At 45.3% G+C, this 144,179-nt stretch overlaps 1 protein-coding gene across 1 annotated transcript; it reads right to left on the bottom strand.

Moving 5' to 3' along the window:
- Positions 1–55,428: 55,428 nt before the first annotated feature.
- TNFRSF21 (TNF receptor superfamily member 21) lies at positions 55,429–115,737 on the bottom strand. The gene is made up of 6 exons (XM_072143704.1): positions 115,517–115,737; positions 95,622–96,234; positions 91,087–91,515; positions 80,017–80,282; positions 56,297–56,519; positions 55,429–55,696 (listed from the first exon to the last, which is right to left on the bottom strand). The coding sequence occupies exons 1-6, from the start codon at positions 115,562–115,564 to the stop codon at positions 55,467–55,469; spliced, it is 1,809 nt and encodes a 602-aa protein (XP_071999805.1). The 5' UTR covers positions 115,565–115,737; the 3' UTR covers positions 55,429–55,466.
- Positions 115,738–144,179: the final 28,442 nt, after the last annotated feature.

The following is a 144,179-nucleotide window of genomic DNA, read 5'->3' as shown; positions in this document are numbered from 1 at the left end:
AAACACACTTCAACTTCATTGCAGGCGCCTTAGGCGGAGCAGCTAACATGGTTTCAGTGATGTCTCCAGTAACACAGGTGCAGGGGCTGATGAGGACAGGGCTGGAGATCAATCTGTCATGATTAAGTAAGAATCACACCACTGGACACTTTAAAAAAAGGCTGGTGCTTGGCATCATTGTTTCTCTTCTGTTAACCATGGTTATCTCTAAAGAAAAACGTGCAGTCATCATTGCACTGCACAAAACTGGCCTAACAGGGAAGAGTATCGCAGCTAGAAAGATTGCCCCTCAGTCTCCAGTCTATCGCATCATCAAGGAATTCATTCTCAAAAATTTTGGCCATGACTGTACTTCATAAAAAAACTTGGATTAAAAAACTTTGCCCTTATCACTATCCATGGCTGCAATGTTAAAAATTTGTAAAGTTTGTAAACTTACATGCAATTCACCTGGGGGTAGTCCAATGATAGTAATGGAGTCCTACATATTCACTGCGTTGCATCCCTAGTCCTGATTGACAGGTCTCGCTGCTACCAGTACTAGGGGAACATCTACCAATATTCAGCTACAGACATATACAGCTCTGTACGAAATACTGTGTCAAATGTTTTACATGGTGACTTACTGGAATGTTGAGAGAGAGGTCTGTTACATCATTTTGCACTTCATGTCATGTGACCAGGATGATGTTATCTCAGATCCTAACATTTTCAAAATTTACCCCATGTATGCATCTGATCACATGAAATCACAGCATGTCTCCATGGAGGTTGCGGAGCAGTAGAAGGCCATGGAGGCTTCATGTGATCAGATACACACATGGCGTAGATTTTGAAAATGTTAGGGGGTATGGAACCTTAGATGACATCAACCTGTTCACCTGACATAAAGTGCTGAATGGTGAGAAGAGTGAATAATGAGGTTCCTTTTAAAGGGGTTGGTGTTTCAAAAAAAAGGATATCAGTATAAAAACCGACCCTAGCCTGGAAAACCCACTTAAAACTTGTCGTTGTTCCATGACTTGTGGCCTTCAACATATGATATTTGTTACGGTGTCCATCTTCTCCAGCAATGACCACTAATGGTGGCTTCTTCCGGATAGAGGTCTGACCAGGAAAGTAGCCAGAAAAACTGGCCGTATATATTAGACTAATGTCACCCAAAGCTAATGATTTCAATGGAACTTGTTGACTCTACTCTACATGGCAGATGGAGGGATTGGTGGATTTCAACATGTGTGATCCTTCTATTCTCAAGGTTGATAAGTTATCACGATGAACGTTTGGTATTGGGTTACTTGTCTCTTCCAATATCCAGTGCTGTCCATGCACATTAGATGTGACTTGTCTGTACAATTCTACTTCCATTTATAATTCCATTCTACAGCCTGTATAGAAGGAGACCATCACTGAGACTGGTATTACTGGTACATACTGATTTCTTCTGTCCAATGGCAGTGGATATTGGCACAGGTGGAACTTGGCAAAAAAAAAAACATTTCATTTCTCTGAAAAACAAAACAAATACATAATCATTTCCTGGATTTCTGTGTATAAACTCCCCCAAAATATCTAAAACCACAATTTCATATTCCTAATAAGAACCACATGTGCCTTGATGCTCTCTGGTGGATGCCCCGCTGTTCTTCTGGTGAGAATCTATGATGGAAATAAATCAATATTAAGGGTTATGGCTCCTTTATTCCCATCAGTTTAAACAAATCTCTAATATTTTATCTATTTTTAGTGAAAAAAGTCTATTTATAAGATGTTATATTTTTATTGCACATACCCCTGATGGATCAGTCTAGTCACTGAGTATAGACTATTAGAGGGTGATTGTGTGATTGCAAACGGTAGGTTTGCACGACTTCACTAATCCCTAGTGACTGACACTGAAGCTGGTTAAGCAGGGGCTGGACTTTATCTACAGCGGCCACTACAGGACAAATGTAGTATTACATAAATGAACAATGAAAATAAGCCTGTACATATAATCAGGTAAAAGGAGGAACCCCTGAGTGGATAATACAAAGGCAATCAAAAAAATTAATAGGTGCTCCAGAAGGTCGCAGGCTGACCTGTGACCTCTCCCTGTTCTTGATTCATGTCTGGCAGACATGCGCGCCTGTTCCCAAATCCTAGGAGAATTAAAAGGCCAGCGCACCACTGATTGGTGCTGGCCCTTTTCAGGAAATGGATAAAAGCCGGAGACTCACAGCATTCCCCGCTGGATCTTCGTGCTATATGCCGTCAAGAAAGCTTTGTCCTGTGCCTAGTGCTTGTGATTGGATTCCCTGTTGTGACCCCGGACCTGTTCCCGTTTATGCTCCTCTGCTGCCTGCCCTGACCTTCTGCTCTGCCTCTGAACCTGCCCTGCCCGTCCTCGACCACGAACTTGCCTACCGACTCTTTTTGCCCTGGCTGCAACCACAGACAAAGTGTGGAACGACCTGGTGGTACCTTGTTGCAGCAAGTCCAACCCGCTTTGCGGCGGGCTCTGGTGAAAACCAGGTGCCACTTAGATTCCAATCCCAGGTGTCGGGTTGTGTCATCGTCCATGGTGGTCCATGGGGTCTACTAATCTGAAGTCTGACACACACGATTTCTTGCTTCTACCTAATCACCCAGGTGTTTTCTGGAATATACCTATTAGTTAAAGTATGTTCTGACTAATCAACTAAAACATAAAATAAAACATTGATTATAAAAAACACTTACATCTAATGGGACCCAATATCTGCGCCCTAACTATGAAGGGACCTTCAAGGATATCAACCATCATGATATACCAGGGGCACTTACTCCTAGATACAGGCACCATGACTGTGGTAATCTTCTTTGATTTGTTATCAATGTCTTCCTTCCTTCTAAAATCAACTTTATGCTAATGAGCCTGAAGGTCTCTGGTGGGTCTTTCTGCTCTGTACTGTAGCTTCGCAGGTTGTTACACTGTCTCCCCCTCTGCCTGATGTTATGTGACACAGAAGACGGAGGAAGTTCTCCTGTAACAGCCTGTGACACAGCATGGAGGGACTTAGTTAGGCTCCCAGAGCCAATATGGCTCATTAGCTTAATTTTAAAAGTTGATTTTAGAAGAAAGGAGTCTATGGATTTCCTTTAAGGTTCACCCCAGACTTCATTCTTACTATTACATGAGTGATAGACTTGAAATTTTGCCACATAAGCAATTAGCTAAATAAATCTATTTTTAGGTATAAAATGCCAAATCTCAGCATTTTTTTGTGTAGTTCCCAGCATTGGAAACCAAAATGAAATATGGAACGTTCTCATTTAGTCACAAAGCAGCTGTAGGACACGGCCTGTTTAACCCCTTCTCCTGTTTATTTTATGATGTAGATGTCATCTACATAAATCTTCCATCCACCATCTCATGATGCAATCTGTAGAGAGGACTCAGACCTCAAAATCAGCTCGGACCCAACATTCGTCTTCTTGTAGTTCATGCGTTTAGGGACCTGCTAAATATCACAAATCAGCAACTCCCTGGTGTGACAATGAGAATGTAATATGACGTGTGTACACTGGAGCTTGTAAGACTGAGCTTGTAGGACGGAGCTTGTAGGACGGAGCCTGTCTAGATCATTGGAGAACACTTTAGGTCAAGACATGACCTAGCCGGGTATATATTTGTTGTAACGAACCAACAGAGCTCTCAAATCCACCACCATAAGGACAATTTGCTCAGTAGTTATGTACCACCCATGCATCGAGAGGTGTTTCACGCCGAATCATCTGGAGGTGCAACCAATAAAGACCTTGGACGATGGAGAGATTTGCACCAAAGTTGGTTTGACCCGGATATCTGCAGCTGACCATCATTATGGAAAAGCCACAACTTGATTCAGTACGACAACTGGTTGGATGGAGGGCAACTGGATGTCCTTGTTGCCTGAGGCTGCCAGTGAAGGCCAATTTCTGGAACAAGTCTACTCTACTTGGTCACCTATCTGGTTGGCATTGAAGCTTGACTAGACCTACGTGGTGACCGTCAACGAGGTTATCAACCTTCTATGATCCCTTGTTTTCAGAATCACAATCAATCAGATGTTATCTATGGTTGATCAAGCGGTAGTTTATTACAACAGCACACCCACAGGTGAAACTTAGTATTACACAGGTGTCTATGTTATGAAGGAAAATGCGGGATCCTCCAATACAATGCTCCTCAATGTTCTACATCTGGAGGAAAGATGATCCTAAATAGAAAATAATTTCTACATATTCTACTGAACCTTTTTGGTGAGCGCCACTGTCGACACCGCTTTTATTTACTCAACTGCCCAATACCCTTGTGGATAATTCAGAGAGAGTGAATTTCTGATGAAGCAGTCATTATTTTCTTGAAGGAACTTTTATAACTTTCTAATCTAGTGGTTTCATGGTAATCACGATCTTACAATGTTGTTCCCACAACTTCTTCCGTGCCTTCAAGTAAGAACATTTATCAGAAAACCTTATTTTCACAAAAACAATGAATCTTTCCAGATAATAAAGTTGTACATGAAGTTTTCAGGCCATAGATTCTTCACCATAGGACACTTTTCAAGATCTTCTCAACCAAGTTGTGAGAACATTTCACTTTTAGAGGGTCATCCATCTTCTGCCCCGAGGATAGAATTTGAAAAATCATGGGAAAACCGAAATATTTTGATAGCGTGCTTTAACCCTTTTATCTTTATATGAATTAGAAAAATGTGAGAGAGACATGTGGGAGCAAGTCTTTGAGCAGAGCTCCAGAGTATTGGAGCAGCGTACACAACATTGGGACATACAGCAGATGGAACAAGACATATGTCTCCCGGGAGCTGTAATGGGGTCGGAGGTTGCAGGACGCTGGGTTGGTTCCAGATAGAAAACACACTCCATGAGTCCTAAAGAAAAAGCAAAACAAATAATTATCCTTTCACACTTTGGATCACGCACATATCACTGGAGGACCAGGAGCCCTAGTAGAAGTGGAGCACAAGTGCTCTCATCCTTCAAGTGTCACCTCAATTACCAGGACCACGAGTTTGGGTTCCATCCTTGCACCATCTATAGCTGCTCATCAAAATACATAGAAGTGTCCAATACTGGAACACTATGGGGGACATTAATCATAGTGGGTCTCAGGTTCGCCTGTTTTTGCGCCTGGTTTGCTCTTCTTTTTGGCTCCTGATCTATGATGGATCTAGTTCTGCCTTAGTAAATGCACTTTGGAATTGTCTCATGTCCGATTCATTTGCGCCTTAATTAGCGCCAAATTTGTCTCAAATTGTTAGATCTCATTTGTGAGCAATAATGAAAGGAGACTGAGAAAATGTGACAGAACGTTCAGGGCTTCGTCTCTGCACAAAAAACCTATCATTGTGATGTAACTGCAGGGACTAAAAGTTACAGAGATGTAAAAAAAAAAAAAAAATTCTTGCTGAAATGAGTCTTTTCCTTTTTTATTATAATGTCCAGTAAATGGAGACTGATAATATTCTCAGATCTGTACAATAAGACAATAATCACTCCCAGAGATGATCCCATAGACAATGATGAAGTCGTTACTGGAGAAATTTTACATTTTAAAACTGCTACAAAGTATTTTCCATGTTGCATAGAGGAAAATTTTCATTTTGGAACCTAAAATTTATGATTTTAGTAATGAAAAGTGATTTTTTTTTGGAAGTGCAGCTGCTCAGAGTAGGTGCATTTCTGCGCCTATTTTGCACCTTTTTAGGCGCAATAAGTCAGATAAGGCGCAGGGACTCAAAACACTGTGCCGTGCGCCAGAAAATGGCGCATAAATGCGGCAAATTAACGAGATGCGCCAGATTTTTGCGCTAAAAACGCTCAAAACAGTCTAACAGACTATGATTAATGTCCCCCTATGGCCCTCAGTGGGCTACCCAGTATAACCCAAAATGTGCAGATGCCTTATCCCATCCCTACCACCTTCTAGGCTTATACAAAGTAAATCACCAACTAGGCATGGACCTCCCCCATATGTGTCCTGCTTCTCTTTGTCTCTTACAGGAAGTTAAACAATCTCAGAGCCCCCCTTATCCCACATTGGCATTGCCATTGTCTTAATACTAAACCCACCCCCTAGTGTGTCCATATAGTACAAACCTCCCTTACTGACCCCTGCACTGCATAGTGGTTGGTCCCAAGCTACTATAAAGCTCCCCTTCCTGCCCCCCCCCCCCTCACACTGTATAAAACCCCTTCACGGACCTTCCTTGTAATACTCCCAAATGTAGTCCACTATTTCTTCTAACTACTTATCCATCATCCTTATATTACTACTGTCACATCTGTCATCAACGTCATCCACTGTCCGGAGTGCAGCCGAGGTGGCTCTGATTGTGCCCCTGGGTGTCTCTTGTACCCTGTTCTGTTCTTAGTGCTCCCATTACAGCCTCCATTGGTTATGCTCCAATCCACCCATAACTCTGCTGCCCGGCTCATCCCTCTGTCTCCTGGCTTCTCCTCGGCAGGGTCCTCCTTCCATGTGTCTCCTGATCTCGGTAGTTTTGTGTTTTGTACATGCATTTGTTCTTGTATTAATGTGATGTATGTGACCCCCTACTGATTGTACAGCCCCATGGAAGTAATGCGGCTCTATAAATAATAATAATAAGTTCCCTTTCTGCCACCACCGCGCTTATATTGTCCCTTTTTCAAGGGGAGTTCCAGGCTACCAACTCTACTGTTGCATTTAACGTGGTCCATGTTCAGAAGATGCGGATAGTGTTAAAGCCTGGAACAACCCATCGCTGCTCTGTACAGGAGGACTTACCCAAAACTTTAAGACTGTAGGGCTAAATACAGGTTGGTTGGGGTCTGGTTGTACATATTAGTGCTTGTATGTATGTAGTGAGTGTGGGTAAAGGTATGTGTGTGGGTATGTGTCCTTGTATGTATGTAGTCAGTGTGGGTATGTGTCCTTGTATGTATGTAGTGAGTGTGGGTATGTGTATCATTGTCAGTCCGAATAAGACAAGTTCCACTTGATGGAAATCCCCAGGGATAACCTGATCCCCAAGGGTGGGCCTACAATGTAGCACTATATGACGGTATGAAGTGGGTGAACACATTCTATATTAATCTGTACTATCTATGTAGATGACATAATACTATAGGCTACATTGGGGGAAGGAACTGATTTGATATTTGATGGATAACATATATTAGTGGTAAATCAATTGTGGATGACGGTGCATTGTATAATCCACACTATACATACAGAATAAGACACATTCACAACAGGATGTGATAACTGAGAGGTGTAACTCTTCCTATAGATTATATACGTCCTCTATCCGGAGTGTCTCCATAGGAAAAAGTGGGATCGATCCCTGTAACTGCTTCCAACTTCCATATATATTAGATAAGTTACAAAATAACAGGAAGAGAGGGCAGCGCCTGCGTCACCGGTGATCTCCCTTATCAGCGCCTGATTTATGCTGAAAATATTGTCACAACCTCGGCCCATAACAGTCAGGAAGGAGAACGTCCCCTCATTCTGATGTGGCCACCGGGACCCGGGAACGGTTCAGCCGCTGTATTCACAATGTGCACAACATGATGACAGACCAATAGCAATACCAGACACAGCCTGTGGACAAGTGTGGTGCTGTTTTAGAGAAATGTACATATTACCTCCAACATCCCTCACTGGCTGGACTGTGTCATGCTGTACTGAGGCCGACACCTCTCATGTTTCCCCTCGCTATTCTATGGTAGATAACTATATATTGTTTATACAGTGATTTTAGGTTCAAAGGCCTTTTCCATCAGCGGCTCAAGTCACTGTGAATGACTCCGCTCTCTAACTATTGCTTCCTTCTCCAGGCTCCAGGATATGTCCGACCTCTGCAATAGAGAAACACAGCAAAATGTCATCACCTGAAGAACTCCACAAGAGTCTGAGAAGTTTACAGAAGGAAAGAAAAGTATAATATTCCTGTACATAGGGGGCAGTATTATAGCAGTTATATTCTTGTACATAGGGGGCAGTATTATAGTAGTTATATCCCTGTACATAGGGGGCTGTATTATAGTAGTTATATTCCTGTACATAGGGGCAGTATTATTGTAGTTATATTCTTGTACATAGGGGGCAGTATTATAGTAGTTATATTCTTGTACATAGGGGGCAGTATTATAGTAGTTATATTCTTGTACATAGGGGGCAGTATTATAGTAGTTATATTCTTGTACATAGGGGGCAGTATTATAGTAGTTATATTCTTGTACATAGGGGGCAGTATTATAGTAGTTATATTCCTGTACATAGGGGGCAGTATTATAGTAGTTATATTCTTGTACATAGGGGGGCAGTATTATAGTAGTTATATTCTTGTACATAGGGGGCAGTATTATAGTAGTTATATTCTTGTACATAGGGGGCAGTATTATAGTAGTTATATTCTTGTAGATAGGAGGCAGTATTATAGTAGTTATATTCTTGTACATAGGGGGCAGTATTATAGTAGTTATATTCTTGTACATAGGGGGCAGTATTATAGTAGTTATATTCTTGTACATAGATGGCAGTATTATAGTAGTTATATTCTTGTACATAGGGGGCAGTATTATAGTAGTTATATTCCTGTACATAGGGGGCAGTATTATAGTAGTTATATTCTTGTAGATAGGAGGCAGTATTATAGTAGTTATATTCTTGTACATAGAGGGCAGTATTATAGTAGTTATATTCTTGTACATAGGGGGCAGTATTATAGTAGTTATATTCTTGTACATAGGGGGCAGTATTATAGTAGTTATATTCTTGTACATAGGGGCAGTATTATAGTAGTTATATTCTTGTACATAGGGGGCAGTATTATAGTAGTTATATTCTTATACATAGGAGGCAGTATTATAGTAGTTATATTCCTGTACATAGGGGGCAGTATTATAGTAGTTATATTCTTATACATAGGAGGCAGTATTATAGTAGTTATATTCCTGTACATAGGGGGCAGTATTATAGTAGTTATATTCTTGTACATAGGGGGGCAGTATTATAGTAGTTATATTCTTGTACATAGAGGGCAGTATTATAGTAGTTATATTCTTGTACATAGGGGGCAGTATTATAGTAGTTATATTCTTGTACATAGGGGGCAGTATTATAGTAGTTATATTCTTGTACATAGGGGCAGTATTATAGTAGTTATATTCTTGTACATAGGGGGCAGTATTATAGTAGTTATATTCTTGTACATAGGAGGCAGTATTATAGTAGTTATATTCCTGTACATAGGGGGCAGTATTATAGTAGTTATATTCTTGTACATAGGGGGCAGTATTATAGTAGTTATATTCCTGTACATAGGGGCAGTATTATAGTAGTTATATTCTTGTACATAGGGGGCAGTATTATAGTAGTTATATTCCTGTACATAGGGGCAGTATTATAGTAGTTATATTCTTGTACATAGGGGGCAGTATTATAGTAGTTATATTCTTGTACATAGGGGGCAGTATTATAGTAGTTATATTCTTGTACATAGGGGGCAGTATTACAGTAGTTATATTCCTGTACATAGGGGGCAGTATTATAGTAGTTATATTATTGTACATAGGGGGCAGTATAATAGTAGTTATATTCTTGTACATAGGGGGCAGTATTATAGTAGTTATGTTCCTGTACATAGGGGGCAGTATTATAGTAGTTATATTCTTGTACATAGGGGGCAATGTTATAGTACTTATATTCTTGTACATAGGGGGCAGTATTATAGTAGTTATATTCTTGTACATAGGGGGCAGTATTATAGTAGTTGTATTCCTGTACATAGAGGGCAGTATTATAGTAGTTATATTCTTGTACATAGGAGCAGTATTATAGTAGTTATATTCCTGTACATAGGGGGCAGTATTATAGTAGTTATATTCTTGTACATAGGGGGCATTATTATAGCAGTTATAATCTTGTACATAGGGGGCAGTATTATAGGAGTTATATTCTTGTACATAGGGGGCAGTATTATAGTAGTTATTTTCCTGTACATAGGGGGCAGTATTATAGTAGTTATATTCTTGTACATAGGAGGCAGTATTATGGTAGTTATATTCCTGTACATAGGGGCAGTATTATAGTAGTTATATTCTTGTACATAGAGGGCAGTATTATAGTAGTTATATTCCTGTACATAGAGGGCAGTATTATAGTAGTTATATTCCTGTACATAGGGGGCAGTATTATAGTAGTTATATTCTTGTACATAGGGGGCAGTATTATAGTAGTTATATTCTTGTACATAGGGGGCAGTATTATAGTAGTTATATTCTTGTACATAGGGGGCAGTATTATAGTAGTTATATTCTTGTACATAGGGGGCAGTATTATAGTAGTTATATTCTTATACATAGGAGGCAGTATTATAGTAGTTATATTCCTGTACATAGGGGGCAGTATTATAGTAGTTATATTCTTATACATAGGAGGCAGTATTATAGTAGTTATATTCCTGTACATAGGGGGCAGTATTATAGTAGTTATATTCTTGTACATAGGGGGGCAGTATTATAGTAGTTATATTCTTGTACATAGAGGGCAGTATTATAGTAGTTATATTCTTGTACATAGGGGGCAGTATTATAGTAGTTATATTCTTGTACATAGGGGGCAGTATTATAGTAGTTATATTCTTGTACATAGGGGCAGTATTATAGTAGTTATATTCTTGTACATAGGGGGCAGTATTATAGTAGTTATATTCTTGTACATAGGAGGCAGTATTATAGTAGTTATATTCCTGTACATAGGGGGCAGTATTATAGTAGTTATATTCTTGTACATAGGGGGCAGTATTATAGTAGTTATATTCCTGTACATAGGGGCAGTATTATAGTAGTTATATTCTTGTACATAGGGGGCAGTATTATAGTAGTTATATTCCTGTACATAGGGGCAGTATTATAGTAGTTATATTCTTGTACATAGGGGGCAGTATTATAGTAGTTATATTCTTGTACATAGGGGGCAGTATTATAGTAGTTATATTCTTGTACATAGGGGGCAGTATTACAGTAGTTATATTCCTGTACATAGGGGGCAGTATTATAGTAGTTATATTATTGTACATAGGGGGCAGTATAATAGTAGTTATATTCTTGTACATAGGGGGCAGTATTATAGTAGTTATGTTCCTGTACATAGGGGGCAGTATTATAGTAGTTATATTCTTGTACATAGGGGGCAATGTTATAGTACTTATATTCTTGTACATAGGGGGCAGTATTATAGTAGTTATATTCTTGTACATAGGGGGCAGTATTATAGTAGTTGTATTCCTGTACATAGAGGGCAGTATTATAGTAGTTATATTCTTGTACATAGGAGCAGTATTATAGTAGTTATATTCCTGTACATAGGGGGCAGTATTATAGTAGTTATATTCTTGTACATAGGGGGCATTATTATAGCAGTTATAATCTTGTACATAGGGGGCAGTATTATAGGAGTTATATTTTTGTACATAGGGGGCAGTATTATAGTAGTTATTTTCCTGTACATAGGGGGCAGTATTATAGTAGTTATATTCTTGTACATAGGAGGCAGTATTATGGTAGTTATATTCCTGTACATAGGGGCAGTATTATAGTAGTTATATTCTTGTACATAGAGGGCAGTATTATAGTAGTTATATTCCTGTACATAGAGGGCAGTATTATAGTAGTTATATTCCTGTACATAGGGGGCAGTATTATAGTAGTTATATTCTTGTACATAGGGGGCAGTATTATAGTAGTTATATTCTTGTACATAGGGGGCAGTATTATAGTAGTTATATTCTTGTACATAGGGGGCAGTATTATAGTAGTTATATTCTTGTACATAGGGGGCAGTATTATAGTAGTTGTATTCCTGTACATAGAGGGCAGTATTATAGTAGTTATATTCTTGTACATAGGAGCAGTATTATAGTAGTTATATTCCTGTACATAGGGGGCAGTATTATAGTAGTTATATTCTTGTACATAGGGGGCATTATTATAGCAGTTATAATCTTGTACATAGGGGGCAGTATTATAGGAGTTATATTCTTGTACATAGGGGGCAGTATTATAGTAGTTATTTTCCTGTACATAGGGGGCAGTATTATAGTAGTTATATTCTTGTACATAGGAGGCAGTATTATGGTAGTTATATTCCTGTACATAGGGGCAGTATTATAGTAGTTATATTCTTGTACATAGAGGGCAGTATTATAGTAGTTATATTCCTGTACATAGGGGGCAGTATTATAGTAGTTATATTCTTGTACATAGGGGGCAGTATTATAGTAGTTATATTCTTGTACATAGGGGGGCAGTATTATAGTAGTTATATTCTTGTACATAGGGGGCAGTATTATAGTAGTTATATTCTTGTATATAGGGGGCAGTATTATAGTAGTTATATTCCTGTACATAGGGGGCAGTGTTATAGTAGTTATATTCTTGTACATAGGGGGCAGTATTATAGTAGTAATATTCTTGTACATAGGGGGTAGTATTATAGTAGTTATATTCTTGTACATAGGAGGCAGTATTATAGTAGTTATATTCTTGTACATAGGGGGCAGTATTATAGTAGTTATATTCTTGTACATAGGGGCAGTATTATAGTATTTATATTCTTGTACATAGGGGGCAGTATTATAGTAGTTATATTCCTGTACATAGGGGGCAGCATTATAGTAGCTATATTCTTGTACATAGGGGACAGTATTATAGTAGTTTTATTCTTGTACATAGGTGACAGTATTATAGTAGTTATATTCCTGTACATAGGGGGCAGCATTATAGTAGCTATGTTCTTGTACATAGGGGGCAGTATTATAGTAGTTATATTCTTGTACATAGGGGGCGGTATTATAGTAGTTATATTCTTGTACATAGGGGCAGTATTATAGTAGTTATATTCTTGTACATAGGGGGCAGTATTATAGTAGTTATATACTTGTACATAGGGGGCAGTATTATAGTAGTTATATTCTTGTACATAGGGGGCAGTATTATAGTAGTTATATACTTGTACATAGGGGGCAGTATTATAGTAGTTATATACTTGTACATAGGGGGCAGTATTATAGTACTTATATTCTTGTACATAGGGGGCAGTATTATAGTACTTATATTCTTGTACATAGGGGGCAGTATTATAGTACTTATATTCTTGTACATAGGGGGCAGTATTATAGTACTTATATTCTTGTACATAGGGGGCAGTATTATAGTACTTATATTCTTGTACATAGGGGGCAGTATTATAGTAGTTGTATTCCTGTACATAGGGGGCATTATTATAGCAGTTATAATCTTGTACATAGGGGGCAGTATTATAGTAGTTATATTCTTGTACATAGGGAGCAGTATTATAGTAGTTATATTCTTGTACATAGGGGGCAGTATTATAGTAGTTATATTCCTGTACATAGGGGCAGTATTATAGTAGTTATATTCTTGTACATAGGGGGCAGTATTATAGTAGTTATATTCTTGTACATAGGGGGCAGTATTATAGTAGTTATATTCTTGTACATAGTGGGCAGTATTATAGTAGTTATATTCTTGTACATAGGAGGCAGTATTATAGTAGTTATATTCCTGTACATAGGGGGCAGTATTATAGAAGTTATATTCCTGTACATAGGGGGCAGTATTATAGTAGTTATATTCCTGTACATAGGGGGCAGTGTTATAGTGGTTATATTCTTGTACATAGGGGGCAGTATTATAGTGGTTATATTCTTGTACATAGGGGGCAGTATTATAGTAGTTATATTCTTGTACATAGGGGGCAGTATTATAGTAGTTACATTCTTGTACATAGGGGGCAGTATTATAGTAGTTATATTCTTGTACATAGGGGGCAGTATTATAGTAGTTATATTCCTGTACATAGGGAGCAGTATTATAGTAGTTATATTCCTGTACATAGGGGGCAGTATTATAGTAGTTATATTCCTGTACATAGGGGGCAGTATTATAGTAGTTATATTCTTGTACATAGGGGGCAGTATTATAGTAGTTATATTCCTGTACATAGGGGGCAGTATTATAGTAGTTATATTCTTGTACATAGGGGGCAGTATTATAGTAGTTATAGTCCTGTACATAGGGGGCAGTATTATAGTAGTTATATTCTTGTACATAGGGGGCAGTATTATAGTAGTTATATTCTTGTACATAGGGGGCAGTATTATAGTAGTTATATTCTTGTACATAGGGGGCAGTATTATAGTAGTTATATTCCTGTACATAGGGGGCAGTATTATAGTAGTTATATTCTTGTACATAGGAGGCAGTATTATAGTAGTTATATTCTTGTACATAGGGGGCAGTATTATAGTAGTTATATTCTTGTACATAGAGGGCAGTATTATAGTAGTTATATTCTTGTACATAGGGGGCAGTATTATAGTAGTTATATTCTTGTACATAGGGGGCAGTATTATAGTAGTTATATCCCTGTACATAGGGGGCAGTATTATAGTAGTTATATTCTTGTACATAGGAGGCAGTATTATAGTAGTTATATTCTTGTACATAGGGGTTAGTATTATAGTAGTTATATTCTTGTACATAGGGAGCAGTATTATAGTAGTTATATTCTTGTACATAGGGGGCAGTATTATAGTAGTGATATTCCTGTACATAGGGGGCAGTATTATAGTAGTTATAGTCTTGTACATAGGGAGCAGTATTATAGTAGTTATATTCTTGTACATAGGGGGCAGTATTATAGTAGTTATATTCCAGTACATAGGGGGCAGTATTATAGTAGTTATATTCCTGTACATAGGGAGCAGTATTATAGGAGTTATATTCTTGTACATAGGGGGCAGTATTATAGTAGTTATATTCCTGTACATAGGGGGCAGTATTATAGTAGTTATATTCCTGTACATAGGGGGCAGTATTATGGTAGTCATATTCCTGTACATAGGGGGAAGTATTATGGTAATTTTATTTGTGAAACACCTAATGACCCATGACATAACAATGCAGTTAAGGATGGAAAGTTCATACATTGTGGTGTTTGCTGTATTATGTGATCGGTGTTGGCTCATTATCTATCTACATCAGTGTCCATGTCTCATGGTGCAGACACTTACCTTCTGTATCTTTATCTCCCCGGTATTCTCCAGTAATCTCATAGATGGTTTTGTCCTCAGGCAGATTGTCTTGTGATCTTTACATGTTACACAGTTATGACAAGGTGAATGTGGGGAATGTATTATGTAAGATAATACGCGCTCTTCATGGGCAGAAAATACAGAATAACGTTTCCGGGATTAAGTTTATTTAAAAAACAATGTCAAAAATCTTCATTCTGTACTAATCTGCAGTATTTATAGTAAGAGATCAGGTGGATATATATCACAGTGAGGACAATCTGTCCCTCCTGTCTCCATAGCTGTACACTGACATGGAAAGTCTCTATGAAGGGGGAAATTATTTGAATAAAGTCTGGAGTGTTACATTGATATAGGACACAAGTGCGGAGGTGAGTCCATAATAACTTTGAGATGGATATCTATAAACACCATACGTTCTGCATAATTTTTTAGCAGCCAGTGGGCGGAGCTTAGCTGCCATATGATCTTTGATGGTTGAGAGTCTGAATGGAGACCCTGCAGAAACAAATCAATACTATATACTATACCAGTGATGGCGAACCTTGTGGAGACCGAGTGCCCAAACTACAACCAATACCCATTTATACGTTGCAAAGTGCTAACATGACAATTTAAGCAGTAACTTATTGATCCCTGCTGTATCACAGGATTCAATCGTATTGGCGTCCTGAGTTCACCTATACAACAGAAAGATGATGGGGACATTTGGAATGTATCTTCACTCCAGGGTCCCCTAAAGAGGAAGAATCAGGGGACCCAGAGAAGGAGCTCCAATGACAATCCATCTCTATCTACCCCTTCTCGATCCTCCTGTAGTCCTGGTAGCCAAGGATGTTGCTTTAAAATGGTGCTGAGCAGGGCATGTGGTCTTGGACCACAGGTGGAAGCTCTGAGTCCTGTCTGGCAAACTCTCTGTTGGTGTGAAGGCCTGGGTGTCCACAGAAAGGGCTCTGAGTGCCACCTCTGGCACCCGTGCCATAGGTTCGCCACCACTGTACTATACTATACTATAGTATTCCAATACTTCCAAAATCCAAACTAGGATACCCCTTAATAAAGTGCTATTACTCCTATTTGGTATGCAGGTGGCCCCTTACTTAAGGACATCCAACTTACAGACAACCCCTAGTTACAGACGGGCCTCTCTGCCCCCTATGACCTCTGGTGAAGTCTCTGGATGTTACTATAGTCCCAGGCTGCAATGATCAGCTGTAAGGTCAAATTCAGCTGTAAGATACAAATTCAACTTAAGTACAATCCTACAGAACCTTTCTTGTACGTAACCCGGGGACTGCCTGTATATAGTAATAAAAATGTCTTTATTTAAGAAAGCAGTAAAAAAGTTGGCACTTTATAATAAATAAGTGGGTTGTGATTGTAGTTTGGGCACTGTGGGGGATATTTATCAGGACCTCTGTGCCATGCCAGTGGTGTAGAGGCCGTGAAATAATTGCAAATGCTAGCTTATAGCTAGCTTTTGCGATTATTTTCCCCGATCCGCCACCTTCACGCCAGTGGGGCGTGAAGGGGGGCGTGGCCGGATGGGAGGGGCCAGCACGGGGCATTACTGCGCACTTGCGCGGAAGCCTCTTGATGTATCGGGCTGTGAATTTGCAGCGGCGGGGCTAGTAAATTCACAGCACGAGCGCCAGCGTATGATAAATATCCCCCTCTGTGTCTAAAAGGTTTATCATCACTAGTATATTTAAAACATTGGGGCTCATTTACTAAGGGTCCTTTGGCCGCAATTCCGTTGGGTTTTCCCGATTATTTCGGATTTGCACCATTTTGTCCTGAATTGCCCCAGGTTTTTGGCACACGCGATCGGATTGTGTCGCATCGGCGCCGGCTTGCATGTCATGGAAATCGGGGGGCGTGGCTGTCGGAAAACCCGACGGATTCGGAAAAACTGCGGTATTTTTATAAAAAATTGTGTCGCTTGACATGCACTTACATGCACCAGGAAGAAAATGTTGAACTCTGGCGGACCTGCTGGATATCAGGTCCGACCTTAGTGAATCCCGGCAGGACAACGCGACGCGGGATCGCGAATGGACTGAGTAAGTAAATGTGCCCCATTGTTGTTGGAGGGGGCCCCGCTTTGGCTGCAGAGCCGGGGGGCCGCAAACATAATGGGGTGTTCCATACCACCGGGTCCCCTAATTCAGTGGAAACTTGGATTACAAGTAACCTGGTCTACAAAAATTATAACTTGGTTTTCAAGCATTATGTGAGCCCTCCCAACCCTCACTCACAAAATTGTATAATACAATATTGAAGGAATAGTAGAAATAAAGGGGCTAGCTGTTGTACTGCACATGACCTAATATTTTTGGGTTGTGAAACAAATCCTCTGGGTCTTAATGATTTCCTAAAATCTTTGACATACAAGGGATTTGGATTACGAGCACAAATTCTACTTGGTATTTGGTCATTGTGGAAACAATTGTCTGAGCTTCATCCTGTGTATATGAGCACAGCACAGTACTACTACTCCTATCCTGTATATATGGGCACAGCACAGTACTACTACTCCTATCCTGTATATATGGGCACAGCACAGTACTACTACTCCTATCCTGTATATATGGGCACAGCACAGAACTACTACTCCTATCCTGTATATATGGGCACAGTACTACTACTCCTATCCTGTATATATGGGCACAGCACAGTACTACTACTCCTATCCTGTATATATGGGCACAGCACAGTACTACTACTCCTATCCTGTATATATGGGCACAGCACAGTACTACTACTACTATCCTGTATATATGGGCACAGTACTACTACTCCTATCCTGTATATATGGGTACAGCACACTACTACTACTCCTATAATGTATATATGGGCACAGCATAGTACTACTACTCCTATCCTGTATATATAAGTACAGCACAGTACTACTACTCCTATCCTGTATATATGGGTACAGCACAGTACTACTACTCTTATACTGTATATATGGGCACATTACTACAACTCCTATCCTGTATATATAAGTACAGCACAGTACTACTACTCCTATCCTGTATATATGGGTACAGCACATTACTACTACTCGGGACAGCACAGTACTACTACTCCTATCCTGTATATATGGGTACACCACATTACTACTACTCCTATCCTGTATATATGGGCACAGCACAGTACTACTACTCGTATACTGTATATATGGGCACAGCACAGTACTACTACTCCTATCCTGTATATATGGGCACAGCACAGTACTACTACTCCTATCCTGTATATATGGGCACAGCACAGTACTACTACTCATATACCATAGCTCCCAACCGTCCCGATTTTGACGGGACTTTCCCGCTTTTCGTACCCCTGCCCCGCGTCACGGGCAGCTATGATATTGTCACGGATTCTCCCCCCCAGGTCCCGCTGTGTCCCGGCGCTGTGTCTGCATAGTAAATACTTTGAAAGTCTGAACTCACAGTACAGAATGGCTTCTACAGACATCGGGAGGGAATCCTTTTCAGAGAAGTGTCGGGCTTAGCACAGAGCAGGGACCACGTCATCAGCTTCAGATCTGTCCATATATGGTCACTGCATCTCCTAGGGTTCCCCAGAGCAGACATCGGGAGGGAATCCTTTTCAGAGAAGTGTCGGCTTAGCGGAGAGAGCAGGGACCACGTCATCAGCTTCAGATCAGCATCTGTCCATATATGGTCTCCAGGGCTTCCCCAGACACAAGCTCTTTATATAATTAAATTACATAAAGTTTTGCCCAGGCTGAGATTCGAACCTGGGACCCTCTGCACCATAGACAGGAGCTTAACTAACTGAGCTATAAGCCCAGTGATACAGAGCTGGGGATTTCTGGTAAGTAAGACATTTACACTCTGACACACTGTGACACAGACTAATGCACTGATATATAGAGAGGGATCTTCTCAGAGGTTATTATTGTAATTATTCAGACTATTATTATTATAAATTTTATTATTATGGAGATGATTATTAATAATGGTAAAAATAATAATAATCATCTCAATAATAATAATAATAATAATAGTCTCAATAATTACAATAATCTGAGAAGATCCCTCCCTATATACCAAGGCAGTATATAGTTCTTAGTTACCAAAATTCTCCACTTGTTAATCACAGAGGCTATAGCTCAGTGGGTTGAGGTGCTGTGTTATTATTGTACATGGACACTGCAGGTTCTGGGTTCAAATCCCAATGAGGATAATTTTTTTTTTTTTTTAAATTATGATTTTTATTATTTTTAATATGGCTAAAATTTGGGGCGTGGCCAGGGAGTGATTGGGGGTGTGGCTTAGGGGGATCGCCGCGGCACGCGTAGCGTGCCGCCATTTTGTCCCTCTTTCCTTTTCCCAAATGTTGGGAGGTATGATATACTGTATATATGGGCACAGCACAGTACTACTACTCATATACTGTAGATATGGCCACTACTACTACTATCTGCTATATATCCTGCAGACATACTGATTTGGCATCACTCCACACCCTCCCACCATCTGCACTGATTGCATTTCTACTGTTTGCATAGAGCTATCCGCTGGAGTTCTGGGTGACGTATGAAGATGAATGGGTAGAGCGCCCCCGGAGTGTGAGAAAGACAGAAATACCGGGAGCAACTTGTTAGAGAGTTAAAAATAAACTCAAACAGGAAGTACTTATCCCCAGCGAGAACACCGCAGCCCCAGCATCAAAATAATGCAGTGCCCCTTGTTAATAATTTCCTTCTGGGCAGTAGAGACCACAGTCGGCCAATGACGGATGTACATCGGTATTTTGCTATTTTTGACATAGGAAAAGGGAAATCACAACTGAAACTATAGAATTTGTAGATAATAATACAGCGCCCCCAACTGGCTGGAGTCTATAGCTCATCTACTGTTGACTAGCAATGACTAACCAATTGTGGTGACCCTGTAGTATCAGGTCTATAAGGCCCAGCTGTACATAAGTACATGGGGGCACCCAACCACCCAAGTGGGGAGCTGTATATATCTTGTATTTGCAGAGTATTTACCTTTGGGAATAGCTATGAAACTGATGGCATTTGGAGCCACAGAGAAGGAACCATATAGTTTTATACATGTGTATGAGGCCTTAAAGGGACTCTATCAGATCCAATATGCCTTCTGACCTAATAATAGTGCCAAGTAGGGGTCATTTATAGGAGCGTAATCATACCTTTGTGACCACAAACAAATGAGACAATGCAGAGATAATCCTCTTTTTATGGATATGCAAATTAACCTGATTATTTGCATATCCATATCCAGAGGATTATCTCTGCATTGCCTCATCAGTTTGTAGTCACAAAGGTATGATTATGCTCCTAATAATGACCCCAACTTGGCACAATTATTAGGTCAGCAGGCATATTGGATCTAATAGAGTCCCATTAAGGGATTGGAGTGCGTACTCCTGGAAGATTTCATCTTTGTTGTAAATGTTGAAAATGGATCAGTGGATTCTGAAAGGTCCCATATAAATTAACATAAATCAAACTTTACTGTGAAGGAGCCCTCTTACATAACTTTTGTCACAGAAGTTGGGAGTGTTACTGGTGGATACTTCTCCGACAGATCTTGTCAAATATTAAGAGGAAGTCCCAATGGAGAACAAACGGATGGACAAACAATGGCAGGAAACAGCTTCCCGCGGTCCAGCAATCAATTACAACAAAGATGAAATCCTCCAGGAGTACACACTCCAATCCGCTGAAACTTAAAGGGGCGAGCAATAGCCGCCTCACGCGAACATATACAGAGAGCCCTGCCTGATGACACCGGAGAGGAATGTGACTCCGGAGGATGCAAAGTCTAGGAAATAGGTAGAATATGTCAGCGAGGAACGGGAAATACCAGCACCAGGAATAGCTAAATAGTGACAACACGCAAATACTTTTATAGGCATTAATATTGAGCCCTTTAAGGGGAACATCTAGATATTGGTCCAGCATCAGATTTAGACGCAGTAATATTTACAAAGTAAGGTGCTGCTATTAGTGCACCATATGGTGGTATTTGTGCACTATATGTTTCTATTATTTGTTAATTACATGGTGCTGTTTTGGGATTGGATGGTACTTATTACTGTAATTACTAAATACTGTAGCTCCTGCTACTTGTGCATTATATGGTGCTAATTGTGGACTTATTGGGCTCTTATTATTGCACTGTATGCTGCTACTATTTGTGCACTGTATGCTGCTACTATTTGTGCTCTGCATGCTGCTACTATTTGTGCACTTTATGCTGCTACTATTTGTGCTCTGCATGCTGCTACTATTTGTGCTCTGCATGCTGCTACTATTTGTGCACTGTATGCTGCAATATATGAAGCTTCTATTTTTGCACGAAATTGAGTTATTTGTGCAGTGTGTGGTGCTTTCTAGGTGAACATGATATGATTCTGTTATTTGTGTAATATGGAGCTGCTGTTTGTGTACTGTATGGTCCTGCCTGTTGGGCAATGTATCTATAAAACTTTTTGTACTTTGTTTTATTCTGTTATTTGGGTATAGTGTGGTTCTCTTATTGAGGTATTTTAATGTGCTGGTATTTTAGTCATAAATGTTGCTATGCATTGTCATTGGCTCTATTTGTGCACCTATGAACAAGCTGCAGCAAACTCAAGGCCCCATTGCCTTCTATTGGGCTTGTTCATGGAGGGATGCTATGCCTCCCTTGGGAACATATATTGTGCCCACATTGCAGAAGATAGGCCTAGTTCTTATGCTATCCGTCTTTGTGGCAGGTGCACTCAGGACCTATGGACATCGGAGGGTTGAGCGGCACCTACCTGCTGATGTCAGATGGGCTGCAACAACATGCAAACTATCGTTTACAGTCCATACAATGCATGATCATGTGCGTGAGACCCAAGACCGTATTATACTATTATCTTAAAGCTATAATGCTCTTGTTTGGATCCACTATGTATAGTACTGTTAGTTGGGTATTGTATAGTGCTCTTAAATACACTGGTGCGGTTATCTGGCTACTGTACAGCAAAATTAATTTTACAGGATCCTGATGTGACTTTGTAGGTTGTAAAAATAAGATAAAGACACTATATAGATCCATCCATATACGTCCTCAGCTGAAAGCTATCCAACACCCCCATGCACATGTATGCTCAACTTGGCCCATCGACAATTGAAAGAGTCTAGCTTCATCCTTGGGTCTAGAGATAACCAATCCTCCAGACAAAAAGCTAAAAATTTTCCCAGAGAAAAGTCTTTCTTCCGCTTCCTCTGTTTCCTGTCCAGGTTCCTGGGTGGTCCACAATCGGGACTGGAATAGGCCGTAATGGTGCGGGGGTCACCAGTTTCAGGACGCCTTTTACTAGCGGGATCCTTATCCTTAGCTTCCATCTATCTTTGCTTACGTCTACAAATGACCATCCATCATCTTTAATGACATCTCAATTCTCTTAAAGTCTTTTAAAAGCAGCCGTGTCCATTGTCATGGAGTAATGTAAGTTTCAGTTCCTTAAAGATCTTCACAGCCCTGCCTATGACTTGTGAAATACCCGATCCTAGCTAAAAAGCAACTTAAGAGATCAATCTTTGATAAAAGGGAAGGGTGGAGAACACGTCTGACAGGACAATATCAGACAGGAGGAACTGCTTGGTACCTTCTAGAGAATACATGTGATTCTTCCTCTTTCATCAGATTCAAATTTTAGAAGGAAAATCAATTTCTAGAATTCATAGGTTGGCACTATTCATTGACAGATTGACTAAAGTTTGAGTTACTAGCCTTAAATGAAGTATAAAGTTGCCTTCAGTGGATCCAGCTGTACCATAGCAGAAATGTCTAGGTGTCTTCACAATAATGTTAGGTTTTCTTTCTTCTCTCGAGTGTTGATGTGACGGAAAGAAACCTGGAAAAATCAAGAGGATGTTGTAAAAATAGAGAAGTCTGGAGCAAACATTTGACTGAAGGGCCACAGATAGGGTCAAAGGTGGACCTACAGGACCAACTACTAGACCATTGATGGGCAAAATGGGCACAGATTACAGCATAAGTGTATCAAAAGACTGGAGCATAAGTAGACCCAAACAGGAGCGGACTGGAATATAAGAGGACCAAAGAACAACCAGCTAGAGCAGAAGTGTACCAGCAGACTGGAGCATAAGTGGGGCAAACATGAGCAGACGGAAGCATCAAGGGAACCAAAGAACCGACTGGAGCATACAGTGGACCAAAGAGGAGCAGTCCAGAGCACTAAAGGATGAACCATATGACCTCTGGCAGTGGCCAGATAGGATAGTCCATAATGCCATGCAGGCAGCTCTCATCCATTCCTGTGGGGTTTCAACTTGTGAGGTCACTGAAGACTTCAAGTTACTATAAAACCAGAAAAATTCAGCCCTATTGTGGGGGAAAGGAAAGTACATGACCTCAGAGCAGGATCAGTCAATGAGCTTAAATTTTGCTGCAGAGTTTGACCTATCTGTCACCCGTGCTTCTCTCTGTGGTGCTGGTGGCACTGGCGCTGCCTCGGGCCCGGACTTACCTCTCCACGCTCCTGCTCTGGATCTTCAGCCATATTCCTGAGAAGTGAAAGCCCTCCCGTGTGTCCTGTGTTCCTGTCATCCGTTCCTGCGTTCCTGTTCTGTGTGCCTGCTCCTGTGTTCCTGCCGTGTGTCCTAGTATACCGGTCAGCGCTGTTCTCCCGCTGAGGTGTTATGGCATGGAGAGATCAGCTGATGGCGCTGCAGAGGTGTTATGGCATGGAGAGATCAGCTGATAGTCCTGCAGAGGTGTTATGGCATGGAGAGATCAGCTGATAGTCTTGCAGAGTCCTGCAGAGGTGTTATGGCATGGAGAGATCAGCTGATGGCGCTGCAGATGTGTTATGGCATGGAGAGATCAGCTGATAGTCCTGCAGAGGTGTTATGGCATGGAGAGATCAGCTGATAGTCCTGCAGAGGTGTTATGGCATGGAGAGATCAGCTGATAGTCCTGCAGAGGTGTTATGGCATGGAGAGATCAGCTGATAGTCCTGCAGAGGTGTTATCGCTTGGATGGATCAGCTGATGGCACTGCAGAGGTGTTATGGCATGTAGAGATCAGCTGATAGTCTTGCAGAGGTGTAATGGCATGGAGAGATCAGCTGATGGCGCTGCAGAGGTGTTATGGCATAAAGAGATCAGCTGATAGTCTTGCAGAGGTGCTATGGCATGGAGAGATCAGCTGATGGCGCTGCAGAGGTGTTATGGCATGGAGGGATCAGCTGATGGCACTGCAGAGGTGTTATGGCATGGAGGGATCAGCTGATAGCGCTGCAGAGGTGTTATGGCATGGAGAGATCAGCTGATGGCGCTGCAGAGGTGTTTTGGCATGGAGGCATCAGCTGATAGCGCTGAAGAGGTGTTATCGCTTGGATGGATCAGCTGATGGCACTGCAGAGGTGTTATGGCATGGAGAGATCAGCTGATGGCGCTGCAGAGGTGTTATGGCATGGAGAGATCAGCTGATGGCGCTGCAGAGGTGTTATGGCATGGAGAGATCAGCTGATGGCGCTGCAGAGGTGTTATGGCATGGAGAGATCAGCTGATGGCGCTGCAGAGGTGTTATGGCATGCAGAGATCAGCTGATACCGCTGCAGAGGTGTTTTGGCATGGAGAGATCAGCTGATAGCGCTGAAGAGGTGTTATCGCTTGGATGGATCAGCTGATGGCACTGCAGAGGTGGTATGGCATGGAGAGATCAGCTGATGGCGCTGCAGAGGTGTTATGGCATGGAGAGATCAGCTGATGGCGCTGCAGAGGTGTTATGGCATGGTGAGATCAGCTGATAGCGCTGAAGAGGTGTTATGGCATGGAGAGATCAGCTGATGGCGCTGCAGAGGTGTTATGGCATGGAGAGATCAACTGATGGCGCTGCAGAGGTGTTATGGCATGGAGGGATCATCTGATATTGCTGCAGAGGTGTTATGGCATGGAGGGATCAGCTAATGGCACTGAAGAGGTATTATGGCATGGAGAGATCAGCTGATAGTCCTGCAGAGGTGTTATGGCATGGAGAGATCAGCTGATAGTCTTGCAGAGGTGTTATGGCATGGAGAGATCAGCTGATGGCGCTGCAGAGTTGTTATGGCATGGAGAGATCAGCTGATGGCGCTGCAGAGGTGTTATGGCATGGAGGGATCAGCTGATGGCACTGCAGAGGTGTTATGGCATGGAGGGATCAGCTGATAGCGCTGCAGAGGTGTTATGGCATGGAGAGATCAGCTGATGGCGCTGCAGAGGTATTTTGGCATGGAGGGATCAGCTGATAGCGCTGAAGAGGTGTTATCGCTTGGATGGATCAGCTGATGGCACTGCAGAGGTGTTATGGCATGGAGAGATCAGCTGATGGCGCTGCAGAGGTGTTATGGCATGGAGAGATCAGCTGATGGCGCTGCAGAGGTGTTATGGCATGGAGAGATCAGCTGATGGCGCTGCAGAGGTGTTATGGCATGGAGAGATCAGCTGATAGTCCTGCAGAGGTGTTATGGCATGGAGAGATCAGCTGATAGTCTTGCAGAGGTGTTATGGCATGGAGGGATCAGCTGATAGCGCTGAAGAGGTGTTATCGCTTGGATGGATCAGCTGATGGCACTGCAGAGGTGTTATGGCATGGAGAGATCAGCTGATGGCGCTGCAGAGGTGTTATGGCATGGTGAGATCAGCTGATAGCGCTGCAGAGGTGTTATGGCATGGAGAGATCAGCTGATGGCGCTGCAGAGGTGTTATGGCATGGAGGGATCATCTGATATTGCTGCAGAGGTGTTATGGCATGGAGGGATCAGCTGATAGCGCTGCAGAGGTGCCATGGCATGGAGAGGTTAGGTCTCCCATTGTTTTTAATGGGGTTGAAGTTTGTTCCGAGGTCTGGGTCCTGCGCCAAAATTGTTCCCGATATTCCGAGGAATCAGTCGAACGCAAATTGTGCTCATTAGTATTTCTAGACCATTTTCCAATATTAGGAGTTTTGCTCATTTCTAATCAGGATATATAATTTCTTCTTCATTAACTAAATCCCCTGAAAGTTTTTGGCACTTTTTGATAATTGCTTTAATCTAAGATTATGATTTAAAATCCTTAAAGTCTATCGCCTCCCCCAGGTAATACAGCACTGTGTGATAGATGCCCTGAGGTATCTCCTAAACATGCTCACCCATACAGGTATAGCAAGGTCACGTAGACGCTTCTTGAAGGTCACATTGGTGCATAGGGACATGAGACTTATGGAGAATTACCATCAATGACTTCAAATTACCAGGACATTTTCTAAGTACCGTACTGTGACCAGGATCTAAGCCCCGTGCGTAGGATGAAGAAGGATCCTGTTACTGAGGGCTAGTAGATGGACAGTGTGGTGCTGCCCCCTGCTGCCTATTCACCACAATACTCCATAAGCAGAAGCAGAATTTTTTTACAAAATATTTTGAAATAACGACCACTGGTGTAAAAAACCAAAAAAAGTGAAATGTCCCAGAGGACTGAATATACTTCACACAAGGTACTGGTGGTGACAATCTAGACCTGCTATTCTCTGCATTCGGGTGTCTTTCTGAGACTCTTCATTTTTGAGGGCACTATGGAGAGACATATTTTGGGGACACTATGGAGAGACATATTTTGGGGGCAGTATAGAGAGACATATTTTCAGGGCACTATGGAGAAGACATATATTTTAAGGGCAATATGGGAAAACATATTTTGAGGGCACTATGGAGAGACATATTTTGGGGACACGATGATGAGATATATTTTGAGGGTACTCTGGAGAGACATATTTTGGGGACACGATGATGAGACATATATTTTGAGGGCACTATGGAGAGACATATATTTTGGGGGCAGTATAGAGAGACATATTTTCAGGGCACTATGGAGAAGACATATATTTGGGGGCACTATGGAGAGATATATTTTGAGGGCACTATGGAGAGACATATATTTTGAGGGCACTATGGAGAGACATATATTTTGAGGGTACTATGGAGAGACATATTTTGGGGGCACTATGGAGAGACATATTTTGGGGACACGATGATGAGACATATATTTTGAGGGCACTATGGAGAGACATATATTTTGGGGGCACTATGGAGAGACATATTTTGGGGACACGATGATGAGACATATATTTTGAGGGCACTAGGGAGAGACATATATTTTGGGGGCACTATGGAGAGACAAATTTTGGGGACACGATGATGAGACATATATTTTGAGGGTACTATGGAGAGACATATTTTGGGGGCACTATGGAGAGACATATTTTGAGGTCACTATAGAGAGACATATATTTTGAGGGCACTATAGAGAGACATATATTTTGAGGTCACTATAGAGAGACATATATTTTGAGGGCACTATGGAGAGACATATATTTTGAGGGCACTATGGAGAGACATATATTTTGAGGGCACTATGGAGAGACATATATTTTGAGGGCACTATGGAGAGACATATTTTGATGGCACTATGGAGAGACATATTTTGAGGGCACTATGGAGAGACATATATTTTGAGGGCACTATGGAGAGACATATTTTGAGGGCACTATGGGAGACATATATTTTGAGGGCACTATGGAGAGACATATTTTGAGGGCACTATGGAGAGACATCGGGGAAACTGCCTTAGTGAATGCCAGCCGGACCCGAATCCTCTGCAGAGAACGCGCCGCTGGATCGCGAATGGACCGGGTAAGTAAATCTGCCCCATTGTAGCCATTTTCAAGCAGTGAAAGCACATGATTGAGACCGCAGAGTCAGAGTGAAGAGAGAGACAGTGGGGCACATGTACTTACCCGTCCCGTTGACGACGCCGATCCAGAATGTCCGACGAGGATTCGGAGCTGCCGCGATTCACTAAGATTTTGCATCCAATTTCCTGCATCTGTCGCTTCCCCGCTCAGGTCCGCCGGAGTTCACCATCTTCTTCCGGGTGCATGTGAGTGCTGATCTTGCGACACAATTTGCTTTTTAAATTCTGCTGTTTGTCCGATGCGCCACAATCTGATCGCGTGCGCCAAAAACCTGGGTAATTCAGGGCAAAACGGTAAAAAGTCGGGAAACCGAACGAAAATGCGGTGCTCTGCCCCTTAGTAAATGTGACCCAGTGTGTGCAGCATTTATTGTGGGCATTGCCTGCTGTCTGAAGTTCAATAAAGAATCGTGGGTTGATTTGCACAACGTTGCTTCCATCTGATCCCTGGATACGGCTGTTACCACCACGGGCTCCCCATCCATTACCCAGGGACCTATATTACAGACACTCAGGGGTTGCCCCAGGGAGAACCAGTACATCAGCCTCTCCCTCCATATTTCTAGCACACACCACCTGCTGGAGACCTGCCAGGCTGTAGGACAGCCCTCCGGTCCCCAAACCAAGCACTGTGACATCAGTGTGCCCTAGGCCGCAACCGCCAGCCACTCCAGTATTCTGGACCCCGGCTGCCTCCAGGCCCCAAGAAAAGGCTAGGCCCCGGTGGGGGATGTTTCACATGTACCTCCATTATAATCTAAACAGGTGCCATGATTTTTAATTTAAGGGCCAAATACCTTGGTTACTCTGGTTATAGGGCTGAGCTGGACTAGGCAAGGTAAGTGTTAAAGGACATCTACCATTAGTTTTTACTGATAGAAGACGTGTCCTACTAAGCAGTTCTTGAGGAAAGATTGTCCTAATATAGATGTACCAAAAATTATGCTAATTACCTTGAGAGCGCCTCATTTTCTAATGTATTCACTCCCCCCATACCGATACGAGTCTCCCCATCACTTGCTCTGTGTACTGTGGATGGGCGGGACTGAGCAGGACTTGTATCGGAATGGGGGGAGTGAATAAATTAAAATACAAGGCACTTTGAGGCGTATAGCATTGTAATAAGAGAAGTCCTGAGGAGCATAGAAACTTCTTAGCAGGGCACATCTACCATCAGTTAAAACAATGGTACACGTCCTTTGTAGGTCCCCCTCATGGCCACTAGATGGCGCCCTGTGTTTGTCACATGAGTGTGTCCTGCAAGGACTTGCCCTCAGATGTTCTCACACTGGATCTCCCTGATTCATCCATAAAATGAAGACACAGATGTAGCAGAGCTGAGTTTGCTACAACCATCCCCTGCTTTACAATAGTATTCGACTCAGTGGTAGAAAATCTGCACCAAATCTACTGTCAGGCCATACAGCGTGGATTGTGACTGACATGTTCTGTACTGTTAGCAGATAACACGTGTTCTATAGGACAGGAATTGGACTTTGGTATAAATGGACAAACAACACTCATGTGGAAAAAGAGACCAGACGCCTCCTGTTCATTCTGAGGGAAGGGGAATTAAGGTAAAAACCAGGAATGGCAGAAATATACTGATAGATAATAAACTAAAAACATGTAAAATATTAAAAGTTTTTGAGGATCAAAAATGACTAAACTCTCACGACTCCAAACTATTTTAAACACAGTGGTCAGACTCATCTTTCAATCAAGACGCTGCACGGACTCCAGTTACTGGTTACCAGTCTCCTTCTGAATACCATTTAATGTTTTGTGTCACCTCCTCATCCTCATAGACTGTAAGCTCTTGTGTCACCCCCTCATCCTCATAGACTGTAAGCTCTTGTGTCTGTCCCTCATCCCCATAGACTGTAAGCTCTTGTGTCACCCCCTCATCCTCATAGACTGTAAGCTCTTGTGTCACCCCTCATCCTCATAGACTGTAAGCTCTTGTGTCACCCCCTCATCCTCATAGACTGTAAGCTCTTGTGTCACCCCCCTCATCCTCATAGACTGTAAGCTCTTGTGTCACCCTCATAGACTGTAAGCTCTTGTGTCACCCCCTCATCCTCATAGACTGTAAGCTCTTGTGTCATCCCCTCATCCTCATAGACTGTAAGCTCTTGTGTCTCTCCTCATCCTCATAGACTGTAAGCTCTTGTGTCACCTCTTCATCCTCATAGACTGTAAGCTCTTCTGTCACCCCCTTATCCTCATAGACTGTAAGCTCTTGTGTCACCCCCTCATCCTCAAAGACTGTAAGCTCTTGTGTCACCCCCTCATCCTCATAGACTGTAAGCTCTTGTGTCATCCCCTCATCCTCATAGACTGTAAGCTCTTGTGTCACCCCTCAGCCTCATAGACTGTAAGCTCTTGTGTCACTCCCTCATCCTCATAGACTGTAAACTCTTGTGCCCCCCCTCATCCTCATAGACTGTAAACTCTTGTGCCCCCCCTCATCCTCATAGACTGTAAGCTCTTGTGTCACCCCCTCATCCTCATAGACTGTAAGCTCTTGTGTCACCCCTCATCCTCATAGACTGTAAGCTCTAGTGTCACCCCCTCATCCTCAGACTGTAAGCTCTTGTGCCCCCCCTCATCCTCATAGACTGTAAGCTCTTGTGTCCCCTCCTCATCCTCATAGACTGTAAGCTCTTGTGTCACCCCCTCATCCTCATAGACTGTAAGCTCTTGTGACACCCCCTCATCCTCATAGACCGTAAGCTCTTGTGTCACCCTCTCATCCTCATAGACTGTAAGCTCTTGTGTCACCCCCTCATCCTCATAGACTGTAAGCTCTTGTGTGCCCTCCTCATCCTCATAGTCTGTAAGCTCTTGTGTCACCCCCCTCAGCCTCATAGACTGTAAGCTCTTGTTTCACTCCCTCATCCTCATAGACTGTAAGCTCTTGTGTCACCCCCTCATCCTCATATACTGTAAGCTCTTGTGTTACCCCCTCATCCTCATAGACTGTAAGATCTTGTGTCACCCCCTCATCCTCATGGACTGTAAGCTCTTGTGTCACCCCCTTCATCATCATAGACTGTACGCTTTTGTGTCTTCCCCTCATCCTTATAGACTGTAAGCTCTTGTGTCACCCCTCATCCTCATGGACTGTAAGCTCTTGTGTCACCTCCTCATCCTCATAGACTGTAAGCTCTTGTGTCACCCCCTCATCCTCATAGACTGTAAGCTCTTGTGTCCTCCCCTTATCCTCATAGACTGTAAGCTCTTGTGTCACCCCCTCATCCTCATCGACTGTAAGCTCTTGTGTCCCCCCTCATCCTCATAGACTGTAAGCTCTTGTGTCACCCCCTCATCCTCATAGACTGTAAGCTCTTGTGTCTCCACCTCATCCTTATAGACTGTAGGCTCTTGTGTCACCCCCTCATCCTCATAGACTGTAAGCTCTTGTGTCACCCCCTCATCGTTATAGACTGTAAGCTCTTGTGTCATCCCCTTATCCTCATAGACTGTAAGCTCTTGTGTCACCCCCTCATCCTCATAGACTGTAAGCTCTTGTGTCCCCCCTCATCCTCATAGACTGTAAGCTCTTGTGTCTCCCCCTCATCCTTATAGACTGTAAGCTCTTGTGTCAGCCACTCATCCTCATAGACTGTAAGCTCTTGTGTCTCCCCCTCATCCTCATAGACTGTAAGCTCTTGTGTCAGCCACTCATCCTCATAGACTGTAAGCTCTTGTGTCAACCCCTCATCCTCATAGACTGTAAGCTCTTGTGTCACCCCTCATCCTCATAGACTGTAAGCTCTTGTGTCAACCGCTCATCCTCATAGATTGTAAGCTCTTGTGTCAACCCCTCATCCTCATGGACTGTAAGCTCTTGTGTCACCCCCTTCATCATCATAGACTGTAAGCTCTTGTGTCACCCCCTTCATCATCATAGACTGTAAGCTCTTGTGTCCCCCCTCATCCTTATAGACTGTAAGCTCTTGTGTCCTCCCCTCATCCTCATTGACTGTAAGCTCTTGTGTCACCCCCTTCATCATCATAGACTGTAAGCTCTTGTGTATCCCCCTCATCCTTATAGACTGTAAGCTCTTGTGTCCTCCCCTCATCCTCATAGACTGTAAGCTCTTGTGTCTCCCCCTCATCCTCATAGACTGTAAGCTCTTGTGTCTCCTCCTCATCCTCATAGACTGTAAGCTCTTGTGTCACCCCCTCATCCTCATAGACTGTAAGCTCTTGTGTCATCCCCTTATCCTCATAGACTGTAAGCTCTTGTGTCACCCCCTCATCCTCATAGACTGTAAGCTCTTGTGTCTCCCCCTCATCCTCATAGACTGTAAGCTCTTGTGTCACCCCCTCATCCTCATAGACTGTAAGCTCTTGTGTCACCCCCTCATCCTCATAGACTGTAAGCTCTTGTGTCTCCACCTCATCCTTATAGACTGTAGGCTCTTGTGTCACCCCCTCATCCTCATAGACTGTAAGCTCTTGTGTCACCCCCTCATCGTTATAGACTGTAAGCTCTTGTGTCATCCCCTTATCCTCATAGACTGTAAGCTCTTGTGTCACCCCCTCATCCTCATAGACTGTAAGCTCTTGTGTCCCCCCTCATCCTCATAGACTGTAAGCTCTTGTGTCTCCCCCTCATCCTTATAGACTGTAAGCTCTTGTGTCAGCCACTCATCCTCATAGACTGTAAGCTCTTGTGTCTCCCCCTCATCCTCATAGACTGTAAGCTCTTGTGTCAGCCACTCATCCTCATAGACTGTAAGCTCTTGTGTCAACCCCTCATCCTCATAGACTGTAAGCTCTTGTGTCACCCCTCATCCTCATAGACTGTAAGCTCTTGTGTCAACCGCTCATCCTCATAGATTGTAAGCTCTTGTGTCAACCCCTCATCCTCATGGACTGTAAGCTCTTGTGTCACCCCCTTCATCATCATAGACTGTAAGCTCTTGTGTCACCCCCTTCATCATCATAGACTGTAAGCTCTTGTGTCCCCCCTCATCCTTATAGACTGTAAGCTCTTGTGTCCTCCCCTCATCCTCATTGACTGTAAGCTCTTGTGTCACCCCCTTCATCATCATAGACTGTAAGCTCTTGTGTATCCCCCTCATCCTTATAGACTGTAAGCTCTTGTGTCCTCCCCTCATCCTCATAGACTGTAAGCTCTTGTGTCTCCCCCTCATCCTCATAGACTGTAAGCTCTTGTGTCTCCTCCTCATCCTCATAGACTGTAAGCTCTTGTGTCACCCCCTCATCCTCATAGACTGTAAGCTCTTGTGTCATCCCCTTATCCTCATAGACTGTAAGCTCTTGTGTCACCCCCTCATCCTCATAGACTGTAAGCTCTTGTGTCTCCCCCTCATCCTCATAGACTGTAAGCTCTTGTGTCACCCCCTCATCCTCATAGACTGTAAGCTCTTGTGTCAGCCCCTCATCCTCATCCTCATAGACTGTAAGCTCTTGTGTCAGCCCCTCATCCTCATAGACTGTAAGCTCTTGTGTCATCCACTCATCCTCATAGACTGTAAGCTCTTGTGTCACTCCTTTCATCATAATAGATTGTAAGCTCTTGTGTCTCCCCCTCATCCTTATAGACTGTAAGCTCTTGTGTCACCCCTCATCCTCATGGACTGTAAGCTCTTGTGTCACCTCCTCATCCTCATAGACTGTAAGCTCTTGTGTCACCCCCTCATCCTCATAGACTGTAAGCTCTTGTGTCATCCCCTCATCCTCATAGACTGTAAGCTCTTGTGTCTCCCCCTCATCCTCATAGACTGTAAGCTCTTGTGTCTCCTCCTCATCCTCATAGACTGTAAGCTCTTGTGTCACCCCCTCATCCTCATAGACTGTAAGCTCTTGTGTCATCCCCTTATCCTCATAGACTGTAAGCTCTTGTGTCACCCCCTCATCCTCATAGACTGTAAGCTCTTGTGTCTCCCCCTCATCCTCATAGACTGTAAGCTCTTGTGTCACCCCCTCATCCTCATAGACTGTAAGCTCTTGTGTCAGCCCCTCATCCTCATCCTCATAGACTGTAAGCTCTTGTGTCAGCCCCTTATCCTCATAGACTGTAAGCTCTTGTGTCATCCATTCATCCTCATAGACTGTAAGCTCTTGTGTCACCCCCTTCATCATCATAGACTGTAAGCTCTTGTGTCCCCCCTCATCCTCATAGACTGTAAGCTCTTGTGTCGCCCCCTCATCCTCATAGACTGTAAGCTCTTGTGTCACCCCCTCATCCTCATAGACTGTAAGTTCTTGTGTCGCCCCCTCATCCTCATAGACTGTAAGCTCTTGTGTCACCCCCTCATCCTCATAGACTGTAAGCTCTTGTGTCACCCCCTCATCCTCATAGAATGTAAGCTCTTGTGTCTCCCGCTCATCCTCATAGACTGTAAGCTCTTGTGTCACCCCCTCATCCTCATAGACTGTAAGCTCTTGTGTCACCCCCTCATCCTCATAGACTGTAAGCTCTTGTGTCACCCCCTCATCCTCATAGACTGTAAGCTCTTGTGTCACCCCCTCATCCTCATAGAATGTAAGCTCTTGTGTCCCCCCTCATCCTCATAGACTGTAAGCTCTTGTGTCACCTCCTCATCCTCATAGACTGTAAGCTCTTGTGTCACCCCCTCATCCTCATAGACTGTAAGCTCTTGTGTCACCCCCTCATCCTCATAGACTGTAAGCTCTTGTGTCACCTCCTCATCCTCATAGACTGTAAGCTCTTGTGTCACCCCCTCATCCTCATAGACTATAAGCTCTTGTGTCACCTACTCATCCTCATAGACTGTAAGCTCTTGTATCACCCCCTCATCCTCATAGACTGTAAGCTCTTGTGTCACCCCCTCATCCTCATAGACTGTAAGCTCTTGTGTCTCCCCCTCATCCTTATAGACTGTAAGCTCTTGTGTCACCTCCTCATCCTCATAGACTGTAAGCTCTTGTGTCACCCCCTCATCCTCATAGACTGTAAGCTCTTGTGTCACCTCCTCATCCTCATAGACTGTAAGCTCTTGTGTCAGCCCCTCATCCTCAGAATGTAAGCTCTTGTGTCACCCCCTCATCCTCATAGACTGTAAGCTCTTGTGCCACCCCCTCATCCTCATAGACTGTAAGCTCTTGTGTCATCCCCTCATCCTCATAGACTGTAAGCTCTTGTGTCACCTTCTCATCCTCATAGGCTGTAAGCTCTTGTGTCACCCCCTCATCCTCATAGACTGTAAGCTCTTGTGTCACCTTCTCATCCTCATAGACTGTAAGCTCTTGTGTCACCCCCTCATCCTCATAGACTGTAAGCTCTTGTGTCGCCCCCTCATCCTCATAGACTGTAAGCTCTTGTGTCACCCCCTCATCCTCATAGACTGTAAGCTCTTGTGTCACCCCCTCATCCTCATAGAATGTAAGCTCTTGTGTCTCCCGCTCATCCTCATAGACTGTAAGCTCTTGTGTCACCCCCTCATCCTCATAGACTGTAAGCTCTTGTGTCACCCCCTCATCCTCATAGACTATAAGCTCTTGTGTCACCCCCTCATCCTCATAGACTGTAAGCTCTTGTGTCACCCCCTCATCCTCATAGACTGTAAGCTCTTGTGTCACCTCCTCATCCTCATAGACTGTAAGCTCTTGTGTCACCCCCTCATCCTCATAGACTGTAAGCTCTTGTGTCACCCCCTCATCCTCATAGACTGTAAGCTCTTGTGTCACCTCCTCATCCTCATAGACTGTAAGCTCTTGTGTCACCCCCTCATCCTCATAGACTGTAAGCTCTTGTGTCACCTCCTCATCCTCATAGACTGTAAGCTCTTGTATCACCCCCTCATCCTCATAGACTGTAAGCTCTTGTGTCACCCCCTCATCCTCATAGACTGTAAGCTCTTGTGTCTCCCCCTCATCCTTATAGACTGTAAGCTCTTGTGTCACCTCCTCATCCTCATAGACTGTAAGCTCTTGTGTCACCCCCTCATCCTCATAGACTGTAAGCTCTTGTGTCACCTCCTCATCCTCATAGACTGTAAGCTCTTGTGTCACCCCCTCATCCTCAGAATGTAAGCTCTTGTGTCACCCCCTCATCCTCATAGACTGTAAGCTCTTGTGCCACCCCCTCATCCTCATAGACTGTAAGATCTTGTGTCACCCCCTCATCCTCATAGACTGTAAGCTCTTGTGTCACCTCCTCATCCTCATAGACTGTAAGCTCTTGTGTCACCCCCTCATCCTCATAGACTGTAAGCTCTTGTGTCACCTCCTCATCCTCATAGACTGTAAGCTCTTGTGTCACCCCCTCATCCTCATAGACTGTAAGCTCTTGTGTCTCCCCCTCATCCTTATAGACTGTAAGCTCTTGTGTCACCTCCTCATCCTCATAGACTGTAAGCTCTTGTGTCACCCCCTCATCCTCATAGACTGTAAGCTCTTGTGTCACCCCCTCATCCTCATAGACTGTAAGCTCTTGTGTCACCCCCTCATCCTCATAGACTGTAAGCTCTTGTGTCACCCCCTCATCCTCATAGACTGTAAGCTCTTGTGTCACCCCCTCATCCTCATAGACTGTAAGCTCTTGTGTCACCCCCTCATCCTCATAGTCTGTAAGCTCTTGTGTCATCCCCTCATCCTCATAGACTGTAAGCTCCTGTGTCACCCCCTCATAGACTGTAAGCTCTTGTGTCACCCCCTCATCCTCATAGACTGTAAGCTCTTGTGTCACCCCCTCATAGACTGTAAGCTCTTGTGTCACCCCCTCATCCTCATAGACTGTAAGCTCTTGTGTCACCCCCTCATCCTCATAGACTGTAAGCTCTTGTGTCACCCCCTCATCCTCATAGACTGTAAGCTCTTGTGTCACCCCCTCTTCCTCATAGACTGTAAGCTCTTGTCTCCCCCCTCATCCTCATAGACTGTAAGCTCTTGTCTACCCCCTCATCCTCATAGACTGTAAGCTCTTGTGTCACCCCCTCATCCCCATAGACTGTAAGCTCTTGTGTCACCCCCTCATCCTCATAGACTGCAAGCTCTTGTGTCTCCTTCTCATCCTCATAGACTGCAAGCTCTTGTGTCACCCCCCCTCATCCTCATAGACTGTAAGCTCTTGTGTCACCCCCTCATCCCCATAGACTGTAAGCTCTTGTGTCACCCCCTCATCCTCATAGACTGCAAGCTCTTGTGTCTCCTTCTCATCCTCATAGACTGCAAGCTCTTGTGTCACCCCCCCTCATCCTCATAGACTGTAAGCTCTTGTGTCACCCCCTCATCCCCATAGACTGTAAGCTCTTGTGTCACCCCCTCATCCTCATAGACTGCAAGCTCTTGTGTCTCCTTCTCATCCTCATAGACTGCAAGCTCTTGTGTCACCCCCCCTCATCCTCATAGACTGTAAGCTCTTGTGTCACCCCCTCATCCCCATAGACTGTAAGCTCTTGTGATATATGTATAGGGCTACATTTCAGCTCCTGAAACGTATAACTGAAGGACCTAAGTTTTCTCTCTCATTATATTAGTATAAGTTCCCTATGATCTGTACAGCGCTGCGGAATATGATGGCGATATATAAATTAGGATCTATTATTATTATAGGATGTTATATAATGTTTCATAGTTTCTACGGTTGAAAAAAGACACTTGTCCATCAAGTTCAACCAAGGAAGGGAAGGGATTGGATGAGGAAGGGATTTAGGGGAAACAATTCTATATAACATAACCATCAATGTTATTTAGGTGTAAAAAGGCATCTAGACCCTTCTTGAAGCTCTCTGCTGTCCCTGCTGTGACCAGCGCCTGAGGCAGGCTATTCCACAGATTGACAGTTCTCATAGTAAAAAAGCCCTGTCGCCTCCGGTGATTAAACCTCGTTTTCTCCAAACGGAGACAGTGCCCCCTCGTCTTTTGATTTGATTTAATCTGAAGCAACTTACCACCATATTTTTTGTATGGACCATTCATATATTTATATAAATTAATCATGTCCCCTCGTAGTCGTCTCTTTTCCAGACTAAATAAATCTAGTTGTTTTAATCTTTCCTCATAACTAAGACCCTCCATACCCCTTATCAGTTTTGTGGCTCTACGTTGAACCCTCTCCAGCTCCAGGGCCTCCTTTTTATGGACCGCTGCCCAGAACTGCACAGCATATTCCAGGTGTGGCCGAACCAGTGCCTTGTATAGTGGTAATATTACATCCCTATCACGAGAGTCCATACCACTTTTGATACATGACATGATCCTACTAGCTTTAGAGGCAGCTGATTGACATTGCATGCTTTTATTCAATTTATGATCTACTAGTACCCCCAGGTCCTTCTCAACAAGGGACTCTCCCAGATTTACTCCCCCAAGGACATATTTTGCCTTTGGATTATTGGCCCCCAGGTGCATAACCTTACATTTATCCACATTAAACCTCATTTGCCAAGTAGATGACCAAACATTCAGTTTGTCCAAGTCACCCTGCAGCCTATGAACATCCTCCATAGACTGTATTACACTACACAGCTTGTACTACTCCCATCATCCTCCATAGACTCTATTACACTACACAGTTTGGTGTCATCTGCAAAAATAGACACAGTGCTATTAATTCCTACCTCTATATCATTAATAAATATATTAAATAGTAGTGGGCCAAGCACAGAACCCTGGGGTACACCACTCATAACTGGTGACCATTCCGAGTAGGAATCATTGACCACAACTCTCTGGATACGATCCTTCAGCCAGTTTTCAATCCAATTGCAAATGATTTCTGCCAAACCAATAGCCCTAATTTTACCCATCAGGCGTCTATGAGGGACAGTGTCAAATGCCTTAGCAAAGTCCACGAACACAATATCCACAGCTGCTCCTCCATCCAGGCATCTGCTCACCTCTTCATAGAAGCAGATAAGGTTAGTTTGACAACTTCTATTCTTAGTAAACCCATGCTGGCTGTCACTTATTATACTGTTTGATGTCACATACTCCAGTATATAGTCTTTTACTAACCCTTCCAATACTTTCCCCACAATGGAAGTTAAGCTTACAGGCCTGTAATTGCCAGGCGAAGTTCTAGAGCCCTTTTTATATAGTGGCACCACATTTGCCTTGCGCCAGTCACTTGGCACCACACCAGACATTACAGAATCCCTGAAGATTTTAGCCAGCGGTACAGCAATAACAGAACTGAGTTCTTTAAGAACTCTGGGGTGTAACCCATCTGGTCCAGGAGCTTTGTACACATTGATTTTATTGAGCTTAGATTGGATAATGTCTACATTTAGCCAGCCTAGTATATCACAGGATCCATGACCCGCACTGGCACCACCCAAGTCAGAAGTTCTCTCTTCTATTGTATAAACGGAGCTAAAAAACCTATTAAGTATCTCCGCCTTCTCCTGGTCTCCTGTCACCGATGCCCCATTTTCAGAATAAAGGGGTCCAACCTGTTGTGACCCATTTTTTTTTGCATTGATATACCTAAAAAATTTCTTGGGATTTGTTTTGCTATCTTTAGCCACCTGTCTTTCATTTTGTATTTTGGCCGATTTGATTTCTTTTTTACAGATTTTGGTAAGTATTGAAAGCCTCAGGTGACCCGTCAGATTTATATTTTTTAAATGCCCTCTTTTTCTCATTAATTGCCCTTTTAACTGTAGCTGTAAGCCACGCGGGGTGTAATCTAGTAATATAATGTTATATTGAATGACAGCAGCAGCTGTAGGGGCCGACATAGGGGAACCCTCAGACATACAGAATAACTATTAATAATCAGTCATACATGGCAGAGACCACTAGGTGGCGCTCTGGAGTTCGCGCTGGGATTTGCGCTGATTCATCGCTCGGTGTTTACTGAGGACTAGATGTCATCTGAGGCGGCAGCGAGGGACCGGCTCCTGGACTGTAATAACCTCACACATTAATAGTTCTTTATGTCTTTTCCTTAAAGGGACAATGAATCGATGGCCTTATCATCTCCTGTGCAGACTACAGTGTAAGCTATTGTTCCCTGTTATCTGCTGCCTGCACAAATTTCCAGATTCTCCCCCCCCTACCATTGTGTTTCTGTACTTCACCACTTACGAGCTTGCTGTCAGTGAATGAGGACATTCTTAGCAGGCAGGTAGATAGACAATTGTATATATCCAGCATATACAATAGTCTGTGATATAGAGATCTCTCTGCGGGTTTGCTACAATGTGTTAGTGCAGGCTTCAGTTTCCATTCGGAGTCTGAAATCCTGAGTATGGCCAGTCCTTATCTCAGTCCTTATGGGGGTCATATACTAAGGGCCCGATTCGCGTTTTCCCGACGTGTTACCCGAATATTTCCAATTTGCGCCGATTTCCCCTGTATTGCCCCGGGATTTTGGCGCACGCAATCGTATTGTGGCGCATCGGCGCTGGCATGCACGCGACGGAAATCGGGGGGTGTGGCCGAGCGAAAACCTGACGGATTCGGAAAAACCTCCGCATTTAAAACAATAAAATTGACGCTTGGGACGCGCTTACCTTCGCTCAGCCCGGCTCGGTGAATTTCAGGGCATTCGGATGCTTTTCAGCACAGCATCGCCACCTGGTGGACGGCGGAGGAACTACCTTAATAAATCCCGGGCAGACCCGAATCAACTGCAGAGAACGCGCCGCTGGATCGCGAACGGACCGGGTAAGTAAATCTGCCCCATAGTATCAGGCCGAGGCATTGTCTAAACTGGGTACAACACACCGGTGGTCTGCAAGATGCCCAGCAGACTGATACATTGGGGCACATCTGCTAAAGTTTTGCGCAGCTTTGCAACGTCCTTTTTTTGGACTGTGCTCGTTCTTCAATGGTAAAGTGGATTGCACAGGTATTTACGAAGTGTCTGCGCTGGGATTGTGTCACGCGTGATTGGATTTTGGTGCAGCTGCGCTGAATAATGCAACAGAAATCGGGGGACAGGCCATCGGACGATCCAACTGATTCGAACTGAGCGCAGGATTTAACTTTCAAATTGTGTCGCAAGATCAAGCACTTACATGCACCAGGAAGAAGAAGGTGAACTCCGGGGACCTGAGCGGGGAAGCGACACATGCAGGATATCGGACGCACGATCTTGGTGAATCACCGCACAGCGCATTATACACGGACAATACACTTTAGGTGAACTCCTCCGGAGGGGTAAGTAAATGTGCCCCAATGTGGCAAACAACTTGAGAAGTTTCTGCATCTTTGGCAGATGTGTTTGGCTCACAGAGCGTTTTCTAGCCTGGATATAACGGTCTCCATTTCTCTGCTGAGAGCAGCAGTGGCTCTGTACTGGGTCACTGTCGCTGACTGCGAGGGGGCAGCCACACGTTCAGTTTTTCTGATGCAGTGTTCGGAGCCATAAGCAGGTGCGGATGATAATGGGTTGAGATAAATACTTGTAAGGTGCTGCTCCCCCTCCTCCTACTTTTACTCCATTCCTGTTTTGGGCATCAATATCTGCATCTGAAAGACTGAACGTGTGGTCGCACCCTGAAGGTTCCCTGACAGCAAGCAGAGATGTTGATAACGGTGAGGGGGATTTAGCGCTGCTTGTACCCCTGAATACCTGTGTACTGGCCATGATTTAGTCAATATTTACTGGTAATTGTAACTATCCGCCCTCTGTGCCACTTGTGCAGGGGGCAGTGATGACCCGGGGTGTTGGCCATGCGGGGTGGGTACGCCCCAGGTGTGCACTACCAATAGCCTGTGCCAGGTTCAGGCGCAGGACTACACCAAACAAACCCTGGCATAGTACTTACCTGGGTGCACTGTGCAACCTCAACGCCGGAGCCTCTTGATATATCTAGTAGGATCCAACATCAAGCGCTGGTGCCGCCCCAAAGTTTCCAGGCTTTAGCTATTTATGTCCTATCTTTTGGACAGGTCCTCGATATCAGATCTTAGGGGACCCAATAGCTAACACCCAGCCAATCAGCGGACAGGAGCTGCAGTGGGGCACACCTAGTGGCGGAGCAGGGTCAGTGCAGTGTTATGTATCAGCATGGACATGGAGAATTCTTTACAGTAAGAGCAGAGACATTACAGGTCTCTCTGCCACAGGAGGTTGTGCTGGACGATACAATGTCCAAGTTCAGGAGGCGCCTGAATGTCTTTCTGGGGAACTAGGTTCTTAGGATGAGACACTGAGCCGGAGATTGATTCTGGATTATTTTCCCAGCTTTATGGGTTTTTCTTTCTTTTGGAATAATATAATTATTCATCCTCATCTCCTAAGGATACAGCGCGCAGATTGCTCCAGTGGTGAAGGAGTTAAGAGCGCTATCATCCTCGGAGGGTCAGATTGTCTGATTGTCCTTATTTTGCAATTAAATGAAAGCTGCGCTGATTGAAGATTGAACGGATGAAATATTTCCATTGAAAGCCATTTGTATTCCAATTAGATCATCTGGAAGTCATGAATAAAACATGAGCCCCTGCAGCTCATCCCAGCCTCCTCGCTGTTATCAGGAGATCACACAGAACCCGGGGAGGGGAGGGGCTTAACAGGTGCATAGGGGGTTAATAACGCTTGGAAACATCCACTGCAGACATATAGAAACAATAAGCGGCATGGGAGGAGCTTGTGCAGTGGAGGGAGTGGCATTAATGGGTAGTTACATTAGTAGGTGTGGCCTGTGCATATTGTAGGCGTAACAGGAATTGTCTTTCCCGCCTCCACGGAGCCAGGGATAGAGAGAAACATTTGGAAAGTATTTTCTACAGCAGTTGCTCAGTCAGTGCTATGTGTGTAGCAGGTGGTCAGTCAGTGGTACGTGTGTAGCAGGTGGTCAGTCAGTGGTACGTGTGTAGCAGGTGGTCAGTCAGTGGTACGTGTGTAGCAGGTGGTCAGTCAGTGGTACGTGTGTAGCAGGTGGTCAGTCAGTGGTACGTGTGTAGCAGGTGGTCAGTCAGTGGTATGTGTGTAGCAGGTGGTCAGTCAGTGGTACGTGTGTAGCAGGTGCTCAGTCAGTGGTACGTGTGTAGCAGGTGCTCAGTCAGTGGTACGTGTGTAGCAGGTGCTCAGTCAGTGGTACGTGTGTAGCAGGTGCTCAGTCAGTGGTACGTGTGTAGCAGGTGCTCAGTCAGTGGTACGTGTGTAGCAGGTGCTCAGTCAGTGGTACGTGTGTAGCAGGTGCTCAGTCAGTGGTACGTGTGTAGCAGGTGCTCAGTCAGTGCTATGTATGTAGCAGGTGCTCAGTCAGTGGTATGTGTGTAGCAGGTGCTCAGTCAGTGGTACTTGTGTAGCAGGTGCTCAGTCAGTGGTATGTGTGTAGCAGGTGCTCAGTCAGTGCTATGTGTGTAGCAGGTGCTCAGTCAGTGGTATGTGTGTAGCAGGTGCTCAGCCAGTGGTATGTGTGTAGCAGGTGCTCAGCCAGTGGTATGTGTGTAGCAGGTGCTCAGCCAGTGGTATGTGTGTAGCAGGTGCTCAGTCAGTGGTATGTGTGTAGCAGGTGATCAGTCAGTGGTATGTGTGTAGCAGGTGCTCAGCCAGTGGTATGTGTGTAGCAGGTGCTCAGTCAGTGTTATGTGTGTAGCAGGTGCTCAGTCAGTGGTATGTGTGTAGCAGGTGATCAGTCCGTGCTATGTGTGTAGCAGGTGGTCAGTCAGTGGTATGTGTGTAGCAGGTGATCAGTCAGTGGTATGTGTGTAGCAGGTGATCAGTCAGTGGTATGTGTGTAGCAGGTGATCAGTCAGTGGTATGTGTGTAGCAGGTGATCAGTCAGTGCTATGTGTGTAGCAGGTGGTCAGTCAGTGGTATGTGTGTAGCAGGTGCTCAGTCAGTGGTATGTGTGTAGCAGGTGATCAGTCAGTGCTATGTGTGTAGCAGGTGGTCAGTCAGTGGTATGTGTGTAGCAGGTGCTCAGTCAGTGGTATGTGTGTAGCAGGTGATCAGTCAATTTATTATGGGGGACAATTTAAATGCATAGGGCAACATAAAATATGTTTTTATTCCAGTTTATTTTAATTATGTCAGATGGACTGTATTTAATATAAATTACAATGGGGGGGGGCAGTAATATACTTTTTAGTGAACATGGTATATATTCTTTTTATTTGGTTGTTTACTATTTATTCAAGGGACCTAGTATAAGTAATAAGGCATCACAGTGTGTATTGGGTGTATGCAGGGGACAAAGTTGTGTTTTGAGGAGTATATATTTCTTAGGAGCATAGTCTGGGACAGTGTTGCTATTCAGGTGACACTATACTTTAAGTGACTGTGGTAAAGTATGGGGATTTCCTGGATCTGAAGACATCTGGGGGCAAATACAGCAGCAATGAGACAAGGCAGGGAGAAGTCATCGTGCAGCTATGTAGCTTTTGCCCACGACCACTACGTAAGTAACCGCGCCTCTTCTGCCCAGAGAAATAACCTCTTACTATAATATTGAGAGATCCCCTTGAAGACAAACAAATTGTACACTCAGACGCACAATCAGCTTCAGAAAGATCATTAATGGGTCAATTGTTTTCTACATTTTTTTTTTCCAGGAAGAACATTGTTGTATTGGGAATGAATGGGGCGCACGACACAACAAAGGCTCAGTGTCTGCGATTCTGTGAAGTGACGTTCTGCGAATCCACACATAGACCCCAACGTTCATGCTCCACGTGGTATTTGCGTTGGATAATTTCATGCACACAGGACTGTATCACATGCACTGCCGACGGCCCATATCCACTCCTACGAAGCCAATGACATTGACTCATTTATGCTCAAACATTCCCGCACCAAGAAGAAGTTGTTGGAGTAGAAGGAGACTTTCTCCATGTTGTGTTATATGGAAGTGATGACGTTATTGGAGAAAAAGAAGAAGATAATTGTGGAATACTACACTATAGAGACCAGGCTCTAGGACCCTGTTGACGCCTCCTGTATAGTTTATGTTTATGACACCACTGCAAAAGAAGGTGAAAGTGACAATAGAAGGACACATCAAGGGCAACATAACACCAAATTTTCCATTGCTAAGCAAAAACACTAAGTAAATGGTCTGAGCATCAAACGTAACCACTGCTCACGGCACCTACTAATAGTAACAACAGCGAAGATAGTGGCAATGCATGGAGAGTACCATCCTGCTCTTCTCAGTCCTATTCTACACCCCCTCTCTATCTCCTAGCCTAAATGTCTTCAGATGGACCATAAAGGCAGAACTAGAAGTCAACAATCTCTAACCAGGCAGTACACCGCCCAAAAGTAGCCTTAGAAGCTAATATATGAACAAATCCATAGATTTTAGGCAATGAGAAAAATGGGCCACCAGTTGGGAGAACCTACCCAGGGATGTGGTCCAGTGTTAAAGAAGATGCCAAATAATGAAGTGGGACAACTTGTTGTGTTTGGTGAGGAACAGTGTCAAGCAGAAGCTGAAATGGTGGTCTGGGACATATAAAGAAGAAAAGAGAGAGAGACAGTGTCAATTATTAGCTGTGGGAAACTTAGATCCAGTACTACTCCTTTATGGTAACTTTTTATGGCCACTATGGCTAACGCTGGACATTGTGGCCTGGATAGAGAAAACACAGAGAATTATAAGGGAACATTAGAGAATGCAGATGGCATTACATTGTATGTAGATCTACTGAGCAGCGTGTTAATAGTATGTTGGAGATTGTGCAACACCCCTGCCAACGCAAGGGTTTGCCAAACAGGTGTTGCCAAACTTCAAATCCTCCTCCATGCAAAGGGTTAATCCGGGCCTCCAGTGTGAAATTATGGTAATGCAGCTGTACCTCTCTGTTAGCCAATAGAATGCTCTGTCTCATTGCAATGGGAAAAGCAAGCTGGTTGGATAAGGGAGCTGGTACCTCACAAGGGGAGGTTAAAAAAACCCTTGTGGGTGGAAAGTTCCAGGTCTTAGTTCAAGGTCTTGCCCAGGAAGTAGAGATGTCCTGTCACCTTAGCCTGTCAGGAGACCACGTCCAAAGCAGAGGTCCATCATCAAGGACTCTGCTCCAACCCTGCTGTTTAAGCAGCCAACTCTCCAATCCCCAGCCTGAAGTTATTAATCCAGGCTGTGCACATCTCCCCGAGGACCTAAGATCCAACCAGACAGCAATACACAGCTCAAGTTTGCTGCTGTTGTGGCCGTTGCCTGGTTCCAATAAAGGACCGTAAGCTATTCTTTACCCATCCTCCATCACCAGGGATCCCTATCTACACATTGGGGTTTCCGCAGGGATAAACCTACATGTTCAGCCTCTCCCCCTATTTTCTTCACATCACCAGCGGGAGACCTGCCAGGCTGTGGATGAGGCCTCCATTCCTGATACCAAGCCCCATGATCATTGCCATGCGCTAGGTCGCACCAGCCAGCCAATACGATATTCAGGCTTCTCTCCAGCCCCCGAAAAAGGCAAGGCCCGGGTGGGGGATGTTGGAATTGTAGAAAACATTGGGATCTATTGTGGACATTATGGCAGATAATTTTTCCATGAAGCAGCATGAGAGAGTATGGTGGAGGGTATGGAGCCACCAATAACTACCGGAACTCATCAGCTATAGACTATATGACTGTGGAGGGTGGTTCAGGATGTTAATCTTCTCCATGAATGGAGAGAAAGTATTTTGGAAATGGATCATTATCTAAACATCGAACCTAGAAGTCTCTACAGAATGGATGACACTGGTGGCTGCCGAGGAGCCTGGAGTCGAATCCTCATTACAGCAGCACAATCCCTATAAAAGCTGGCAGCGCTCCACAAGGCAAATTACAGGAGAGAAAGCCACTTGGAGATTGTACTTACTTTATCCAAATGATGGAATCAGAATCTAAAATCTTCCGATCGACTGCCGGGGGAGGTTTATTGCTTACTAATAGGAACGAGGGGAGAGAAAAGCTGATGGAATCCTTTCTTCTCTTTCCTCGGCTTTATATTTTAGGTTTGTTGTATTTGCGGTCATCACTACTGGATGAACATGTCGTGGGCTTGTGCTTTTCCATGGCAGCCAATCTGAAAAGCTGAGCTGCAGAACATGCTGAGAGCCAAGGGTCAGGGGCGTCTGCTGAAGACTATTCCATACATTTGTACTTTGTTGGCCAGTTGACGAAATTCCTTTTGTTGTTGGTCAAATAAAGTCATCTTCTTGAGATTGTAATGCCTTATAATGGCTAACTGAAATATAAGATGTTACTAGCAAGCTTTGGGGACAGCTAAGATCCCTTCATCAGTATCCAAGTTGCGGTTGTGCCACTATTGGGACAGATGCCCACCAGCATTGGTTGGAGCACCACCAAACTTGGGATGGGTGGAGTGGAAGTGATATGCACATATACTGGGATAGGGTCCGAAAAAGAAAAAACATCCAGTGAGCGGCAGTTCTGTGGACGGAAATGCCTTGTTGATGCCAGAGGTCAGAGGAGAATGGGCAGACTGGTTTGAGCTGATAGAAAGGCAACAGTGACTCAAATCGCCACCCGTTACAACCAAGGTAGGCAGAAGAGCATCTCTGAACGCACAGTACGTCGCACTTTGAGGCAGATGGGCTAAAGCAGCAGAAGACCACACCGGGTGCCACTCCTTTCAGAGAAGAACAGGAAACTGAGGCCACAATTTGCACAAGCTCATAGAAATTGGACAGTAGAAGATTGGAAAAACGTTGCCTGGTCTGATGAGTCTCGATTTCTGCTGCGACATTCGGATGGTAGGGTCAGAATTTGGCGTCAACAACATGAAAGCATGGATCCATCCTGCCTTGTATCAGCGGTTCAGGCTGGTGGTGGTGGTGTCATGGTGTCTTTGGGCCCCTTGGTACAACGCCACAGCCTACCTGAGTATTGTTGCTGACCATGTCCATCCCTTTATGAGCCCAATGTACCCTGTAACATCTGATGGCTACTTTCAGCAGGATAATGCGCCATGTCATAAAGCTGGAATCATCTCAGACTGGTTTCTTGAACATGACAATGAGGTCACTGGACTCAAATGGCCTCCACAGTCACCAGATCTCAATCCAATAGAGCATCTTTGGGATGTGGTGGAACAGGAGATTCGCATCATGGATGTGCAGCCGACAAATCTGCGGCAACTGTGTGATGCCATCATGTCAATATGGACCAAAATCTCTGAGGAGCTTCCAGCACCTTGTTGTATCTATGCCACAAAGAATTGAGGCAGTTCTGAAGGCAAAAGGGGGTTCAACCCGTTACTAGCATGGTGCACCTAATATAGTGGCCGGTGAGTGTACATCCTGTATGTACACAATGGATAGGAATTTTACTGGTTTTGCTACTAAATGATTTAATGAGAGATCAAAAGGCATCATGGTAACTGTGGGCAACCTAAATTTGACTCAGCTTCAGGACAGATACAGGAAGAGGTTAGACTCTGCCCATTTCACTGCTGCTGAAAAATATTTATGACATGTAGCTTCAGAACAGAAAATGCTATTATTCTGGAAAGAAAGCACAATATGTGCACTGATCTGGCTTCTTTTAAAGAGGGAATCAGATCTCACTCTTTAACAAGTGGCAATTCCGTGGGAAATTACTTATCTGCTCACACAATGTGGTATTTACACCCTTTTCATACGCAGAGGATCCAACCCCAGAATTTGTGTGCAATTTTTCTATCAGAAATGAAGGCAGCTAATAGAAGTATAATGTTCGATCAGACAGCACAGACATGCCCTAGATATAGCATCAGATACTGCAACTGGTCAAGCACTTCCAGAAGTTGGTGATAAAGCTTGGATGAGTAAGATGGTGAGATAGTATGTATGAGCTCCACATATCAAACTTTTCTCTTTTAAGGTACAATGGGGATGTGAGCTAGCTGTTTTTCAGCTATCCTGGGGCACAAATTATAGAGACAGTTTCCTAAATGTCAGGGATAATTGTGTAGTCCTATGTGAATATATCCTAACATGAATAATATATCAATATTTGAAGCTTATTTCTTAGGCTATATTCACACTGCCGTTGCCCGCCCGTACCGTACCGTAGCGGGCAACGGCAGTGTACGGGGAGAGGAGGAGGAGGTGAGCGCAGCTCACCCCCGCCCCTCTCCATAGCAACCTATGGCGCACGGCCCCGTATTACGGGAAAAGATAGGACAGGTCCTATCTTTTTCCCGGGTACGGAACGGTACGGTGCCGCACGTGTGCTGCACCGTACCGCTCCCGTAGGGTGCCGTGCGCCCATAGGAGTGTATGGGGGGCGTATATCGGCCGTATATACGTCGGCCGTATATACGTCCTCCATACATTCGTGTGAATGTAGCCTTATATTGTATATATTCTAAAGCACAGGCTCAAAATGTAAATTAGATAATTGTAAAAGACACAGATCAAAGTTAGAGAACACTTTCAGATACCTCCAAGTTCTGGGGGGTGTTAATCGGGCACCTGGTGCTAATTTCTTTAATTATCTGACAAACCTGATATAACCTTCCAGTTTTCACTTTCCACAAATGTTGTGCCATTCCAAAGTGACTTAAACCCTCTGGTGGCATGTTGTCCAGATGAATGGCAAAGTGGTGACCCCCATCAGCCATAGGAAGAGAAGTTGGACATTCCAAGTCTTTGATTTCTAGAATATTTGATCTTTACAACATCACAAACTCCTTCAAGTCCCCAAAGAAGGCTGGATGCCCTCAAAAGACAAATGCAAGAGAGGACAGGATAATGTGGATAATCTCCATGGGTAATCATTTCAACACTGCAGCTAGAATTGCTCATCAGTTCAGCACTGAACAGGGTAAGGATCTGTCTCATACAGTGTGACAACATTTAACCCCTTCCCGACATGTGACGTAATAATACGTCACATGTCGGGTCCCGGTACATGGAGAGGGCTCGCGGGCCCAGCCCTCTCCATAGCCGGTAAGTCTTTGCTGCATATTGAAGCAAAGGCTTACCGGTAACACCCGCGATCGGTGCCGGCACCGATCGCAGGTGTTTTACCGCTGATCGCCGCCGGCGGCTTCAAAAAGACGACTTTCCGTGGCTACTTCGAAGCTACTTCGGGTTAACTCATTCATTACAATGTGCTGTCAGCACATTGTAATGAATGAGGAGTAAAATCCCCATATACTGCCATACTGTAGTATGGCAGTATATGATAGGATCGATCAGACAACCTAGGGTTAAAGTACCCTAGGGAGTCTGAAAAATAGTAAAAATAAAAAAAAGTTAAAAAAAAAAAAAAAAATTATAATAAAAAAAACCTAAAAATTCAAATCACCCCCCTTTCCCTAGAATTGATATCAATATAAATAAACAGTAAAAATCATAAACATATTAGGCATTTCCGCGTCCGAAAATGCCCGATCTATCAAAATATGAAAACGGTTTTTCACTGCGTTTAACCCCATAACGGAAATGCGTTTTTTTTACCAATTTCACTGCATTTGGAATTTTTTTCCTGCTTCCCAGTACACGGCATGGAATATTAAATACCGCCATCTTGAAGTGTAATTTGTTACGCAGAAAATAAGTCATAACACAGCTCTGTACATGGAAAAATAAAAAAGTTAGATTTTTGAATGTGGGGAGTGAAAAATGAAAACGCAAAATCGAAAAAGGGCTGTGGCGGGAAGGGGTTAAGAGCATTTAGTCTGAAAGCCTAATCTGTAGTGACCAAACCTCTCATTAACAGAAAGAATCAAAAGCTTTGACCTCAACTTTGTGGAGGAGCATGTTGTGTGATCCACAATTCATTTTAGTGATGAAATCAAGTTTAATTTATTTAGATCCAATAGGAAACATAAATGTTAGTCGACAAACTGGGGAAAGATTGAATCCAAAAAGTGTGAAGAAGTCAGTGAAAGGTGACGGAGGAAGTGTCATGCTTTGGGGAATGTTTTCTGCAGCAGGAGAGGATCGCTAATACAACTTAATGGCAGAGTCAATGTAAACAATGTATCAGAAAAACAACATGTTATTCCTTCATTGTGTTCATCACTTGATCAGCTAATTTTCGTGCAGGGCAATGCCCCCTGTCACACAGCAAAATGGGTTAAGCAATTCCTTGAAATAGAAACCATTGAAATAATGAAATGGCCACAGCCCAGAGTCCTGATCTAAACCCAACAGAAAACCAATCCCAAAAATCCTTGGTGATAAAGTTAGGGCCAAGAAACAACAGTCACAGAACTGTGGAAGAGACTGGAAGAAATTGGAGCAGAATCCCGGCAGAGCAGAGACCAGTGAGGTCCTGTGGCCGGTGCTGAGGTCCTGTGCTCTCCTTACTGATTGGTGACTGGTGCAACCTTCAGATAATGTAATATAATCTTTCTCTGTGCTGCATTCATTGCTGTTCTCTAATCATCATCATCAAGTGTTTTTGAAAAATTTTTTATGTTGATACTTTGGTAATGGTGCAAAACCCTGTTCGAGTGGCCTGATGACCCCTTACATTTACATCAAATGTGGATTAAAGGAAATTACATTATTTCTGAAAAAAATCAAGTGATTGGACATTCTTATCCAATTTTGATTTTTAGTTTACATAACATTTAATATTTTATGCTTTTTTTGTTTGTGTCTTAATTTTGAAAACTGAAGCCCATTGTTAGCGAAAACTGTTAAAGGGGATAGAAGAAACTATAAGGACTAAACTGTATACACCCCTGCATTGAGACTGTTGTATATGCTGTAATCCCCTCTATATACGGTGTATTATGAAAAAATGTACTAAAAACATAGACACAACATAGACCCAGACATAACACAAACACACGACTCGGCATGAGTCACAACGCCACACGCCCGCCACCCTCTCATAAAGCAACACCAACAACTCTTGAAATATAAATAGATTTTTTAATATTTTTTCTTAGAAAACAAGAAAAAAAAAAAACAAAAACGCACTTGCTTAATGCTTAACATATCTGATTGCCTACTAGTAAGGTTAAGATAAGTACGTGGAATTCGCTCGTCTACGCAAGGTGAACATACAGAAGCATCGCCCAGTAACAAACACCTAGTAATAAATTAGATCTATTGAAGGCAAATCTCATTCTTGTTTTTTTAAATTTTTGTTTTTTTTTGGAGAACGTCAGAAAAAAAAAAAAAAAACAAAGCACCAAATGAAAGGCTAAATATTTAAAGGGGAATTCCAAAATGTAGAGGAATGCTGAAGGTTTTAAGAGTCAAGAGATCTTGATGGTGGCGACACAACTTCCTGCAAGAACTAACCTGAAATTGGCAGTTAAAACCTCAGAGTGAAATACAACTGACCGTTTCAAAAAGTTCTGAATAACTTTATTAACCTCGATGACCATGGAGACAACCGTTTCAGAAGATACTTTGTTGCTTATGTAACATATCTATTTTATGGCCAAGTCTGAGGCTTTTGTGGACAATTTCAGACTGAAAACATTTGCCGAGGCTGCAAGACTTTATCGGGAAGATTGTGAATGGGCTAAATGGATTGTCAGTCATGGAATTTCCCTTTAAAAATAATGCTACATAATGTAAATTATATGGAGACCTCGTCCAAATAGGTTGGTAGTGATAATGAAAATATGTAACCTGTAAAAATTGCCGGCAATATGGAGAAACCGGAGACCAGATACCGGTAATTTAGACTTAATTTAGATTTCATTGAGCCACTTAAAGTGAATGTCAACACTTCAACACAATTTCGCTGTAAAATTATCTACTGATTTACTGAATCTAGACAACATTTTTAAAGGATTTTTCCACCTCTCCTGTGCTACCGAGGTCCTGGCCAATCTGTCTGGCAAAATATAAACGTGACATCTGCAGCCAATCACTGGTTACAAAGATGATCTCAGGGATGTTGACAAGTTATTGCTACCACCAGTGACTGGCTACAGTGGTCACATGTTCATGAAGACACCAACCCAGGAAGAGTAAAGCTGGGAGAAGTGAGGTATTAGTGAGCATTTTTGGTGGAATGGACAACCCCTTTAAAATATCTTAAATTGCTACAATGTTAGAGTGCATCTACCCTTTCAACAAATTTTGCAGCAATCAGTAGTTTAAGGTGTGCACATGAGGAGTCACATGTTGGGATGGGGACCCAAAGTTTCCGTTCGGGTTCCCTTTCCCCCGGCAGATATTGCTAGATTGCCTACCAAACAGTTGTTCCCTTGGCCCATTATTGCCATGGCTAGCAGCTATTTTCTGAAGTGGCTGTTCAGCAGCCAATCTCACACTATGTCCTTGGTGCACCAGAACCCGGAAACTCTGGGTCCTCTTATCACTAGTTACATGGATTGCTGATCATTGACCTGCAAATTTCACTCGCAGGCAGCTCTCTCTCTGTCGATGAGTTGGTAGGTGGAGACCGAGCTTCTGTGACACTGCTAGACCCTCCCCACTATGTAGACTCTAACCATATCTGTTGAGGGTGTGCACATGGTTTATAATTATTTATGACCTGAAATCGTCCCTCGCTAGCCGCCCGCCTTCCCTCGCTAGCCGCCCTCGTCCCCTCGCTAGCCGCCCTCGTCCCCTCGCTTGCCGCCCGCCTTCCCTCGCTAGCCGCCCGCCTTCCCTCGCTAGCCGCCCGCCTTCCCTCGCTAGCCGCCCTCTCTGTTGATGAGTTGGTAGGTGGATACCATGCTTCTGTGACTCAATGATTCCCCCCCTCCCCTCTGCATCTTCCTCTATGATATTTTTAACTTCACTGAGCTTTTGCTCAATTCTGAATTCAACTGAGATTTCGGAGGGAAAAGTGGATAAAGAAGAAAGGAAGATTATGAGGAGCCAAAATAATTAGTGGAATTCTGCTCTGATAAAGTAGTTACTTGTTTGACTGATTTATGCACAATTTGAAGATAAGTTAGAGAACTTTTACCCTAGGGACAGACTTTAAACATAAGAGGGCGTCCCACATCCTACGGCCCATGTTCAATTTATAGGATGAAGGAGCATAGTCAAGTGCTTTGCCATCTCCATCAGCCCCATGAAGATAAATTTTGCAGTAGCGCGATGGACAACCACTCGGTGACCTGGTCAAACTGGGGAACGTCCCCACTGTGACCATGACTGACCATCCACCTAGGGATGGATTGAAAAGTTGCGATTGTGAGACACTCCCTTTAAAATATTATTATGGTCAAAGGTCAACATCCACTTTAAGTGCCATCAGCCCTCAACAGTTTATAATACATAGTAGGAGAAGTCTGAAATTATAGACATTTTCTTATAATCACTAACCCTCAAAATTTTCAGAACTCAAATCTTACACGAGTCACGAGTATAGTCTTACAGTTACAGGATGAAGCTCCACCAGTCATTATCAGTTCCACATTTCATAACATCATTGCTACCTGGAAACCATCAACAAGCTGCTGTAGACTGATCTGTCATTCTTATAATCTTCTGGATTTCCCTTCTACTTGGATTTTAATGTCCTTCTGCAGTGAGATGGTGAGTCGGAGGGGACCATTAATGTACCATATTACCTCCATAGGGGTAACTTGGAGACAAACCATGATTACAATGAGATAAAGCCATTGTAAGATCCATCAACAGCAGCATGAGGATGGTTTCCACAAAGGAAAAAGCACCAGAAAAATAGAAGAAAATCTTCATCTACTGATTAGATATGAAATGTTCGTCAAAAGATGGACCTTCACTCTGCAGGAGTTGCCCAAAAAACATGATATGATGGATTGAAGCTACAAATTTCTGAATGATCTCCATGAATTAAAGTTTAAGTGCACCTAAGTCAGCTAAACCGAGACAAGACGGCCATTTTGGGGGCCAAACCCCGCCACATTTAAGACCTGGGAATGAGGGCACCACATGTAGGCGGCGGTTTAGCCCACAAAATAGATGCTGCCACCGTAAGCGGGTGAAGGGTTCTCCTGCCCGAAACCAAAAGAATAAAATTGTTAAATAAATGGCAGGTACTTTCATCCTGAGAAAAACTAGTCCACATGACCAAATATGACAAAAATAGAGGACTTTATGCTTTATTTTTGAAGAAATAACCTAAAGTGTGCAATAAAAAAATTAACCTTTCAAGCCTTTATGAAAGAAAATACCTGGTGAGATCACTAAAATGGGTTGTAACAATGATGTGAGGGTTCCTCGGGGGCGGGGTGAAGATGTGGTGACTGAGACGAGTGCAGCATTTTAGAACCTTTCTTCCTTGAGGAATCTTATACTCTCGTACCGGCTGTGATGTAGGTAAGTACCATGCATTGTAAGTCTCATCAGCAGCCTGGGTGGGCGGACAGGTTAGCATAACTCCTGCCCCATTATTATAATCATGAAGGTCAGCGATATACTGAAAACCCAGAAGATTCGAGTGGTGCCAAGGGTGGTCTGCATTATGCCACGTAATGGTTCCCGACAGACTACTTTGTCTGGTGGAATGCCTTTGAGACTCCAGAGAGCACCTCCGCTACTACACGTCACGTAGAACGGCTATGCACACAAGGTGAAGAGCGTTCCCTCGAAGTGAAAATGGACATGATATGTACAAAGCTGCAAATCCAAAATGTACGTTTGCAGCACGCGCGGCATTCCCAACAATGCCACGGTCACTGAAGTTGGGTGGATGCAATAAGTAGAGATGACGTTTTCGTTACGACTGGCCTGGAGAAGCAAGGTACCCGCTCTTACTGTCATACAAGGCAAGCAAGTTTATTGTGGACATTAACCATGGCTACAGCAGGTCAGGGAGGTGGCTGTAGACCGAATCGAGGAGTTTTTGGCTGGCCTCCTGGCTCTTCACGCCGGCAATCTCAAAGAGGCGGTCTAGTTTGTCTTCGGCTTGGGGTATTTCATCGATGATGTGGATCTCTTCGGGACTGAGGATGGGTAGCATGTCATCGAAGATCGGCTGCAGGTCACAGGGGTCGAGGCGAACCTGGCGGAGTACCGTGTCTTTTTTTTCTATGGGAAGAAGATACATCAATGTGGAAAGAGTGAATAATGCACAGACTTTTCATACATGAAAAAAAAATATCAGGGGTTGACCAATGTGTTAAAAGGGCACCTACCACCCCGATTCTACCTATAAAGGTAGATCGGGTGGTAGGTGGATGAATGGGTATGTAAATTTTTTTAAGCGGCTACTGGGGCGTGGAGTAGCCGGACATGAGGCTACAAGTCGCGGCCACTCCACGTCCCAATAGCCTTGTTCCTCCGCCTACCATTTAATCTTTGGCGCTCCTCGTAGCTGCGCGCCCTCGTCCGAGTACCCGGCGTTCTGTGCATGCGCAGTAGCTCCGGCCTCTGAGCAATGGCATGCGCAGAACGCCGGGTACATGGAAAGGGGCGCGCAGCTACGAGGAGCGCCAAAGATGAAATGGTAGGCGGAGAAAAGAGGCTACTGGGGCGTGGAGTAGCTGTGACGTGTAGCCTCATGTCCGGCTACTCCAAAATTTACATACCCGCTTATTAAAGTTTACTAAAAGATAGCCGGGACGTGAGGATTATTGACTAAGATGCTTAGAAATGTAGCTGGCACCATTGTACCCCCGGTTCTGTTACCTTTGGTTATAAAGGAGCCCGTCCTACTGAGAGCAGAGGAACCACTGGACGTAGAGTCGCATCGCAGGAGAGGTTCTGACTCATCGGCAAAGAAACTCTTGTTCTTATCCATCGGAGATGGTTCTATAGTCAGGGCTGCGGGTTCGGGGGACTTGAGGGAAGGATCCTGAGTTGACATTGGCTGGTTAGGATTCATTTGAAGGGTCGGCTTGTCATCTTCTATCTGTCAAGACAAACAGAAGAAATCTACATGAGTGGCTGGAGACAATGCACTCATTTATTTATTACCCAAGATACAACCGAAGCTTCTCCTACAGTCCCGGGCACATTACACACGGCTCAGAGGCTACACAACGTCTTCTCAGACATAAGGGCAAGGAGATATTAGCATCAGATATTAAATCACTAACAAAACATTAGTGTACATAGGGGACAGTATTATAGTAGTTATATTCTTGTACATAGGGGGCAGTATTATAGTAGTTATATTCTTGTACATAGGGGACAGTATTATAGTAGTTATATTCTTGTACATAGGGGACAGTATTATAGTAGTTATATTCTTGTACATAGGGGGCAGTATTATAGTAGTTATATTCTTGTACATAGGGAGCAGTATTATAGTAGTTATATTCTTGTACATAGGGAGCAGTATTATAGTAGTTATATTCTTGTACATAGGGGGCAGTATTATAGTATTTATATTCATGTACATAGGGGGCAGTATTATAGTATTTATATTCATGTACATAGGGGGCAGTATTATAGTAGTTATATTCATGTACATAGGGGGCAGTATTATAGTAGTTATACTCTTGTACATAGGGGGCAGTATTATAGTAGTTATACTCTTGTACATAGGGGGCAGTATTATAGTAGTTATACTCTTGTACATAGGGGGCAGTATTATAGTAGTTATACTCTTGTACATAGGGGGCAGTATTATAGTAGTTATATTCTTGTACATAGGGGCAGTATTATAGTAGTTATATTCTTGTACATAGGGGCATTATTATAGTAGTTATATTCTTGTACATAGGGGGCAGTATTATAGTAGTTATATTCTTGTACATAGGGGGCAGTATTATAGTAGTTATATTCTTGTACATAGGGGGCAGTATTATAGTAGTTATATTCTTGTACATAGGGGGGCAGTATTATAGTAGTTATATTCTTGTACATAGGGGGCAGTATTATAGTAGTTATATTCTTGTACATAGGGGGCAGTATTATAGTAGTTATATTCTTGTACATAGGAGGCAGTATTATAGTAGTTATATTCATGTACATAGGGGGCAGTATTATAGTAGTTATACTCTTGTACATAGGGGGCAGTATTATAGTAGTTATATTCTTGTACATAGGGGCAGTATTATAGTAGTTATATTCTTGTACATAGGGGGCAGTATTATAGTACTTATATTCTTGTACATAGGGGGCAGTATTATAGTAGTTATATTCTTGTACATAGGGGGCAGTATTATAGTAGTTATATTCTTGTACATAGGGGGGCAGTATTATAGTAGTTATATTCTTGTACATAGGGGGCAGTATTATAGTAGTTATATTCCTGTACATAGGAGGCAGAATTATAGTGGTTATATTCTTGTACATAGGGGGCAGTATTATAGTAGTTATATTCTTGTACATAGGAGGCAGTATTATAGTAGTTATATTCATGTACATAGGGGGCAGTATTATAGTAGTTATACTCTTGTACATAGGGGGCAGTATTATAGTAGTTATATTCTTGTACATAGGGGCAGTATTATAGTAGTTATATTCTTGTACATAGGGGGCAGTATTATAGTAGTTATATTCTTGTACATAGGGGGGCAGTATTATAGTAGTTATATTCTTGTACATAGGGGGGCAATATTATAGTAGTTATATTCTTGTACATAGGGGGGCAGTATTATAGTAGTTATATTCTTGTACATAGGGGCAGTATTATAGTAGTTATATTCTTGTACATAGGGGGCAGTATTATAGTAGTTATATTCCCGTACATAGGGGGCAGTATTATAGTACTTATATTCTTGTACATAGGGGCAGTATTATAGTAGTTATATTCTTGTACATAGGGGGCAGTATTATAGTAGTTATATTCCCGTACATAGGGGGCAGTATTATAGTAGTTATATTCTTGTACATAGGGGGCAGTATTATAGTAGTTATATTCTTGTACATAGGGAGCAGTATTATAGTAGTTATATTCTTGTACATAGGGGCAGTATTATAGTAGTTATATTCTTGTACATAGGGGCAGTATTATAGTAGTTATATTCTTGTACATAGGGGCAGTATTATAGTAGTTATATTCTTGTACATAGGGGCAGTATTATAGTAGTTATATTCTTGTACATAGGGGGCAGTATTATAGTAGTTATATTCTTGTACATAGGGGCAGTATTATAGTAGTTATATTCTTGTACATAGGGGGCAGTATTATAGTAGTTATATTCTTGTACATAGGGGGCAGTATTATAGTAGTTATATTCTTGTACATAGGGGCAGTATTATAGTAGTTATATTCTTGTACATAGGGGGCAGTATTATAGTAGTTATATTACTGTACATAGGGGGCAGTATTATAGTAGTTATATTCCTGTACATAGGGGGCAGTATTATAGTAGTTATATTCCTGTACATAGGGGCAGTATTATAGTAGTTATATTCTTGTACATAGGGGGCAGTATTATAGTAGTTATTTTCTTGTACATAGGGGGCAGTATTATAGTAGTTATATTCTTGTACATAGGGGGCAGTATTATAGTACTTATATTCTTGTACATAGGGGGCAGTATTATAGTACTTATATTCTTGTACATAGGGGGCAGTATTATAGTACTTATATTCTTCTACATAGGGGGCAGTATTATAGTAGTTATATTCTTCTACATAGGGGGCAGTATTATAGTAGTTATATTCTTGTACATAGGGGCAGTATTATAGTAGTTATATTCTTGTACATAGGGGGCAGTATTATAGTAGTTATATTCTTGTACATAGGGGGCAGTATTATAGTAGTTATATTCTTGTACATAGGGGGCAGTATTATAGTAGTTATATTCTTGTACATAGGGGGCAGTATTATAGTAGTTATATTCTTGTACATAGGGGGGCAGTATTATAGTAGTTATATTCTTGTACATAGGGGGCAGTATTATAGTAGTTATATTCTTGTACATAGGGGGCAGTATTATAGTAGTTATATTCCTGTACATAGGGGGCAGTATTATAGTAGTTATATTCCTGTAAATAGGGGGCAGTATTATAGTAGTTATATTCTTGTACATAGGGGCAGTATTATAGTATTTATATTCTTGTACATAGGGGGCAGTATTATAGTAGTTATATTCTTGTACATAGGGTGCAGTATTTTAGTAGTTATATTCTTGTACATAGGGTGCAGTATTTTAGTAGTTATATTCTTTAATATGATACATTGGGAGTTTCTGATACTTCCCTTCCCCCATACAAGGTGCATACTGCAGGGATATCCATTTCCTTATAGTAAAGACAGGAATGCAGCAGAGTCCAGGACGTGTGTGTACTGTATACAGCCTGATATGTACATCACAAAGAACAAAGAGCGCACTACATATTGTTTTCTGTGTAAGTATCGTCCTCCTTGGGGCCATAACACCAGACATGGGGCTGTGTACACGGCTCTGCTCTCTCCTTCAGCCAATCAATATTAGGGTATCGCCCTTTATTGCTCTATGCTATTCCTTGTCCTTGCACTAGGTCATTCTCCTTTCCATATAATGAAGACATCTTAGACATATGGTCCACACCCCCACTAGCACTACAACTCCCAACATTCCCTGCCCCATATCCACTGCATGATCAGTGTAATAGAATAGAGATGTGTAGACATTAGATGAGATGTCAGTGAGTGTGCGCTCAGCAGAGTGCGTCTCATTAGTCACTGACAGCCGCCTGCACGGAGAAGACATTGATATGCAGAACGTGGCCGGGTGCGTCCTACAGAAGATTACTACAAGGAGACAACCCCCACCGCACAGCAACGTATCGTATAAATAAGACGTCATCCTCGCCCAGGATACTCAGGACGCCTCATAGAGGAGCGTTACATGTATGTAGGAGAACAACGCAGTGGGCTGGGGTAGTAAATCCCATGACAATTGTTGCTGGGGGTATCCCGTCACATGACAACCGCTAACCCAGGTAGACGTTCTAGGGGAGACCGCTGCTCTGGTCACATAAAAAGTTGCCCCAACAGTAGTGAAACATAAAAATACCACCCCAGAAGATACAAGTACCACAGTGCACCACAAAATAACTCCCCAACAGCAAATCCTCCGTGCAGCTCAAAATGCACCACCACAAGCAAAAAACAACTAACATTGAACTGCAGTCCAAATATCAGCATTAAAAAACAAATAATGCAAACTTTACACCCAAAGATATGTACTACACCCATAGAAGTTAAATGTGAAACCCAGGCCAGACAATACAGAACCATACAATACAGACCCCAGGCCAGACAATACAGAACCATACAATACAGACCCCGGACCAGACAATACAGAACCATACAATACAGACCCCGGACCAGACAATACACAACCATACAATACAGACCCCGGACCAGACAATACACAACCATACAATACAGACCCCGGACCAGACAATACACAACCATACAATACAGACCCCGGACCAGACAATACACAACCATACAATACAGACCCCGGACCAGACAATACACAACCATACAATACAGACCCCGGACCAGACAATACACAACCATACAATACAGACCCCGGACCAGACAATACACAACAATACAGACCCCGGACCAGACTATACACAACAATACAGACCCCGGACCAGACAATACACAACAATACAGACCCTGGACCAATAAATAAAAATTCTGGCTCACTTTTCAGATAATATACCCACATAATAGTTGTATGTTACACCCAGTCCAGACAATACATAACCATACAGACCCCAGACCAGACAATACAAAACAATACAGACCCCAGACCAGACAATACATAACCATACAGACCCCAGACCAGACAAGACATAACCATACAGACCTCAGACCAGACAATATATAACCATAAGGCCCCAGACCAGACAAGACATAACCATACAGGCCCCAGACCAGACAAATAACAATAAAGGTCAGAAAATAAACAATACAGAACTCAGACAATAAATAGTAATAAAGACCATCGACCAGACAATAAATATTACTGACCCCAGACCAGACAATAAATATTACTGACCCCAGACCAGACAATAAATATTACTGACCCCAGACCAGACAATAAATATTACTGACCCCAGACCAGACAATAAATATTACTGACCCCAGACCAGACAATAAATATTACTGACCCCAGACCCGACAAATAATAATACAGACCCTGGTGGCAGTATAGGGTTTGACCTTAAGACAATACATTCCTTCATGTGCTACTATTCTCTCACACACAACTAGTACTAGTGGTGAGAGGAAGTGGAGGAAGGATCAGACTACCCAGATGGTTTATCTGTAGTCTGTCACCATGGATACACATAGACCTGCATACAAAGCATAAAATGCTAGGATTTGTGAAATCCAACTTTGCTTTATATACGTTTTTTTAAAATATCAGTAAGAACCAGATTATACAGAACATCCCCTTCAAGGTTTTCTGGTCAGTTATAACCCAGGGCTGTGGTGTATCACCAATATCGTGTTACATCAGGTCACAAGATAAAAAACAAAAACGGGGAGGGGGAGCTACAAGTTACAGAAATCTCCACCTATTGGTTATTAGGGTCCATCACCAAATAATAGTCCCGAGACTGGTTTATATCCTTTCTGTTAAGACTCAATTTTTGTCTCCCTTAATACTCGATTATTTCCGGCCCTCGATTCCTCTGGGACACAAATCACCTACATCCCTCCATGTCTCCATGTCTCGGAAGAGCCTACAATCTGATTTCCTTGCTGCCCGGGGCGGGTAGGGGGGGGGGGGGGGGTTATGCTGGTGACCGCGATGGCAAATTACATATTTGTCAAAGTAATTTCTGCTTCTTCGTTATGGAAGAAAAACATTACAAAAAAAGTCTAAATAATAATCAGAATCACTAAAATACACCAAAAAGAGGGGCCACCGATGGATGTGGATCCATGTCCACCAACCGATACATGTTTTTGTTATTTTCCGGAACTTCGCCAGAGGGATTGTTGCCTTGAGAAGCGGCACTGATCCAGTTTACAGGGTCCATAGAAAAAGTCGACTCATGTTTTTCGCACCCCCCTCCCCCACGACAGATAGGGTTGAACGACTTTGGCTCCACGCTCCACCCATTAAGCCTCAGCCGCTACGGTCTGTGGCCAGGAACAGCAGACGCAACATTATAAATCCATTGTAACTCCAAGCCTCAAGGCTGTGAACAACAGAAACACAAAATGAAGAAGAGCTGCTGCGGAGGAACATGGAAAGCCGAGTATTGCCTTTTATTTTACAGAAAACTGGAAATGCATCGGCGTGGGGGTTACTAGAATAATGGTGGAGGTCATGGAAAAGTAAAATGGTCATGGGGGAGTAATCAACAAAAAAAAAGGCAACTCGCAAAGGTGGATTATAAGTGTGGGGGTCACTGGGGGCATTGTACAGTGTGTAGGCCCTCGAGGGGGCATTATACTATGGAGGCACCCTAGGGGGTGAGGTTGGATTGTGGCATAGGGCCTTTGAATTTTATGGAGATGGGAGATGTTAATTTCTTGACGCGTGGGAAGTTTTTTTTTTTAAAGTTCTGCAAATGGAGAATGGAACCTATCAGAGAAGGAGAACCCCTTCTTCATGGGCCATGCAGCAGTAGATAGGACCGTCCCTGCAGTACACATAATCTTGACCTTTAAGGCAGAGGACAGAACAGTCGACGGTCGTTACTCTCTGAAGGTTACCGCTTTGATGGAGGGAAATGTGTAACGAAGGAAGAGAGAGGCAGCACTAGACGTCCCCCGGCAATTACAGGGAGCAGCCTAGACGCTAGCGGTGATGGAGGATCTCAGCGCGTGCCTCGGCAGCAAGACCTGACAGGACTCGGTGTGAATACCAATGCCATCCCACTGGCACAGGCACAACAGGGAGGAAAATATAACGATTACCTAAATAACCGGTGAAACCGCACCCCACGGGGAGGAGAGGACAGGAATTATACCACGGCCACGAGATCTACCGTACAACCAGCCGTGGTGTCATCTACAGCCCTCCACCAGCATCATCTGCCTACAGCTATGGGGGAGATAAAAGCCAGGGTATTATATTAACGGGACTAGAGAGAAATATACTACATGACAAGGTGGAGCCGATGGGGTGCAGACATTAAGAAAATGGCAACCGGTGGAAGTGGATGAGGAGACCATACAGCACTGAGCAACTTATTTTCTTGGTGTCCATTTAAAAATAAGACAAGGACGAACACCTTACCACCCCCTGCTATGACAGGTCGATGGGACATGTGATAGCGGCTGTAGAAGAGGCCTCCGACCGCCGTGGTGAGCAGTGGTCTCGTGTTATGTAAAGACAACATCAGGGCCTGGTATGGAGCATTATAGCCTGAGCACTACAGCACCGGGTAATCATTTTGTGGGGAATTAAGGACTTCTCAACTGGGGTACAGCGTCCATCCTACAAAAGACGATCTAGTGTGTGATTTCCACGTGTTTGGCCCCCCAGCATCAGGAGAACAGGGGCCACGTTTATAGAGTATTGGGTGCATGTAACGTCCCTCAGCCCCATAGAAGAGAATGAACTGGTTGATCATCGGCACCTCCGCCTCAGTCAGGGGACTTTTGGTCCCCATTGCAGTGATCACTTGGGACCCCAGAAGACCTGTGGTAATCTTTGGGGTCCAATCTCTTGGAGACCAGTTAATGTCAGGGACAGCTCCTTCGGCTCTTCTCCTGCACATTAGAAAAGCTGAAAAAACGGACAATAAGATCTGGTTCTTTATATAAAACGTAACTGGAACTTCTCACAGCAAATGTCATTATTGAGTCTATTAGCGAGTGATTCAGCTGGAGCCGGAGTAATCCAGGAGTCTACAAGACCGGACCCTCAGTGCCAGACACATGCAGCCCATTAGAGATGTGTATCTGGACACAGAACACAAGGTGCATGGCTTGTTACGAAACTGTGTGTTACAACAATCTTGCACCTTTGTAACATCACATGACCAGGGATAAAATGCGCCGTGCACCGATGTGACATCACATGACCGGGGATATAACGAGCCGTGCACCTGTGTGACAGCACATGACCGGGGATTTAACGAGCCGTGCACCTGTGTGACATCACATGACCGGGGCTATAACAAGCCGTGCATCACATGACACAGGGCTATAATGAGCCGTGCACCTGTGTAACATCATATGACCGGGACTATAATAAGCCGTGCACCTGTGTAACATCACATGACACAGTGGTATAACGAACCATGCACCTGTGTGACATTGCATGACCAGGGCTATAACGAGCCCTGCACCTGTGTGACATCACATGACCAAGGACCAATTTTTATCCACAGGAAGTAAACAATAAGGCTTCACGTTGAATGGCAGTAAGCAGGGATCTAGAGAATAATCTATACAGAAAGTATATTGGAAATTTCAATAACTAATTGCACAAAACAATATCAATTAGTTTCTGAAAGTGGACGAACCCTTTAAGGTAAAGGTGCTATATGGCTGTACAGTAGTGATAATCACCTTGCACATAGATGGTGCAATAAACATGTAATATGTAACCATATAGGGAGACAGCGGGGGCCATTTATCCTACAGTAGGCGACGTGCGGCCATAAATTCCTCCTTAATAACCCGTCTGCGCCATAAACGGCTGTACTACGGGTAGAGTTATAACCCCCTGCAGGAGGGATCAATAGCAGCGACGTGTGCGCTCACTATCTCACTATCCATCCTCGTCACCCACTGTCATTACAGGAATAATCACAGGGGCACAAAGTACTTAAAGGGAACCTATCATCAGATTTACTGTTCCAAACTTACTTGCTCTACAGGAACCAATCTGATTCTTTAAAAAAAAAAAAAAAAAATCTTAATAAAAATATTCAAATGAGCCGGAGGCGCTCGGGGCTATGTTACCTCTCGGCTCCACCCCCTGGTAATATCTGCCGCCCCCCGCCCTGTCCATGGCAGCCTGGTCCTGCCCACCGATCAGCTGATCGTCACAATCATGTTTTTTGGGGATAAAACAACATGTCATCAGATAATGACAATGATGGCGGCAGCAGGGGAAGGATGTGCTGATTCTGTGGGAGGCAGTGACCAGTCCCATCTCACATATTATATTAGACTCTGACTTGAAAGGGATGAGACAGTGTCAAGATTATGAGGACACATTAGTCATCTAAGGAGAATGAGGACGCAGCAGGAGAGGAGTGTGTTGATCTTGTGGCAGGCAGTGACCTGGCCATTCTTATATCATAATAACAATGTTGTATGTAGGGAAGGTTCTGGAATATGGTACTTGGATAACAGGAGAGAAGGTGCTGGGTGGTCATGAAGCTGGTGGGATAGCAGCAGCAGAAGAGGAGTAGCATGCTCTTGTATGAGACAATGACCAGACCACTCTTGTCTTATGTTAGGGTACAGGCCACAGAGAGGCAAGGCAGTGTCATGAGGATGAGGACACTATACCATCTGTATAATAGTGAGGACAGCTGCAAGAGATGAGTGTGTTGATCTTGCGGGAGGCAGTGACCTGGCCATTCATGTAGGAGAAGAGTCCTGGATATGGTGGGAGTTGACCTTGTAGTAGTCAGGAGATGAGGGAGAAGGTGGGAAGGTAATGAAGCTGGTGGGAATAGAATAACAAGTATTACTTATTAATGGGAATATTGACAACAGCGGGGGAGGAGTGAGCTCCTCCTGCGGGAGGCAGTGACCTATCAACTTCTGTAATTGTAGGAGAGAGAACAGTGCAAAGGCTCATTAAGTGAAGGTGGTAATGGAGGCTAAATACTAAATATTGGATGGTACACGAGTTTCCTGACAGCAGTAGGGCGATGAGCATGGCCAAAGCACCACAGAACGATCCACAACATATCTGACGCCAATGGTTTAGGGTATAAAATTATAGATTCCATATCCCTGTCAAGTTCAGGAACACTAAAATGAGGCATCCGACTGCTAAAATTATTAGACCTCTGGATGCAAGGTCATCGCGGGGCACAGAATAAGACGTCTCTGGTGACCTTCATCCAGGATCCAGGATTATCTCAAGGACATTTGTTCTCCATCTGAATAAACATAGCGGATTTCTTCTCTACATAAGACGGGAACCTCTCCTGTCATAATAAAAGGTATAAAATATGAAGATTTTAACATTCAGTTCAAGTAGATCTGCAGGAGCCTTATAAGGAACGCTGGAGACTGCGGAAAAATCTGCAACAAGACCAGGGATCTTCTAACTCGTGAACGGTAAAGGTTGCAGGACGGTTCTCATCATGTGACAAGGGAAAGGTTTGTGCAAATATTGGAGAAGACATAAGCACACATCACCATGTATGATTACCCGAGGCATGACTTGTGCGAGACACAGAGAAGCCTTGCTAACAATGCGAGACCTATGCAAAAGGACCATCAAGTAGTGCGCCTCTCCAAGGACACGGGACTGCCAAGCCGGTGCCCTCCCCAAAAGACCCTTTATAAAACACCACGCTACTCGCCTCTCAAGAAAACAAACATATCTCCATCTAACCTACATTACAGTCACCGGTTTTGGGTAAAATAAGCGCTCCTCCATTCAAAGGGGCGATAATTTGTATAGATTTACCCATAAAGCCCCACCAGTAAGACTGATTACATCATCTGGATCTCCACAGTCAGAACCAGAACTACCCACAACCTCAAAACTACTCTGCACCTCCGTCACATAAAACGACCCTCCTTGAGACCTTGTGGTTGTGATGAGCACCTTGAGATCCCGCTCCCGGGTCCGGAGCAGATAAGTCGTCTTTCCTCTGCATTGCAGGGGTTTCTGGCAGGCGATTCATCGGGACGCGCTTTATGAAATGTGTTCCTCCAGTAATTTCATTACAGACAGAAACTGTTTGCTGAACTTAAACCACTTACAACGCGGCGATGAGCCACAACAGATCAGGGCACGTTATAAGACGCCATGTCCTAAAAGGTGATGGGCAACAACTGGTAGGAACAAGCCACCACTGGGAGTGATCTACAGGAAGCAGAGATCTAAACCATTATTATTCAAAGTGACCCTTTCACCAGGGATGTCATTATTAGGTGGTGTTAGGTTATGATAGTCCATTCTATGAGGATTTTGAAAATGCCTTTGTCCGCATTCTGAATACTGCCACTACTTTATAAATGATTATTTCCCAATACCTGGCTCCTTGCCAGTAGCGGGTGGAGAGTCCCGAGGGGAGGTACAACTGCAGCCTGTATCTCAGTCTCCATCACCCTCCCTCCCCTGACTGCTCAATGCAAATGACAGGGAGTGGGGAGGGGTGAGGGAGATGCATGAGGGAGAGAAGACTGACACATGCATACACAGGCCGCCGCAGCTGCCCAGTTTCCCCTGGAACTCGCCACACGCTGCTGGAAGGGAGCCAGGTAATGTGAAAAAGTTTGGTGCCAGTGTTCAGAGTGCTGATTTTTGACATCAGCATAGCATAGGTTATTGGAACCTGTCACCAGGTGACAGGTTTGCATTTAAAAAGAAAATCTGAATTTATTTCAGGGTAAAACTATGGTGTCTGGCTTCTACCCTAGCATGTATTCTATACAGTGGTAAGAGCATATCCTAGCACCTGGTCCAACCCCCTTTCCTCCTCTTAGTCTTACTGCACCTGTTCAGATACCGTATTCAGAACCGTATAACCCTCCTAGTCCCATAGTCCCTTTAGGATAATCACTTATTTTGGATACCAGTATTGCCAAACTACAGTCTACTAGCAGAACTCTACCATACAATCATCTAAGCTTCCATCTCATCCAGGCCTCAGGTCTAGGTGGTGTTTCCACAATGTCCTCCTGTCAGTCTTCTTGATTTCTCATTTGGCTGTGATACATTTATAGTACAGTCCAATTTCAAGTGCAAGTACGCTAAGTCAACCAAAACTTTCCATACCCAACCCCTAGGGAGTGAAAGGTTTGGCCCATATCCAAGCTCATCTGTGTCCTCCTGACAGTCTTCTTGATTACTCATTTGGTTATGATACAGTATCAGTCTAGGTGCAAGTTCAATTACAATAGATTAAAGGGAACTTGTCACAAGGGTCCTCATTTTCACTATAGACAGGTTACAGAAGGCCATTACAGCTGCAGTGCAAATATGTCTTTCTGCTTTCTCTAAGCATTTTCATTACAATATAATTGTGTTTTATAATCTACCTTGCAACCTGACAGAATCCTCTGTGTAGTCCCAGGGGTTGGGCTTTGGTTTGGATGCATTTCAAAAAACAACATGTGACCCTCAGTTCTCAGCCACCACCTATGTCCTCCTCTACAGCTCCTCCATCCTGGTCTGACATCAGTGGGGGGGGGGGGGAGCTGTACAGGAGCACAAAGTTGGGGGCACAAAGGGTGTCTGCAGCAGAGACAATTCACATGTTGTTTTCTGAAATCCATCCAAACCAAAGCCCAACCCCTGGGACTACACGGAGGATTCTGTCAAGATGCAAGGTTAGTTATAACACACAATTATATTGTAATGCAAATGCTTAGATGCTTACCAAGTACGGAATATAAACTATGAGCAAATTAAGTGGTGAAAGTCATCATTAATCCTACTCCAAAGCCTAAGTGTCCTCTCCACTGATCTCGTCCTCCTTGTGTCCTCCTGCCAGTCTTATCCATTGTGATAAAGTTACAATCTAAGTGCAGGTAAAATGTTAGATGCACGGACACAGAACCTTCCATTTCTACAACAACAAGAAGATCGGAGCCTCCACTTCTGTAGGAATCCATCGCTACCTTTGGCTTTTGACAGAACCTTCATTGATGCTCTGAAGCCACCTGAGATGGAGCAGTAATTCCTTCTATGAAATCAATGCGCCCCTCAGCAGCTGCGTCTGTCTGGACACAGAACTCAATTGAACTTGTCCTGGTCTGGAAAGTTACAGAGAGGACGGAACAGTCGACTCACTAAATCTGTCAACTAGACCTCAAGTGCTTCATATGAGGTCAGCGGAGGAACGTGACCAGCGACTGGTCCTCCAGGACCGTACCAGGTGTCCAGGGTAAGAGGCCAGATCTTTTTCATTTGTGCAGATGCTCAGTCTGTCTTGGGAATTGTATATCTTGGCTTCATCGGGGTTTGGGATGTGTCCAAAAAAAATCCCTCATCTCTGCTTCCAGGAACCTTGGTCCAGGGAAAATTACCGGTCTAGGGGTTCCTCAAAAAACGATGACTGGGCGATTCCTCCTCCAAGTTGAGGTTCAAGAAGTTTCAAAACGGCTTACACTTTCTGGAAACTTTTTAATGTGTACAGGTAACAATGAGAAGGATGGGATGGGTGCTATGTAATGGGGTGTGGTAGCAGAGACGGGGTGAGGCGTAGCACCAAAACCCATCAGAGGGGCAATGCATATCTTATAGTAACCAGAACGGTTACACATAGCGGTTATAAGCACTGCACACGTTTTTGGTAGGACCTACATCCCCCTAGATAGAGAAGAAGTCATTACAACCGTATACACTCCAGACAATGCTCTGTGAGCTAAACCCTTCATCAGCAGCACAAATGTTTATGTAAGTTAATCCTGTGTGCAGCAAGACCTACTCTCTGCTGAGGAGTGGAGACCGTTCTATCCATCAGAGACAATGCTCTGTGAGCTAAACGCACATCATCAACTGCACAAATCTCTCTAGTTGTGTGTTACAATTTATCAGTCTTCATTTTGGTTTACCATGAGGGCAGTAACCTTGTACACAGTCGGGTTCCTAAGTAAAAAGTGAAAACAACTGTATCCAGTCTAGATAATGCTCTGTGAGCAAAACTATAAGCAGCAGTAGAAATCTTTTTAGTGGTGTGTTATAGTGCATCAGGCTGGATTCTAGTAGTCATGTGCATAACTAGCCCTGAGCTCAGCTGAGTAGTACCCAACTCAGACAATGCTCTGCAAGCAAAAAACATAATCAGCAACATAAATATATCTCAAATATCTCTCTAGCTGATTACTACATTGTATTTGCTGTCATGCTCAAATAGCATGGCCTAGATGTGCTGTATCCAGTGTAAACAATGCTCTGTGAGCTAGACTTGACACAATACATTGTTCAAAGATATCATAAATAAGTTGTCTAGCCTGTATATAATAATACCACACTGCTAGATAGCACACAACAAGAGAGATTCATGCTGATGCAGATGTGTCTAGCTCACAGAGCATTGCCTAGATTGGTTACATTAGAAACACATTACAAGAGAGATTTATGCTGCTGCAGGAGTTTAACTCACAGAGCATTCTCTAGACCAGATAGAATAGTAGTTCGCTACTAGAAAGATTTATGCTGTTGCAGGTTTTTAGCTCATAGAGATTGTCTAGCCTAGTTACACTAGTAGCATGATACTAGAGAGATTTATGCTGATGCAAGTGTGTTTGGCTCACAGGGCATTGTCTAGACGGGGTATGATAGTAGCATGATACGAGAATGATGTATGCTGCTGCTCAGGTGTTTAGCTCACAGAGCATTGTCTAGACTGGATACACTAGTAGCGTGATACTAGAGAAAAATTTAGGCTTCTGCAGATATGTTTAGCTCACAGGGCATTGCCCAGATTGGTTACATTAGCAACACACTACTAGAGAGATCTATGCTTCTGCAGATGTGTTTAGCTCACAGAGCATTCTCTGGTTACATTAGTAAGACACTACTAGAGAGATTTATGCTGCTGCTCACACAGCATTGCCTAGATTTATGCTGCTGCTCACAGAGCATTGTTTAGCCTGGATACAATTTTTCCACTTCTCAGCTGAAAGCAGGACTTTCCATGTACAGGATTACTGTCTTTAAATGGAAATGGATTCATCAAGAGGCCAGACATTGTCTCGGCCTCTGACTGGCACTTGGTGGCATCATTTTTTCTACTTATAGGGGCAATTCCATTAATTCTAGATCAATATAAACAGGAAAAGCTGAGAAATTCTGTAATTAGCAGTTTCATAGTCATTACTTTGGCTCATGAAACCCCCCCTCCCCCAATGGTGTATAGACAGTATAAATGGCCCGGTGCCCAGCGCTGGGATGGCTCCCCCTGGTATCTGATGTTCTTGCATAATGTGTACATTTTATACATTGTCTTTATTCCATCTGTACAGAAGAGCTGGGAATAGGATGTAGTGACATAGAGGAAGGGCTTCTCTTGTGATACTGTCAGCGGGTGACAAGGTGAGACTGGCATCAAGGTGATTCTGGGTCATGAGCTCAGCGGAGCGGAGTCAGTGTGTAAATAGCACAAGAGACTGGAATAACAAGTCATGCCAACCCGCTGCGCCCGCTGCCTACAGAAACACACAATGCCGGGTATAGCTGCAGGGCACCGCTAAACCTGGGCGCCTGCTGTGCTGAAAACAATTCACAAACAGGAATATTCCGGTTACTGGCACAGAAGACAAGCCTGGCACACCGCAGTGCCCACCAACCACAATACCACACAGCATGGAGGGCACAAAGTACTGGAAAACAAAGCTCAACCTGTGGTGTCCCACAAGTACAAGACCACACAACATGGAGGTATAGATGGCAAGTAATAAACGCTGGCACAAAATCAAAACCTGGCACCGTCCTGCCCATCCACTACAGTAATCTACAACGTGGTGATAGAGCCGGACGTCACCAAGTGCCGGAACAAACACTAAACCTGGACGACTGCTATAATACACAGCGAGGAGGATAACTGCCGGGCGCTGGCACTAAAGAAAAATCTGGCACAACGCTGTGCCGCCAAACAAGATCCTGGGAAACATTGACATTTACCAAGTGCTGGAGCAAAAGCTGAATTCAGAAAACCTAAATATGGGGAGTGTGGATGGAGACTGCCAGCTGCTGGCACAAAAGCCAAACCTGGCACTATGGTGCCTATCAACTAACCGAATGCAGCTTCACCATTCTCAACGATGTTTATTGGTTTTGTTCCATCTTCCTTTGAACGCACACCTGTCACACCGATCCTGTAGAAGCCATCTCTGGACCCATCCACTCTGCTGAACTATCACCCCATCTCACTACTTCCATTTGCTTCTAAACTCCTGGAACATGATGTCCATCTGGAACTATCCTCCTACCTTTCTTCCAACTCGCTCAATGACTACAATCTGGTTTCCGACCCACTCACTCCTCTGAGACTGCCCTGACCAAAGTCTCCAATTAACTAGTGTCAGCCAAGACAAAGCAACATTACTCTGTTCTCCTCCTCCTCCTTGCCCTGTCCTCTGCCTCTGACACTGGTGGCCATTCTCTCCTGCTGCAGACGCTATGTTCTCTTGGCATCACTGACCGGACCCTCTCCTGGATCTCCTCATACTTCTCCAACCGGATGTTCAGTGTCTATCACTCTCACATCACCCATATGGTAGATGACACACAGATCAATATTTCTGGCCCAGATATCTCTTCTCTTCTACCCAGAATTCCAGAATTTCTATCCTCCTCCTATTCCAGTTTTCTAAAACTTAACATGGACAAAACGGAACTCATAATCTTTCCTCCACCTAACACATCCCTCCCACCAGACCTACGGCCGCATTCACACGACCGAATGGGTACGTATATACACCCCCCCCAGAGTGATACAGTGCCACCATAGCGCTCCATACACTGGGAAAAGATAGGACACTCTCCCTGGTCCCTAAAGTCTGTTGCCTTGGAGTCATCTTGGACTCTGCTTTATCCTTTATGCCTCACATACAGGCCCTTACTACAACCGGCCACCTCCATTATAGAACAAATCTCACATCCGACAATCCAGAGTTGCAAAATTGCTAGTACATGTCCTCATCATCTCCCACTTGGACTACTGCAACATTCTTCTCTGTGGTCTCCCAGCTAACTATTTAACGCCGCTTTAATCCATCAATAACTCTGCTGCCCGCCTCATCCCTCTGTCTCCTCGCTTCTCCTCTCTGTCAGTCTCTCCACTAGTTACACATTGTACAGTAAATTCAACTCAAAATACTAATCAAGACCTACAAAGCCGTCCACACCCTGTCCCCTCCATATATCTCTGACCTCATCAGCCAATACCATCCCACACGAAATCTCCGCTCCTCACAGGACCTTCAGCTTCTCTCTATTACCATCCTCTCTCCTCACAACCGCATCCAGGACTTCTCCCGTGCTTCCCCCATCCTCTGGAAGTCTCTACCCAAATGTGTCAGACTGTCCCTCACTTTCCAAACCTTTAAACGGAATCTGAAAACCCTCCTGTTACACAATAACTGCTCTGCTCCCTCACCTTGTGTCTCCCCCCCCCCCCCCCCCCCCAATATAGATTGTGAGCCCTCAGGGTTCAGGATCCTCCTCCCACTTGTCTCCTGATCTCGGTAGTTTTGTATTTTGTACTTGCATTTGTTCTCGTCTCAATGTGATGTATGTGACCCCCTACTGATTGTACAGCCCCATGGAAGTAATACAGCTCTATAAATAATAATAATAATACTGGACGCAAAATCTGAACATTGATTACCACCATATCCACCACCTACAAGACTCCACACTATGGAGTATAGTGGACTAAGCTATACGGTACCAAGCGCTGGCACTGATCCCAAAACTGGAAGGTTCCAAGAGCTGGTGCCAAACCCATAACCGAAAGGTACCGAGTGCTGGTACTGATTCCATTACTAGAAAGTACCGAGATGCCTTAAAGACCAAAACGACTGCTAAGTATATAACACATAATAGTATAACATACATTATAATCACACACACTGATGAGGTCATACCATCCACCATGTAGGATCCACGCGTAGATTTTTATATTTATGGAGGACAAAACTCAATGTGTTCCTATATAGTTACAGGACGCCCACATACAACTAGAGAGAGCAGCGTCTAAATTTAGCAGATCAGATAGATATATAGATTTTCAGCGCGCCTCAGGTTCCCTGATAAATCTCTGTGTATAAGGTTACCCCTACGAGGCAATGCAGACATCAGCGAGTATCACACCTCCCTACAACCACACACTACACCTCCCCCGCCCCGCGTGGACTACAGGCTCGTAATAACATTATTACACAGATCTGTGTTTATATGAGTGATGTCAGCCGAGATCTGAGAACACATAACATCCACACCTCATCCGGGCCGGACAGAACCAGTTACAGAGCACCACAAGGCACATCTATGTCCGACTCTCACAGAACATACATTATCCATAGGCACCAGGTATCCCATAATTGTAACAACTAGCAACAATATTATAATAGTAATGATTATATGTTTATAGAGGAGGAGGGAGATGGAGCTGCAGTATTTCCTCTGAGTGTGTACAGGTGAGTGCGCTGTGAGAGGGGGGAGGGAGCAGCTCGTAGCGAACTGAAGCTGAGAAGACACAACCACTCAGCAGTTACATATGAACAGAAGGTTTACTTGAACGAAGGAAAATGACCCAAAATATTGGGGTTACAGACACCCCTGTCAGATAATCTTGTTAGGGCACATGGGCCCCTGTGTATATGTCAGAGCTTTAGTTATCGTTTTCCGATGTCTCGGTTGTTCTTTAAATGTTCAGCTGTGTCAGCAGTGAGGCCTCAAGGTTTCCACAAACAGTTGTAAATAGGAGGCGCGTGCCTCATGGCGAGGCCTCCTCCAGTCACTTTCACACCCGGACACTTCTTATTTACGAGCCTGTATGACGTCTCCATCCCCAGAGGCGCCTCCAGTGGGTTTTCTATGATGTGGAGTGGACGCGGGGTATTAATAGATCCGTAAACATCACACCCTAGGACCTCAGTTCCCGGAAGATGATGCAAGGTGCAAGAGTCATCTTCAGCAAGGGAAGTGAGCGGAGGTCATCCCTACATCTCCCTCATAATGGAGGAAACGGAGTTTATCCTGACAGGACTGCTAAAAAAGATAATAAGAGTCCCGATTACCCCGCCCACACAGAACTCTCAGTATCAATCACTGTGTGTGGGTGGAGTAATCAGGACTATCCTAGTCAATCTCTATGTGATGAAGTATGTGGGGGTCTTCACTACCTGTCCCTTACAAAGGAGGAAACCGAGTTTATTCTGACAGGACTCCCAAGGGAGACCGGGAGAGTCCTGATTACTCCGCCCACACACAGTCATTGACACAGAGCCCTATGTGGGAAGGGCAATTCGTACTTTCACCCACAATCCCCGTGTGTGGGCGGGGCAATCTGGACTCTCCCAGTCAGTCACAGTGTGTGGGCGGGGCAATCTGGACTCTCCCAGTCAGTCACAGTGTGTGGGCGGGGTAATCTGGACTCTCCCAGTCAGTCACAGTGTGTGGGCGGGGTAATCTGGACTCTCCCAGTCAGTCACAGTGTGTGGGCGGGGTAATCTCAGAATTTACTCTGAATTCTGGTCCATTTCCTATAATCCTGTACATCTCAGAGCTCAGCATCTCTCCCTCTACTATATCCTGCTCAGAAATCCTCTGATGGGTGCAATTTTAGGAAATTAGCTAAATTCTGTAATATTACAGTCATGGGCATACAGTGTATGGTACGGTACACGTTACGGTGCATCTATGCCAAAAATCTTTGGGGGTCAAACATTTACACCACATCTAATAACCCTATAAAAGCAGCGGTTAGTTACCCAGTATCTCCATAGCAACCAGACCTACGGATCCCACAGAGGATGCGATGGTCTATAAATAATGTCAGAGGGGGCACAGGACAAGGGCACGGCCGGCACACCGGGGGCCGTGTGTGGGATCTGGTCTGGGCAGGTTCACGTCAGCTCTCAGAATAATCGGGGAGGTTTGATTACAGCGTACGGGGAAATAGGAGCCACAACAACAACACATCCATTATTCAGGACAATGAGGGGGGGGGGGGGGGAGAGCAGCGCTCAGCTCCGATACTGCCTGGTAACAGCGTGGTCAGGACAGAGCGGGACCGCACACCCAGGAACCCCCAGATAATGTATTAGTAACACTACTGGTGCCAGGGCACAGAGGGGGACCGACGCACCCAGGACCCCCCCCCCCATATATAATGTATTATTAACACTACTGGTGCCAGGGCACAGAGGGACCGCCACACCCAGGACCCCCCATATAATGTATTATTAACACTACTGGCGCCAGGGCAGAGAGGGACCAACGCAACCAGGACCCCCCATATAATGTATTATTAACACTACTGGCGCCAGGGCACAGAGAGGGACCGACGCACCCAGGACTGCCCCCATATAATGTATTATTAACACTACTGGTGCCAGGGCACAGAGGGTCCTCCACACCCAGGACCCCCCCCCCATATATAATGTATTATTAACACTACTGGTGCCAGGGCACAGAGGGACCGCCACACCCAGGACCCCCCATATAATGTATTATTAACACTACTGGTGCCAGGGCATAGAGGGGACGGCGCACCCGGGACCCCCCATATAATGTATTATGAACACTACTGGTGCCAGGGCATAGAGGGACCGCCACACCCAGGACCGCCCATATAAAGTATTATTAACACTACTGGTGCCAGGGCATAGAGGGACCCTTTCCCATGTTAACCACTTCCAATTGGAAAAAAATCTGGGCAACAATAATTAGAAGACGCCTTAGAAGCAGAGAAGGGACATGTAGGTTCTCCAGAGAAGTCCAATAACTTCTAAATGAAGTCCCCTCACTCTGACACCGCAGTTCTCAATGCGTTTACTCAGCGCCAAGACTCCCCAGCCCCCCCCCCCCCCATCACATCTCCTCTAAGACACCAACATCTCCTCCTGTCGTGCTTAATAAGTGAAACACAGCATGAAGGAGACGCCCGGGGCCACAGCGAGCCCTTCATTAAAATAAAAACGGTCTGGCTTCTGGCAGATGCGGCCAAGTCACAAAATTTTCGGTACATCAGGTGATGGAAAGTCAAATGTGCAATGTGGAAAAGAAGAGTTACTACCACTACCATCATCATCATCCATGTAGTCTACAAAACAGACCACAAGCACCTGAATATCTAAGGACGGGGCTTATGTTAAAGTCAAAATGGTGGTCTACTTCACCCGTGGACAATCCATCGCTAGTGTTATCATCAATTCAGTTGAGATCCTGTCAACTCCTGTCCCCCGACCCAAAGTTTGCAGTTAAGTTTCAGAAGATGAACCCTCCTTGTGCCTTCCTGATGATTCAGGGTTTAGGTCTATAGAAGGAAAAAACTTTTCTAATAACAACTCTTCCGATGTCTTGTTCCCATCAGAGATAAGTGGCGAGACCACAGCCTAGAGCCCTAGGCCCATCTTAAACCCAGCCAGGTACTTCAAGTCTGTTTTAGCCTAAGGTTTAATTGACCTTCAAAAGACATAAAGGTCTCCATCTCAATGTAGTTCTCTCTCAACTCAACTCTTTTTGTTTTGCATAGGAACAATGGTAGGTATAAGGAATTTATGGATACTTACCTCTCTCCACTCAAGGCCCCTGGTGATCTTTTCTTTCCGATAACCTCTCAGCCTCTCCCGGAGATGTGTCACCACTGGAGCCGCGATCGGCTCGGTGGGCATCTTGCGTATCAAGAGACAAGGAAGAGGTAAAGATCAGCCGGGGCCTGGAAACAGCACCATAGTGGCAGATGCTCCATTACTCCTCATCTACTCTGGAACGGAAGAGGCGCAACCACCAATCACACGGATCCGGTTCCTTGTAGGCCCATTCCATTTATTTCTATGGAGATAACCAAGAAGCGTTCTCTGCAGACTCTAATCTACTTAGACAAGGGTTACAAGGAGCCCTCGTACTTGTGACCAGTTGTCCTCCAGTGGTTTGACCCCCTCTAATCTACAATGCTTACAACATCCTATAGGTAGGGGATAAGTCTGATTTTTAAGGAATACAGGCAAATAAGATTGTCTGAAAGAGCCCACTTAACCTAAACAGCCTCAATTCCATCCACTTAAAGTTCACTGTAGGACACAACGGTGAATGTCCCCAGACGAGGCAAGAATATGGAGCGTGACCAGATGATGTTCCGAATGACTCGGTGCTGAGTGTTACTCAATATAATCAAAGTTTAATGAAGAGTGCCACGCCAATCCATTACCGGATTCCACATCTGCCACGCTTGTGTCTTCACGCACTCATCCCCCACGAGTTGCGTCAATTGTCTAGGTCAACAGGGTGACGACTGCACGAGAGGACAATTATTTTTTGGAGATTTTAATCACTCTATGAAACGATGTTGCACCTCCAACAAAAAGTATTCCCAAAACCTGACACCAAGTTGTAAAAGTAACCCTTAGGCCCCTTCCACACTAGCGAGTGTGATGCGATGAACTCGCATCACACTCGCAACGCAAGCTGCCGGGAACGCACGGCCCGAACCCTGCACCGCGGGAGTGAACTCAGCATGTCAGTTCACTCCCGCGGTGCAGGGTTCGGGCCGTGCGTTCCCGGCAGCTTGCGTTGCGAGTGTGATGCGAGTTCATCGCATCACACTCGCTAGTGTGGAAGGGGCCTTACTCCATATGTCAAGCTCCGAATACTGCCCCCCAGCTCCATTCTTTGAGGACAAAGAGTTCTAAAATATTTTGACCCCCTGATAACTATGATGCACCATACTTTATGGATGGTCTGACCCTCGACTCACATCCTTGTCTAGAACAACTTACCATATAATTCCCGACAAGGTGCATGAAGGTGCAGAATGCAAATAATAGACCACGATCAAGCAGGGGATGCTAAGGGAGTTGAACTTAGGAATCAACAGAACCACAATGCAGAAGCACAAACTCAGGATGGGTGGAAAGCAGGACTTGAATAGTATATTGCCGTCATGTAGACGGTCCTGCCCAGGACCTTGTTTTAGTGATCAATGATGGTCCTTCTGATCAGATACCAACAGATCATCAACTTTAGCAGCAAGCGATCATCTGAAAATACTTGTGAAACAGAGTGTAAGCTAAATGAGGACTTACCCAAGCACTTCCCCCACCCATCATAGAAGCGGAGGCCCACCCTGCCGCCATTGTTAGGACAAGACAATCACTTCATGTGGAGATGTCCTGAACCCCCAGGTAGAAGACGTCAACTTGCTGATCCTCAAGGGAGATAAGTCACCGCCACGTTCCACGGGCCAAGCCAAACACATCTAGCATGTTCTGCTAGAGATAACATCCAGACGAGAAGACATCTGTAAAGCGAGGAAGGATCAGATCCTTCCATGAAGGCGCTATATCTGGAGCGGGCGGTGCTATTTCTGTTTGGACACCACCAGAACACTATGTGACTATTATTTATACATGGATACAGTCATAATCTTTGTATACACAGAGCAGGAGCAGCAACACAGAGAGGAAAACACTTAGAGGATTATGACGGGCACCTTCATGCAACTTTGTGCCAAAGCTTAAAGTTTTATTAAAATTGCAAAAAGAATAAAAAATAAAATTAAAAAAATAACCAACCTTGCTCTATACTTCTATTACCAGATCTGGCCACCAACCAGACACTGAATCGGAGTCTAGCTCTATACATGGAGCACAAGAAGAGTCCCAGTACCTGCACAGTATCCTCCATGAGGCCACGGATCTTCTCCACCACGTCGTTCCTCCGGTGCTGGCGCAGAGCGCTGATTAGCGTGGCCAGGCTGGCTTCAGGTCCACGTATGGTCCAGTGCTGCAAGGCTGCGTAGGCGCGTTCGTGATCCGCTGTGTAGCCATTGGAAAATGCCGCCACCTCGTGCTCGTTGGCATTGCAGAGGAACTGATAGATATCTTGCCACTGGCTGCCGACCTGAGCGGCTACCAACTTCAGGATGTCGATACCTGCAGGAAGAAAGAAATTATGGAAGTCAGTACAAAGCTAAGCTCACAATATCAAGCAGCCCCTGCTGATCCAGAGGTCAGCCTACACCTTTATACTGCCCCTGATGATTCAAGAGTCCGTAAAGGGTTCAGCTCATGCCGTGGAGTGGTCACTGCTGATTCAGTGGTTAGTACAGAGTGGAGCTTACTCCTTTAAGCAGCCCCTGCTGATTCAGTGGTCACTACAGAGCTGAGCTCACACCTTCAAGAGGCCCCTGCAGATTTGAGGGTCACTACAGAGCTAAGCTCACAACTTTATGCAGCTCCTGAGGATTCAATAGTTAGTACAGAGCTGAGCCCATGCCTTGGAGTGGTCCCTGCTGATTCAGTGGTTAGTACAGAGTGGAGCTTACACCTTCAAGATGTCCCTGCAGATTCAGGGGTCACTACAGAGCTGAGCTCACACCTTGAAGAAGCCCCTGCTGATTTAGAAGTAAGCATTGAGCTAAGCTTACACGATTAAGCCGGGGGCTACTCATTCAGTGGTCAGTACAGAGTGGGCTAACAATTTCAAACAGCCCCTGCTTATTCACTGGTCAGTAACAAATCTGAGCTTATACTATCAAACATCCACTACTGCTTATGCCGTGGTCAGTACATAGCTGAGCTTACATTTTCAAACAGCTCCTGGTGATTCATTAGTCAGTACATAGCGGAGCTTACAATTTCAGGTAGCCCCTACTTGTTCAGTGGTCAGAACAAAACTGAGCTTACACTTTCAAACAGCCCCTGGTGATTTATAAGCAAGTCCAGAGCTGGGCTAAAACCTTCCAGAATCTCCTGCAGAGTCAGACGTCAGTATTGAGATAAGCTCAGCCCATAAGGCAGCCCCTGCTGGTTCAGTGGTCATTGCCACTTTACAATATAGAATTTGAGCTAAATAAGCCAGCCAGCTTTCACTGTGAACATACAGAGAAGATCAAGGTTAGACCAAGACCTTGCTCCATATTTAGATTAACAAGTAAAATCATTGGCTGTCCAGTATAAAAACAAAAAAGTGTGCCCCCCCCCCCCCATGGCCATGGCCTATGTTCAGTACTGCAGACTGACTACATTCATTTACATTAGGAAGAGTAATAAAACCCGGACACAATGGATGGACAAGAGAATTATTATTTACAGGGAAACAACTGCTTTAACTACAATATAAAAAACCAAGATTATAAAACCCAAAGTCTACCTCTACGTCCTGCACTGCAAATCAATACAACTGCAGCGCGTCTCCTGCAAACAGAAACGCGAGGAATAAGCAAATCCAAAATATCCAACCTCTTAATGGACCCTCCCGGGGCCTAGCATAGAACACCAGGTCAATGCTGCTCAGGAATCAGGCCAGAGCTTTCTTGTTTCCATGGGCTGAGGATAATTTGATGCCTTTAATTAAAGGGAGTGTGGCGATGAGTCACAGGACGGGTTTTATGACCATTAAGAATAATGTGTAATAGGACAGAACGAGCCGTAGAGGCTCCGAGACGCTGAGTATTGTACAACTCACGTATAGGGACATCATTAAAGGGAACCTGTCACCAGGAGACCCATTTTTCGCACTCCCCCAGCCCCCACAGAGCATAGTACATACACTGCCAAAGTGTTTTTGTATAAAAAATTGGTTTTACAGAAAAAAAAAAAAAAGATACAGTATATGTTATATTGTACCTTTCATTAGAATCTGCTGTGTGACTAGGCAGTTGCCAAAAGGGAGGGTCTAGAAAGGAGCAGTTCCCCCCCTCCCCTGGGAAACATGTGACCTTTTCAAATATATGAATAACTCCCCACACTCTGGATTGGCTGTAGAGGAGCAGGGGGCGTCGCTAAGCCCAGTGATGGGTGTTTTCATATATTTGAAAAGGTCACATGGAGTAGCTGAATCCCAAGGGTGGGGGGGGGGACTGCTCCTTTCCAGCCCCTCCCAAAAGGCAACTGCCTAGTCACACAGCAGATGCTAATGAAAGGTACAATATAACATATCTTTTTTTCTGTAAAACCAATTTTTTATACAAAAACACTTTGTAGTGTATGTACTATGCTCTGTGGGGACTGGGGAGTGCTAAAAATGGGTCTCCTGGTGACAGGTTCCCTTTAAGGGAATTCAATGATTCTGCCGAAATCTATAGGTTTGGCTAATATCCATCTAATGTATATGGACTTATGACGTAGGGTAGCGTCAATATCAGATCAGACTCTTTATCCAGAAGAACAGCTCCCCCCTCTGCGCAGTGGTCGAGCAGCGTTACTGCAGCTCAGATTCCGAACGATTCAATGGGAATCGTAGTTACCCGACCACTAAACAGAGAATGGAGCGGTTCTTCCAGTTGATTCCGAGGAAGCCAGAATCTGCAGGTCAATAAGGTATAAGTCCTCAATTTTGACCTTAATGTCATCTGGTCTGTCAATGATTGGCAGATGATGATCTTCTGTCTATGGCCATCCTGACAATGAAAGGTATCACTTCTATTACAGAAAGGTATCACTTCTATTACAGAAAGGTATCACTTCTGGATACAGATAACACAGGATCATCCCATTGCAATAGGTGACCTATTCTGAGAGTTGATACCAAGGGAGCCAGAATCTGCAGGTCAATAAGGGTCAAGTCCTCAATTTTGATCTCAATGTCATCTGGATCAGTCACTGATTGGCAGATGAAGATCTCATGTCTATGACCATCCCGACAATGAAAGGTATCACCTCTATTACAGAGCTGGATGCATATCACACAGGATCACCCCATTGCAATAGGTGACCTATTATGAGAGACAGATCCTGTGCCATCTACATAGAAGAAGCAGAGTCTGCAGAGGTCACACAGAAATCATCGCGTACAATCTAAATTCGAGAACGATTAAAAATTCATGTGATTCTCCCAAAATATGTGTGAAAAATCTGTATTCCAGACTGTGACTAAACGGTAGTGACCTCACCCCCCACGGGATAGACAAGTAGTTAGAACCGTGCAGAGATATAAAAGATGAAGCTTCTCCCTTCTCACGGAACAGAATTGCATAAATAATTTCTTACTTTATCCTAGTTTCACCCAGGAAGGAACATTAACATATAAAAAGGGAAAATGGAAACTTACTGCAAAATTTGCTACAAAAGAAGGGAACTTACCTAAAAGAATTAGAAGAGGTTTAGAAGGTAAAAGTTACGTTCTATCAGTATCTTATATGGTATGGAACAATCTCATCGACTGCATGGCGCCATCACTGCAGCACTCGTCACAGTGACATCCATTCAAGTGTGGCCGTTCCTGGTACTGCAGCTCCTAATACTGAAGAGGTGTCAGTCAGGCAAATCCTGCCCAGATTAGGAAGTACATCATGTAGGGAGGAGGGTGGAATTAACAGTGGTCACACAAAATTGAAGATCGGTGTTATTGTAGATGTGTCCTCACACTGCTGTGTTCTGTGCATTAAACTGCTCCACAGTCCCTTCCCTCTGCTCAAACTAGAAGCTGTATCGGGTTTATGCTACAGTAGTCGTTAAGGGGGTGATGCAGGTTAGTGCAGAGAGTTAAGAGCACAGCAGTGTGAGGACACACCCTCAACGCATGCGGAGAAGCTACAATCCTGGAATATAAATGTATTTTTCATAGTCCTGATGATACTATCCGCATATACACACAGATATATACCAACTTTTGAGGAGAAAGATTTGGACTTGCTCTTTGGATAAATTAATAAATGGGACTCAAGGTTTGTTAGATTTTTATCAAATGAAGGGATCCCACAAGCACCACAAAGTACCCCGCTGCCCTCACCCACTGCCCTCACCCACTGCCCTCACCACCTTAGGGGGAGTCTGGGCACCTTCGTGTTCCAAAGAAATTAACTTTATAAAAATATATAAATGAGCCAGAGGCGTCTCGTGGGACAACACTCTCTGCAGAGAGCACAGCAGTGTGAGGACACCCCCCCCCCCCCCCGAGTGCACCTGGAAAAGTTAAAATACTGGAATATAAGTGCATGCTGTTACTAACAACATACACAAAGATATGATTACACATCTCCAGTCCAGGGGCTACACAGTCCAGACCACAGCAGTGTGAGGATATTCCCTTCAGATTACAATCTTGTAATATAAATCCATTTTTCACAGTCTCACATATATAAAGGAGAGATTCCACATCTCTTTGGGGACAATTTTTGTCTGCCAGAGAGCACAGGGCACAGCAGTGTGAGGATATTCCCTTCATATTACAATTTTTCCTGTAAAACCCTTTTTCACAGTGCAGCTGCTACTAACAACACACATAAAGGTATAATTACACATCTCTCCATGGACAACACTTACCACTGGCTGCAGAGGGCACAGCAGTGTGAGGACATGTCCCTAGAAGCTACAATTCGGATCTATCAATTAAAATTTTCACTGTCCTGTTGCTACTAACACCCCACACAAAGGCGCAGTTACAGATCTCCAGGGACAGTAACCAACACTGCATGTATTAAAGGGAAAGTATCAGCAGTATTAACCGTGTATGAAGGTTCACCCCCCCCCCACCCCCCACCCCAGAGGAGTTAACCATTACATGCACAGAGCGGTGCGGCGCTCTCTGCTCAATAATACAAGGTCGGAGCAGTCGTCTCCTCATTTATCAGATTCTGCGGCCGCTGGAAGGATCTGGACGGAGACTCATTTCTTCGAGGCCTTGAAGGAAAAAAACCAAACTGTAATATGTCATATATAGAGGACAAGTGAGCGACGCTCTACCCGGTCCTCATCTGTAATAGTCTCATCAAGGAAATATATGGGGAAGCCTGCAGGCGGATGCGATGGTCTGCAGCCAGTGCAGTACATCGCACCTCTAGTGGTACCGCACGGGCGTCTCCCTGTAACCCTTCACAGTCTTGTACAAATGCCAAAAGCACAGGAAGACAAATATATCTCAGCCACATGGATACACTGTAACAGAAAGCAGCTGTGTAACAGGAACTGGTAAATCAGCAGATTTGTTCAAGCCTCCTGCAGATCATCACTCATTGCTCCTGGAGGACTGTAAAAAATAGGCTTACACTCCAGGATTGCAGCTTCTTTATTAAGTATCCTCACACTGCTGTGCTCTTATCTCTCTGCATCTCAGCCCCTCCCCTCCGACTGACTGTTATAGTATTCAATCAGAAGCCTGCTGTTACTTTTATGTAGGGAGGCGGGGCTGTGGAATAGACCTGTACAGAAAGCTAAGCACACAGCAGTGTGAGGACACGCCCCCCCCCAGTGTACTTGCTGAATCCATCCATATATCACAGTCCTGCTGCTACTAACTATCTTGCTGCACAAATTGTTATTAAAATTGTCCAGGTGCTCTGGAAACGGACCCAATCCCTTACTACAGATCTGATCGATTCCATTCACACTATGCATAGGAATTGCAGGAGTCTCTGCTGTTACTAATAACATGTGCAAATGGCTGCAGAGAGCACAGCAGTGTGAGGACACGCCTCCAGAGTGCTAGAATATAAATCCTGATTTCAGTCCTGCTGCTACTCATGACATACACATAGGGTATGATCACACATCTCTCCAGGGACAATACCCAACAAAGGCTGCAGAGAGCACAGCAGTGTGAGGACACGCCTCCAGAATCCTAGAATATAAATCCATATATCACAGTCCTGCTGCTACTAACATACAGAGGTTTTTCCAGGGAGCATAGCCAACACTGGCTGCAGAGAGCACAACGGTGCGAGGACACGCCTCCAGAGCACCTAGTGAACCTAGAATATAAATCCATATTTCACAGTCCTGCTGCTACCAACAATATACACAATGGTCTGATTAAACATCTCTTCAATGGACAATGCCAAACACTGGCCGTAGAGAGCCCAGAGTACAGCAGTGTAAGGAAACATGCCATAGTGCACTTAGTAGCAGCAGGACTGTGAAATATGTATTTAAGTTCCAGGTTTGTAGTTAACAACATACACATAGGTATCTAGGGACAACATCCAACACTGGCTGCAGAGACAACAGAGCAAAGCAGTGTGAGGACATGCCTCTAGTGCACTTGGAGAAGCTATAATGCAGGAATATAGATCCACATATCACTAATATACTTGTACTGGAGGTCAGACGCCCCATTAAGCCTCCAGGGAGCGAGAGACACTTCAAGGACTGGAGGGGGGGGGGGGGGGGGGGGGATAAAGTCACTTTCTGCAAGAATTTCCTGGGATTTGTTCCCTGTGAATCATCATGTGAGCAGCGGCTGGTCCGGACCGGTTCCCTCCGTGCCACGCTCATGCCCGGGGCACCATCACATCTAATGAATATATGTTATGGCCATTACAAGCCACAAATCATGGAGGGAGATGACAAACACCGTAATGAGGGGACATTACCGGCCCCAATCTGCCTAATGGGCAGTCCCTGTGCCCCACAGCCTCATAGCGGCACAAGGTATACGGCACAGCCTCATAGCGGCACAAGGTATACGGCACAGCCTCATAGCGCACAAGGAATAGCACAAGGTATACGGCAGCCTCATAGCGCCCGGGCACAAGGTATAGGGGGCAGCCTCATAGCGCCCGGGCACAAGGTATAGGGCGCAGCCTCATAGCGCCCGGGCACAAGGTATAGGGCGCAGCCTCATAGCGCCCGGGCACAAGGTATAGGGCGCAGCCTCATAGCGCCCGGGCACAAGGTATACGGCACAGCCTCATAGCGCCCGGGCACAAGGTATAGGGCGCAGCCTCATAGCGCCCGGGCACAAGGTATAGGGCGCAGCCTCATAGCGCCCGGGCACAAGGTATAGGGCACAGCCTCATAGCGCCCGGGCACAAGGTATAGGGCACAGCTAGCGCCCGGGCACAAGGTATAGGGCACAGCTAGCGCCCGGGCACAAGGTATAGGGCACAGCTAGCGCCCGGGCACAAGGTAAACAGAATAGCTGTGCAGCCGTTGCACCGTCACCTACTATTCCCCCATACAGACAAGAAAACCTATAGAACGCTAGTATTTCTTACTGCTGAAGGTTTGCTACAATTGCATCCAATTCCGGCAATCTACCATGAAAATCCCGATAAAGCAGGGGCATTACTCATAGATCCAGGCACTGTGACTGTGGTAATCTTCTTATATTATCCATGGCCTCCTTCCTTCTAAAACCAACTTTTATAATTATGCTAATGAGCCGGAAGGACTGCTAGCGGTGTTACCAGTGCCCCTCCGTGCTTTGGCTTCACAGGCTGTTATACTTTGCCGGAGCACTTCCCACTTTGTTAGATTACATCAGGCAGAGGGAGCAGAGGGGGAGGGGGAGACAGTGTAACAGCCTGTTAAACTACAGCACAGAGGGGCTCTGGTAACAACCCTGGGAGCCTTTCAGGGTCATTAGCACAATTTTACATGTTGACTTTAGAGAGAAGGAGGCCATGGATAACACAGATTAGAAGATTACCACAGTCCCGGTGCCTGGATCTATGAGTAAGCTTCATAAACCTAAGACCATGACATGACCAAATTCATGGGGTTGGTTCCTAATTCCTCATCTGCTCGCTGGACTGTGTTAGTGTCCGTTTTCACCAGCTCTGGCATTTTATTCATGAATCAGAGAGCTCAGGATGAGCATAGTTTTTTTAATCTGGGATGTTTTTAGGGTTAACCCTCACATGAGATACATTGTTGCAGGAGGATCCAGCACCATTGTGGATATGATACATGAGGTTCCTCGAATTCGGAGCCACCGTACAGGCTACTGCCTGGTATTTCCATGGCAACTAGAGATAGGATTATATTTTGCTTAAATTGCCCACTTATTCTAAGAGTTCCCAAAATAGTAGCGGAGCAGAGCTCACTGCAACGCATAGCTGGCACCTGCACCCGTCACCCATGGCACCGCTGTTATACAAAGCCCCCAAACAGGGAGCCAGCGGGTCCTTATAGCTATGGATCCGGGAGGGGAGGGGGGGGGGTCAATGTTAGGTGATAGAAGGATTTTACAATAGCTGTGACCACATTGACCTGCACAACGCAAGCGCCAAACAGATTTATACCACTAAAGTGAACGGCCACCAAACTACTCAACTCACTGACATGATGGTGGATGACTACATATATATGACGACTATATCTTCTGGACCGTCGCAATAAGACACACAGTTCTGGTGTCATTTGTAAGTAGAGAATATCCCCTTTAAAGGATGATCTACCACCAGGATGAAGGATTGTAAAACAAGCACACTGATTTAATGATGTGTGCCCCCTCTGGCAGGATCCACTCTTCTCTTAGCTTCTTATGACCTGGTTTTTGCAAAAAAAAAAAACTGCTTTAAAATTATGCAAATAAGCCTGAGGAGCTTGAGGCTACATAGATGTTAATGAAGGAGTGACCCCCTCAAGCTCATTTGCATACATTTTTTAAAGCTTTTAAATACAAGGGCATAGGAAGCTTAGAGTGGATCCTGCCAGAGGGGGCACACACACCAGTTATGTCAGTGCACTTGGTTTACAATCCTTCATCCTGGTGGCAGATGCCCTTTAATATGTCACCAGGAATGTGTTTCTAGGTGCCACAGACTTCTACTGTTAAAGGTGCCGTCAGAAATGTGATTTATTTTTTTTTTTAACACAGCACCGACTTAATCCCGACTTTTAGGCCTCATCCAAGCGACTGTATTTGGCGGTCATGGGCCTGTCACAAAATCAGCAGATCGCTCGTGGCCTCCATAGACATCTATTGTGCACAGTCCCGATACTACTTATTAAAACAATTTATTAGGAAAAAATTACAAAAAAACCCCATGAAATCAATACAATTATTCTATCGGTTAAAGTCTCACATGTCATGAGAAAACAAACGCTCCAAAGAACAAAACTGTGCAAAATATGACCGGGACATTCAGACACCCCGCTGGTCACAATGGGGTTAAACTACTCCGGGAGTCATCTGATGATGTCATCAGTTGCACATTTACTGTAAATCGGGGTTAATAGATGAATTCTAACATATTTAGCGGCGGCAGTGATGGTGTCACTAATGAACGTTACACGACATGTGAGGAAATTACCGGGAGACCACAGATAATTATCACATAATGAGCTCTTCTTAAAGGGGGTTTCCACCTGATCAGACCACTACAAAAGAAAAGCAGCGGATATGTGGGGGTCCAGTTATTAATAATAGGGACTGGTGCCGGACCCCCACTTATCCGCTGGTTCCAGCTGGGATGAGAGCCCTAAGAGCAGCATCATTTTCTTTTGTAGTGGTCTGATCAGGTAACTGCGTCCTAACTTTTAAAAGGAAATCTAATCAAAATCCATCATGATAATATATATAGAGACATCCAGGCACCGGGACTGTGTTATCTGTTTATATTAGGTATCCATGGCTTCCTTCCTTCTAAAATCAACTTTTACAATTAAACTAATGGGACAGTAGGGCTGGGGGTGGTATCAGAGCTCCTCCATGCTGTAGCTTCACAGGTTGTTACACTGTCTCACCCTGCGCCCTCAGCACTTACCCCCTCCCTCTGCCTGCTGTAATCCCACACAGTAGGAATGGTGTGTGTGTGTGGGAGGGGGTGGGGGAGTACCACTGCACAGTGTAACAGCCTGTGAAACTACTGGTAACTAGAGCCCATCTAGCTCATTAGCATAATTATACAAGTTGATTTTAGAAGGGAAGAGGTCATGGATAACAAATATAAGACGATTACCACAGTCATGGTGCCTGGATCTACGAGTAAGTGTCCCTGGTTTATCACTATGGTAGATTTTTTTAAAGTGAATTGCAGCAGGTGTAGTACCACAGCACCGCCACTAGACTATTCTTTATGCTCCCCATCACCAGAGGCAAACAGAAACAGCAAAATGTTGGGGGTCTGACCAATACAATGATGGAGCCATTATTATGATTTCCTATAGGGGGCGCAGTTCTTCCCCTTATGATCTGCAGAGGGTAAAACACCAGGTACAGGGGCTGCCTGAAGTGTCCTACATCATCTCCTGGATACCACAGGTCATAGAATAGTTTCGGCACGGTCGAGCTTTCGTGCCCGTTGTTTACGGTTTTGGTTTCAGGGTAAATCAAGCTCTGAGCTCAGAGGCAGACTGGTTACTACGGAACGCGATGCCTACCAACAGAACACAAGACTGGAATACTGTAACAATCTGGTCGTTATAGAAACCGTGTCCTGACATGACAAGCAAGTTTAATTGTGACCACACTGTGATCTAAACCTAATCTGAAGGTAGGTGGCCACAGAGTTTGGACTACTGACCATGAGTCATGCGGATTTGGCTACACAAAGAATCAACTTGTCTAATGGTCTACAAGGACTTCAAGACTTGACCATTATACAAGGTCCTGAGCTAATCAGCCCTAAAATCCTACTAACGTGATCCAATGGCCACCATCTACAAGACCATGGAACTCATTCCACCTACACACAGACCCTCAAAACTTAAGCATCGGAAGACTAGATGTATCGTGGAGAACCCAACCATCTCCCTGTGGACCTCCAGACTTCTAACTAGTTGATTTGTTGCATTATTTAAAGGCACTGACAAAAAAAAACATCTAAAACCATGACCAATAGTTGACCACGTATGAAGACCAAGAACATGAAGACCTCATCTTGCCCACCATCTACAACCTCAGAAAGACCATCACAAGTTAAGTATCAGAAGACTATCTGTGTCACGGAGAACCCAATCATCTCCCTTTGGACCTCCAAACTTCTCACCAGTTGAACCCATGACCAATACTTGACCACCCATGAAGACAAAGAGCAGGTAGAAGATGCCCCTCCACCTTAATGCTACTCACCATGTCCATTGCAGTAGTAGATCCACTTCTCCCTGTTTTGGGTCACCGCTGTAGACTTCTTGAAGCCAGCTTTCTCCACGATGGAGCTCGGGTCTTGCTTTGGTCCTTTTTTGAGAGTGCGAGAACTTTTCCTGACGCTGCAAACCACAATGATGACGAGAACCAGCAAAAGAAACAGTACAATCATCCAAGGTAAGTGCTCGTTGATGTCAAAGTGGTGTGGGACCTGACGGGGAGGTCCTCTTTTAGTGGTCTTATAAATGGAGGTCTTGATTCCTTCACCTCCGCCTCTAGATACACCAGGCTGCTGAAGATCTGTGAGTTGTGGTTGCCTTCTGTCCCCGGTCTGGTGACCCATCCCTGGACCTTCCGTCATGTTCAAGTATTTTGTCTCATTCTTCTCAGTATCGTTGTAAACATCTGTCGGCTCTGAAAGACAAGGAGAAGAAGACGATATTGACTTTGGGAGTGTAGACATATGACTAACATCCTTGGGGCATTCCTACAAAGCTCAAAATCTTGGAGCCTCCGAGTCTTGATGTTCTCCAGGTGACAGCTCCTTATAAAGAGCCATGCAAGTCCTGATGGAGGCGTAGGGTCTCCTAAACCAGGGCTCCACATACAACCCCTTTTGTGGAGCTCCTCTGTGACATCACCTATTTATTCTGGCACCTTGGACCAGCTCAGACGAGCGATCACTAAACCGCACACCTGCTGCCCGGAAAATTTCGGAAGTCAGAAGTCAAACGTCGGGGAAAGAAAAGCCCAGAAGAAGAGAACCTTTGTGTAGGAACCTTTCCCCCATTAGCTTTCCATCTTAAACATTAGCCGTCCACCTGGCACGAAACCCTCTAATTACCTGCGCTGAATTAATGACCAGCGGATTTGGCAATTAAACGCGGCCCAGAACGCATATATTTAGAGTTTTGTTTGTTTAACCTCAGTTCGCCTGAGAAAAAATTTAAAGGGAACGTCTAGATAAATGTACCTAGTAGTATGGGATAGAGAGGGCGATGAGCTCTTATCGGGGTGTAACACGAGGGCGCACCCCAGGCCAGGAGACGTGGCGTTTTTAGGCCATTTTTGGGCTGTTTTTAGTTTTCAGATCGTTAAAAATGCATGCGTTTTTGTCAGTTTTTCCGAATTTGCGCAATTAAAAACGGACAAAAACGCATGCGTTTTCAAAAAACGGATGCGTTTTTTAACGCATGCGTTTTTAACGATCTGAAAACGCACTAACTGTGTCTTCACCCTTAGGCCAGTGGCACACGTGGTGTTTTGAACCCGTTTTTGGGCCGTTTTTAAGCAGTCTGTTAAAAAAATGCATCAGTTTATGAATGGTTTTACCAATTATCTTAATTAAAACGGGTCAAAAACGCATGGGTTTTTTAACGGACTGCTTAAAAGCGGCTCAAAAACCGTTTCAAAAAGCCACATGCGCCGCCGGCCTTATTAGGACGCGGTCACAAGTTGAGGTTTTTGTTGTGTTTTCCAACGCATTGCAACAGCTGAGAAGAGGCGATTTGCCTAATGTCATTACTGTTAACAATAAAATGCATGCGATAACGTGATGTTAACACACGTGTTAACACAGCATTTACAGTGCGCTTCGTAAACGCAAGTGTTAGCGGTTTCAAAACGGAATGAAAACGCAACCAAAACGCAACAGGTGACCGCACTCTTAGGGGAGGCCCTGAAAGAATTATAATTGTACGGATTTTAAATTTCAAGTTATACATCTTGGACCCTTAGACCATTTTGGGCAAAAAAACTAACAAAGCGATGCGGATATGAGCATCTTTTAATGGATATGCAAATAAGCCTGGAATGCAAGTGCACAGGGGGCGGGGCTGCATTGTCTACAGACAGTCCCAAGTGCTTTCACTTTCCTATGTAATCACTTGCTTGTTACATATCTTCAAATATTTCTATAAGCAATGCAGGTAAATTGGGTCCGCCCACAGTGCACTTGCCTGCCAATTTGCATATCCATAAAAAGATGCTCTTTTTACGTATACAAACACGGCGAAACATTTTTGCAAAAAAAAAACCCCCTCAAAGATAACCATTTAAACCGCAGCGCGCTTTTTAAAAATCATTGACATGTCCCTTTAAGTAATGTACAACCCCTTTAAGTGTTGTGCAAGTTTCTATATGTTTAAAACATAAAGTGAATGTATATTATCAGCCGACGTCATAGATAAGACTCCGAGAGTTTACACTGAGCGTGACTACATGAGGGCCAACAGAATATCGCGGCTTTGTATCCGTGCAGGACATTGCGCCACTTCCAGGTGTGAACACGTGTGACTTGTTATCTCTCAGAGGACTATCTCTGGCTAATGGCCCTTTAGTTGTACTTCCAGATAACGGATCAGCGCTTATCGGGCAGAACTTCATGAGAAGAAATCCCCAGTTTCAATCTCCCTGGAGGGGCAGAGTGAGATTATTTTACTTTCTTGGGTAAATAGTGAGGGGTCAGCACGGGATTCACCGCTCCCCCTTGTAATGGACAGTCACATGTCTGACCTGACAGGAGGTTCATGTGTTTTTACCACGAACCATAAGCAGCCGCGCTCCAAGGAATTTTCTGTTTGTATTGTTCTTCCTACCATGGAGTTTTCGGAAAAAAGAAAAAAAAACAGCCCGACTGCATATGGGCTCAGCACAGTACTACTACTCCTATCCTGTATATATGGCACTGCCTAGTACTACTACTCCTATCCTGTATATATTTGGGCACAGCACAGTACTACTACTCCTATCCTGTATATAGGGGCACAGCACAGTACTACTACTCCTATCCTGTATATATGGGCACAGTACAGTACTACTACTCCTATCCTGTATATATGGGCACAGTACTACTACTCCTATCCTGTATATATTGGCACAGCACAGTACTACTCCTATCCTGTATATATTGGCACAGCACAGTACTACTACTCCTATCCTGTATATATGGGTACAGCACAGCACTACTACTCCTATCCTGTATATATGGGTACAGCACAGCACTACTACTCCTATCCTGTATATATGGACACAGCACAATACTACTACTCCTATCCTGTACATATGGGCACAGCACAGTACTACTACTCCTATCCTGTACATATGGGCACAGCACCGTACTACTACTCCTATCCTGTACATATGGGCACAGCACCGTACTACTACTCCTATCCTGTACATATGGGCACAGCACAGTACTACTACTCCTATCCTGTACATATGGGCACAGCACAGTACTACTACTCCTATCCTGTATATATTGGCACAGCACAGTACTACTACTCCTATCCTGTATATATGGACACAGCACAGTACTACTACTCCTATCCTGTATATATGGGCACATCACAGTACTACTACTCCTATCCTGTATATATGGGCACAGCACAGTACTACTACTCCTATCCTGTATATATGGGCACAGCACAGTACTACTACTCCTATCCTGTACATATGGGCACAGCACAGTACTACTACTCCTATCCTGTACATATGGGCACAGCACAGTACTACTACTCCTATCCTGTACATATGGGCACAGCACAGTACTACTACTCCTATCCTGTACATATGGGCACAGCACAGTACTACTACTCCTATCCTGTACATATGGGCACAGCACAGTACTACTACTCCTATCCTGTACATATGGGCACAGCACAGTACTACTACTCCTATCCTGTACATATGGGCACAGCACAGTACTACTACTCCTATCCTGTACATATGGGCACAGCACAGTACTACTACTCCTATCCTGTATATATGGCACTGCCTAGTACTACTACTCCTATCCTGTATATATTTGGGCACAGCACAGTACTACTACTCCTATCCTGTATATATGGGCAAAGTACTACTACTCCTATCCTGTATATATGGGCACAGTACTACTACTCCTATCCTGTATATATTGGCACAGCACAGTACTACTACTCCTATCCTGTATATATGGACACAGCACAGTACTACTACTCCTATCCTGTATATATGGGCACATCACAGTACTACTACTCCTATCCTGTATATATGGGCACAGCACAGTACTACTACTCCTATCCTGTACATATGGGCACAGCACAGTACTACTACTCCTATCCTGTACATATGGGCACAGCACAGTACTACTACTCCTATCCTGTACATATGGGCACAGCACAGTACTACTACTCCTATCCTGTACATATGGGCACAGCACAGTACTACTACTCCTATCCTGTACATATGGGCACAGCACAGTACTACTACTCCTATCCTGTACATATGGGCACAGCACAGTACTACTACTCCTATCCTGTACATATGGGCACAGCACAGTACTACTACTCCTATCCTGTACATATGGGTACAGCACAGTACTACTACTCCTATCCTGTATATATGGGTACAGCACCGTACTACTACTCCTATCCTGTATATATGGGTACAGCACAGTACTACTACCCCTATCCTACATGTATGGATACAGCCCTAACACTTCATATTCAATAGATATTCATGGATATAATCCCACAACTCACCATATACAGCGGGTGGAGAGTAGAGGTCTTTGGATGGGGAGGAAGGTAGAGGTCCACATGTGTTGTCCCGTTCACTTGTCCCCGGCACCAGAACTATCAGGCCCAGAGCTGAGCAGTTGGTGTGGGTCTTACATCTCAGAGAACTTGAAGGCACGTCAGAATAAGTACCGTGGGCGCATGTCTTACATTTGACATTTTCCACCTCGCTTCCCTTCTTCCTCACGCCCCATCCTACGGGGCACACGGTGTGGTTGACACAGGTGCCGTTGAGGAGGTAAGTAGCAGATGGGCACGAGCACTCACGGTCAGACAAGGCAGAACAAGGCATCTTCATGACCATGGGCGGATCACATGGTAGACTACAGTTATGGCACCTGTCGTTCCCATTCTCGTGTCTTGTGAAGGTGCCGGTGGGGCAAGGGCTACACTCTCGGAGGGCAGACTGGGTACAGGGTTTGGACACAAATGTGCCAGCCGGACACTTGTCACACGTTACATTGATCTTGGACACAGGGTTGGTGTAGAGATATTTCCCAGATGGTAGAATTATTGTCTTTTTATCTGAAAACTGCAGGGGCTCAGCTCCCGTGATGTCAAGATGGAGAAGCAGAATCTAAAAGGAGAAAGAAAATGATATTTTTGTTATATAGGAACATAAGGAAGGTTTCATATTTTAGAGAAAAAATGTCTCCATGAAATATGGAACTACAAAACATCAAGAGGTCCCCTCCCTTGGCCCCCGGCTCCTTGAGGTTCCCCTCCCTTGGCCCCCGGCTCCTTGAGGTTCCCCTCCCTTGGCCCCCGGCTCCTTGAGGTTCCCCTCCCTTGGCCCCCGGCTCCTTGAGGTTCCCCTCCCTTGGCCCCCGGCTCCTTGAGGTTCCCCTCCCTTGGCCCCCGGCTCCTTGAGGTTCCCCTCCCTTGGCCCCCGGCTCCTTGAGGTTCCCCTCCCTTGGCCCCCGGCTCCTTGAGGTTCCCCTCCCTTGGCCCCCGGCTCCTTGAGGTTCCCCTCCCTTGGCCCCCGGCTCCTTGAGGTTCCCCTCCCTTGGCCCCCGGCTCCTTGAGGTTCCCCTCCCTTGGCCCCCGGCTCCTTGAGGTTCCCCTCCCTTGGCCCCCGGCTCCTTGAGGTTCCCCTCCCTTGGCCCCCGGCTCCTTGAGGTTCCCCTCCCTTGGCCCCCGGCTCCTTGAGGTTCCCCTCCCTTGGCCCCCGGCTCCTTGAGGTTCCCCTCCCTTGGCCCCCGGCTCCTTGAGGTTCCCCTCCCTTGGCCCCCGGCTCCTTGAGGTTCCCCTCCCTTGGCCCCCGGCTCCTTGAGGTTCCCCTCCCTTGGCCCCCGGCTCCTTGAGGTTCCCCTCCCTTGGCCCCCGGCTCCTTGAGGTTCCCCTCCCTTGGCCCCCGGCTCCTTGAGGTTCCCCTCCCTTGGCCCCCGGCTCCTTGAGGTTCCCCTCCCTTGGCCCCCGGCTCCTTGAGGTTCCCCTCCCTTGGCCCCCGGCTCCTTGAGGTTCCCCTCCCTTGGCCCCCGGCTCCTTGAGGTTCCCCTCCCTTGGCCCCCGGCTCCTTGAGGTTCCCCTCCCTTGGCCCCCGGCTCCTTGAGGTTCCCCTCCCTTGGCCCCCGGCTCCTTGAGGTTCCCCTCCCTTGGCCCTCGGCTCCTTGAGGTTCCCCTCCCTTGGCCCTCGGCTCCTTGAGGTTCCCCTCCCTTGGCCCTCGGCTCCTTGAGGTTCCCCTCCCTTGGCCCTCGGCTCCTTGAGGTTCCCCTCCCTTGGCCCTCGGCTCCTTGAGGTTCCCCTCCCTTGGCCCTCGGCTCCTTGAGGTTCCCCTCCCTTGGCCCTCGGCTCCTTGAGGTTCCCCTCCCTTGGCCCTCGGCTCCTTGAGGTTCCCCTCCCTTGGCCCTCGGCTCCTTGAGGTTCCCCTCCCTTGGCCCTCGGCTCCTTGAGGTTCCCCTCCCTTGGCCCTCGGCTCCTTGAGGTTCCCCTCCCTTGGCCCTCGGCTCCTTGAGGTTCCCCTCCCTTGGCCCTCGGCTCCTTGAGGTTCCCCTCCCTTGGCCCTCGGCTCCTTGAGGTTCCCCTCCCTTGGCCCTCGGCTCCTTGAGGTTCCCCTCCCTTGGCCCTCGGCTCCTTGAGGTTCCCCTCCCTTGGCCCTCGGCTCCTTGAGGTTCCCCTCCCTTGGCCCTCGGCTCCTTGAGGTTCCCCTCCCTTGGCCCTCGGCTCCTTGAGGTTCCCCTCCCTTGGCCCTCGGCTCCTTGAGGTTCCCCTCCCTTGGCCCTCGGCTCCTTGAGGTTCCCCTCCCTTGGCCCTCGGCTCCTTGAGGTTCCCCTCCCTTGGCCCTCAGCTCTTTGGGGTTTCCTCTGAGGTCCTCAGGCCCTAGAGCTACCTCATAAGTCCTCAGCTCCTTGAGGTTCCATCAAAGGTTCTCGGGAACTTGAGGTTACATCGTAGGTCCTTGAGTATTTATTGTAAGTCCTAAAGTTGGAGGTTCTTATACCTTGTTCACTGTTATATTACACACTATGCCAAGCACAAAATCATACAACAGACACCTCCATGAATTTGGAATACCTATTGGCTTTCAGGTGCCAGGCTGTCCACACCCACAAAACCATCACTGATTGCTTCCTCTAGTAGGAGCTAGAGGAAAAAAAAAACTCACAATTCCCAGTAAATCAGTGGCGAGATACTTATTGCAAGAAGCAAAGAATTGGTGTTGGTGGAATTGGTAAAAAAAAAAAAAAAAAAAAAAAAAAAAAAAAAAGGGGTCTTCCTTAAAGGGATATTTCCATTTATCATGATTATCACTATAGGACTGAGCGATTTGGGACAAATTAAAATCTCAAATTTTATCTCAACTTTTTTATGTGTGCCCTCCATCTCAGTTTCTCCCCTCTATGCTCTTGCTCCCTCCTCATCCTTCTACATCTCCAACTCGGCCCCTTCCCCCTTTCCTTCGGCTTCTCCTCACAGCTCCATTGGAATGTAACCAGGATGGGAACCAGGGAGAACTGACTGGATTGCCCCTTTAAGCTCTTCTATCTCCACTGAGTTATGTTTTGGAGCCTTCCCTGGATCAGGATCCCTATCCCACCTCCTGGGGGTCCTATATATAACATACAGTATCTGGCAGTGACGCACTTAGGTTCTTAGTTTCTGCTGAGTATATGACAATATCATTGCAGAGGTCGGACAGGCGAATAAATCATTAGATCCATCCGTATGATTAACCCTGTGAGTAACCCCATAGATTCTCCATAAATACACCTCGTCACCGGCTTTATCTGTCGGAAGCTTCTGTTACCGGCAGCGGAGGTGATGAGCTCACAGCGGGGTTACAGGAACGTGGCACATGAGTAACTAGAAGCATTCCTGGAGGATGACCGCACGTTATGTGAAAGCAAGAAGGGAATTCTCCGAAATAAGGTCCGGAGCTTCCGGGATTGTTAAGTACTTAATGGAGCTTCCAGGATTCAAACAAAGAGCACCACACCTGTTCACAGGTTGTATGTGGTACTGCAACTAACAGCAGCTCAAGTGAAGTGTAAAAGGGATAAAGATACATATACAAGAGATACAGCGAGTGTCCACTACCAAATAGCAGATTAGTGAGTGCAGCTCTGGAGTATAATACAGGATGTAACTGAGGATCAGTACAGGATAAGTAATGTCATGTATGTACACAGTGACTGCACCAGCAGCAGAATAGTGAGTGCAGCTCTGGGGTATAATACAGGATGTAACTCAGGATCAGTACAGGATAAGTAATGTCATGTATGTACACAGTGACTGCACCAGCAGCAGAATAGTGAGTGCAGCTCTGGAGTATAATACAGGATGTAACTCAGGATCAATATAGGATAAGTAATGTCATGTATGTACACAGTGACTGCACCAGCAGCAGAATAGTGAGTGCAGCTCTGGAGTATAATACAGGATGTAACTCAGGATCAGTACAGGATAAGTAATGTCATGTATTTACACAGTGACTGCACCAGCAGCAGAATAGTGAGTGCAGCTCTGGAGTATAATACAGGATGCAACTCAGGATCAGTACAGGATAAGTAATGTCATGTATTTACACAGTGACTGCACCAGCAGCAGAATAGTGAGTGCAGCTCTGGAGTATAATACAGGATGCAACTCAGGATCAGTACAGGATAAGTAATGTCATGTATGTACACAGTGACTGCACCAGCAGCAGAATAGTGAGTGCAGCTCTGGAGTATAATACAGGATGTAACTCAGGATCAATATAGGATAAGTAATGTCATGTATGTACACAGTGACTGCACCAGCAGCAGAATAGTGAGTGCAGCTCTGGAGTATAATACAGGATGCAACTCAGGATCAGTACAGGATAAGTAATGTCATGTATGTACACAGTGACTGCACCAGCAGCAGAATAGTGAGTGCAGCTCTGGGGTATAATACAGGATGTAACTCAGGATCAGTACAGGATAAGTAATGTCATGTATGTACACAGTGACTGCACCAGCAGCAGAATAGTGAGTGCAGCTCTGGGGTATAATACAGGATGTAACTCAGGATCAGTACAGGATAAGTAATGTCATGTATGTACACAGTGACTGCACCAGCAGCAGAATAGTGAGTGCAGCTCTGGGGTATAATACAGGATATAACTCAGGATCAGTACAGGATAAGTAATGTCATGTATGTACACAGTGACTGCACCAGCAGCAGAATAGTGAGTGCAGCTTTGGAGTATAATACAGGATGTAACTCAGGATCAGTACAGGATAAGTAATGTCATGTATGTACACAGTGACTGCACCAGCAGCAGAATAGTGAGTGCAGCTCACAAGGGTGGAGCACAGTGTAACCAGTCATTCAAGGTCTGATCCTGGGGACAAATTGCAGACATTGAGGTTTTGTTTGGTTCTATATTCAAGACAAGAACATGTAGTAATTGCTGAACAACAATATCTTTAAATAACAAGCCTCATACCACATCCTGTACTGATGTCCTCTGGAGAGGGCAGGGGCGACAAGTTTAGGGAACCGAGAGGAGACTCTACAGGTCGGGGGAGTGAGGGTGCTGAGAAAACAGTAAAGGCTGATTTCCTTGTTACCATGGAGATAGAACAACAAACACTAAGGTGAGGAGTCATAATAAGACTATAAAATCCTGGGCCAATATAGGAGATTATGGCTCTTAGAGGGATACTGTGGCTTTAAACGTGACCCGTGTGATTCCTGCTTAACTAATGAATCTCTGCTACATCTTTCAAGGGGTTGGCTTTGGATGATGGGAGATGTAGTACCTCAGACTAGTCGATGCCCCAAAATGAACCCCTGCGCATGAAATACATAAGTCGCCTCTCGCTACATGGTGCAGTCACGAGCGAGACTCGCGCTTCCTTTATCAATCTGACCACAAACATCTGTGGAGACGCCGCCCGGACACAGATCTTCGAAAACCTCAATGTATCCTTCGTGAGAATGTGTGCCTGTCCCTATGACAAACCTTCCTGGCACAGAGTCGCAGACAGACAGGACTCCGCTTAAGCGAAATTCACACTACAGTCCCTCCACTAAAAAGTGAAGAATGGAGGATGAACGCGTTGACAATGTAAATTTTATGTAATCCGTTATGCGCAGTTTGTTGTGGATCCGATATCCATGCAGTTTTTTCAAACGGAGGGAAAGTCCTGCAGCCTCCGACATTTTTTCCATCCAAAAAACGTATGGATAACGGGTCCCTGCTAAACTAACCATAACGAATGACAGAAAAAAAAAAAAAAAAAAAAAAAAAAACTTACATTGATGTCAATGGGATTGTTAATTGTAAATTGTTGATACTTTTAACCACAGTTACGGATTTTTTTAACGGATTTAAGGAATGTAGGGAAGGAACGGTAGTGTGAAATGAGCCTAAGCTAGTGATGGGTCGTTTGCGAAAGAGCCGGCACAAAGAGTCGGCTCATTCGTGTGAACGGCGTGAGCCGGTTCACCATAGTGAGTGAATGGCTAACTAATACCCGCCCCTAAATGGCTCACCACACCCCTTTTAACCTGATATAATTGGGCTAAAAGTGGAATGGTGTGGGGGGACTGGCTGGCCTACGGCTCCCAATTATATATTTAATAGGGAGTTGTTCAGGAGCCAAAAGAGCCGGCCCTTCTTAGTGAGCGGAGCCTAACAAGCCAGCTCGCTAGGAAGAGCCGGAATTCCCATCACTAGCCTAAGCCACACATGTATATGGAAGATGTAAGGATTGTTCCTGCAAACAGTTACTAAATAAAGCTGTGGCCATATGAAAAAAAAAAACAAAAAAAAAAAACATGTCCTGGATTAATACTCCACTCACACCCAGATCTGCATCAAATGATCCATATTCTTGAAATCACTTTCACCCAGTCCTTTATATAGAACCAAAAAAAGTTTATTCCCCATTTACTAAATTATAATAGTTATATCTCATCAAGAAGTTCCTCTGTTTTTCTTCCTGGAAATGTATGCTTACATTGAGAATAGGGACTGTATATAGGGACACCACAAGGAGGAAAAAAAAAAAAAACAGAGGTGGGCTGTCACCCATCTTTCCTTGACTCCCAAGTGGCAGATCAGTCCAAGTTGAAAAACTGGGTGAGAACTCTTATGTATGTGGAAATACACCACTATTGGCTGTCCCCTACTGAAGAACACCCGACTTACAGACGACCCCTAGTTACAAACGGTCCTCTGGATGTTGGCAAGTTACTGTACTTTATCCTTAGGCTACAATAACCAGCTATAACAGTTATCACAGGTGTCTGATATAAAGCTTTATTGTTAATCCTGGGTCTTATGAAGATATAACATTTTTAAAATCCAATTGTCACAGAGACCAAAAAAAAAGATTATAAAATCTTCAGTTCTGACTTACATACCAACTCAACTTAAGAACAATCCTACAGAACCGATCTTGTATGTGCAACACCCTCGCCGATGCAATGGCGAGGTAGTGCTTGCGAATACGTCCCACCTGCATGTAACACCACATTACACTACATGGTCCTTATAGGATCAAGGGGAAATTGCAGTGGTTAATCCTGCCTGGCAAGGCAGATGTTAATCTGTGATGTAATTATGTCAACCAATGTCTGTGTTACATCCTGTCTTTGTGCACTGAGAGGTAATTGGAGGAGCAGCCACCACCTGACCAAAGGGAGGTAATAAAACCTCTGGCCAGGAACGTTCTAGAGGTCTTAGAGAGAAGTCTCTCTCAGGAGAGAGAGGAGAGCAGTCTCTCCCAGAAGGGAGAAGAGACCGGTCCTAGTCAGGCCCTCTGGGTCTGCAGGACGCAAGCAGAGAGTAGTTAGCTGAGCAGTAGCTCAGAGTCTCTAGCACACCGGAGCAGTGCAGGAAGAGCCTAGCCCCTGCCTGAAGTGGAAGATAAGACTAGAGCTAGTGTAGTGAGGAAAGGGGTATCATCCTACCTTCAAGGGTGATACCTGAAGAGATCCAGGACCGAGCTGAAGCCTCCTCTAAGGACACAGCTGCTCCCAGCCTGCCCTCCACATCCAGGCTGGTGAACTACATCCTGTGGCTCCCTCCAAATACCTCTCCAGTACTCCACCAACTTGTTAAAGGCACGTTTGCTGCGGTTCCTGCGGTTCAAATAAAGAACTGTAAGTTGTTTTCTTCAACTTCTGTCTCCGTCTGGTCCCTGCTAATACGGCTGCCTTCATCACCGGCACCCTGTCCATCACCCAGAGACTCACACTCGGGACATTAAGGGGTTGCCCCAGGGAGATCCGCTATAGCAGCCTCTCCCTCATCTTTTCTTGCCAACACCACCCTGCTGGAGACCTGCCAGGCTGTAGGACAGCCCTCCGGTTCCCCCGTACCAAGCACCGTGACAATAGCGTGCTTAGGCCGCAACCGCCAGCCACTCCGGTACCGCGGGCCCCGGCTGTCTCCAGGCCTCACCTCAAAGGCTAGGCCCGGTGGGGGATGTTGCAAGTGGCGTCACGAACAGGATATAGACTTCTGTGCCTTATTACGGCATTAAAGACTTTCCTTTATTGAAAAGACTGTGCTGCCTAACCCTGCTGCCATCCGGGTTTAGGCCTAAGGACTTGTGCGTTTCTGGAATGAACTGTGTTATACTGCTGCCACGTGCTGTCGAGCGCCGCTCCCGCACTCCAGAGGTTAATCCTGGCAAGAACTGTACCAGCTCTGCTACATCCGGCGCTGCCGTGCCTGAAGATTTTTACCTCAGAAACTGTGGCGCAGCAAATAATTCAAGCCCGCCAAAACCTTCACTGGCGGGAAACCCAGATGACGCATCAAGCTCCACCCACGCGCGAAGGGCGCGAACCCCGCCTCCTGTGGCGCAGGAAAAATTAGAGCCCGCCACAGCTCTTGGCGGGAAGGACTTGGACTCCTCCCACTGGCTCGAGGCGGACTTCCTGCCCTGCCTCAGAGAAGCGCCAGAACTGGAGTGGACTTTGGACAGCGAGGACAACGCCATGTGGGGTCCTCCGCCTTTCCCTCCTGTGGAGCGTCCGGAGTTTTATGAGGTCCTAGAGACTATGGTGGTGGTCTCTGCGCAGCCCGTCCGAAGACCCTCCGCTGGACATCGGCTGCACCGAGGATTGACTCGGGCCTTCGTCACCAGGACATGTTACCAAACGGTGACGCAATACCAAATCCCACCCGGGCGGTTCCTCGTCCCTATCCCGGCTACCATCCCGGTACCGCGGGTCCACGTGGAGGCGCCACGTGGGGAGGCCCCGACTCCTGCTGAGCCAACGCCTGGGCCTAGTGTTGCCGCTCCACCTGCTCCGAGGCCTACTACTCCTGCTGCGCGGCCTGCTAGCCCCGCTGTGGTGGTTCCTGACCCTCCGGTGGTTCCTGCTCCTGTTCCGACACCTACCTGTCGTCCAAGGAGATCCGAGCCTGAACCGGAGCCACGAGCCCCAGCACCGAAAACTCCGCAGCCTCAAGGCCGAGGTGAGGCCGCCCGCCGGCGACTCCGAGACGCTGTCTCGGACCAGCGACGCCGAGAGAAGGAGGCCCAGCGGTATATGGCCGGCCGATCTACAGCTGGAGCTTGGGTCGAGAAGAATCGCACCACCGGCATGGTCCGGTTCTTCGACAAGCGGAAGGGCTATGGCTTCGCCACCCAGGACTACACCGGCCGGGAAGTATTTATACCCCGCCGGTCTGTCAAGAGGCCTGATCTGCCAGAGAGCCTGCACAACCTGAAGCCGGGAGAGTGCATCGAGTTCTCCCTGCAGGAAGGACCTCGAGGACCCTGGGCGGCTGGCGTGATCCGGATCCCCGACTCCGACGAGGACCGTTACTTCCCGCAGGACGACTGGTATGAGGGCGACGAGTGGCCGGAGTCTCCGAACACCTCTTCTTCCTCGGCTGCAAGTCCCCGGGCGGTGACCCACGTGAATGCCCCATCCACAGTAATTGTGAGTACGGGTCCCATTGCTATCCATGGGCCGGGCATGATACAGGGCGCCACCCCCACCGGCTCCCCTGCCGGGAGCATTGCCAGGTCCCGCGGCTCTTCGGTGGGAGAAGACATCCCGGCTAGCGAACCTTGTCCGGAGGTTCCATCTAGGCCCCCATCTCCCCTGGCTGGTTACCAATGGGGTGATGACCCGGCCCCGGAAGAACCGGAGCTGGAAGGAGCCGCGGCGCGGCCGCTGGGCTCTGTCTATTTCTTCATGGACCCCTCCGTGGTCCCTGGCTCAGTTGAGCCCCCGGCTGGAACAGCCGACACCCCGGGCGACAGCGCTCCTCCCCCTGAAGGTCTGGAGGATGCTGCTGCACCTGCAGTACACGCTACTGCCACCGGGTGTCCCCAGCCGGCACCTACTCCCGCTGAGGATGCACAGGATTCCCTGCTGACTTTGGATCCTGTCCCTGCTGAACCCAGCGAAGGTGCATCAGACTAACCCCTGAAGGGCTGTAGCCCTCTCCAGGTACTTTGTACATATTGGGGCACATTTACTTACCCGGCCCATTCGCGATCCAGCGGCGCGTTCTCTGCACAGGATTCGGGTCCGGCTGGGATTTAAGATGGTAGTTCCTCCGCCGTCCACCAGGTGGCGCTGCAGCGCCGAAAATAATCTTAACGCCCCGGAATGCACCATCCCATAGAAGGTGAAGGTGAGCGCTCCCCAAGCGACACATTTCCGGTTTTTAAATGCGGCGGTTTTTCCGAATACGTCGGGTTTTCGTTCGGCCACGCCCCCCCGATTTCTGTCGCGCGCATGCCGGCCCCGATGCGCCACAATCCGATCGCGTGCGCCAAAAACCCGGGGCAATTCATGTACAAGCGGCGCAAATCGGAAATATTCGGGTAACACGTCGGGAAAACGCGAATCGGGCCCTTAGTAAATGACCCCCATTGTGTATATTTATCTCCATTTGCCCCAAAGAGCCAGAGACTTTCCTGAGACTCTTACCCTTATTTATCTCAGTTAAGAGATTATACACTGTCATGTGCTATGATAGCACCCTTCCTCTGCCACAGCAGAGATTTCTTCAAAGGACTCTGTCCCTCTCCAAATAGAGGAGACCCTTTGTTTCTTCAGTGCACTTTTCCCCACCTCAAGGGCTGTACCCAGAAGATGGACTTTGTCAGTAGAGACCTTCTGAGAGACTTTTGCCAACCTCCAGGAAAAGTTGCAATGTAATTTATTATCATTTTGCACTTAATGCCTTCCTTTTTAGGTATGGACATTCTGTTTGCACTTTTTATGCCTTTCCTTTGCAGGAAAAGAGACATTTGCTACCGTGCTACTCTGAGTAGCCTATCTATCTGTAACGTTATGTTATAAGATGTGTACCCATTGGGCTCCTAAGCCAATGTGAATTATCCTGTTGCACACTGTCATATCTGCCAGTAGTCTGCATTAACCTTTTCATAGGCTTTTCAGGTTGTAGTGTGGCTGTGTCGGACCGTCTTTTTGTGTAAAACACTGACCGCTACCTGATCTCTCAAACTGAGGTTTGCACATGGGGGTAGTCCGTAAACTGCGGGTCTTTAGGGGACCGGGGGTGTTACACAGTTAGCACCTGGATGCCACTCATACATGGGTAAGGTTGTCAGTCAGGAGGTACTCGTGTCGCATATGCTAACGCAATGCAGATAGACACCATATAATTGCCGCCAGGGAAGAAGCGTTGATCAAACAAATATACAGGCCTTGGTGCAAGGAGTGGATTACAGGACATGACACCACACCTTTCCTACTGTACAGTTCGGTTTAATGGCGTCAGCGACCAACTGTCATACAGCTATATTTTTGTCTTAGTCCGACACCAACCCAGGTGCCTGTCTCCAGGACCATGGGCGGTTTGTCCCTACACCTCACACAGCCTGCACTTCCTAGAGGTGCCCTTAGCCCCCTCTGTGCCCCAAAACATCTGTAGTCGAGCCGAGGGCGGCTCTTTCAATTGCCCCCGGGGTATGCAACACCCTCGCCGATGCAATGGCGAGGTAGTGCTTGAGAATACGTCCCACCTGCATGTAACACCACATTACACTACATGGTCCTTATAGGATCAAGGGGAAATTGCAGTGGTTAATCCTGCCTGGCAAGGCAGATGTTAATCTGTGATGTAATTATGTCAACCAATGTCTGTGTTACATCCTGTCTTTGTGCACTGAGAGGTAATTGGAGGAGCAGCCACCACCTGACCAAAGGGAGGTAATAAAACCTCTGGCCAGGAGGTCTTAGAGAGAAGTCTCTCTCAGGAGAGAGAGGAGAGCAGTCTCTCCCAGAAGGGAGAAGAGACCGGTCCTAGTCAGGCCCTCTGGGTCTGCAGGACGCAAGCAGAGAGTAGTTAGCTGAGCAGTAGCTCAGAGTCTCTAGCACACCAGACCAGTGCAGGAAGAGCCTAGCCCCTGCCTGAAGTGGAAGATAAGACTAGAGCTAGTGTAGTGAGGAAAAGGGGTATCATCCTACCTTCAAGGGTGATACCTGAAGAGATCCAGGACCGAGCTGAAGCCTCCTCTAAGGACACAGCTGCTCCCAGCCTGCCCTCCACATCCAGGCTGGTGAACTACATCCTGTGGCTCCCTCCAAATACCTCTCCAGTACTCCACCATCTTGTTAAAGGCACGTTTGCTGCGGTTCCTGCGGTTCAAATAAAGAACTGTAAGTTGTTTTCTTCAACTTCTGTCTCCGTCTGGTCCCTGCTAATACGGCTGCCTTCATCACCGGCACCCTGTCCATCACCCAGAGACTCACACTCGGGACATTAAGGGGTTGCCCCAGGGAGATCCGCTATAGCAGCCTCTCCCTCATCTTTTCTTGCCAACACCACCCTGCTGGAGACCTGCCAGGCTGTAGGACAGCCCTCCGGTTCCCCCGTACCAAGCACCGTGACAATAGCGTGCTTAGGCCGCAACCGCCAGCCACTCCGGTACCGCGGGCCCCGGCTGTCTCCAGGCCTCACCTCAAGGGCTAGGCCCGGTGGGGGATGTTGCATAAGTAACCTGGGGTCTGACTGTATATGGTTTAGCTGGATTATTTCTTGATGGGATGGAGTCCTGGAGCCAGGGAAAGCTGGGTGAATGTGAAAATACACCGATAGGTTATTTCTTTTGAGCTGGGGTCCAAGAGTCTGGGAAAGCTGGCTTCTGTGTACATAGAAATCATATGGTTGGATAATTTCTTAATGGGCTGGGGTCCAGGAGGCTGGGAAAGCTGGATGATCACTCCTGTGTACATCAGTAGTTGGTTTGTCTCAATTAATTTCAGATGAGCTGGAGTCCAGGAGCTTGGGAAAGCTGGGTGAGGACTCCTGTGTATGTATAAATCATACGGTTGTGCTATTTGTTGCTGGGATGGGCTCCAGGAGCCTGGGAAAGCTGGGTGATGGCTCCTGTGTATGTGGAAATACACTGGTACACGATTGGGCTGGATCATCTCTTTTTGGACTGGGTGTTATAGAATTATACCGCTACTTGTGGACTGGCTGGACACATCCTGTAATAACCGCCGTCACGTTTATGGGCTCAAACTAAGATTTTACCTCAGTGCGTACAGTCATATTCCTGTGCTAGGAACATCCACTTCCAGAGCAGCAAGGGTTAAACACAACAAGGAGCCGGAAAAATCTCGCAGTCATTAACCAGAAGCAGCAAAATGGAGTTTTTATTCCGCACCAGACTCATCTATAATACAGGAGGCAGGTGCCAAGAGCCTGGGCAGAGGACATCGTGTAACATCCTGGAGATACTATGGAGACCTCCTCAGGAGGAGAGCGAGAGGACACCGGGCATGGCCCACCACATGTCCCCAGGGCTAGAACCGGGCCTGAGGCTTAGGCCCACCACATGTCCCCAGGGCTAGAGCCGGGCCGGAGGCTTAGGCCCACCACATGTCCCCAGGGCTAGAGCCGGGCCGGAGGCTTAGGCCCACCACATGTCCCCAGGGCTAGAGCCGGGCCGGAGGCTTAGGCCCACCACATGTCCCCAGGGCTAGAGCCAGGCCGGAGGCTTAGGCCCACCACATGTCCCCAGGGCTAGAGCCGGGCCGGAGGCTTAGGCCCACCACATGTCCCCAGGGCTAGAGCCGGGCCGGAGGCTTAGGCCCACCACATGTCCCCAGGGCTAGAACCGGGCCGGAGGCTTAGGCCCATCACATGTCCCCAGAGCTAGAACCGGGCCTGAGGCTTAGGCCTATCACATGTCCCCAGGGCTAGAGCCAGGCCTGAGGCTTAGGCCTATCACATGTCCCCAGGGCTAGAGCCGGGCCTGAGGCTTAGGCCCATCACATGTCCCCAGAGCTAGAGCCGGGCCTGAGGCTTAGGCCTATCACATGTCCCCAGGGCTAGAACCGGGCCTGAGACTTGGGCCCATCACATGTCCCCAGGGCTAGAACCGGGCCTGAGGCTTAGGCCCTAACCATAAAGCATTGTATATAGTCCAGGTCTCCTTGAGGTCTATGAGGTGACTCCTCATACATACACCTCAGACCTCCATGTCCATGAAAGGAATAACCCCTTTATGACCCTTCATTAGGCATCTCAGTAACTTTCCCTCAGGATCACACAGAGGCTCAGGATCCATTGCTGTTTCTAGGCCAGTGGATGGATCCTGCCCCCATAGTCTATAAGCCCCGACAGTCTGCTTCTCCAGAAAGAAGATCAATCAGATCAATGTCTGACCACAGAGATAGAGTTATACATCATCAACATGACAATATGAGTGTGAGGGAGTCTGGTCATGACCTGATGGATACCGTGTGATGATACCGACACATAGAAATCCTACTATATACTAAAGATGCCTAAAGGTCGCCACATACATGATGAGGGAGAGATCAGGCTAATGCTATAATAATCTAATTGTCCTCTATACATTCATTTCCATGAGGAATAACAGAAGAACGAGAAGATTGACGAGACAGTGCGCTACTGAATTATTATAGGGGTTCTCCAGGAATTGGATTTTGGAAGATGCCCGGGTCACTATGACTTGGCTACAATGGTGTATATTTACAGCTATGATTCACTATGTGCTGTGATGCTGTGACCACCCGCCACATGAAGGAGCATAACTCACATCGTAATAGACTCCAGTGTCACTAAACAGGAATGTGTGACACGGATCACTGCAGAAGGCGGATATCAGGAAAACAAGCGTAAATCCCGGCACAGAATAACGTGAATCATCCATCCAGACAAAGCCTGGCACAGGGCGAGAGTCAATGGCATCTAGAGACTGCAGGGGAGGGAGCCCAAGGCTTGTCCTGACAGCGACATCCACCCCCTGATCTTACAGGAACTGCTGAGACTGCAGGACAAAGATGGGAGCTTACAGGGTGGAAGACACACAAGAAGAGCATATAATACACAGGCGCAAAGACTGAAACATGTAATCCAAGGACATAAAAGGTCAACTTAGGTGATGAAGATGATGGACCTTCGTTGAGTGACAAAGTACTGATGACCCAACCCTGGAAAAATATGGCCTATTGAATGTGTTTGCCGATGGTCGAAAGATCTATGAAAGATTTAGATTGTCCACAAATGATCTTATCTTGTAAGAACCTACTAGAGACATTCCCAGAAATGTTATTCATTCTTCGCCTGGTCTTCTTGACCATGTATGATCAGCAGAGGACAGGCTTGTAGCTGTTCAGCCCCTACAAGCCCTCAAGTTTACTGGTCCCTTAATACTGTGAAGAGACAGATTGTGAGCCCCCAAGGCTCCTGTACCCATGTTACACCCTCAGATCCCCTGCAAATGATGGGTCTGAAGACCAACCCGAGAAGTTCTAATACCCAGCATGGACTAATATGTCTAGAAACGTATCTGCAAGCCAACTCAACTATTAAGACCTCTAAAAGCATGGTCACACCTAAAGATTCTTCTCCATCATTCCTATGGAAAGTTCCTCCTCTATTAGATGGATTGCGGCTTCTTTACATACAGGGCGAGACCAAGCAGAAGCACTCCATCCAAAATCCAGAACCTTAGTGATGGCAGAACTAAGATTATAGAGCAGAACTTCCAACACGGGCTGAAGACCTTTGAGATGATCACATGGAAAATTCCTTGTTCATCTTGTGACACGATGAAAAAATCTGTAGGACGGTCTTTCAAAATCGATGGTGTAGTTATAGAAAGAAGCAAAAAGTATTCTGGCACTCTGATGGAGCGCCTTAGTTTTTGGAACCAGTGCTGGTCCAATGTTATGGATTGCATCGATGTTAGCTTAGATTTATTCAATTTGTGGGTTGTAGTTTTTTTCTTTACATACTTGCTTTTGTGTTGGCAACATTAACTTGGCTGAACCCTTTTCTGCTCAATATGACCAATACTTGGAGCAGATTTGTAAGGCCAAAGTTGGCCTTTGGATGGTGGCCCTTTCCATCAAATACACAATCAACGTTGGACAGTTTCCATGTGATATTCCCATGACCGAACATAAAGTAGCCCAATGCATTAAGCTTCAGCATCTACAATTTGGTGCCCAATAGTTATATAGTCCGGTTCTGGTCTTGGATCCTAACCCTACAACGTGACCATTATCTAGAACCCATTTCATGACTCTACCTTACCTTCAGTCAGATCTTTCCTTCTGCTGACCCTACTTTCCATTACCCTCACGTTCCTTCTCTACATCTTCAGACAATGAGATTGAGTCAAGATTGCGATCAATGTCAATTAGCGGAACAGTTCTATGAATTGCAGCTCTTGGAGAAGATGTCATGATATGAGACATCAAGAAATCGCTGTCCAGAAAGTGGAGAAACCACAAGGAAAATACAATCCAGTAAGGATGCAATGAGATGGAGTCACTGTTATGTAATATTCTGCCCCCAAATACGACAGATACAGTATAAGATAATCTGGGCCAAACATTATGTTATGTTACAGAATAATCCGGGCCGCCGGGTCACAGCCAGACGCTACACAATCAGATCTCCTCCACCATAAATAGTCAGATATGTTCTAGTATAAACCAGCTGCAGGGGACAATATTAGTATCTGTTTATACCAACAGCACAAGAAGCCATAGAAAAGATACAAAAGTCTATAAAACAATGACAAGTTACACAGTAACCACCCGGAAGGTTATACAAGGGATCATCCACACAGTCCAACATCTCAGCTCTCCAGGAGAAGAAACAGAAGACCAGAGTCGGCTGTAAATGGGGAATTACAGAAAAGATGCAAATACTTCGTGTCCATCACTGAACCACAAAATATACTGTATAAACAGCAAAATAAGGGAGAACTCCATTTGTCTTACATTAAAAGTCATCATATACATCAACCATAGTGACAGCATGATCCATTTATATTATACATCCTGTAAATCCTGAGCTGCACTCAATATTCTGCTGCTGGTGCAGTCAGTGTGTACATACATGACATTACTTATCCTGTACTGATCCTGAGTTACATCCTGTATTATACTCTAGAGCTGCACTCACTATTCTGCTGCTGGTGCAGTCACTGTGTACATACATGACATTACTTATCCTGTACTGATCCTGAGTTACATCCTGTATTATACTCCAGAGCGGCACTCACTATTCTGCTGCTGGTGCAGTCACTGTGTACATACATGACATTACTTATCCTGTACTGATCCTGAGTTACATCCTGTATTATACCCCAGAGCTACACTCACTATTCTGCTGCTGGTGCAGTCACTGTGTACATACATGACATTACTTATCCTGTACTGATCCTGAGTTACATCCTGTATTATACCTCAGAGCTGCACTCACTATTCTGCTGCTGGTGCAGTCACTGTGTACATACATGACATTACTTATCCTGTACAGATACTGAGTTACATCCTGTATTATACCCCAGACCTACACTCACTATTCTGCTGCTGGTGCAGTCACTGTGTACATACATGACATTACTTATCCTGTACTGATCCTGAGTTACATCCTGTATTATACCCCAGAGCTGCACTCACTATTCTGGTGCAGTCACTGTGTACATACATGACAGTACTTATCCTGTACTGATCCTGAGTTACATCCTGTATTATACTCCAGAGCTGCACTCACTATTCTGCTGCTGGTGCAGTCACTGTGTACATACATGACAGTACTTATCCTGTACTGATCCTGAGTTACATCCTGTATTATACTCCAGAGCTGCACTCACTATTCTGCTGCTGGTGCAGTCACTGTGTACATACATGACAGTACTTATCCTGTACTGATCCTGAGTTACATCCTGTATTATACTCCAGAGCTGCACATAAAAATACTTCAGAGACTCAGATCTACAAGTCATCTTATATCCCAGCAGGCCGCAGATGCCAGACACAGGTAGTAATCACTAGAAGGACCTGGTGTTGTATAAGTTTCCTATATTTTGGCGGTGACTTCAATTCCTGGATGGAGACTTCTACAACACGACAGATCTGCAGATTATACCCAGTGACAGACTATAGGGATTAGCTGTGTTATAGGATTACGATAATCCATAAACAATATTTTGCGCTCTATGCAGTTAGGAGACACAAGACCTATGCAGAGAGAAAGGTGACCGGGACCTTCAGCGCCAGAACGGGTCATACAAGATACACTACAGGGCTGCAAAGCCTGTGACCTGGGTATCTGTAATGTGAACATACCCAAACATAGAGACTTAAAGAAGACCTGTCAGGTAGATTTGGGACCCTAAACTATATGGACCTGTGGCTTAGGGTCCCAAATTGACCCGTTTGAAATCTTTCCGTGAAAACAAAATTAATATTGAAATAAAAAAAAAAAAATTTAAAAAAAGCTTGCACGGTGGCTCCTCCTCTTGTAATGCCGTGAGCGATGCTGGGAAAACGCAAGGACTCATTGCGCATGAGCTGTATCTATGTAGCCAGCGCAGTGAAGCCAGGGCGCAGACATCGAGGAGAGCGAGGGACCAGGTGAGTATAAAAGGTTTTTTCTTTTTAAATACAACAGCTTAAAAATACAGAATACCGTATGTAGAGATGCAGAATAAAAGATAAGCGGCTGCTCGCCCAGCGGCGCCCATCCCCCTCCTGCCTGATGGAAATACAGATTATTACATCCAATCACTTATAGTGCAGAAATGTCAATAAATATCAGCCGCAGACTAAAAACTATTACATGTTATTGGTTCTTGTTACATGGGAGTACTGGAAAGCTGGGTGACCACCAATATGGCTACCAGGAGTAGCACCCCCATCATCTTCTCCCGAGTCCTGGCTGGTGACCTCAAGAGCCCTAATAAGTTTGTATGACCCTGATGCGGGTGATATTAGTAATATCTGTTACTAGTGAGACGCTCTGCGCCTCCTACCGCTAAAACATAACATCTAGTCAACTTTCTTTCAGGACCCCATGCCACCCCTTACACCGCTGCGGAACCCCTTGCCACCCCTTACACCGCTGCGGAACCCCATGCCACCCCTTACACCGCTGCGGAACCCCTTGCCACCCCTTACACCGCTGCGGAACCCCTTGCCACCCCTTACACCGCTGCGGAACCCCTTGCCACCCCTTACACCGCTGCGGAACCCCTTGCCACCCCTTACACCGCTGCGGAACCCCTTGCCACCCTTTACACCGCTGCGGAACCCCTTGCCACCCTTTACACCGCTGCGGAACCCCTTGCCACCCTTTACACCGCTGCGGAACCCCTTGCCACCCTTTACACCGCTGCGGAACCCCTTGCCACCCTTTACACCGCTGCGGAACCCCTTGCCACCCTTTACACCGCTGCAGAACCCCTTGCCACCCTTTACACCGCTGCGGAACCCCTTGCCATCGCTTACACCGCTGCGGAACCCCTTGCCATCGCTTACACCGCTGCGGAACCCCTTGCCACCCCTTACACCGCTGCGGAACCCCTTGCCACCCCTTACACCGCTGCGGAACCCCTTGCCACCCCTTACACCGCTGCGGAACCCCTTGCCACCCTTTACACCGCTGCGGAACCCCTTGCCACCCTTTACACCGCTGCGGAACCCCTTGCCACCCTTTACACCGCTGCGGAACCCCTTGCCACCCTTTACACCGCTGCGGAACCCCTTGCCACCCTTTACACCGCTGCGGAACCCCTTGCCACCCTTTACACCGCTGCGGAACCCCTTGCCACCCTTTACACCGCTGCGGAACCCCTTGCCACCCTTTACACCGCTGCGGAACCTCTTGTCACCCTTTACACCGCTGCGGAACCTCTTGTCATCGCTTACACCGCTGCGGAACCTCTTGTCATCGCTTACACTGCTGCGGAACCTCTTGCCATCCCTTACACTGCTGCAGAACCTCTTGCCATCCCTTACACTGCTGCAGAACCTTTTGTCATCGCATACACTGCTGCAGAACCTCTTGCCATCCCTTACACTGCTGCAGAACCTCCCATAGTGTCATCCCTAGCAGTAGGACTACACCTGTGCGGGCTCCTCCATCACTCCCCGCCCTGGTACTCACCCCCAGCAGGCAGATGCTGCAGCCCCTCGTCTCCCCGGTGCCCCCCATGGCCGGTGTCGGGGGTTAGCTCATGCTGCGGGCGGGTCTCGGGGCGGGTGTGCGGGGCGGCAGGGCTCGGGTGCCGGGGGCCATCGCTGAGCCGGCGCCGGCAGTGAGCGCAGCGGAGGAATGAGCCGACACTGACTGTCAGCGCCGAGAAGAGGCCGGCCACCCCGCCCACCGCGACGTCACAGCCTGCCTGACACTGGCCACGCCCACCGCCTCAGTCACCTGATGACATCATCGGCCGCTTATTCTACATTGTCATGGTGCTGACGTCATGTGTAATGTAAGCCAGATGTACCCACCATTACTGCACTCACACATTATCACAACAGAATATCTACAGGACTGAAGCTGATTTGCCGCATGCAGATTGTTTTTTTCAGGATGGGTTGTGTTTTTACTGGTCTCATCTTGGGGGGAGGGGAACGGTAATAATACTTCGTCTGGAGGTTTCACTTATTGGGACTGAATTTACTGAAGTAGAAAACACATCTTCAGGATTTGTGGTGTAGGTTGTGCCCCCAGGGGTAGGTTGGTAATGGCGGGTGGTGCCCCCTGTGTTTATTGGTTGGTGGTATCCCTGGGCAGGGACTTCATCAGCACTGGGCATACTTGGGTAAGTGCCAGGGCCCAGAGCTGCTGGGGGGGTGGGGGGGGGGGGGGCACCACATAAGGCTGTACATACAGAATCCATAGGGGGTTAGAGGGCCTTTATATAAAATAACCCTGAGGGGCTGTTTGGGATGATAAACTATGAGTCTGTTTTAGCTTCTGAAGTTTTAATGCCGTCATGTGAGTTTACTGTAAAGGGGCCACTGAGGCTCTGTGGTGCAGGGGCCTACTGAAACTTGGAGCCGACCCTGCCCCTAGGATGGTAGGTGGTATATTTGTATATTGGAGGGTGGTGCCCTTGTGTACATTGATGGGTGGTGCCAGCTGTGCATATTGGTGGGTGGTGACCCCAGTGTTGATTGGTAGATGGTACCCCCTGTGTAGGTTGGTGGTGCCCATGTGTATATTTGTAGGTGCTGGTGCCCCCTGTGAATATATATGGGTGGGGTCCCCCTTTGTAGGTCAGTATGTGGTGCCCACAGGGTTTAGGTTGGTAGGTGGGGCCCCCTATGTATATTGGTGGTTGTTCCCCTTGTGTATGTCGGCAGGTGGTGCCCCCTGTGTATATTGGTGGTTGGTGCCTCTGTGTAGGTTGGTAGGTAGTGCCCCCTATGTATATTTGTGTTTGGTGCCCCCTGTGTATATTGGTGGTTGGTGCCTCTGTGTAGGTTGGTAGGTAGTGCCCCCTGTGTATATTGGTGGTTGGTGCCCCCTGTGTATATTGGTGGTTGGTGCCCCCTGTGTATATTGGTGGTTGGTGACCCTGTGTAGGTTGGTAGGTAGTGCCCCCTGTGTATATTTGTGGTTGGTGCCCCCTGTGTGTATTGGTGGTTGGTGCCCCCTGTGTATATTGGTGGTTGGTGCCCCCTGTGTATATTGGTGGTTGGTGCCCCCTGTGTATATTGGTGGTTGGTGCCCCCTGTGTATATTGGTGGTTGGTGACCCTGTGTAGGTTGGTAGGTAGTGCCCCCTGTGTATATTTGTGGTTGGTGCCCCCTGTGTGTATTGGTGGTTGGTGCCCCCTGTGTATATTGGTGGTTGGTGCCTCTGTGTAGGTTGGTAGGTAGTGCCCCCTATGTATATTTGTGTTTGGTGCCCCCTGTGTGTATTGGTGGTTGGTGCCCCCTGTGTATATTGGTGGTTGGTGCAACTGTGTCGGTTGGTAGGTAGTGCCCCCTGTGTGTATTGGTGGTTGGTGCACCCTGTGTGTATTGGTGGTTGGTGCCCCCTGTGTGTATTGGTGGTTGGTGCCCCCTGTGTAGGTTGGTAGGCAGTGCCCCCTATGTATATTTGTGTTTGGTGCCCCCTGTGTATATTGGTGGTTGGTGCCTCTGTGTAGGTTGGTAGGTAGTGCCCCCTATGTATATTTGTGTTTGGTGCCCCCTGTGTATATTGGTGGTTGGTGCCCCTGGGTAGGTTGGTAGGTAGTGCCCCCTGTGTATATTGGTCGGTTGGTTCCCCCTGTGTATATTGGTGGTTGGTGCCCCTGTGTAGGTTGGTAGGTAGTGCCCCCTGTGTATATTGGTGGTTGGTGACCCTTGTGTAGGTTGGTAGGTAGTGCCCCCTGTGTATATTGGTGGTTGGTGCCCCTTGTGTAGGTTGGTAGGTAGTGCCCCCTATGTATATTGGTGGTTGGTGCCCCTTGTGTAGGTTGGTAGGTAGTGCCCCCTGTGTGTATTGGTGGTTGGTGCCCCCTGTGTAGGTTGGTAGGTAGTGCCCCCTATGTATATTGGTGGTTGGTGCCCCTGTGTAGGTTGGTAGGTAGTGCCCCCTATGTATATTGGTGGTTGGTGCCCCTTGTGTAGGTTGGTAGGTAGTGCCCCCTGTGTATATTGGTGGTTGGTGCCCCTTGTGTAGGTTGGTAGGTAGTGCCCCCTGTGTATATTGGTCGGTTGGTGCCCCTTGTGTATATTGGTGGTTGGTGCCCCTTGTGTATATTGGTGGTTGGTGCCCCTGTGTAGGTTGGTAGGTAGTGCCCCCTGTGTATATTGGTCGGTTGGTGCCCCTGTGTATATTGGTGGTTGGTGCCCCCTGTGTAGGTTGGTAGGTAGTGCCCCCTGTGTATATTTGTGGTTGGTGCCCCCTGTGTGTATTGGTCGGTTGGTGCCCCCTGTGTAGGTTGGTAGGTAGTGCCCCCTGTGTATATTTGTGGTTGGTGCCCCCTGTGTGTATTGGTCGGTTGGTGCCCCCTGTGTATATTGGTGGTTGGTGCCTCTGTGTAGGTTGGTAGGTAGTGCCCCCTATGTATATTTGTGTTTGGTGCCCCCTGTGTATATTGGTGGTTGGTGCCCCTGTGTAGGTTGGTAGGTAGTGCCCCCTGTGTATATTGGTCGGTTGGTGCCCCCTGTGTATATTGGTGGTTGTTGCCCCTGTGTAGGTTGGTAGGTAGTGCCCACTGTGTATATTGGTCGGTTGGTGCCCTCTGTGTATATTGGTGGTTGGTGCCCCTGTGTAGGTTGGTAGGTAGTGCCCCCTGTGTATATTGGTCGGTTGGTGCCCCTGTGTAGATTGGTAGGTAGTGCCCCCTGTGTATATTGGTGGTTGGTGCCCCCTGTGTATATTGTTCGGTTGGTGCCCCCTGTGTATATTGGTCGGTTGGTGCCCCCTGTGTATATTGGTGGTTGGTGCCCCCTGTGTATATTGGTGGTTGGTGCCCCCTGTGTATATTGGTCGGTTGGTGCCCCCTGTGTATATTGGTCGGTTGGTGCCCCCTGTGTATATTGGTGGTTGGTGCCCCTGTGTAGGTTGGTAGCTGGTGCCCCCTGTGTGTATCGGTGGGTGATAACCCCATCACTGCAGCCATATAAGGGCTTGTCTTTTGCAGGATCAATTGCAATTTTGAATGATGTTACTTTTGGATAATCTTTATGTATATAGCGCCATCATATTCCGTAGCGCTTTACAAATCTTTGCAATAAGATAATAATTATTCACTTTAATTAGCCTTTGTGATGAGATTTATAATTCACCGTATTGTGAGAGCCACAACATTTAAATTTGATCTTGATGTGAGTGGGGGCTTGAATGAGGACTTACGTATAGGTCATGCATATCATATCACCAACCTGGAAAGCCCCTTTAACTGAGCACTGACCCTTCTGACAGGGGGCAGATCTGTGCCGCTGCAAGCAGAGGACTGTCTAGACTATTGTAACAAAACATCAGCTGTGAGAAAGAAGAAGAGATGTACAGAATTTTTCCATTCCCTCACAGCAAGCAGAGATCTCAAAGAAGCAACTGAAACACAAGGTATATTAGAGGTTCCTAGTCTGCCTTATTACGGGGGAAGGGACACTGTGGAGTTTTATACAGCAATTACATTTCAGTAGAAATCAACAAGTGTGAACAGCGCCATGTCTGATTCATCGTCCAGCCGCAGAGTCATCTGAGGTCTTCATAGTCAATGCTTATTGTACAGCGCTCTCTAGTGGTCAATCCAGGCATGACCATGATTTATATACATTTACACTCACCGGCCACTTTATTAGGTACACCTGTCCAACTGCTCGTTAACACTTAATTTCTAATCAGCCACTCACATGGCGGCAACTCAGTGCATTTAGGCATGTAGACATGGTCAAGACAATCTCCTGCAGTTTAAACCGAGCATCAGTATGGGGAAGAAAGGTGATTTGTGGCCTTTGAACGTGGCATGGTTGTTGGTGCCAGAAGGGCTGGTCTGAGTATTTCAGAAACTGCTGATCTACTGGGATTTTCACGCACAACCATCTCTAGGGTTTACAGAGAATGGTCCGAAAAAGAAAAAACATCCAGCGAGCGGCAGTTCTGTGGGCGGAAATGCCTTGTTGATGCCAGAGGTCAGAGGAGAATGGGCAGACTGGTTCGAGCTGATAGAAAGGCAACAGTGACTCAAATCGCCACCCGTTACAACCAAGGTAGGCAGAAGAGCATCTCTGAACGCACAGTACGTCGAACTTTGAGGCAGATGGGCTACAGCAGCAGAAGACCACACCGGGTGCCACTCCTTTCAGCTAAGAACAGGAAACTGAGGCTACAATTTGCACAAGTTCATCGAAATTGGACAGTAGAAGATTGGAAAAACGTTGCCTGGTCTGATGAGTCTCGATTTCTGCTGCGACATTCGGATGGTAGGGTCAGAATTGTGCGTCAACAACATGAAAGCATGGATCCATCCTGCCTTGTATCAGCGGGTCAGGCTGGTGGTGGTGGTGTCATGGTGTCTTTGGGCCCCTTGGTACAACGCCACAGCCTACCTGAGTATTGTTGCTGACCATGTCCATCCCTTTATGAGCACAATGTACCCTGTAACATCTGATGGCTACTTTCAGCAGGATAATGCGCCATGTCATAAAGCTGGAATCATCTCAGACTGGTTTCTTGAACATGACAATGAGGTCACTGGACACAAATGGCCTCCACAGTCACCAGATCTCAATCCAATAGAGCATCTTTGGGATGTGGTGGAACGGGAGATTCGCATCATGGATGTGCAGCCGACAAATCTGCGGCAACTGTGTGATGCCATCATGTCAATATGGAGCAAAATCTCTGAGGAGCTTCCAGCACCTTGTTGTATCTATGCCACGAAGAATTGAGGTAGTTCTGAAGGCAAAAGGGGATATTAATATGGGGTCCATGTGGAGGTCTTATAAATTTGGGGGGAATGTGCATAAGGACACTAGGAACTATATAATGGGGGCCATAAGGATTATACATAGTGTAGTGTCACAGGAAGGGGCATTATACTATGTGGGAAGAGGGCAGTCTCTAGGCAATTTACCCAACAGGATATTTCAGTATTTCCGTAAAGAAATATTCAAAAATATATCACCAGAACTGCGCCCAATACAGAAATACAGCACCAGAACTGGGCTCCATAAAGAAATACAGCACCAGAACCAAGCTCCGTACATAAATACAGGACCAGATCCAAGTTCTGTAAAGAAATAAAGCACTAGAATCAGAATTCCTACAGAAATACAGCATCAGAACTGGGCTCCCTACACAAATACAGCACCAGAAATAGGGTCTCTAAAAATAGCCCAGAAGAAAGCTCTGTATTGAAATACAACATCCGATCACATCTTCCTACAGAAATATTGCATCAGAGCAGAGCTCCATAAGGAAATACAGCAGCAGAACCTGGCCCTATAAAGAAATAAAGCACCAGAAAAACATACAGAAAAATACAGCACAAGACCAAGGGTCCATACAGAATTGCAGCACCAGCTCCTTGCTCTGTACTTAAATAAATACCTAGACCTGGGCTAAGCACAGAAATACAGAACCAGAACTAGGGCTCCTACAGAAATACAGCACCAGAACCATGTTCCATAAAGAAGCACCGTACCAGTACCGGGTTGCATATAGAAATACAGCATCAGAACTAGGGTCCATAAAGAAATATAGCACCAAATCCAAGCTCTGTACAGAAATAAAGCCTCAGAACCAAGTGCAACAACCCTGCCGATGCATAGGGTAGGTAGTTGTTGTGAATAGCGCCCTATCCATGTTAGGAGCTGCGTAGGGAGACTGATCACCTCTCTAGGAGGTTTCCAAAAGTGGGGAACTTTGTAATTGCAGCTGGAATCACTGCCTGAGAGGGCAAGAGTTAACATATGGTCTACAACCAATGATGTGCTGTGTTGTTATCGTAAAGCAAGCTGGAAGCTGCTTGGATAGTGCTGCCACCTCACTAGGGGAGTATAAAAACCCCTTGTGGGTGGGAGCACATGGTCTGAGGTCTTGTATCTTAGTCAGCAGTGAATGAGAAACAAGGTCCTGTGTGCAGCTCCTGTAGAGCTGCCATTCAGACACACTACTGGGAAGCAGAGGTGTCTATGGCCGCTGCCTGACACCTGTAGCCAGTCAGGAGACTAAGCCCCAGAGCAGAGGTCCACTGTCCGGACACGGCTCCATCTACCAATCTACCAGCCCAGTCTGAAGCTAATACCAGGCCGTGAGCAACGCGGACTAGCTATCATCTAAAAGAGTTCCAGCCTCCTGAAACTGCTCCTGATATTAGGCCATGATATTAGGTCGGTCGCAGGCGCACCAATGCCCATTTCTGCGGCGCCCGCTCTCCCCCATGTCACTTACCTCTCCACGCTCCTGCTCCTGCTCCCTCCCAGCTTTGTCCTGTACCTAGTGCTTCTGATTGGATTCCCCGTTGTGACCCCGCACCTGTTCCCGTTTACGCTCCTCCGCTGCCTACCCTGACCTCCTGCTCAGTCTCTGACCCTAAACCTTTGCCACCTGCCTTGACCTCCAGCCTGTCCCCAACCACAAACTTGTTTGCTGACTTTGTACCTCGACCTTGGCTGCCACCACGGGCAAGTCGCACCTGTGGAACGACCAGGTGGTACCACGCTGCAGCAAGACCGGGTTGCATCAGGCTCTAGTGAAAACCGGGTGCCACTCAGATTTAGGTCCCAGATGTCGGCTTGTCTCATCGTCTGCGGTGTTCCAGGGGTCCCAGAAGCCTCACAGTAAGATCCGGCCGTGGACCCTGCCAGGGATCCGCTACCTGTCCTAGTCTCCTCCGTAGATCCCAAGTCTCGGGAAGGCCTACCAATGTGTTACCAGGACTTTGCTCATGTATTCTCTAAAAAACAAGCAGAGACTTTGCCTCAGCGCCATCCCTACGACTGCCCCGTGGATCTCATCTAGTCCTCTTCTCCGGCTGGTGCAGGCTTCTTTTTCGTGACCAAGAAGGATGGGTCACTCTGTCCTTGCATTGACTATCGCGGTCTTAATAAGTTCACGGTTAAGAACCGCTATCCGTTGCCGTTGATCACTGAGCTCTTTGACCACCTGCGTGGCTCCAAGGTCTTCTCCATGCTGGATCTCCATGGGACCTACAACCTCATCCGGATCCACAAGGGTGACGAGTGGAAGACTGCCTTTAACACTTGTGATGAACATTTCGAGTACATGGTGATTCTGTTCGGGCTGTGTAATGCGCCAGCCGTATTTCAAGAACGACATCTTTTGGAATGTGCTCTATACCTGTGTCGTAGTCTACCTTGACGACTTTCTGGTGTTCTCCCCGGACATTGACTCCCACCAGTCCCATGTACGGCAAGTTTTTGGTCGCCTTCGGGCCAATCGCCTCTACGCCAAGCTCGAGAAATGTCAATTTCACCAGCAGAGCCTTCCTTTCCTTGGCTATATTATCTCTGACAGAGGTCTCCAGATGGATCATGGCAAGCTGACTGCTGTTGAAGCTGGCTGCTTCAATGGCTTTGTCCAGATACTTTCGTATCTCCCATCGTGGCGCTCACCAAGAAGGGCGCCAATGGTCTTCAGCAGCTGAAATCCGCTTTTGCCTCAATCCCAGTGCTCACTAGGCCTGATACTGAGAAGCCCTTTCATCTGGAAGTTGATGCGTCCTCCGTAGGTGCAGATGCAGTGCTCACCCAGAAAGGGCCTAAAGGCCGAACACTCACTTGCGGCTTTTTCTCTAAGACTTTTTCCTCTGCAGAAAGGAATTATTCCATAGGGGATGGAGAACTTCTGGCCATCAAAATTGCCCTGAAAGAATGGCGTTATCTTCTAGAGGGAGCTCACCATCCGGTCTGCGTATATACAGATCATAAGAATCTCCTGTATCTCCAGACAGCTCAACGTCTCAACCCTAGGCAAGCTCGTTGGTCACTTTTCTACTCATGTTTCATTGAGAAGAATATCAAGGCTAATGCCCTTTCCCATGCCTCTAATGTGACTTGGAGAGGAGACGGTTACTCGGCATATTATTTCTCCTCTCAACTGGTTGTTGCTGCTCCGGTGGATCTTTGGCAGCTTTACCCCGGCAAGACGTATGTCTGACCTGCACTGCAAAAGAGGATATTGACTTGGGGACATAGTTCGCGTCTGGCTGGGCACCCTGGAGTGCAATACTCCGTGGCCCTCACCTCCCGTTTCTACTGGTGGCCTGACCTGGTCAAAGATGTTCGGGATTTTGTGGGTTCCTGCACTTCCTGTGCCCGTAATAAGCCTTCTCGCCTTAAACCGGCTGGCCTGCTGCTTCCGTTGCCGATACCCCATCGCACATGGCAATGGACTTTGTCATGGACCTTCCACCTTCCTCTGGCAATACGTCATCTGGGTGATGACTGACCGGTTTTCCAAGATGTCCCATTTTGTTTCCCTTCCAGGTCTCCCGTCTGCTCTACATATTGCCAGTTTGTTCTTTCATCACATATTCCGGCTTCATGGACCTCCTCAACACATCGTTTCTGATCAAGGGGTTCAGTTTGTGTATAAGTTCTGGCGAACCTTGTTTAACCAGCTGCAAGTGAATCTGGACTATTCTTCCACTTATCACCCACAGTCGAATGGTCAAGTGGAGAGGGTGAACCAAACTTTGGGCTGTTATCTCCGCCATTTTGTATCTGCCTGTCAGTATGACTGGTCCAATCTGTTGCCATGTGTTGAGTTCTCCCTGGACTCTGAGTCTGCAGGAGCAGCTCCTTTCTTTGTTGTCTACAGACGAATTCCGCGCCCTCCTCTTCCTCTGTCCGTTTTTTCGGATATTCCTGCAGTAGAAGAGTTGGTGCAGGATCTCAAATCAATTGGGGAACAGACTCGTCAGTCTCTACTTTGGGCCTCTGCCCACACCAAGTCCCAGGGCGATAAAAAAAGTAGGTCTCCTCATGTCTTCTCTCTGGGTGACGTCTAGCTGAAAATCCCTCGCTACAAGCTTGGACCACGTTTTCTAGTCCCTTTCAAGATGGTGAAACGCATAAATCCGGTGGCGTATAAACTCCGTCTTCTTCCCACTATGCGCATCCTGAACTCCTTGTCTCCCTCCTGAAACCTGTCATCTTGAATCGCTTCTCTCAGCAACCTCCTCTTCCAGAGGTTGACTCCACGGACATCTGCGAGGTTAAAGAGGTTCTGGACATGAAGACTGTGAGAGGTAAGCGGTTCTTCCTTGTTGACTAAAAGGGGTTCAGGCCTGAGGAGAAATCCTGGGAGCCTTAGAAGAACATTTCGGACTGTAGCCTCCTGCAAAGGTTTCTCCAGACCAAGAAGAGGGGGAGGCCAAAAGGGAAGGGGGGTATTGTCACGGGTGCTCCTGTGACCCACATCTTGGGTCGCAGACGCACCTGTGCCCCTCTCTGCTGCGCCCGCTCTCCCCGATGTCACTCACCTCTCCACGATCCTGTGTGCTAACGCCGGCACTCATAAATTTAAAGGGCAAGCGCGCTGCTGATTGTCGCTGGCCACTTTCTGCAATTTCTTGAAAGCCAGCTTCGCCCAGCATCCCCCGTATCTTCGTGCTATATGCTGTCGAGAAAGCTTTGTCCTGTGCCTAGTGCTTGTGATTGGATTCCCCATTGTGACCCCAAACCTGTTCCTGTTTACGCTCCTCCGCTGCCAGACCTGACCTCCTGCCCAGTCTCTGACCCTTTGCCGCCTGCCGTGACCTCCAGCCTGTCCCTGACCACGAACTTGCATGCTGACTTTGTACCTCAACCTTGACTGCCACTGCAGACAAGTCGCACCTGTGGAACGACCTGGTGGTACCACGCCGCAGCAAGACCAACCCGCTTTGCGTCGGGCTCTGGTGAAAACCGGGTGCCACTTAGACTCCGGTCCCAGGTGTTGGCTTGTGTCATCGTTGGCAGTGGTTCAGGGGGTTCACTACCCCAGAAGCCTGACAGGCCCTTGACGTTCCAGTGAAGAACTGTAAGTTGATTTGCACAACATGTGATCCATGGATCGGGCTGCTTCACCATCACGGGTTTCCCCATCCTCCATCACCCAGGGATCCCTATATACACCTCGGGGGTTGCCCAAGGGAGAAACTCTTTGCATCAGTCTCTCCCTCCTTATTTCTTGCACACACCACCTGCTGGAGACCTGCCAGCCCACTGGTCCCCACTGTGGCCGCAGCATGCCCAAGGCCGCATAAACCAGCCACTCTGGTATTCTGGGTCTCGGCTGTCTACAGCCACCGATGTTGCAATAGCCACATACAGAAATATAGCACTAGAACTAGCCAACAGAAATAAAACACAATGGGGCTAAGGGTCCGAACGCTGCACTTGCGTCGGGTTTCCTGAATATTTCCGTTTCAAGCCAAATTGCCCCGGGATTTTGGCGTACGCGATCGGATTTGTATCGCTAGATCACACACTTACATGCACCAGGAAGAAGAAGGTGTACTCTGGCGGACCTCGGCGCAGCAGCGACACCTGCTGGATATCGGGAGTGCGACCTTAGTGAATCCCGGCAGACCCAAATCCTCGTGGGACAACTGTTGCGGGTTTGCGACGGGACCGGGTAAGTAAATGTGCCCCAATAAATCCAGCATCCATACAGAAATACAGCATCTGATCAGAGCTCCATACAACACCAAAAACAGGTATATATAGAAATGCAACACCAGAGCCAACCACTGTACACCCTCCCTGTGGGCCTGGTCGCGCCCCATGTTTTTCGAGTATTCAGTTTCCTCATATAAGACAGTAACCACCACACTAGTTGCCTCATATCGGAACACTGTAACCAGCAAGCCCAATTCCTTCTTGTGAGTACAACTCCCTGTATTCTCACATCTCACACAAGGTTACAGATTCATATGTGAGAACCCTACAAACAGGATAAATCATCAGTTGTTTACATGGGGAAAACCCAGGAGAAAATCCATTTCCAATGTCTCTTGGGTCAATTCCCCCCCTCAATGTTAGCCAACAATAAAGCTCAGCGACAGACCCTCCCTTGCCAACAACGTAACCTATTATGACTTCCATCCACATGGAGTCCCCATGAGTTACAAAGTTCTTGAAGAATACCTGCGTCCAGCAACAGAGCCACTTATGTATTCCCGCCACTAGACCCCACCCATGAGTGTCAGCCAAGAGACCCCACTCATGAGTGCCAGCCAAGAGACCCCACTCATGAGTGCCAGCCAAGAGACCCCACTCATGAGTGCCAGCCAAGAGACCCCACTCATGAGTGCCAGCCAAGAGACCCCACTCATGAGTGCCAGCCACAAAGCCCCATCCATGAGTTAAAGCCGAAAAATCCCACTCATGAGTGCCAGCCACAAAACCCCACCCTTAAAGGGGTTGTCCCACAAACCAAGTTAAGCCCTATTCACAGGATAGGGCCTAACTTTCTGATCTGTGGGGGTCTCAGTGATGATCACCCCCACAGATCAAGTGAACGAGTGGTCCGATGGGTCCCAGGTTCCTCAGTCGAACCCCTCGTCGCTCCCAGAGATCAATGGAGCAGATGGCCGCAGTGTCAGCGATGTTCCTGCTGAGACGATCCTTCCAGGCGTTGAGAGCTTTTGTTTTACAGGAAGACCCAACAGTTGCATTGCAACGTGTTCCTACATCATCCGTTCCTGCAACAGCATGTGTCCCTGAAAGGTTTTCTCCTACAGCTACGGCACCAGTATCATTGACTGAAGACCACATCCCGGCTGTTCCTGCCTCACTATCTGCAGTTCCAGCTTCTACCACCAGATGTTTCGACAGTTCCAGCTGCTGCTGTTCTGCAGCAGCCTGTCCCAGAGGATGTTCCCCCCGACTGCAGATCCTGCTGCAGTTCCTGCTCCCATGCCTGCAGCTTCTGTTCAAGCACCAAATGAGTAATACCCTGAAGGGCGAAAACCTGTATCAGGTACTGTGAATTGTATATATAACGTTTGCTGCTATCTCAGTTGGGCTGAGCCCAATACCCATTGGGTATTGAAAGTGTTTTTAATGCCACAGACGTTGCTGGACTAGTTCTAAAGTCAAAGGACTCTTTGAATTTTTACCCCCCAGTTTTGCTTAAAAGCACCCAAATGTCCTGAAAGCAGATTCGAGGACTGTGCCTCTCATCGTAGAGGAGATTTTACGCCACTGTTTCCCCATGCTGAGATCTAGGCGACTCCCTTTTTTCCAATCATAGACTGTGCCCATGGAATAGGCTCTGATCTAGAACTCTCTGAGAGACTAATGGTCATTTTGCTTTTCTTATGCAACGTTTAAAGCCAAGTATCCATGTGCCGTGTTTTATGCCAAGGTGAAGTTATATATGTTTGCTATAGCAAGTTTTGCGCAAACCTATTGCTAGGCTTTGCAGCACAGTGGAATGGACTGTGTCGGACCGTCTATATGTGTATTTATGTGGAAATCCTGACCACAGGCTTACGCCTAAATTTGAGCTTAATATTTGTGTGGGCATGGGTCTCGAGAGGGCTGGGGGTGCCTAATGAAGACACCTAGACATTGCACGCTAGGGTAAGACTGCAAGACGGCAGGTAAACCATGAATGTAATAGACACCTAGGTGAAGAGACTACGAGTAAATTTGGAGGCCTTTTGCAAGTAGTGGATTACAGGACATGACACCACGGCTTACCCTAACTATACTTGTGGTATGTGTAATGTCATTTTAGTTCTAGATCAACCCCGCATCCTATAGCCAAGACCATGGGCGCTTGTCTCCAGCACAAGGTGTACACAGACCCACCTGCTGCCTAGGGCACTTTACTTCATATTATTCCCACCTTTCAGGTTTGGCAGCATACCCGGACCTTATGAAGTCTATTTCTATACTTCCATCCCCAGCCCTGTAATTTCCAAACAGGTCCATAGCAGTGGGCTGCTCATTTAATTGCTAAGGGGCTATATAATGGCCCGCTGGATGGGTCCCTTCCAAACCTTTTACACTTCTTATATCACTAAGACGTGGGTGAAGTATGGCTAACTGAAGCCTACACTGTTAGTGGTTTCTAAATGAAGTTACCTTTGATGATATATAAAATGCCTTTAATTGTATTGTATTAATTCCTTATTGTGGACGCCATCTACAGGCTATAACTGGATTGCTGTCAAAGCAGCTCGTAACTTCTCCAGTCCAAATTGGGCTGTGAGCCAGATGATATCTAGCTAACTTGGACCTTGGCAGGCTGGACCTTTACTGTAATAAAAGAACTGTAAATTGATGTTCTACATCTTTTGTCTACATGTGATCCCTGGCTGCCTCTAACATCACAGGCCCATCTCCAGCCCAAAGTTCCCTAAGCTGGCCTATAAGCATCCTTTGCCAGACAATATCCAGCTAACTAGGATCTATACTCAGCCTGTTCTTGTTGCTGTGTTCAAGTTCTATGTGTGATCCCTGGATGCCGCTAACATCATGGGCCTCTCCAATACCATCTACCCAGGTTTCCCTTATACACGCATTCACCAGGAATGCCTCAGGAAGAACTAATTTCCACCTTACTGTGGCTACTCTCGTTTCTTGCAATCCTCTTGCCGAACCAGGTCAGGTGGGAGGATGTTGCAGTACCACCACATTATTGCCAGTCACAGAGCCCCCAGTAGTGCCGGCTACTGTTATTTTTTTTAATCCAATCTTTTTTATTAAAAAGTTTTCATTTTGCAACACATAGAAACAAAAAACAACGCCCCCCCCCCCTCTCTAAGGACCGTACAGCATGAAAGAATACTACTTGTATACAATACATAATATACATGGTACATTATGAGACAGAGTTAGCGACTTATGGGAGAGTACACCACGGCTACTGTTATTCTGTGTCTTCTCCGCACTCCCATGCTGGGTCACTTTACTAAGATACTAGAAGATAAGTATAATAACAATTATAAGTGTGCTGGGCTAGACAGCAGATTGCCAAATGCGATTTATCTGTACGCAGAATCGCCCGTCACCATGTGTAGCGCTTTCCTGCTGGCACAGATTACTGAGAGGGGTGTATTCCATGCTGGGAGCTGACACTTCCCGCTGATCCCTGGTAAAACCTCTAATGGGATTAGGAGACATCTCTGAGGTGTGGGCATCAGGCAGGCTCATGTCTCATCACAAAGCGGGTACCAGGGGCAATGCCTGGTATATCACAGTGACCCCTGCTTACTGCTGCCTCCCCCACCATAATTCTATATGCAGGTTTTAACACTGTGGGGCTCATTTACTTACCCGGTCCTGTTGCGATCCAGCGGTGCATTCTCCAACGAGGATTCGGGTCTTTGTGCGCCCGATGTCCATCAGGTGTTGCTGCTGCGCCGAGGTCCACCGGAGTTCACCTGGTTCTTTTCGGTGCATGTGAGTGCTTGATTTTGCTTTGAAAGCCGGCGCGATTGCGCCGAAATCCGATCACGTGCGTCAAAATCCCAGCGGAATTCGGCACAAAACGGAAAAGGTTGGGAAACCCGACGAAAGTGCGGCCACGGAGCCCTTAGTAAATGACCCCCTATGTCTGCTGGTGGTGACCATGCCATACTACACCCTGTCACCCTGCTCTATAGCAGTGATGAGTGATGTCATAGCAGACTAATAGTAATACACAGTCTGAGTGGTCATAGGTGTTATGTCATAACAATATGAGTGTTCCATGGATGTGATGTCATAGCACTATGTCTAAGTGATACACAGTTATGATGTCATAGCAGAAGTCTGAGTGATCCATGGATGTGATGTCATAGCACTATGTCTGAGTGATCCATGGATGTGATGTCATAGCACTATGTCTGAGTGATCCATGGGTGTCATGTCATAGCACTATGTCTGAGTGATCCATGGGTGTCATGTCATAGCACTATGTCTGAGTGATCCATGGGTGTGATGTCGTGGCACTATGGGGCACATTTACTTACCCGGCCACTGGAGTTCATCCAAAGTGCATTGTCCGACGATAATACCCTGTGCTGCGATTCACTTAGATCGTGCGCCCGATATCCAGCATGTGTCGCTTCCCTGCTCAGGTCCCCGGAGTTCACCTTCTTCTTCCTGGTGCATGTACGTGCATTGTCTTGCGACGCAAAGTGAAAGTTAAATCCCGCGCTCAGTCCAAATCCGTCGGATCGTCCGACTGCCCGCTCCCTGATTTCTATCGCATGAAAGCAGTGCAGCCGCACCACAATCCGATCACGTGCGACACAATCCCCTGCTGTCACAGCCGCGCAAATGCCGAAAACCATGAACAGTCCGACGAAAGTGTGATCTGGGACCCTTAGTAAATGAGCCCCTATGTCTAAGTGATACACAATTATGATGTCATAGCACATTCTGTTATTTTATATCAATCCTATGCTGAGATCTACTGACCAAAAATTGTAGGAAATCTACCATGACAATCCATCATAATAAATCATTACTCATAGCTCCAGGCACCTTGACTGTGATAATCTACTTATATCTGTAATCCATGGCCATCTCCTTCCTTCTGAAATCAACTTTTATAATTATGCTAATTAGCCTGGAGTGCTCTTGGGGGTTGTTTCCAGAGCCCCTCCGTACTGCAGGTTCACAAGCTGTTAAAGCGATATCTGCTAGATGCCCATGGTCCAGGCTGATGTCCCTGATAGCCAAGTACTATTCCTACTGGATCTTACCTGTGTTGAGCTCAGTGTTCTATCAGATTATCCTTCCTTCCTAAGACTAGCGATGATGTCACAGCAGCGATCTGTGACATCACTATAACTTACCTGTCAAACGGTGTATTAACTATTCCTACATAGACACTTACATTCTACAACTGCACCAAAACATCACTAAAAGCTACAAGAAAGTGAATTCTACAAAGTATTCCTGGAACAAAGATGTCAGATGTGACACACGCTGCTTCCATGGACGATGCTGAACACGAGCACAGACTGTAACGTCACCTAACCAGTTCAACCACAAATCTGGAGATCTGCATATTTACTCTCCAGTCAGATCAGATAAAATCTGAAAATTTCCATTCTCATTTCCTAATTTGACACTTTGCCAAACAGTGTTACCAATACTGGCCTGTAGGGGTCAGTAGAATCCAATGGGTGAATATAAGAGACGCTGCATTACCAGATATGACCACTAGTGGCCCTCAGTATACCATGCCCTGCTATCAGTGGCCATTGGGAGTCATTTCCATTCTCTTTGTATTGAAGAAGCCTAAAAAAAGTGTCCCCTATCACATGGAGCTGGAAAAACTGTATTTAGGATTTGCAGATCTTTTACCCATTGGGTGTAAATCCCCATCGAAACTGGAATGTGTCACGTGCAGAAACTTTGTCATGGATTTCCTATAACGTCTGCAGGGTGTGAACTGAGTTATTACATTAACCATTAACCCATGAGGCTGAGACGCTTATGAGGCAGTATGGCTGGGCCGGCGTGGGAGGAAATGTTCTGTATTTGTATGGCCGCCTATAAATAGTCCAGACCTGATAAGGGCCAGTGAGGAAACCAGAGAAACAATAGAAACTGCTCTACCTCCTCCATTATACACTCCAGGGGAGACCCTCGGCCCCCTCCTCCTACTGCAGGCTCGGATCTGTAATATGGGGGATTCTAGGCCCCACTGATATTGTAGGGTTATCCCCTAATTATAGCATAGTGTCTGATCACTGGGGTCTCACCCCTCATTAGTAACCGGAATACCACAAATTTTCCACATGGTCGGACCCCTGGTATCTGGTATACGTGGGAACCAAGCAAAGTTATGTCCTGGGGTGCCCTATGCTAAACTCTGGTTTTGGGGGGGAAGAAACTAGAACAAAAGGATCAGTAAGAAGATCACCATAGTGCACATATAAACCCGCAATATAGTGCACATATAAACCCGCAATATAGTACACTATGAAACCATCATGTAGTACACACAGAATGTCAATATACTTTCTTCACTACAACAACTTACCATAATACCGTCATACAGTGCTTATACATGATACTGTAATGCAGTTCCCATATAATCACATCATAAATACTACAATACAGGGACCACATAATACCGCCATGCTGTGCTGATAAATAAAACACTTACATATAACTGCCTTACGGTGCTCGTACATAATACTACAATACAGTGTGCTTATAATGCTGCCATTAAGCACTCATAAATATTGCTACAATACAGTGTCAAAAAAATTCTTCCATTCATTACTGATAAAGAAGACTTCAATACAGTATTCACACAATACCGCCATACAGTGCTTCTACGTATTACTGCAATACATTGTGCCCATGTAATACTTCTATACTGCGCTCATGCTACCGACTACAATGCAGTGTGCTTATAATACTGCCATTTAGCACTTATGATAGTACTACTACACAGAGTTCAGAAAATTTTACCAAACTTTACTGATAAACACTACAATACAGTATTTACATAATACTGTCATACTAAGCTCATACATCTGACTACAATATTGTGTGCCTATATAATACTGCCATACTGTGCTCATACATCTGACTACAATACAGTGTGCTTATATAATACTGCCATATTGTGCTCATACATCTGACTACTGTGCTGCGCTGAACTCCGCTGAAATGCACTCAAGTACACCGGCCTATTCCTGGTGAATATAAGTGCAAGCTCCGCGACACTTTTTGTTTTTTAAATGCAACGGTTTTTCCGAATCCGTCGGGTTTTCGTTCGACCACGCCCCCCGATTTCCGTCGCGTGCATGCCAGCGCTGATGCACCAAAATCCGATCGCGTGCGCCAAAATCCCGGGGCAATACAGGGAAAATCTGCGCAAATCGGAAATATTCGGGTAACACGTCCGGAAAACGTGAATCGGGCCCTTAGGAAATGACCCCCAATGTGCTTATAATACTGCCATACTGTGCTCATACATCAGACTACAATACAGGGTGCTTATAGTACTGCCATACTGTGCTCATACATCAGACTACAATACAATGTGCTTATATAATACTGCCATACTGTGCTCATACATCTGGCTACAATACAGTGTGCTTATAATACTGCCATACTGTGCTCATACATCAGACTACAATACAATGTGCTTATATAATACTGCCATACTGTGCTCATACATCTGGCTACAATACAGTGTGCTTATAATACTGCCATACTGTGCTCATACATCTGACTGCAATACAATGTGCTTATAATACTGCCATACTGTGCTCATACATCAGACTACAATACAGGGTGCTTATATAATACTGCCATACTGTGCTCATACATCTGACTACAATACAATGTGCTTATAATACTGCCATACTGTGCTCATACATCAGACTACAATACAGGGTGCTTATATAATACTGCCATACTGTGCTCATACATCTGACTACAATACAATGTGCTTATAATACTGCCATACTGTGCTCATACATCAGACTACAATACAATGTGCTTATAATACTGCCATACTGTGCTCATACATCAGACTACAATACAGGGTGCTTATAATACTGCCATACTGTGCTCATACATCAGACTACAATACAATGTGCTTATAATACTGCCATACTGTGCTCATACATCTGACTACAATACAGGGTGCTTATATAATACTGCCATACTGTGCTCATACATCTGACTACAATACAATGTGCTTATAATACTGCCATACTGTGCTCATACATCAGACTACAATACAGGGTGCTTATATAATACTGCCATACTGTGCTCATACATCTGACTACAATACAATGTGCTTATAATACTGCCATACTGTGCTCATACATCAGACTACAATACAATGTGCTTATAATACTGCCATACTGTGCTCATACATCAGACTACAATACAGGGTGCTTATAATACTGCCATACTGTGCTCATACATCAGACTACAATACAATGTGCTTATAATACTGCCATACTGTGCTCATACATCTGGCTACAATACAGTGTGCTTATGATATTGTCATATAGTGCTCATGAATAATACCACAATAAAGTGCTCTTAAATAATTACCACCAGCTTTGTAAATGGAAAGGTCGAGTGGTGCCCCCAGTGGTTTTCATCAACCCCAGTATGGGGGGGGGGGATTTATCAGATGCTCCAGGGCTTAGATAATGGAATGAGTGAATCTCAGCCTCTGTTGTTACATTGCACAAGAGGCAGTATACAGCGATAAGACCCATCCCACATGCCGCACACATTATACCGTACTGATAAGAGTCTTACACAATCCAGTCAATATTGGAGCTATCATGTGACTTCTCTCTCTAGTCCGCATCACAGTCCACGTACAATACATACATTTGTGTTTACTCACGACAGCGGCTGCTATAATGTGAACACACACCCAAATATGTCACTATACTTCCATACTACCTCACCTGGAGAGGTGCGGGCGGACCTTCCCCTGAGTAAATAGATGAGTCTTAAGGTGGCCATACACATTACACTAAGAATAAAAAAAATCTCCTCCAAAGTCATGTAAAAGAAGACCAGAGGAGTCATATTTTACCTGAGACGAGTCAAGTTTAGAGTCTGCAGGTGGAATGAAAATTCGGACGCCCCTATATTCATTTCTGTAGCACCTAGAAAGATGCTGCTGGTGTCATATTAAAGATAGGAATCTCATCTTTCAGTCCACATCAGGCATGTTGCTCCATGAGCTACAAAAACAGAAATACAGGAAGTTAAACACATAGAGGCACATTTACTTACCCGTCCCGTTGGCGCCGCCGATCCGGAATGCTTGACGAGGATTCGGAGCTGCCGCAATTCACTAGGATCGTGCATCCAATTTCCTGCATGTTTCGCTTCCCCGCTGAGGTCTGCCGGAGTTCACCATCATCTTCCCGGTGTATGTGAGGGCTGATCTTGCGACACAATTTGGTTTTTAAATTCAGCAGTTTGTCCGAAACACTTGGGTTGTCAGATGCCCCCCGATTTGTGTCGCATGCAAGCCGGCGCCAATGCGCCACAATCCACTTGCGTGCGCCAAAAATCTGGGGCAATTCAGCGCCAATCGGAAAAAAAAGCGAAACCCGACTGAAATGCGTCCGACGGACCCTTAGTAAATGTGCCCCATCGATGGAAATTTGAGCCACAGATAAAATTCAAAGTCCTGCCTTTTTTGAGCCTGTGTGTCTGTAGATCCCTGAATGATAAGCCTGATACCATCTGAAATATGAGATTCTTATCTTTAATATAACACCAGCAGCATAGTTTATATAGTTTATACGGTTGAAAAAAGACACTTGTCCATCAAGTTCAACCAAGGAAGGGAAGGGATTGGATGAGGAAGGGATTTAGGGGAAACAATTCTATATAACATAACCATCAATGTTATTTAGGTGTAAAAAGGCATCTAGACCCTTCTTGAAGCTTTCTGCTGTCCCTGCTGTGACCAGCGCCTGAGCTCGGCTATTCCACAGATTGACAGTTCTCATAGTAAAAAAGCCCTGTCGCCTCCGGTGATTAAACCTTGTTTTCTCCAGACAGAGACTGCGCCCCCTCGTCTTTTGATTTGATCTAATCTGAAACAACTTACCAGCATATTTTTTGTATGGACCATTCATATATTGAAATAAATGAATCATGTCCCCTCGTAGTCGTCTCTTTTCCAGACTAAATAAATCTAGTTGTTTTAATCTTTCCTTACAACTAAGACCCTCCATACCCCTTATCAGTTTTGTGGCTCTACGTTGAGCCCTCTCCAGCTCCAGGGCATCCTTTTTATGGACCAGTGCCCAAAACTGGACATCATATTCCAGGTGAGGCCGAACCAATGCCTTGTATAGTGGTAATATTACATCCCTATCCCCAGAGTCCATGTTTCTAGTTACTACAGAACAGAAGATATAGGTGTCTGAACTGACACTCCCTGCAGCTTGTAAACACGACTTATGGCAAGATTTCACAAGGACAGAGATTTCACATAAAAGAGGGAATTCTAGGAAGGACAATTCATACCCGTCCTGAGGGGTCTGGGATAAACTACTATTGTCGACACATGCACCCTCTGCAAGCTAAGCATGCATGTGTAAGGGGGTTACAGGGTTATGTCCTAAGGACACTAAAAACCATTGAAACAAGGAAGAAAAGTTAAGATTATGATTGGAGCTGGGCTCACGGTCTCCCCTGACAAGTAGTGGCACATGGCTGGAGAGATGGTGCACGTGCCACTACTCTGACTCCATGTTGTCTAATTAATATAATATTGGCTTTGTGCCTAGAACCCATGTGGTTTCCCTGCAGAGAAGATCAAATCTTGTGCAGGTTTTAAGGGGTTTTTACCAAGAGACCACTTAGAAACGGCCCTTAAAGGATAAACCTTGGACACTTACATATATATATATATAGACACCGTGACTGTGATAATCGTCTTGTATTTGTTATCCATGACCTCCTTCCTTTTGAAATTCATAATTATAATTATGCTAATGAGCTTGAACTAGGGTGTTACCAGAGCCCCTCCGTGCTGTAGCTTCACAGGCTGTTACACTGTGCAGCTACAAGAACATCCTTGTATAAACCAATGTATCTAACCTGTGAACCCCCAAAGCCAAGTGGTCACAGCCGCTCTATATTCTGATATAGCCTCATACTGTATACTGCACCAGACACATCACATCCAGGGGAAGGAAATCAAACCATGAACCACTCATTTATCTCTCTGTTCCTGTGCTTGACCGCAGTCGATTTCTTATATATTTATAGAACCGAAAAACTTCTAAAAGTAGTGAGTGTAGGAGTGCGGGGGCGGAGGGAAAAAAACAAACTATAAAACGGTGATTATATAGTACAGAACCTCTCACCATTTATATCCTAGAAGCAGCGACCTCACCTTTAATAGAAATTGTTTCCTTATTGGTCCATGTGGTCAGTCAGAAAAGGGATGTGGTCTGAGATCTGCACAGATTGGGGGTCATTTACTAAGGGCCCGATTCGCGTTTTCCCGACGTGTTACCCGAATATTTCCGATTTGCGCCGATTGTACCAGAATTGCCCTGGGTTTTTGGCGCACGCGATCGAATTGTGGCGCATCGGCGCCGGCATGCGCGCGACAGAAATCGGGGGGCGTGGCCGAACGAAAACCCGACGTATTCGGAAAAACCGCCGCATTTAAAAAAAAAATTGTGTCGCGAAAATTTCACTCACCTTCATCCTGGATAGGCCGGTGTATTTCGAGGCATTCCAGCGGACTTCAGCGCGGCAGCGCCACCTGGTGGACGGCGGAGGAACTGCTTTGATGAATCCCGGCCGGACCCGAATCCAGTGCAGAGAACACGCCGCTGGATCGCGAACGGACCGGGTAAGTAAATCTGCCCCATTGGCTTTTTGCAGCCCAATGGGTAAATTGCTTGAACTCTTAACGTAACAATCGTTACATGAGATAGCTACTCAAGGTAGCATAGAAAACACCAGGCAAAATGTCCATTTTCCTGTGGAGAAAAAGCATAGAAAAGGCAAACAGAATGTCCATTCCTGCAAATGAAGGCATTCAGTGCAATACAAAGTCATGGGCAACTTTTTCCTTTTCTAGTGGATGGCTAAAAAATCTCTCAGAAGGCTTTTAAACAAAGTCCATCTTCTGGGCACAGCCCTTGATGGGGGGAAAAGTGCAGCAAACAAAGGGTCTCCTCTGGATGTAAAGGAACAAATGTAACTAGGGGTCATATGTAAGTCAGGTGTTCTTAAGTAGGGGACCGCCTGTATTAGTGAAGTTTTTGTGTTGCCAGAGATATTGGGGCACATTTACTTACCTGTCCTGATGCGTGCCCCGAAAGTGCGTTGTCCGATCGGAATGCACTATGCCACGATTCACTAAGATCGTGCGCCCAATATCCTGCATGTGTCGTTTCCCCGCTCAGGTCCCCCGGAGTTCACCTTCTTCTTCCTGGTGCATGTAAGTGCTTGGGCTTGCGATACAATTTGAAAGTTAAATCCCGCGCTCAGTCCAAATCAGTCGGATCTGATTTCTGTTGCATGAAGGCCAGCGCGATTGCTCCAAAATCCAATCGCATGAGACACAATCCCCAGTTAAATACCTGTCAAAGCGGCGCAAATCCCCAAAGCGTCGAAAAAATTGACGAAAGTGCAGCCGCGGACCCTTGTAAATAAGCCCCATTGTCTGCTGCACTGTGGTATGTTGAGATGTTGGGGAGGTTCTTGTAGTATGAAGACATTTCGGGAGGTTTTTGGTACTTTGGGAGAGGTATTGTGTGCTGTGCTATGTTACCTAGAGCTATTGGGGAGGTTTAATGTGCTGCAGTGCAGTATGTGGAAACTTGATTGTTTTTTGTGCTATTGGTTAGGTTTTATGTGCCGCATTGTGGTTTATGAAACTATTGGGGATGTTTTGTGAGGCATGAGCAGTTCTTTGTACTAAAAGTTAGAGAACTGGAGCTAAGCTTTCTTGTACACAGGGCAAATACTATGACACTCATGGCTTGTTACACTACACAGACCCCATGAGGACCTGGGTTCATGTCCCAGGGTCAACATCTGCAAAGAGTTTGTATGTTCTCTCTGTGTTTTTGTGGGTTTCCTCCGGTTTCCTCCGGGTCCTCCGGTTTCCTCCCACCCTCCAAAACATACTGGTAGGTTGATTAGATTGTGAGCCCCATTGGGGACAGGGACTGATTTGGAAAGCTCTGTGCAGCGCTGCGTAATCTGTGTGTGTTATATAAAGAAATAAATTATTATTACTATTATGTACATGACATAACAGAATGTGCAGACTCATCTTATGTTGGTCTTATATATAGTATATAGACACAACGCTCCTGCTCACGTTAGTAGGAGCGGGTACTTCCTGCAGTCGCTCTGGTTTCCTCTTTGCTGTTGATGAACTCACAGACACGAAATCTGAGTAGACTATAAAAAAAAAGTAGAAAACCAAAGTCTCTAAAAATAAAACCGTCTATGTATGATTATATGGTGCAGTCTTATAGCGGACGGTGGCCCCACCTGTACAGCTCAGAAATCCTGGAAAACCAGCAGCGTGTTTACACTGTGGGACAAGTAAAGAACTGATGGGACTGGGGTTAGTACCAGGTTTTGGGTTCCTCGGCCCCAGTAGAATAGGGAGATGCTCAGATTTTAAGGGTACAAAAACTTGATTGGTTCAAAGCACAAATTAAAAAAGATACAACCGGAAATATCTTCCATCGTGGATGTGTTATGTGTAGTTTTGTTGTATAGCGTCATCTTTATACACATCAAACAAATACATCCACCCCCTATATATTGAGGTGAATAACAAAAATGCATATGATAGTGTGAACAGAGTCTTAGCTGTTCCTATACGTAAGGCCATGTTATTATAATGGTCTCTTCTGCGTTACTATATGGAGCATTACAGTATTATACTTTGTATCATTGCTAAAGGCAGTAGCTATAGTGTTACTCTGTATAATACTACGTTATAATGTGCATTATTATAGTGTTATTATCACCGACAGCAATGTATAAAGTGTTATTATGTGTAATACTATGTTATATACATTCTTATATGCAGTATTAGAGTGTTATTATGGTTGGTAGCATCATATACAATGTTCTTATAAGTGATACTATGTTATATTGAGTTTTATAGTATTATGGCAGGTAGCAGTATATACACTGCACTTATGTATATATAATAGTATATTAAGTAAATATAGTGTTATTATCACTTGTAGCAGTGTATACAGTGCTCAGCATTATGTTATATACTGTATTATAGTCAGTATATACCCTGCTCATGTGTTATATACTGTATTATAGTCAGTATATACACTGCTCCTGTGTTTTATACAGTATTATAGTCAGTATATACACTGCTCCTGTGTTATATACAGTATTATAGTCAGTATATACACTGCTCCTGTGTTATATACAGTATTATAGTCAGTATATACACTGCTCCTGTGTTATATACTGTATTATAGTCAGTATATACCCTGCTCCTGTGTTATATACAGTATTATAGTCAGTATATACCCTGCTCATGTGTTATATACTGTATTATAGTCAGTATATACCCTGCTCCTGTGTTATATACAGTAATATAGTCAGTATATACCCTACTCCTGTGTTATATACAGTAGTCAGTATATACACTGCTCATGTGTTATATACTGTATTATAGTCAGTATATACACTGCTCATGTGTTATATACTGTATTATAGTCAGTATATACCCTGCTCATGTGTTATATACTGTATTATAGTCAGTATATACCCTGCTCATGTGTTATATACTGTATTATAGTCAGTATATACCCTGCTCCTGTGTTATATACAGTAGTCAGTATATACACTGCTCCTGTGTTATATACAGTATTATAGTCAGTATATACCCTGCTCCTGTGTTATATACTGTATTATAGTCAGTATATACACTGCTCATGTGTTATATACTGTATTATAGTCAGTATATACCCTGCTCATGTGTTATATACTGTATTATAGTCAGTATATACCCTGCTCCTGTGTTATATACAGTAGTCAGTATATACACTGCTCATGTGTTATATACTGTATTATAGTCAGTATATACCCTGCTCCTGTGTTATATACAGTATTATAGTCAGTATATACCCCACTCCTGTGTTAAATACAGTATTATAGTCAGTATATACCCTGCTCCTGTGTTATATACAGTATTATAGTCAGTATATACCCTGCTCCTGTGCTATATACAGTAGTCAGTATATACACTGCTCATGTGTTATATACTGTATTATAGTCAGTATATACTCTGCTCCTGTGTTATATACAGTATTATAGTCAGTATATACCCTGCTCATGTGTTATATACTGTATTATAGTCAGTATATACCCTGCTCATGTGTTATATACTGTATTATAGTCAGTATATACCCTGCTCATGTGTTATATACAGTATTATAGTCAGTATATACACTGCTCCTGTGTTATATACAGTATTATAGTCAGTATATACACTGCCCCTGTGTTATATACAGTATTATAGTCAGTATATACCCTGCCCCTGTGTTATATACAGTATTATAGTCAGTATATACCCTGCTCCTGTGTTATATACAGTATTATAGTCAGTATATACACTGCTCCTGTGTTATATACAGTATTATAGTCAGTATATACACTGCTCCTGTGTTATATACTGTATTATAGTCAGTATATACCCTGCTCCTGTGTTATATACAGTATTATAGTCAGTATATACCCTGCTCATGTGTTATATACTGTATTATAGTCAGTATATACCCTGCTCCTGTGTTATATACAGTAATATAGTCAGTATATACCCTACTCCTGTGTTATATACAGTAGTCAGTATATACACTGCTCATGTGTTATATACTGTATTATAGTCAGTATATACACTGCTCATGTGTTATATACTGTATTATAGTCAGTATATACCCTGCTCATGTGTTATATACTGTATTATAGTCAGTATATACCCTGCTCATGTGTTATATACTGTATTATAGTCAGTATATACCCTGCTCCTGTGTTATATACAGTAGTCAGTATATACACTGCTCCTGTGTTATATACAGTATTATAGTCAGTATATACCCTGCTCCTGTGTTATATACTGTATTATAGTCAGTATATACACTGCTCATGTGTTATATACTGTATTATAGTCAGTATATACCCTGCTCATGTGTTATATACTGTATTATAGTCAGTATATACCCTGCTCCTGTGTTATATACAGTAGTCAGTATATACACTGCTCATGTGTTATATACTGTATTATAGTCAGTATATACCCTGCTCCTGTGTTATATACAGTATTATAGTCAGTATATACCCCACTCCTGTGTTAAATACAGTATTATAGTCAGTATATACCCTGCTCCTGTGTTATATACAGTATTATAGTCAGTATATACCCTGCTCCTGTGCTATATACAGTAGTCAGTATATACACTGCTCATGTGTTATATACTGTATTATAGTCAGTATATACTCTGCTCCTGTGTTATATACAGTATTATAGTCAGTATATACCCTGCTCATGTGTTATATACTGTATTATAGTCAGTATATACCCTGCTCATGTGTTATATACTGTATTATAGTCAGTATATACCCTGCTCATGTGTTATATACAGTATTATAGTCAGTATATACACTGCTCCTGTGTTATATACAGTATTATAGTCAGTATATACACTGCCCCTGTGTTATATACAGTATTATAGTCAGTATATACCCTGCCCCTGTGTTATATACAGTATTATAGTCAGTATATACCCTGCTCCTGTGTTATATACAGTATTATAGTCAGTATATACCCCGCTCCTGTGTTATATACAGTATTATAGTCAGTATATACCCTGCTCCTGTGTTATATACAGTATTATAGTCAGTATTTACACTGCTCCTGTGTTATATACAGTATTATAGTCAGTATATACCCTGCTCATGTGTTATATACTGTATTATAGTCAGTATATACCCTGCTCCTGTGTTAAATACAGTATTATAGTCAGTATATACCCTGCTCCTGTGCTATATACAGTATTATAGTCAGTATATACACTGCTCCTGTGTTATATACAGTAGTCAGTATATACACTGCTCATGTGTTATATACTGTATTATAGTCAGTATATACACTGCTCATGTGTTATATACTGTATTATAGTCAGTATATACCCTGCTCATGTGTTATATACTGTATTATAGTCAGTATATACCCTGCTCATGTGTTATATACTGTATTATAGTCAGTATATACCCTGCTCCTGTGTTATATACAGTAGTCAGTATATACACTGCTCATGTGTTATATACTGTATTATAGTCAGTATATACCCTGCTCATGTGTTATATACTGTATTATAGTCAGTATATACCCCGCTCCTGTGTTATATACAGTATTATAGTCAGTATATACCCTGCTCATGTGTTATAGTCAGTATATACACTGCTCCTGTGTTATATACAGTATTATAGTCAGTATATACCCTACTCCTGTGCTATATACAGTATTATAGTCAGTATATACACTGCTCCTGTGTTATATACAGTATTATAGTCAGTATATACACTGCTCCTGTGTTATATACAGTATTATAGTCAGTATATACTCTGCTCCTGTGTTATATACAGTATTATAGTCAGTATATACCCTGCTCCTGTACTATATACAGTATAATAGTCAGTGTATACCCTGCTCCTGTGTTATATACAGTATTATAGTCAGTATATACCCTGCCCCTATGTTATATACAGTATTATAGTCAGTATATACCCTACTCCTGTGTTATATACAGTATTATAGTCAGTATATACCCTACTCCTGTGATATATACAGTATTATAGTCAGTATATACCCTGCTCCTGTGTTATATACTGTATTA

This window comes from Engystomops pustulosus, chromosome 3, assembly GCF_040894005.1.
Source record: "Engystomops pustulosus chromosome 3, aEngPut4.maternal, whole genome shotgun sequence".
NCBI lineage: Eukaryota > Metazoa > Chordata > Amphibia > Anura > Leptodactylidae > Engystomops > Engystomops pustulosus.
This window is presented reverse-complemented; position numbering and strand designations above follow the sequence as displayed.

Bases quoted from the DNA above. Each gene is read 5' to 3' on its own strand.
- TNFRSF21 (XM_072143704.1), bottom strand. From the start codon at position 115,564: ATGGGGGGCACCGGGGAGACGAGGGGCTGCAGCATCTGCCTGCTGGGG. The intron at 96,235-115,516 runs GTGAGTACCAGG...TTCTCCTTTTAG, and splicing joins GCAGCATCTGCCTGCTGGGG to ATTCTGCTTCTCCATCTTGA. The intron at 91,516-95,621 runs GTGAGTTGTGGG...CTTGTCTTTCAG, and splicing joins CTCTCCACCCGCTGTATATG to AGCCGACAGATGTTTACAAC.